Genomic DNA, 123,020 nt, shown 5'->3' with positions numbered 1-123,020 from the left:
GCAGAAGACATTCCTGAGAGGCTGCAGATGCTGCTCTGTCCTGCTCTGAGCACTGCAGGGTGCCTGCAGAACATGCTGCAGGTTCTTCTGGCTTATGCTCCTGTTTTAATTTATAGTGTGACTTTGATGAGTTATCACAGGGCAATGACTCTGTGAAATTCTGTTCTGTTTGAACAGAATTTTCAAATACCAGAGCCTGCAGCCCCTCTCTGCCACTTGCCCCTGTTGACACTTGTGCCTGCCTTACTCAGGAGTTGAAATGCAGATGACACCACCTCGTGAGGTTTCCTAACCAGCTCCTTCCCTGCAGGGCTGAGCAGCATCAAATGGCAATCCCATCACAACTGGGGGGGTCTAGGGCTGCCTCGTGGCAGTGGCCCCACACAGAACCTTGTCCCCTCTTGCCCTCCCTCACTGGGAGTGGGGCTGCCACCCTTTTCCTCCCCCAGCTGTTCATTCAGGTGGCCAATACTTGCTTAGGAGCTTTGCCTTTGCTCTCTGCCCAAGAGAGGGGAGGCACAGGATGTAAACACCATTACTGTTGTTATATTCACCATAATGTTATTCCTGAGTGGAGTTGGAGCACTGGAATTGACAGTGAGCATCAGTGCCAGAAACAGAAACTCTTAACTTCAGTAAACTTCAGCTTCCATTTTAAAGCCTGGGCCTTCAAATCCAAGGATTGCCAGGGAGTTCATTAGCACCAGGATTTCCCTCTTAGGGCTGGGCACTATTAGGTTAATGGGGTGGGCAGCTGACTCAAATAGCCTCTGATGGGCCCTTTGCTGCAGCAGTGATGTTGTTTCTCAGCTTCAGCAGCTCCTGGGAACTTGTTCTTCTGCCTGGTGAGTGAAAATCTTGCTTTATTTCCTTTTCTCAAGCTTGAGAGAATATGGTCCTCGTGCATATTTTATAACCTTTTTGCCAAGGCATTTGACTTTGTTGGATGTTTATGTCACAGTCTTGCCATGTGCATGAAGTGTTGTTGTAGTGAGGTGAGTCTTGGTCTTTCTCCCAAGTAGCAAGGGACAGGACGAGAGCGAATGGACTCAAGTTATGCCAGCGGTGGTTTAGGTTGGATATTAGGGAAAGTTTCTTCCCTGAAAGGGCTCTCAGGCATTTGAACAGGCTGCCCAGGGCAGTGTTTAAGAGCTGAGTGGATGTGTTGCTGACTGACCTGGTTTAGTGTTGGACTTGTCAGTGCTGGGCTAGCAGCTGGACTTGCTGATCCTGAGAGTCTTTTCCATCCTAAACTCTTCTCTGATCATAAGTTCTCACTGTGTCTTGGTGAGTGTGTGCTTATAGTAATGAGCTCAATAAAGTTGTTGGTTCTGCTTTGGCTTTACAACCTGAGGAATAAAAATTAGCAGGGTGATGTTTCTTTCCTGGGATAGCTGGAGAAAAGAAGCAGTGAGATGAGCAGGAAGATCAGAGTGATGCTCTTGCAAGTTGTATGGATTTTGGTGGAGCAGAGTGCACAGAGAGCAGCTTCTTTGTGGAAAATGATGGCAAATTCTTATCTAATTAATAAGCAGTAAACAAATATTTTTCTGAAGTCAGCATCTGTCTTTAGAAGTGATTTTGTAGGAAGTAGCTGTTACTTTCTCACAGATTTTTTTCTATCAAGTGTTGCCTGGATTTTCTACATTTAGAAGCCACCTGCTTTACTAAATGGATGCTTTTGACAGTGATATTTGATTATTTGGTTTGAAAGGTTGTTCTTTCATGTTTCCTTTTTTACATTACACCGAAGTTGTTATTAATTTAATTTACTCTTTTTCCTGCTTTCTTTGCTCATTATTGTATGTAGCCTGAAAAGCGTGTCACTTCTGTTGTGCTCTTGTTTAAGCAGAAAAAGAGAATTAAAATGCCATAGCCCTGTGAAACATGGTCAGAACTCTTGAATTACAACACTACCACTCAAGGTATTTCAATGGTATCACAAGTGTTTCTACTCTTACATGTCATTCTGCGTTCACTGAAGCATCTGTTTTCTTTTCTAAGTGGAGCTAAGTTAAATTCTAAAATTTTTGTGTCCTCAAAAGTCTCATCTTCAGTAGATTCACATCTGAACCTACATTCTTCACTCTATTTTCTTTTTGTAAGTTATAGAGGAGTTTAAACCAGACCTACCCCTATCCAGTCCTTATTTTCTATCTTTGTTCTCAAGAGGGAATAGTTCCTTAAACCAGATAACTGAACTCACCCATTTTCTCTTCCTTGCACACACCAGAACTGAAGTGTTTGTCACAGTAGCCTTTGGATGTGCAGCAGTGCACTTCTGTCTCCAAAGTGGGAACTGCTGCTTGGCTGGATGGACCAGGACTGTTTATTTTCTTTTTTCAGAGGGAAGTGAATAAATGTTTTGGCAGCAAAGTCACCCCATAAATGTGTCACATTATAGCTGAGTGGTTTGTGTTTTACTATTAAAACTGTAATTTCTACGTTTCACTGATGTCCTATAATGTTAAATAATTACTTGAAGAGACAACTCTAAATATAAGACTCTCTGCTACCTTGTTCCCATTGTTTGGACTTGGCCTTGAGCAGGCCAGGTGTGAAACTTGTGTGCTCAAAGCCCTTCTCTTTGTCTCTGCACCTCTCAGGACTGCCAGAGATCCCTCACCTTCAGCTGACTTTCATATGGAAAAAAACACAGCTTGGTTTAAAAACTATTATATTAACCTGGAGACAGCTTGTGGTGGTGATGGACAATACAGATTCTGCCTCTTTCTTCCCATTCCACGTGCCAGTTGCTGGTCCCAAACCTGGAGTTCTGTAGGGCCAAGCAGCTGCTGAGTCCTCTCACTTATCAGATGTTTGCCTGCTGAGGTGAGGATCATGCTCAGGGGTGATATTACCAGAATGGCCTTTACAGTTTTGTTTTGTTCTAAAACTATGAGGACTTTGTGTTTATAAGATTTGCTGTTTAGTAGGTGCAGTTTATTAGCAGCCCTGTTATCTTCTTCAACAAAGCAGGCAGGAATTAAGTTATTTGCAATAGCAATGTTCTTACACTGACCTGTTGTAAAGGGAGTTAATATATCCATGGAAAAATCCTCAATCTCACATTTTAAAGTATTTCCCAATTTACACCAGTGCACAAACATTTTTAGCAATATTGTTCTCATTGCTCAGTATCCAGTGCTCGCTGCTTTTCACATTGACTCTCAGGGAAGCTGCTCCAAAGTGTGCTAAATTCAACAGATGTCATCTCACTGGCTCAAAACAGTCTGGATGTGGTTCAGAGAGTGCCTGGATAAAATGGTGTGCTGGTGCTCACATTTCATTCCTTTTCCTGAAACAGTTTAAATAAATAAAAAATACTGAGCAGCAATTGTTGGGAGGGTTCCCTTGATCTTTAGTGAGTTAGAGATGCAAAGTTATGTTAGTTTGTTTTTGGAGTTTACTTTGTAGCTACAGCTCATTCATTGCTGCAGGGGAATGGAATATTTTAAAAACTTCCACAGTTTTCTGACCTACAGAAATACTTTCTTAAAGACATGATGTCCTTTAGGTAACACTCCAATACCTTTAATAACTTTGTGGGGTCTCTTGTTCCTTTATCCAGCCACAGTAAAAGAAGCTTGAGTGTTTGCAAAACTAGAACCCAAATTTAAACTAACTGCTAAGAGGTAACAAATAATTATAAAATAATACAGTTTGCCTGCAAGAGTGAGTTGATAGGCTTCTCCTTGTCTTAAGAAGGTGTCTGTCAAGTTTTTTTTCTGGCAGCAGGAGTAAGATCAAAGTATGACTCCTATCAACATGATAGCAATTAAGCACCAGACTCAAGCAGGCTGTTTTCAGCCCAATCACTATCATCCACAAACTAAAACTTCGTTACTTTGCTACAGAAAAAGCAGAAGAATTATAGGTAGAGGACAAACTAGTTAAGAAGTAAAGTTTGTTTTTTGGCTAAAAAACCCAAGCAAAGGTTTGATGCTAATGGTCCTCAAGTGTGAAATGCAAAATCTATATACTGCTTTCTAGCCTCTAGGATTTTACAGCAGGGCAAATATTAATTTACATCTTGTGGTTGAGAGGGGAGAAGGAAAGAGAAATTGTTCCTGTCAGATGTGATCTCATGGAAAGCAAATTGGTGGTGGAATGGCTGGATTAAAGATAACAGAACCTCAATTTGTGGCTTTTATTCCTCAACCACTTTCAGCATTTCATAGTGTGGGGAATATAGCATTCTTCAGTCACTTGAAATAAAACAATTCAAGCAAAGCAAAAACCCAAGTAAAATTCAGCCTTTGTTTATACCAGTTTGTTGGAGATTTTGTTGAGACTCTCAATAGCAAAAATAGCATCCAAGTGAACACATCTTGTGGAGCACTGCATGGAATAGTTTGATATAAAGCTGCAGCCAGGGTGGGCTGAACTGTGCTTGCAGTGACTCATGAGTTACCTTTCTGGCCCAAATGACTCTGTACAACTGAAACAAAATTACTGTCCCTTACAAATTGCATCAAGCAGTGCTCTGTGCTGCCCTTCCAGTGAGAGAACAACACAGATTTGTTTTACGTGCCTGACAACCTTAGAAGTGTCTCTTTTTTACTTTATTTTTAAATCGGTTTCTCCAGGCTTTGTATATTACTTTGAAAACAACTTTATTTTTTGACAAATATGAAAGCTGTGGTGTCATCTGAAGCACAATATAAAGGTAGAAGCAGTTGCCTGAGTGTCCCAGCAGCTCTTGTCTGGCATTGATTATATCCTTCTCCAATAACCACTGAATTTTAATCTCTTCAGGTCAGAAACCACTTATTCTCTGCACACAGAGAGACTATAGAGTATTTCCTACTAGATAAGCAGATAAAGATGTGAAAAGGAGATCAAAGAGACTTGATTATTTATCTCTTGGTATTTATATATTTGATTATTTATAAGGGAAGCAAGAGGAATTCCATTTCAGGAAGAAATATGAAAAATAATAGATTTTTAACAACCTATTAAACAAAGTTTAAACACAACTGAACTTCAGTCCTCTGGCAATGAAAATGAATTTATTTATATTAATTTAATACTCATCCAGCTACAAGGCTTCTGTAACAAATGTACCATGTAATTACCTATTTTATTTTCCCCAGTTTATGAAGTTCCCAGCTTCTCCTTGCCAGTCCTTGTCCTGTCCCTGAGACAGCTATGCCAGCACAATTTAAAAACTTAGGAATTACAAAGTACAAGTGGCTGCTTCCCTGCTGCAGGAGAAATAATCTATTTATTTTCTCTAAAAGAAAATAAAGGGTCAATGTCATCCTATTAAAATATGCTTCCTCAGGAAAACACCAAACTCCAAGAGATATTTCTTGAAGCCTTCAAAGATAAGTAGACCATAGGGAATAAGGCTCTCTGATTTTCAGTAGGGTAGACAGGAATGCAGATGCCCTGGACACTTTGAAATTGTCAGGCTTTGAAATTCTCTGTTTTTTAAGCTTAATCTAATCCTCAGGTTAAATTTAGGTCTCCATCTACATTTTTCTTCTTTTATGCATTGGTTTGCAAGTGCAGTGCTCTGTAGATGTCTCACAGTGGGACAATGAGGTCTGTGTGGGATTCTATTTGGTTTTTTCCGAAATACTTTATTAAGATAGTGTTGACAAATCCTGTGATATCTTACCAGGAGCAGCACTTGTGTTGCTCCTTAGGTGCAGCCCTGTGCAAACTCTGCATTTCTGGTGTGTCAGAGTTTGTAAAGCTGCCATGCAGGGCACAGCTGCACTGACCTCCCCCAGGGCACTCCTGCAGTGTTTGACTCATGGCAGAACCAGCACAGCTTTAAAGGCACTCTGTCCTCCCCAGGTGCTTTCAAAGAGAAAAGCACAAACACCCTGCCCAAAGGAGACAGGATAAGAGAATCACCTTGCAGACTGAGAGGATTTCCTTGCAGTACCCTTTGGGTGTGCAGCATCAGCAATGAGCTGTCTGTGGGGCTGTGAAAATGGAATTTGGCTGTCTTTGCAATGCAGTTTTGTCTCCAGCAGCAAGTAAAAAATCTTGTCTTCAGGATCTGCAGAGGATCCTTCTGACAGCTACTCAAAAAAGATGAACTCTTTAGGCAAAAAGATCATTTTTGCCTAAAGAGTTCAATTCCTCCAGGAAAGGAGGAATGGGCTGTACAAGTGGAGGAGCCTTCACAGCAGCTGGCCTGCCCATTGAGCATTGCGCTACATCCAGCTCTGGTGGGGCTAAAAAATCAAACCACCAGATTTATAGAAAGTTTTATCAAGAGGAGAGAGCACAGCAAGGTGCTGATTGAGGGTGTCACCCTCTCCCAGCCACTGAGCACACAACCTGCAGGGGAACCCATGCTGGAAGCCCAGAGCACAGGCAGAAAGAAGAGGGTTGGGGAAGGATGGGCTTCATGACTGCACCCAGTGCAGATATTAAATTCCTCTGGAGAAACACCCAAGATGTGTTTGATTTTCCTGGTTTGGCTGTGACCAACAGTGCACAAAAGTTTCATTGTCCTGTATGTGTGCCTGAAACTGAAAAGCTTTCAGTTCCCCCTGGTTCTTTAGCAGAATTGCTTTGTCTTCTCCCACAGCACTGCTTTGCATGTCACAGGAAAATGTGTACCTTCCTTTCTTGTGGATACTTCAGATAGAAAGCTGTAGTAGTAATGGTTTGGGATGAAAGCCCACAAGCTTGTGATTCAGAGCAGCTCCTTCCAAATGCTTCTTTTCTGTGCTTCCTTCGAACAATGCTACTTTTTGAGGAGCTGTAAGAAAAAAGGGAAATACCCTTGTCTGTGGATGCACATTGATCCCAAGAGTGGGACAGCCTGCTCAGCTTCTGGGACCCTTGGGGAGCTGTGTGGGAAGGGAGCTGCATTTACACAGTGCAAGTGCCTGCCTGAAATAAGCTGGAGTTTGCTTTTTCTCTCCCCCAGCTCATAAATGTGAGTGGGTTCTTCACTTTACAAAGGTTTAGATACTGGACTGTGATAGTGCATTAAGGTATTTTATTGCCTTATTTCTTTAAAACATGCAGTTACAATCTCTTAGTTGAAAAGCTGCAATTATTTAAATAGCTTTTATTCCACCACTGTTGCCAGGTATGTGACTGAGAGTCAGCTACAGGCAAAGATTGTGCTCTGTGAATTTGTTTGGGAAAGGGTTGTTTAGATGCATGAGTTTGTCACAGTTTAATAATAAAGAAACCATGTCATCAGCAGTTGGGAGTTATCACTTTGAAGTTCTGCTGATGACACCTGTGCATCAGGCATGGGCAGGAGGATGTGCATGCGCTGGTTTTTGGGTCAAACTGCATCTATTCAGCCAGTCAGTCATGGCAGGATGGGAATGCACTGCCTCTAGTCCCAGCACAATTTTTTCCATGTTTCATAACTGCTATGTTGCAATACATTTTTGAGAGGCTTTGTTTTGTTTTTAAGTTTTAAAAAATGCTCTGTGCACACTTGGTGCCACCCTGGCTTTGTCCTGAGGTTCTGAAACATTGAGGAGCTGTCTAGACTGAAAGCTGAGCTGTGATGAAACATGCAGGGGCTGCCAGGGCCAGGTCTGCAGTGCCACGTCAGGCACAGATGGTTTAGCAATCTCCTGCCCAACTGCAGCTGCCAGGGGACCAAAGGAAAACTTTTTACTTTTAAGCAAATGGGAGCAAAGGTATGTGAGTGTTGTTTTTGGGAGCTGGGGTGAAATCCCAGTCATGGTAAGGAGTATTCCAGTGCTGGCTACAGTTGTTCATCCTTCCCATTAGCCTCAGAATAAAATCATCTGCAGGAACAGTTTTCAGTGTAGAAATTGTAATAGAGTCAGAATTGAAATTGAGACTCTGGCAGCCACTGACGTGATTGGTAGTGGTTAATGTACAGGAGAGCTCAGCCCAAGGGGAAGACAAGCAGCTGTTAATCCAAAGACTGAGACAAATGAAGTGCAGCTTGGGGCCTGTAAATAATTAATAGGTAAATTAATAAAGACTGTTATGGTGATACTGTCATTACCTGTGGATTGAACTAAATACTCATCAGGATGGATAACTGGCTGGTTATTTTTCTCATCTGAAAACAAAGTAGAAAGTTCAAATACAGATAGTTAGACTAAGAAATCACATATACTATTCATAAGTTTCTTCATATTTTATAATACTCAGTGAACACAAATAAATTAATATCTACAGCACTTAACTTTTTTCTCTTGTTAAAAAGAAAAATGCATAGAAAGAGGGTTTTTAGGCTAAGAATTATAAAGCTATTGTAGTTGAAATTCAGTCGTGGCTTTATATGAAGTGAGCAACATGACACCGAACATGGAAATTAAACTAGGGATGAAGGCAAACTGCTCATAAATTTAAGGTTTGCCTGGATGGCAACTCCTTATTCTTTGATCTGAGTTCTCATAGTTAACAGGATGATTTTTATGAGTTTTCTTGGCTATTCATTGGTGATCACCCTTCCCTGGGAGCTTCAGAGACCAAGCGAAGCAGCATCCCTAAGCTGGCTTCAATATATGCAAATTTCACCTTTAGAACTCCTGAGGGGAAAAATAGCAACTTGCATCTGCCTCCAAAGTAGCTGTTTCTTGAGCAGCCTCTGGAGTGACCATGATTATCTTGTTTCCTCCAGAAAAAGTACAGGTGTTGCCTTTTTTGTTTCACTAACATGTAGGATCCTACTCTAGGATTGTGTTTTCAAGGTGTAAATGTAAACAGTAGCTTTTCATGGTCAGTATCTTGGGGTTTTAAATACCATCTAATCCTCATGTTGTTCCCCAGCTGTGGTGTACTGCAGTGGGTGATGAAGCCTGGTACAGAGGTGTCTATTCAGGAGGAACATCATTAGCTTAGTGCTCATTTGCACTTTCAGGGTCTCTTTGAAAAGGAAACAGCATAATGCAAGAAATGCCTTCTGTAGAAGGAAAAGAAACAAAAGCCCTTTTGAAACACGGCAGCTGCTGTTGTTTGGCTTTTGAGGGGTCATTCCCTTTCCAACATCCCATTTCACTGTGCCACCGCTCTGCTCCTTGATCAGCTGCGGAGAGGGCTCAGCAATGCTTGTCTTGAGACTCCCTCTAGTGAGGGAATGGTGTGCACATTGCTCTGGGAGCTGAGACATCCTGGAGGGTTGTGGCAGATGTTGGGGGAATCACTTCTGTGCGCGGCTGAAAGCACTGCCAGGGGCTGCACTGGCAGCGGCTGCACTGCCAGGGTCTGTACAGCCTCTGGGGCTGGCCTGGGCTCCGGAGCTCCGCCTTCCCGGGAATGGCAATTCCGGGAAATTCCGTTTGCCGAGGGCTCCATGGCTGAGCAGCTCACCCTCTCCTCCTCCGTGGGCCCTGCATTTGTGCTTTGGGATAGCCTGGAATGGGCACAGAGGAGCTGGAGGGCTGGCTGTGCCTCCATCCCCTCTTCTGCCATGACCTTGGTGACAGGAGGCACAGAAATGGAATCCTCCTTCTCGGTGCATTATTAACAGCAATGATAAGATAGTGAGAGAGGGTGTGAAGTGAGATATTGGAGGGGAAGCTGTGCATTGTATGCCCTGGCACCTTCTTCAGCGCAGAAATGTCTCTGTGGGCAGTTTCTCGGGAGACAGCAGCTGTGAGCTGTTATGTGTTTAAGGAAATACACGTTTGAGTAAATAGAAATTGTTTGCACGGGGACTGCTGTGCAGTCACTCAGACTAACAGCTGCTTGAATTGATGGAAAAGGAGCAAAGAATGGAAAGGTCAGTTCTGCTGTGCTGCTCTGTCCCTGCCTTTGTCACTGAAAAGTACACCAGGTTTAGAAACTAAGTTATCTCTGAAAAATTATTTTCCCTCACTGATATTGTACCTTACCACACAAGCAAGTAGGTAGGGTGTTATTTAGCACAGTTTTTTTAATAGTATAATTATAAAAACTGTTACTACTGAATATAACCTAGTTCTGGCAAGTGGAGCTTTTAAAGCATTAGGTAACATTTAAGGCATTAGGTAACTGTAGATGGTTTTGATATTTGCTGCCTGTGGATGCATAAATAATAGGACTCAAACTCACTCCCTCCTTTCTCATTATGTAAAAATAATTCATTTTTAGAAATGTAACTAAACTATAGTCAGTGTTGCTGTTTTCAGATGGAACTCTCATTTCACAGCCTTGGTACAACTGGGACCAACCTTAGGGACAGCTCTTGGCATCTGCTGCCTACTTCTGCATAAATCACCAAAGGACGAGCCCTAGTTCAAAGCTTCATTTCTTTACAAAACCCTACCATACATCATATTTTCCCTAGTCCAGATAAATTCACAAGATGGAAAATTCTGATGCGGCTGGATATGGCACCCCATCCTGTGGATGTAAGAGACACCTTGTCCCAGCCATTCTCACATCCTGAAGTGGCCAACACCTGACTAGGAATGCAAAATCGAGGTGCAGAATACAACCTATAGAAGAATGTCTTACTAAGCCCATGGGAGCTTCACCTTTTCTGGAATTTCTGTTTGGCATGTGAACAAGTCAGGGAAGTGTGGGGTGGTGTTAGGAGTGTGTAATCCTGTGGCACAGTAGGATTTTAATTAGTTTGGTTTGTGTTTTTATGAATATAGAAAATTGAGTATTCGAGTACCTAATTAGTGAATAGCTACTGCAGTGAGGCAGCTGGTGCCAGGGAAGAACACAACATCTCTTACATCTTATTTTAAATTGACATCTTTCTAGAAGGCAAGAATTGCAGGGCAAACAGGAAGGACTCCTAAGGAGGCCTCAGGGTGACCCAGTTGTGGCCTTTCACTGCCTGAAGGGAGCCTGTGAGAAAGATGGAGAGAGGCTTTTATAAGGGTGACAGGACAAGGGGGAAATGGCTTCAAACTAAAGAGGGCAGGATTAGATCAGATATTAGGTTAGATATTAGATATTAGGAAGAAATTCTTTACTGTGAGGGTGGTGAGGCACTGGCACAGGGTGCCCAGAGAAGCTGTGCATGCCCCATCCCTGGCAGTGTCCAAGGCCAGGCTGGATGGAGCTCTGAGCAACCTGGGATAGTGCAAGGTGTCCCTGCACATGGCAGGGGCTTGGAATGAGATGATCTTTGAGGTCCCTTCCAACGCACTCTGATTCTATGAGTACAAACCCAGCTCTTGCCCACCCACTAAAAATAAAACACTAAACCTCTGTCACTGTGCTGAGTTTCAGTTTAATCCAGTTAAAAACTAATCTATACAAAGTACAGAGTGGGGCTTTTTTTTTTTTTTACATATATTGCACCAGAGATATGAATTTGTACAACATTAACCAAATTTTACCCCTTCATCCTCCTACCAAACCCCAGCCAAGTACAAAACTGAATCTCTGCCTTTTTGTGGTGGAACTGGTGTCTGTATAAAGTCAGATACAGTTTTGTTTTAATCACCTCCTAAATGAAAAGCAGAATACAGGCATAAGCACTTGTGCCCATGATATTCCAGTCCCTTACTTCTCTGTGGTTATAACTTTCCACTTCCCAAGTTACAACACTTCTTTACAAAGCTCTGGATGTTTCCAAGTAAATGGGATAAGGGGGACAATTGCCAACAGCAGAGTCAGGACCTTGCAGTCAAATGTAAGAGGCTGCACTGAAACTGAAGCTTAAGCATTACATTACAAAGCTTTGTGACATTTAATGGCATCTTAGGAGGCAGAAGTAGCCTGAAGGAATGATTTGTATGGTAGAAATGCCTTCACACCAAAGCTTTCAGTCCTTGAATCTCTACAAACATCTGTGGCTGTATCACTTGTCCTCTGTAAACTTTCATGTGAGATGGGGAAAACACAGTAAGATTTCCCCTTGCCTTTACCATGACATTTGAATAATACCCTCTTTGTTTCCCTCCTCACCCTGTTACCCATTATCAGGCTGCAACCCCAAAGCCAGGGCTGTGCCCAGAGAAAGTTCATGGAGCTCTGACTATGCTGGGCCTCTCTGCAGACATATGAGGCTCTTGAAAGATATTTCAGTCTCCAGACAAAGACAAAATCAAACTGTTTTAGAATTAAATGGACACGACAAACAGTGGAGACATCGGTTTTGCAAACTAAAAATGTCATCTACTTGCATAAAGAACAAAAAGAAAAGGTGAAATAAGTCAAACTGGGTGGTATAAATGAAGGAAACGCAACATGACAACAGGATAAAATAGATAAGGAAACCTAATCTAATCTGTTCTGGCACTGAGTTCTGCTGCATTGTGTGGAGAACACGAATATGCCCAGGTCTGATGAAAGAAGCCTTGAGCATGGAAGGAATGTGCCTGGCTTCCATCAACCAAAGTTCTTCACAGTGAGAAATTTCCCAAATGCCAATACAAAATGTTAGCAATTGCCCTCTGGTTTGTTGAGTTTGCCCAAAATATTCAAGTCTTATTCTTAAAGGAACATCTTTCTCCAACAGAGATGTGCTTCTGTTTCTTTGCTCAAGCCCCAAAATATCTCTTTTAATGCCATTGTCAGCAGTTAGCCACAGAACAGGAAGGAAATGCAAAGGATGCAGGCAGAGGTGTGTGTATCTGCTCAAAGCCAGCATCATACAATCAGAACAATCCCTGTTTAAAAAACAAAACAAACAAAAAAACAACCACAAAAAGCCAAGCAAACAAGGAAATCCACACAGGGTTTACACTTTTGGATAGCTTCAGTTTGAAATGAACAAGAAGCAGGGACACTGGCACAACTTCTCAGCATTATAATAAAACTGACATGAAAATCAACTTACTCTTGTAAAAATCTTGGCTTGCAATGCTAGGGACCTAACCTGGTTCAATACCAAAATAATACAATCAAGCAGCACCCCTGGCTTGGGACACTTCTTAACCATAGACCAACTGCTGAAAGACTCATAAGAGTCACCAGTGAGACCCCTAACAAATCCCAGATTCATGTCTGGGAAGAGCTCTCTGAAGCACATGGTGCACTTTGAAAAATCTGGTTTTATTGTAGGAGGTAGGACAATTGCACAGAAGAAGACAGTGAGTCTTGTTCTGTTTTGCACAATATTTCCATCAACATAAAAAGCTAACTTAATAACATGCAAAATTTTGAGATCAGCTGGCATCTGATGAAAGAAATGGGGACAAAAGTGCTGTCCCAAGGGCCAGTTGAGCTTTCAACTGCTACACAGAATTCATCTCAACAAGGAGGACGGTTCAGATCAGTACACAAGCACAGTATTCCTTTTGAAGGCTTTCAGTGAAATTCTTAGGTTTCTGTAAACATGAAAAATATTCACTGTTCCACATAACTCTTTGCTGTGTTTAAATTTTACAAAGTGCAAATTTTCTGTGATTAAGAAATTTCATTTTTATTTGGTCTCAAAGAAGAAAGAGTTTGGTAGTGCTGGAAATAGGCCTTTATCTATGGTCTTTGTTTCCCCATATTTTGCTTTTCAGCATTTCTGGAAAGAGTTTCTACATCAAACTAGACCTAACTTAACATCCAGGCCTGTTCCCTGTTTCCTCTCTGAGAAGATCCTGATTCATGTCTAAACACAGAATGGCAGACATCTCCCCCTTCTTTGTGAAGGGAGAGTTCAACAGCTCAGTCCCCTGGCCATAAAAACCTTTATTATTAATGGTTTCCTTATTTTCCTTCTCTGCTATAGCCTCTACGTGATCCCCTTGTGTTTCTTACCAATGCATTTGAGAGAAAATTAATTTAACTTAAAAATAAAATCTGACTGATACTTCTGATACAGAATGATCTGTATCATTCTGGATGATTTTACAGTCTGAGGGAGAAAGTTCATGTTTCACTGTGATTTCCTGTCCCCCCCACCCCTCCCTCCCCAAATAATAAAGATGCTATAAAGTTGAGGCACAAGTGGTTAAGGGTGAACTGGATCAGTTCTGACAGCTGCTTCTTGGACGTGTCCTGGTGGTAAAGGCTGATCTCCTCCTGCTGGGTGCTGTGCTGCATCTGCAGCTTTGTGTTCAGCAGCTGCAAAACAAGAAGAGAACCCTTTGTAACATCTCAGTAAACTGGCCCCAAATGTGAAAATTCTCTAAATGGGAAGTTTCTAGCATAGGGACACTGAAACAAAACCTTCTATTTTCTGGCTTATAAGTGGAATCAAGAGTTTTTGGGATTGAGATCCAACAGACTGCACTATTAGTCAGGGTTACCTTTTAGATTACAAGTTATTTCTGCTTTCTGTGAAATATTCTCACATAACACATTGTTCTTTCTGAAATAAATCATGTTTCTACGAGACCTTTAATTCCAATATGGGAAGCTTGAAAAAGAAATAATTAACAACTTGCTCCTGTATGTTCCTCCTCACTGCATCAGTACTTACAACGTTATCTCTTTGCCTACATTTGACTAATACTAATTTTCATAATTTGATGAAGATTTCAGAACATGCAGCTCCATTTCTGAATTTTTTTTCCCTCAAATTACTCTTAGTAGCTCCAGTGGCCTAGAGATTTAAAGTGGTGTCTACTTGGACATTCAGTGAATGAGTACTGAGTGACCAGTTCTGGCTCATATAATGAATTCTCATGACACCTAATTAAATTACTTTACAGAATGATTTTACATAAAAGAATACACGTGTTAAGAACAGTATTGAAAGATGTATCATCTGCAATTACACACAATGCTTTTACTGAAGGTGAGGGGAATTGAGGCTCTTGGAATAAAGGATTATAAAATTAAGTTACCTCCAGGTAGTTTCAGAGTAAATGAAAGGCAGAATTAAATAGGTTCTGAAATCTCATCAATTCCCTTCACAGAACTGAGTGGGCAGAATTTCAGGGTACCCAACAAGGTAAGCTGTAATCACTGAACAGAGCTCCTGAGGTTTGAAATCCCACTGCTGGCCCTGCAGGAGCAGTTAAGAGCTCCTCATACTAAAAAAGCTGCCTAGATAGATCTGAAGCTTATATTTGAGATCAATGTCAGAAGTTCTTGAGCTTCACTGATCATGTCAGCACATGAACAGGTAAGCCAATAAAGCCAGCATAGCTTCAGCCTTCAAGAAAAGGCTGATTTAGGATGCATGGAGCAGCAGAGCACAAAGGAAACCTGGGCAGTGTGCTATGGATAAGAAGTGCTAATACATCCCTGACTTTTGCTGCCACTAGTGATGAAATGCAGTGATTTTTTTGTGCCACTGCCTTCTCCTGAGGGTGTTGAAGCAATTGGTCAGTCATACTGCCCAAGGCTAACTCCTTGTGTCATGCTACATCCAGCTGCTGCCAAATTGGCCACTGAGGATTTTAAATGCTTTGATTTGTTCTGCAGCCTCAGACTGCAGTGCAGCCATAGATCATGGGACCTGTCTTTTGTATGTCCCTGTTCTTCCCTGGATGCTCTAATCTCAGTATTTCAGATCTCTGAAACAATCTCTGCCCCCTGGATGCCTTGTGCTAGGACTCTGGTTTCTTACTATGGACTTAAAAGCAGTGAGATTTCAGGAGGACTTAGTTCTTACTCCCCTATGAAAAACAGGTTAGTGAACCTCTCTCCAGAGGTCATTAAAGCTGCATTAAGTTAATAATTTTAACAGCAAATATGGAGGTAATGACTTTTACATTGCAAATCTGATTTTCAAGTTTGTGTATCTACACAGAAAGTCACATACGGGGTTGGATTTTCAGTTCTCCACCTGGTCCTGCAGGAGGACTTCCTTGCTGTAGTTTCTTTTGTTCCATCTGTTTTACAACCTGGTGAAAAATAAAATACAGCAGTTGAAAAACTTGAATTTGCCACCTTTCTCTGCTGTGACATAAATGAACACACCTAAACCAAATGTTGCAGTTATGTAAGGTCCTTCTTAGTGGGTGCAGTGCTGAGTTGCTTTAATTCAGAACACCAGGCTATGTTTTGCTGTGGTCCCATTAGTTTAGAATTCAGCTGGGACTCATATGAGAAATCAAGGTAAATCTCCAGAGCTGGGAATTGTGAGAGCCATTACACACACAAGGACAGAGAAAAGAGGAAAGCAGATATATGCTGCCCTCACACATGTACCTGCTGAAGCTCTTGTTTCTGAGCCTGAAGCTGATCGTGCTGCCTCTGTAGTTCTTCCTTCTGTTTCTGAAGTTCTTCTGCCTTCTTTCTGAGTTCATCTTCCTGCTGGGAAATGTGATTTTCGAATTCCTTCAGCTCATCCTCGGTGAAGAGCTGCTGTTGATCTAGTGTCTGCAAGAAAATACGTACAAGCACGAATACTTAGCCAGGAAAGCGTGGGCTTTTTTTATTATTTTCTTACTGAAATTCTTACACGATTTACTAAAAATCCCTCAGAACAAAACAGTCAGACGTGACACTGTGTACATTCAATGGAAAACAGCAAAACAGCCATTTCTCAGCTATTTTCTCAACAAAGCTCTACTAGGGATTTAGATGTAGGAGAAAAATATCCTCTTTCTTCCAGCTGAGCTCTTATCTTCCCTTTGAAGTGATTCATAAACAAAATGTGCATTTCCATTTGAAAAGCACGTGTGAAAAGCTCTTCCCGAATCCCCGGGGTGGCGCCAGACCTTTTCCGTCGGTGGAATTCACATCTGCATTACATTTAGGCAGCTCAGTGCTACCTTCAGCTGAGGGGCTTAACGACACACATACCAAAGCAGAGCTGAAAAAAACCAAAGGTCACAGACATGCCGCTTGGTTTCCTGCTCCAAGTGCTGGTAATGGTGCTGCATGTTATACTTGGAACACATTTTCATTACCTCCCAGCTATCCGGCTCCAAAAATTCCTTTTTCTCTGTAGCTCGCAGGAACTCATCCAAAGTCACTAGCCGGTCCTTGTTGATGTCAACCTATTTGAAGCAAAAAATTAAGCTCAAGCTAAAGAATAGGTTTTGGAGAAGCTAATGTTTATATTTCATCAATCAAATATAACCATTTTAATTGTTTATATGTCCCATTTTTGAGGGAGTGTCCACAACATTTTCTGAAAACTCCTCTCACAAGCTTATGTATCTTAACAAAAATAGAACTACAAAGTAAATCCTGACATTTTACTTCAAAATTCACTGGCTTTATTGGAAACACTTGTGCTCACAGTCCAAACACTAATAGCTGAATGCATTATTTTTTTTTGAGAAAGATGTTTTGTAGCTTTCTGGTAACTACTCTGACTCACAGTTACAAAATTATCTCCACCGTTGGAGTGGGAGGTTTTGAAAAACAAAAATCCCACCCAACTGAATTGTGCTGGAATCCTTTAAGGGGAAGGGAGGAAATGCTTCCCTTTATGACTAATAGATGACCAGGCTTGCTCTGTTCCTCAAGTTTAAGGAATACACTTGAATACAGAAATATTACGGGTGGAAAACACAGTGGTTCAAAACACCCCCTTTCCATTCCTGTGTCTCCTGAGCTGAAAACCCATCAGACCCAGTGAAAGTTTTCACTGTCACAGGTGATGGCTTGAGCTCTGAGCCCCCTTTTAAAGGCACAAAGCTGAGCTATATGAAAGAGGACATTGCTCTACTCCCTCTTCTCACACTTAAATCTTACCCATCTGCCAAGTGCCAAAGCAAATTTAGAGTCTTCCTTGTTTGACACACAACTCACAAGGAATTTCTGTTGAATCTCAGTATCTGCAAACAGCCAAGGCTACAGAACAATTCCTCCTCTGGAACTCCTTAAATGAAAACTAGCCAGCAGGCATTACATCAGAACAGAGGGACAGGGTTTGAGAACTGTAACTTGGCATAATCCCAGCACAAGCAGCTCCCCGTGTGACAGGCCACCCCTTTCTGCTGCACTTGGACAACACTTCATGTCAGGAGAACTGCATTTTTTGAACACAGAAAGGAATCAGCCCCCACCTCATTCATTACATGTTCTCTCATTCTCAGCCTTTCTTCTTCCATTTCAACCATGTCATCCTCTTCATTCTTGGGATCATAAACTTTTTCTAACTGAAATTGAAAATTAGTACATGTTAGTTTGAAGAAAAGGCTGCTCATTCAAATGGCAGAGCATATCTGGAAAAGTGGTGTGAGATGTTCTCTGTGTGCAATTTTCCTCTTTCAGCACAGTATTTAAGCAACAAGTGAGCCTTTCTTTCCTAAGAATGAAGTTTTCAGTTAATTCATGTGGTCTGTTACAATACAGTGCTGTGGCTGTCACAGTCAAGTTGACCTCAATGTGCAAAGTCTGATCCTACATTTGATTCAAAGCAGGCAGAGGTTCCATGTGGTTTCTGGAATGGGAGAGAGTGGCTTTTTCACCAGGCCGTGCAGCTGACCCCATAAGCATTCAGAGTATCACAAGACAAATTCAGTGCCAAATTTAATGGTTCACTTCTCTTCTTGCACAGTATCTTTCTGGAGAGTTCACAATTATGTGGTTGTACTTGGCTTTCTCAGGCACTGAGCTTCACTTGCCCAGCCACAGGTAATTTTAAGGCCCCAGACCATTAGTTTTTACACTACAAAACTATAAAACAGTGGGACACCTATCAAAAAGGACTGCACTGTATCTTCATTGAAGTGAAGGAGATTATAGCAAATTACTGTACCAGAGTTAAATGTTCAGACAACAAACCAAGGCTTAAAGAAACTAAGAGCCTGTCTACTTTATCAGATGTACATATGCTTCACACTAGCTAGACATAAACTATATTAAATTTCTGTAGCCATTTCTACAGTGCTGTCCCTGAGCCAAGGCACACAGGTGTGACCCTTTTTCTCATCAGACTTGTTGATGAACAGATTGAGCACAGGTGCCCAGCTTCAGAACCTTTATCAGGTGCACCTAGGAAGAGCAGCTCTCTACATTGCAATTTACACAGGTAATACCTATCCTGCAGATTAGTTACTGAATCTCCAGTGAGCCTGGGGCAGACAAATACATGAGCACTAGATTTCTGATGTCTGACTCCTATTCTTCAACTACTTTATTTTGCCTGCTTTTTACACTTTTGTAGAAATATTAAGGATGCATGAAACTTGGTATGAATACTCTATTTTGTAGTCCAAAGCCCCCAAATGTACTTGGGAAAAACAGACATCCCTGTAACCCTTTACTGATAGAAGATAATTTTTTTACCTCTTTAGTAAATAGGGCTTCTAATTCCTGCTCATCCAGGAATCCATCATTATTGACATCTACAAAAAGAAGTTTTAAAAATACAAGTTGAGTACATATAGAAAGTCATACATGTAATAGATCTCCAAGAGTTAAATAAGGATCAGTGTACACATTTAACAACAAGCTGGTTACGGAGGTTGTTTCTAGTGTTTAGGTTTTTAGCAGGCACTGGCTGGAGTGTCACTTTTGTTTGGTTGGACAAGTCTGCAGCAATCTCTCTACTTCTTAGATTAGCAAACTGAAATAGGTCACCACAGGATTGCGCAGACTGCAACTGCCAAAAAATATTGCTGAGAACAAGTTGTCCCCATTTAACCACTAAATTTGTAATAAGACTCAGGAGCAAGCACCAAGATTCTGCAGAAAAAATTTAACTGACAATATGATCCTTAAAAACTTAAAGAATTACATGAAAATCTAAATAAACATGCAGCACTTGAGATACGTGTAAGATGACTTTTCATGACAAATGCAGAGAGAAGAATACTTGATAATTAATGATCCATCTTTTATCCTACATTGTGCTCTGAATACTGTTATACTACCTCTGAAATTGAAAGAAAATATCCACTTCAAATTATTACCCAGTATTTTTGTGTAATTGCTTCAAAGTTTTCTACATACTAAGCTCTAAGGCAACAGGTGATTTCAGCTGTTTCTGTTTTGGTAGGTTTTGCACAAAGAAGCTACCAAAAAAATTCAGAAAGCTATCCTTCAAAATCTCCTTCTAGAAAGAAGAGATAAGATTTAGTAACTATAACTAGATTATCATTAAGGTCCCATTAGAGGTTACTTAAGGACCCAAACCACTCTATGATTCTGTAATAATACATGCTTATTATATAAGTTATAAACTGAGATAAAAGTTTAGGGTCAAACCAGAACACTTTTCTTTATCTGAATCATCATCTTTGAGATTAGTCAGATTCTGTGTACTGTTCAACCTTCTGCAGCCTAGTGCCAGGCAGGATCTACTTAAGGGCACTTTATGATGAAGCATTTAACAATATCAGAACAAAGTTTCTTGGTGACATCATCAGATGTAAAGCAAGGCGGTCATTGAGATGCATCCTTATCACTGTTACAGCTTGTTGTTTCTAGCTGCCCATTCCTCAGAAATCTAGGGGCAGGATTAGAGGGGTTTTTGTTTATCAAGGGAATATTGCAATTTCTGAAGAGTCTTGGCCCTTCTATGACCACTCCAAAGATTAGGGGCATCTGGTACTTATCTGCAGAGATGATGAGAAAGCAGGTTTTGCCCCTACACAAATCTCTGAGGATTTATTCCCAGTACCTACAGTGCAAGCAAAGTTATAGATATGGACAGCCCTCTAAGCACCCATACTTCCCTAAGGAATCCCTACTGGGTTTTGCCTGTATGATTTTAGGAGTAGTTCAACAAAACTCTGAATGTTTTTAAATTTTAAACTCCATTTAAAACATTGCATGAAATTTACAAACAGTAACAAATATTTTCTCCTCTGTACTATTCAGATTCACCCAAGTTGCTTGAGGTGTAAGACTTCATCCTAACAAATGACAAACTTGTCCTCAGCAGAATGTAACAAAATCACTTCACTTGTTCATGAAATTAAAACTAAACCTCTTACCGTGCAATTTGAAAAATGTTTTGGGGTCAAATTCATTAGGATCTAGTCCATCTGCTTCTTCCCACACCTCTTTCAGTTGATCTTTGCTTCCCTATAGATTGGTTACAAAGAAAAACTATTCAAAAGACAATTTAGTGTAATTTCCCTGCATTACCTTTGCATTATGGTTTCTCTGAAAGGATTGCTTTATTTGCTGATTAGTCATGTGGCAAGTGGAATCAGTGGCATTTTCTTTCCTTCCCTTTTGGTCAAGTTTAATACCTTCATTAGACAGAAAGGCCCAGGGAAAGAGGGAGTATAAAGGAAATGCGTATTTTGTGGAAAGGAACACCTGTAATAATCAGTCATGGCCACACAGCCCCATCCAGAAACAATAGCTGAAGGGAGCTGAATTATTTTGCCTTTCCTAGAGCAAATGTACTGTGATGCAGTTCCTTGCAGGCCAGGCATACCATGCAGGCATCCCCACAGTTTTGAATACTGCTCTGGCTTCTTCCTTATGAATGTCAGTGTCTGTGTAGGAATTCTGGCAGCAAATAACACATCTGTACAGAAAGAATGGGGGTTTATACAGTGGGGTTTGCATGGTCTCAGCAGTGTGCCCATGTCAGTAAGAGGAGGCAAATGATGAGAACAAACAAACTACACCCTTCTGTGTATGAGCTTTTTCTCTCTGGAAAGGAAAGCTCACACTCAGTCAAGTAAGAACAGGCCTTACAGGATGGTGAACTTTAGGGTGATCTCCATGTTTTTTCTTCATCTCCTCAAATTTGGATTCTTCTTTCTTCCTCTTCTCTTCATCCAGTGTTTTTAAATACTCTCTCCTCTCGTGTTCTTTCATCATCTCGTACTTCTTAAACTCCTCATGGCGAGTCTTATCATAGTTTTCCAGGTCACTTGTAGCCTAAAAATAGGGATATGTGCAGACAGATGATTATGTAACATAATCTGACATTAAAACCACTGTATTGTTCAGATCTGTGGGCAAGGCTGGCCATGCTGCCATGCAGGGCAGACCGGCTGGGGCTTCCTTTCACACAACAGTGATGCAGAAACATCTCCCCTCCCTTGGTCATTTTCACAGAAGTTAATTTCTAATGGTTCATCTGTTGGATGAACCATTAGAAGGCTTCAAGGTGTCCTTTCTCATCAGTGAGTAATAAATGAACTCAAGTTAATCAAGTCCTATACTAACATTACCATTAACTCCTCCATCATTTCAGAATAAGAACATTTGTAGCTTATCCTTCAGTTTAATGACAAATTGGACTTGTAGCAGCTTAATACAGATTAAATTAAAAAGCCCCAAACAATTAAATGGAGAGAAAGGGTATGAGAGGAGAATTTCTGAAAAGTTCTTGTATAGTTTAAAGTTGTGTCATTTTCATACAGGCCACAGTATTAAAGGATGTTTTGGTAGTGCTTTTCAAAGTAACATGTTTACACCTGATACTGTCTCTCCATTATTCACATTTTACTTTTCGGATTCACTGTATGTTTTAAAAAACAATTCCAAAGCTAAGACCCCCTTAAGTACCCATTACACCCTCTCAGTATCTTGGTTGAGAAATGAGAAGACAAAACAATAAAATATGTAATAAAAAATAACTGCCCTGTTAAGGATATGCTTCTCCAAGCCAACCAGAGTTTTCCCAGAAGTGATGTTCAGAAATGTTTAGAAAAATTGTAATATCTTTATAAAAAATAATTCTAGAGAAAATGGAGATAAAATCATCCATGGGTAAAAAAATTACACAGAAATTATATTTCCATTTATTTTGAAAGTATAAAAAAAACTGTTCAAATCCTCATGTCAGACATTCAGTTTTCTCTAAAGAATATCTGAGATATTTTTCCCCCTGGGAAGTCTGTTTTTCTCTAGCAGTTGAAAAAAGCCATGTCCTGCTTAGCTTAACTGCATCCCCTGAATAAATCCCACACACCTGTGACAGATACTGAATCTGCTGACCAGACACTGAATGCCATGCCCAGTATAAGCAACTTCTAATACTGCTACCTCAATTTCTACTCTGCTGTGGTTTTGCAGCTTGATGTATATACAGAAGATCCCAAAATTCATATGGCTAGGCTAGGGATAATTATTTTACATCATTCTGTGAGAGTTCTATATAATTTAGAAACAGAAATCAGAAAAAAAACATTTGGGAGAAATGCACCCTATCTCACCTGTATTTAATTTAAAGGCTCTCAGAAAGGTGTGTTTGATTCCCAAATAATAATTTGGGAAGTTGCTTGTACTGGCATATGACTGTTAAGTCCTGTTAAGGTGACATCCCAAAATGTATGGACTCTCTTGCATCATGCACACTGGCAACAGTTTTCAAGTGTGCATGGTGACAAGTGACTTTTCTCTGAAAATGAAAACTGCATGTCATTTATGAAATGTGGTGTATAGGAAAGGACTTCCCTTTACCAGAGGTAAAAAGCGTAATAATTAAACCTCCAACCCCCACAGCAGTTCAAATCTGGCACTCACTGCTTTGATCAGCATATCCAAGTCTTTAGGTTCAAAGGTGTCTGGATTCTGATGGTTCAGGTGCTCAAACTGCTTAAGGAGAGCCTGATGGTCTATACCAGTGTCTGGAAGAACAAGGTATACATGTAAAACATAAAAATAAATTTGAAATCCAGAAAAATCAAGAAATCTTTCATACAGGACCTTATGCCCTGTTAAGTACCTGAGGTTCCCTGAGGACTGAATAATTTTTTCATTGTTGGAGGAAATTACAGTAACATTTTTAAAGTTGCTTTTCCTGGAGCAGGTTGATAAACTTTATGGCAATTTGCACTACATTCTTCTGCGGGGTCAATGCTGCATTGCACCCAATCATTTTACATGCACAAATTACAGCTTCTGCTTCAGCAAGAGAAAGTATGATCAATTTGAGCTTTATAAACTAAAAAAAAAAAAAAATCTTTTATATAAATGAGATAGTTGACATTGTGCTCTACCTAAGCTAACAACCTGCATATTTCTCCTGCATGGGAAAAGTCCAACTCTTTTACTGCCCTGGATATTTTGCAAATGACACATTTGGCCAAAGATTTATGTACAATATGGTGTAAAATTGTATCAAATCAAATAAGCAGATATTTAAACTTCACTTGTAGAAAAAAGAGAAATGCAAGACAGTAGCGAGTCAGGTCTGGTGTCTAAAAGGTGGAAACATTTCCTCTTCCTTGTGACAGGAGTGATACCCACCAATATCATCACACAATGCACTAAAACTACACACATTTCTACCACAGCTTCTCTGTTACCATTGTCCCTGAACACTAATGCTACTCTCTTATGCTTTCATATATTAAGTACAACAGTTGTGACAAGCTGTTGCTAGATGGCTTAGTAAAGAATATTTTATTTGTTGAAAAACAAGTTGGAAAACACATTTTTGAATGTACTGTTCTTTCACAAACTATCTGCTTTACAATCAATGCTGTGTTTGTATTAACACAAAACAGCAAACTCTGGCCAGGGCCAGATTTCAGCCATCATTCCTCCCTGGTGAGATCATAATTTCTCTTTAAATATATGTGCCTTTGTCTGTGTTTAAAACATTTTCAGAAGTGAAGTAATAGACTTAAGAAAAACCAACAAACACTAAAAAAAAACCAGCCCCCAAACCCATTTTTCTCCACTTCTTACATTTAGGGGAAAAGATTAATTCTATTTGACACTATTTACTTGCCACACTACTGTATGATCTGAGACTCAACTCCTAACATTCTTCTGGCCTGTACTGATCAGTCAAGGATCTTGGTGAAAATGTTCAAAAACACATCTGGAAGAGGACTGAATTTATGCTGAATATAATCTCAGGTCTAGTTGTCTGGAGTTTTTTTTAACCTGATCCAGCTGAGAGGAAAGAAAAGAGGAGGGGTTTGTGTGCCTTTTTTTCTTTTTGTAGATCAGACAGAACTAAGATACTAAAACAAGAGCAAATAAAGGAAATCAAACCACTCTGCCTGTTGCTATTTCAATGCTCTTTGTGCCTATTCCAAGATGTTCTCTAGCTGTGTAGATGCAGATGTATTTTATAGTTAATCTGGCCATACTTGTGTATGATGCGAAGCACTCGTGGGCAAAGCTGACTATAAACTTTGCAAAGTGTTTTTACATGTTAGTACTCATCTGAATATTTTGAACTGCAATAATCTGTTCCCAAATGTAAGATCTCACATTTACACTGGAAGATCTGAGGTGTTGGAGGGAATTATTTTTCTAAAGCATGCTCTGTTAGTTACTATTGATTTATGAAGGCAGAGAGGGGCAGAAGTAATCAGTCCATTAAACTTCACAATACCTAAAACAACTATGTACACACCCAGGTATCATTAGCTGCTGTCACCTAGCTGTGAATGTCACCATGATGTCACTGGACTGCTTGTCTGCAACAGGAACAACATCCCTATAAAGTTTTTTTTGCCACATCTAAATTAGCTTAACCTGCAAGACAGATCCTTATTCTAGGAGTATTTTACTTGATGCATTATGTATTCAATTCCTTGGGATCCCCCTTGAAAACTTGCAAACATCTTTACAACAATAAAATACTGACAAAAAATTCATTTTCTACTCCCTAAGGATATTAAATACTGTGTCATGGCTTTTCTCTTAAACACAGTCCTGCTATGTTACTGGTTCTCTGTGAGTAATCTATGAACTGATGCATTACAAAATTAAGAGGTTAAAAATAAGAGGTAGAAGTATCTGAAAAATCCACTGACAAGTTCAGTTATTTATAAAACAGAGATGGTTTTCTCTTCTCCCCAGTTTCCTATAAAGACAGATCTGTAATTGCTCCAGGCCAGCTCAGAAAGGACATTCACTCCCAGTTTAGTCATTATTGGTGACAACAAACAATGCACAACTGCTGGACTTTGACATTTCTCTAACACAATTCCATCTTTTAACTCACCTAAATAAATTCTGTACTCTTACCTTGAACAGAATCCATTTTAGCTTTAATTAACATTCTTAATCTTGCTACCTCTTGTCTTTTTAGTTCATCCAGCCGTGTTCTTACGTGGTGGCTGACTAAATCAAGCTCTCTGCTTAGCTTTCCACTCTGTCAAAAACCAAAAAATATGCATAAACTGGAAGAAAGAAGCCTTTAGGATTCCCATTAGACATAAACTGCAAGACAGCAGACTAATGGCAGTCTCTGGCAATACTGTAGCCCACACTGTAAGAATCTCAACATTTTTTCAAAGAGCAGGTTCAAAATTTTTATGCCTATGGTTATGGAAACAGAGAGGAGTCCTAAAAGCTTTCAAAAAAGAGAATTTCTAAGTATCTTACTCCTCCAAAGACAAGACCATAACCTTGAGGGAGCAATGCCTAATAACATTTGTGACAGATTTCTTGATCAAATATTCTCAACTGAGTTCAAAAGAACCCTGAGAAGCCCACAAAGTGCCTGATCCTCTCAAGGAGGGCTGTTAGGCTTGAGGGAAGGTACAAGGCAGCAGCAGCCACTGATGTGTTCTGCAAGAACCTGGAAATGGAGAGGAATCTCCAAGGCTGACCCTAGATGCAGCACAGAAGGAAAAGATGCCACAAGCTGCTAATAGCAACAGGAAGGATTAAAGAAAACACAAAAGGCAGGATCTCCTCCTTAAGTCTGTCACTTTAGACTGTTTCCTACTTGTCCCTTCCTAAATTTCCAGCGCCCGAAGGGGCAATGCACAACAGCCACAGGAAGAAAGAATACAACATACATGATTATGGATTTAATTAACCTCAATTTAACTCTTTTTTTCAAACCTACCTTTATTTCTTCTATGTCAGCAGTCTGGAGTTTCTCCCTGAAATGCTTATCAGTTTCCAAGACATCTATTACTTGCCTGAGATATTCATCATAATAAAGTCCTGTATCCTTCAAAAGAAAAAAAATGGAAATTCAGGAAAGACCATACTGACAAACAATTAGTTAATTAGTTTTGCTTAAATACAGTTATTAAACTGACACTCCAATCTTAGCAACACAGGCACTATGGTGTCTTACACATCTTTGTGTTTTCAGATTTGCATCATTGCCCTATGGCAATTTATGATCCATTTGTTTCAGCAACTGACAAGGAAGAGGAGAAAAGTGATCAGGAATCCTTGTAATACACAAGCATCTGTCATGTTAATGTAGTGTGTAGCTTTTTTTAAAACAGTGCAATTCATTTGTTACTTTTCTATTTGAAACACTGAGCTGGGATCAGTGAGTGGAATTTCCTAAGGCACCCAATCACTTGAAGTAAATCTGTGGAACAGTTATGTGCTTCCTATTGTAAGCTGGGAATTCCTTCCATGTGCCAGCTCACCTTTAGCAGCTCATTAAAAAAAAATAAAGGGCAAATTTAAACAGAACATCCCCACAGTAGAGGACACACACACTGACAATACTGGGGAATCTCAGTTTCCTTCTAAAGGAGTTTGCTATATCCAGATCACGAACAATTAGGATAAACACTTAATCTCAGATCAGTTTCTTTATACTTACTGGATTTTCTACCTTCTCTCCTTCTACATGGCCTTCTGCCTTGACTTTTGTCTTATCTATGTCTATAGGTACAGCTTCCAAGGCCATTAGGAGACATGTCATCAGCAGCAGACACTGCTGGGGCAGGACAGATAACCTCTTCATCTGAAATGAGACCAGGTCACAAAAATTAACATACATCATGTTAACCTGCTGTACTGAGGAAAATTTTTTTACATTCCTACACAAATACCTGTAATAACCCAGTTTCCTCACAATGTTCTGCTCTCAAGGAACACAAAAACTCCAAGTAATACAGTCTTAATTTCTGAAGGTCATTCTTAGGCAAACAGATTTCCTGAGATTGGCTTCCACTTGTGTGCAAACCTAAGCTATAAATGGTGAGGGGTTTGTAACCTGCTGAGGTATTATCAATAACAGATGCAACACCTCTTTAGGATGTTCAAATCTCATATAACTAATACTGACATTCCTACTTGGATCATGCCTTTGCTGAATTTACTGAGTTTACACTGGCAAACTCCTAAAGAGCATTTAGGGACATTGAACCGGATCTTAGTGTAGTAATGCCAGTGGATTTTATGTTTCAACGCTGCAATACTTTGCTTAATTTGGAGTCAAGATCCCCTCCAAAATTTATTTGCAGGAAGAATATTTTACAATCCATGTATAGCCATATTTTAGGTGAGTAGAGATTCCTGAAAAATGCTATTCACATGACCTGAAATTGTTGCTGAGGCCAGGGCTTTATTAAGACGGTTTTCCCCACCTTTTTTAGTGTCTTAGGGGGAGATAACTCACACATACTTTGATGAACACTGAGCAATTTGAGTTCTTGACCTTTGTCTCCTTCTCCTCTATCAAACTTGGTTGAAAATAATTCATTCAGAAGCTAGTAAGATGGAATAATTAGATAGTGAGTGCAGGGAATCCAGCTAAAAAAAGTAATGATGGTAATCCAGCATCTGACAGCAAAGTCAGGCTCTTGAGACAATCTGGCCAGTTCATAGTGACACTCCTCTATCTATGGATATTCTATTGGAAGTTTGAGCATTATCCAATAGATAAAACTCCAGTGTTACATTGGTAATATAAATCACCTCCTAGAAGGTGAAAGTTGCCAGTCAAAGTCTGTCTAAAATTAGCTTATATATGCTAAAGAAAAAGACATAATATTGAAGAAACATGCAGTCAAATAAATCAAAAGTACACCTGCTAGAAGAGGAATTTCTGTACAAGTGCTTCAGCAAGTCATGCAAGGAATTCTGTCAGAAGTATTTATGTCCACCACCACCAAATCTCTTTTTAGGGGGAGGGGAGAGAGGGACAAACTAATTATGATGTCAGTGCCAGTTTTCCTGGCTGCACGATCTGGTACTTGACAGAGATGCATTGCTTTTGCTTGGGTTAAGCTGCCCTTTACTATGGCAATAAATGTTGATAGTGGCACACACTTAATATTAAGCATTGTTGACACTCTTTATTCCCCCTTATTCAATGCTAGAAAAATAAAAGCACTCATATAAAAAAAAAAAAAAAGGATGCATTCAAGATGTGTAGAGATATTATTTCTTTTTTTGGGGATGAGGAAGTGAGGAAGTAGCTGGAGATAAAAGTATATCCACCTATCAATTGTTTTATATGTCAAAGGCTCAGGAATTACAAAAAATTCTGTTAATTCTTTAAAACTGTTTTTTTTAATCATATCTTCAGCAAAAGGTGCCTAAATGGATTATGCTCTGCAAATACCTGTTACTTGCATTTTTAAAAATAATATCTGACCATTAGCAGATGGGATAGCAGGAGCTATTGTTGCTGCCACATTGAGCTTTTGAAATTGGATGTCAGCATTACTGTCAGATTCACAAATCTGACTAGCCTTTCCTAGGTTATGCCCTTAAAACAAGCAAACAAAGACACAAAGAAAACAGAACCAGAATGATAGCTGCTAGAACTGGTAAGTTAATTTCTGTACCTCTGCACAAACTGTTGGCTTGCAGGGACTTAAAAAGCTGAAAAGTGAAAGGGTCGGTTATTCACCACTGCTTTTAAAAATGCCAAAGTTCCAGTATGTTGGGTGTTTTTAATTACAGACTATTGTATAAATGCTGTGCCTAGGTTTGTAATTTCAACAGGACTTAATCACAGGAGATGATGATAATAACTAACAAATGCTAGGTTTCAAGTCTCCTAATCTTGATGTAGATGTCAAGACTGAGAGTAGTTCTTGGTACTACAGGTAAAACAAAAACCCACCTGGCTGAAGTTCTTGCAGAGTATGAATGGGACTGTCTAGTAATTTCTAAATGAAAGGATGTAAGCATACTTCAAGTCTAGGAAATGTGAAACAAAACCAATAAACCCCAAAATACTTATCAAGTATATAATAATTTTGTATATATACAGTCTCAGCATTTTGCAAAACATTTTTTAAAATGTTATGTACGTTTGAAGTATTCACTTTAAAACACTATTCACTGATAATACTAAAAATCTGAAACCTGATAGATGGGTATTTTTCAAAACAAAATATTTTCATATACATGAAATTATAGTAATAAAGATAATTTAGTATTATTATACACTGCTCTAGTTATGTGTGTAAACAGTGTTTTAGAAAATCATTATGAGGCTAGGAAATGAGCATGCTGAAGCCCATCAGGTGATGGCAGGGAAGCAGAGAAAGCCAGAAGCTCAGGTGCTTCCCACAGGTTTGGCATTGACTCATTCTTTGCCTAAGGCAAGTGCTAAAGCCAACACTTTCAAAATGACACCTGGTCTTTGATCCATTTTAAAGACATCTCTTAAAACTCCTGACCTACAACTCCTAGTGACATGAACGACTGTGGAGACAAGGATTGCCAGTTTAGGTTGAAGAGGGGCTCACTTGGATTTTTCAGACCTTTTCCTTGCTGCTGAGGAGCACTGATAGATAAAATGTCCATGCTGAGCTGAAACAACAGAGATATCAGGAACCATGCTGGTCTGCCAAAGCCCATGTGAGGGAGCACTAATCACCTCCAGATTTGGGATGGGCAACTGGAGCTGTGTCATCCTGAAGCACCTCTGCAGTATCAGCAGAGTTCATCTATCAAAAGGCCCAACCAAACCAAGTCCCACTGGCTCTGCTGACATTCTGTGGAATTTGTGCTTGTGGGCAATGGGGTTTTTTTTAAGCTTTGTAATTACATGCTGTCATACATAATGGGAAAGACTGGATGATATCACAGTATGTTCTTCGCATCTATTTGATGTAATAGGTTGCTCAGAAGACTTCATCAGGCAGTTTTGCTTCAGGTTGTGCAGTGGATGTTTTTATTGTAGCTTTTTGGATAAAACAAGCCAAAAAAAAATTCACACATAATGGGAAGAATTAAAAGGAGAGGAGTCTCCAAATGGGTAAGTAAACAATACCTCTATCATCATAGATGACTTTGCAGATAACTATGCCTAACACAGCATTTCCCACAGCATTTTCAAGAACCCAACTGTGATGTAACAAGTAAATTGGAAATACATTTATTAGAATAAAAAACAATTACCTAGTGAAGGCAGAGTTACTGTATTTAGGTACCTACTAGTCCAAGACTACACTCACCAAAATTTCCTTAAGAAAAGCAGGTGACTAAGACATGAGTCAGCCTTTAGAGTGTGCCAGTGTCACCTGAGTCACTGGGCACCTTCAACTCTGACGTGTACTAAAAGAGAGAAACCAGGCCCATTGCAAAATCTAACATTAATCACCTGCCAGAAAAACTCAATTCTCAAATTCAGCAGCTGTAGGGAAGAGTGAGAAAGGCTGGATGAGAAGAAAAGTGGGGGTTCCCCTTTCTGTCCTTCCAAGCGAATTCATTCCACTCTCAGCCTGCTACCAGCTGCTTTTAAGAGTTCTGGATTTTTGAAAACCCATTCATGGATGCCCATCCCTTCCCAGGCATTTAGAGTTCATCCATGTCAGGAACGTGGCTTTCTTCTGTACCAGGGCCACCAAGTGAGCAATCACAGAGGGTGCTGCAGAAGAGCAGCAGTGTCACTTTGCTCACTGCCATCAGCAGTATCTAATGCACAGCATACACCCCCCCTGCCTGCGGCTTATTATTATTATTATTATTATTGCTATTATTATTATTATTATTCCTACTTCTACAAGCTTTAATAGAAATATAAACTGTTCTGGATCTGCCCACTGACTACTTTCTCAAAGACAGATGGAGAGAGCTAATGTTACAATTGTCATCTGGAAATTAAGAGATTTTAGTCAAAGACAGGTAGCCCACCTAGATGTAAAGGTAGCATAACTGTATTCTGCTGGTATGAGAAATCAATCTTTACAAGAGGGATAAACAAACATTCCCACTTGTAGTACATAAAGAGAACTAATCATAAAAGTAGTGCTCTAGAACTGACAAATATTGTAGTTTATAAGCAAAGCCAATATCCTAAGCTTTCAGGGAAAAGGAAAAATAACTTCTCCAAGTACTTCAAAAAACAAAGTGAGAGCTAAAAGAATGAGACAGTCAGCAGAAAACAGAGCCACCAATGTACTTGCATGAACAGAAAAATACAACTGGAAAAGAAAAGCTGCGGGCTGCCTGTCAGCAATCTTGATTATTTGTTAATCACCAATTCCTATCAACATCAGTGAAACACGATTGAACATTTGAATTATAAAGAGCTACAGGCTTTGAGAGGAAACTTCAAAATTCTACTTTTAAAGTTTGTTCTAGCAATAGTAACACAAGCTGCTAAACACCTATTTTATACAGCTGCCAGGTGTTAAAATACAAACCCAAAAATTACTTTTCATTAATGTAGCACCCATTGCCCAAAAACAGCATCATGCAGGTACTGGTATCTCCATCACCTTCCCAGCAAAGCACAAATATTTTTAAAGAAGTAACACCCAATGTCAAAGTTTCTAAAACTGAGACAGGCAAAATGATATATTAAAATCAGGATGCAGTGCCTCCACATGTAGCAGCTTAGTGGATGGTTATGATGCAAGACAGCACAACATTGTAAATGTCACATCACACATTTGCACTTGCCAAGCCCATGTGTACAATGATGGGCAATGAAAACATAAATCTGGACTCACATAATACACAATAAACCTACCCATTCACAGATTTCACATATGCCTGCTCTATCTGATATGGAAGTAATTAAACCTGTGTGAGACACAGTGCAGATGTGCAGGACAACAGTAATGCTCTCTACAGTCATGACCATAATGTGACTTCCGATTTTTATGCTGTACACTGGAGAAATGAACAATCTTCACAGGCAGTGCTGAATTAAAAAAAAAAGCCAGGAAATAGATAAAATATATCTATAGATTTTTATTTTTCTAAGAATATTCCATCCTCAGTACTGGAATGAGTCTGCTCAGTCACCTAGCATCTTCAATCTGTTTTCATGTCTCTGAAACAGTAATATACCTGTCCATGTATCACAGTTTAAATAGGAAATGTTTAATTCCGTGGGCTTTTTCCATTTCTTTAAAATTTATTTGCAAATCTATTAATTGATCCACTTACAGAACCCTAAAAAAACTACATTAAATGTTTGAAATTAGGCAGAAACACATTACTCTTCTGCTATATTCTGTTTGGAAACACCAGTGTTAGTTCCTCCCAGTCCTTTTTGGGAGCACTTGCTGCACAGACACCCTAAGCTATCATGCCTTAAGCAGGGTATGAAAGTCCATGAACCAAGAGTTAATGCATCTTCTTCACATGGTTAGTCCAATGAGTTAATCTGGCAGAAGCACAGCTGACATGTGGCAGCAATTTTGAGAAGGAAGTGGAAAAACCTGTTTGCACTCACTCTGTTAAGCTAGAAACCTCTGGCTGTGGTGAGGGTTGGTCTCTGCACTTGGCCACCAGTCCCCCACGCTGGGTTTGCCCCTTGAAGACGCGAGCAGGAAATGACATGCCAAGGGAAATGGCTAAAGCTGCAATAGTTTTCCCCATACAAGTGAATGTTCCAAACACAAAAACACCTGCACCCTTCCCTTCCCAAACGAAAACTGATCCTTTTAGAAGTTAATGTGCAAGCTATTAACTATTATAAGCCAGCTATTATTGCTATATAATTATATATATATAAAATTTCATTATCCTTTAAGCATTTTTCTTTTCTGTCAATGCTGTTCACTAACTGTATGATTCAGATGCTGCTTTTTATTCCTGGCCAATATCCAACAGGTTTCACATTGGTCATGCTGTCCTAATCTTTTGTTAGAGCACATCCCACTCAGTTCTCTGCACCAGGAGACCTTCCTTAATTTTCAAGAACCATTTTAATCTTGCATGGAAATAGCTCTTTATTAAACAGTATTATTTAAGTACATAAAGGCAGCAGAATCCTTTTTTCCCATCCTGTTCACTTGACTTAAATTCTTTTGAGTTGTATTTGTTACCTTTTCACTGCACTGGAGCCGTTTAATTCTCTTTACAACTAAAAGCTGGCTGATGGAACAGCTGCTTTTTTCAGCTTCCCAGAAAACACAGCATGCCTCAACTGTGCCTAGTACAACACTTGCTGAAAGAATCTCCTTTTTAAAAACGCACTTCAGCTGTTTTAATAAATGAGTCATCCAATAGTAACACAAACTATGAATGCTCGAGTGGGAAAGAGCAATTTTATGTTCAAACCACACACAGTACAGGACAATATCATGAAACAACACAACTGTGTCCAGAAAGAAAGATGGCATAGAAGCAAATTGTATGGCTGATGCTACACACGTGCTTAGCTCTGTCTTAAGTGAAGTCTGAAGACTTTTCTTCTTGTTGTAATGCTAATTTAATTTAAAAACCTGTGTGCACACACAAACACATATACATATTTATAATATAACCTGCCTCCAAGGAATTTCCCTGTCCTTGCTTCAAAAAAGTAAATACCTCTGTCTACAAAGCTATCTTACTAACTGAAGAAAGTTGAAATATTAGCCTTGTTTTTCAAAGCTACTTGCTTGGTTTTATTAATTTTTTTCCAACAAGGTTGTCTCAGAAAAAGATTTATGAAGCCAACAGTCAAGCAAAAACTTGTACTGAATTCAATGTATACTTCATAAAAATCTTATCAGCTTCAAAAGGAAATTAAAAAAAAAATTACTGTTACAACAATAGCTTCCTGCACTCTAATTTCAGTTCCCACACAGAACATAATACAACAGCACACCTGGAGTCTCATAAATGCAAATGGAAATATTGTCAGTGCTGACGTAAAAAGCAACCTCAAATGTGCTACTGCATGCAAACAATGAATTAGCTTTAACTCAAATCAAAAAGTATTTCAATTACTCTAACAACATGCATTTTGCTCTAGTCAACCACAAGTGATGATGCCCCAGAAGTCCAAGATACCTTTTTCCCCCTTTGCATAAAAAAAAATACAAAACAGCTGTCCAGAATAAATCTAGATCTAATGATGTGGAGCCAGATTTAAAAATATTTAGGCACTTAAAGACAGCTGCCTAAGGAGATTTATGTTTACAATTTGCTAATTCCCACTGATTTCTACTTGCTTAGAAACAAAAACACACATCAACATCCCATTCTACTTTTATAAAGACTAGCAGGAGAAAAGCAATCATGAAAAGGGTCTACACTTTTCTTGAATTACCTATGATGAAGAATAATATTTACAACTGAATATGATTTAAATAGCTCTAATGAAATGCAGTTTCTTTTGCTCTTCCAACTGTCAAATCACACGCACATGGAAGAGCAAAAACTATTGAGAGGAACATGACTTTTGACTGAATTCATTTGGTTTGGCATTAGCACCTGGTCATGCCTTTATCTCTACATAAAAGCACACCCCCGTGCAAAAGGCTCGTGTCTGCTAAGTATTGTCAGCAACTTCAGAGGGATCTTTTCTGCTTACTGAGCAATCAATACTGGCAGCACAAAGCCTCACTAGATCACATACCTCCACACAGGAGTTCAAGTCATAGGAAGCCCTGATAGCGGCTTCAAACTCACCAGTAAATGATTTTATCTTTCTTATGTAGAGTGCAATTGTTTAGTCAGCACAGCTCTGAAACTCCTGCGTCAATATTTCCACACCTCTGACAGTTAAGTCAATATATTCTACATCTTTTATTACCTGAGAGAATTACTGCTCTCCACTTTCATGGCTGCAATTTCTGTTAGGTATGTATAAGGGGAGGACGACAGTTTTGGACAAAAAATCTTCAATTTGGCTTATATGAACAGAAAGTTTACATCAGCAGCACTACCAGTACTGCAGAGCCAAGGTATGAAAATTTTGCCTTAGTATTACTAAAAAATAATTACTGTTGTTGTTGTTGCTTGGTTTTATTTGCCCAGTGGGGTTTTCTGAATATAATTTCAGACACCAAATAATGGGATCTCAGGCAGTGTGATAACAAACTTAATATCAGATGCCTTTGCAACCAATTGTTAATGTAAGCTTTAAGCAGACCCAAGAGGCAATATGAATTTATAATTTTATTTCCCCCTTTTCTTTGTCTTGGTTAGAAGTGAACAAGATTCACATTGCTCTGCATTAACACAATTAGTTTAAAACTATGTTATTTTTTTAAATAGAATTGTCTTTCTTATTCTGAAAGACATCCTACCATCCTGGAGATTACAGAAGCAAGTAAAAGGGAAAATAGATGATGACAGTTAGGAGGCACTGTATGTAACCAGGTTAGTAATCTGTGGCCCATGGTGGATGTAGCACTGTGACTGTGCAAGATCACTGTATAGTAAATGACAGTGAGAAACATAACAGGATCTTAAGTGCTTACAGAAACGTGGGCTTCTCCCATAAACTTTCTGTGAGTTTTAAGCAGAGGCCCATAAAGGTTACAACAAAATCTGGTTTCAAAGTCTTTGAGTGGCTCCTATCCAGTCCCTACAGTAGGAATCTTCCCTGTGCTGCTTTGTTTGGTCGACAGGGACAGTCACTTCAGAATTCAGAGTAGAGGTGCACCAATACTGAGTCAGCTACAGGACTTTTCTTGACACTGAGAGGAAACAAAGTGACAAAAAACCACAAACCTCCACACTGAACTTGATACCATGACTGTACAGGCATTTCACTGTTGATACTGTGATGGTTTCATGTTGCAACTATTGGATGTTATCTTTCCATAGCAAATACTTTTAAGTCAAACAACGAAGGCTTTTTTCTCTTACTTACTAAATAATGTTGCCAAATGCAATCTCTTTTGAAAGCCTTAGCCATGTTCATTTCAGCAAAAAACATTACCTCTCTACAGCCATATCCACTTTTGGAATTATATCTGAGTGTAGCAGCCAGCCTGGTTCTGAGTACCTTCCAGAGCTCCTCCAGGGGTACCAGAGTAACAGCACAGTAAGATGTGGTCAGCTCTGGGACCCCAGCACAGGAAGAACAGGGATCTGCTGGAGTCAGTCCAGAGGAAGCCACCAGGTTGGTTAGAGGATGGAGCACCTCTCCTCCAAGGAAAGGTTGAGAGAGTGGGGATTGTTCAGCTTGGAAAAGAGAAGGCTTCACGGTGACCTAATGGCAGCTTTTCATTACCAAAAAGCAACCTTCACGAAAGATGAAGAGCGACTATTTAAAAGAGCATGTAGTAACAGCACAAGGGGGGATAGCTTCAAACTGAAAGAGAGTAGGTTTAGATTGGATATTCGGAAAAACTTCTTTCCTGGGAGGGTGGTGAGGCAGTGGCACAGGTTGCCCAGAGAAGCTGTGCATGCCCCATCCCTGGTAGTATTCAAGGCCAGGTCGATGGGGCTCTGAGCAGCCTGGGATAGTGGAAGGTGTCCCTGATGATGGCACAAAATGATCTTCGAGGTCCTTCCAGCCCAAACCATTCTTCGACTCTAGACAGCAGTGCTCGAGAGCTGTGCCCTTTCTAGCGAAACCCGTCGAGTCTCCTGCCCAAGTTTTCCCTGCGGTTGTGCAATTACGAGCCACTCAACATTTCTGCCGCTGCTGCAGCTGCCGCCGCTGCCAGCTCCGCTTTCATTGCTGCCGGCGCCCTGCAGCCCGCCGCCGCCTCCCGCACAGCCGCGGCCCGGACGGGGGGACACGGGCATACACACCCCGCACCTGGAGCCGCCTTCCCGGCGGGAAAACTTCAGCTGCGCCCCGCTCCCGCCCGGCAGCCCCGAGCCCCGCGATTCCCCCGCCACCCCGCGCGTCCCGGCCTGGCCGGCGGGAGCGCGCCGCGACCCCCGCGTCCCGCCGCGACCCTGACAGCGGCTGCCCCGCCGCCAGGCCTCCGCCCGCGCCGCCGCCGGGGGGCACAGGGACGGGCGGCGCTACCTTCGGGTCCCGCTGCGGCAGGAGAGGAGCCGCTGCTGCTCGAGGGCGAGGTGCGAGGCGGGCGCTCCGGCGGGCGCGCTGCGGCTGCGGCTGCGGCTCCGGCCGGGCTCGGTGCGACAGCCCCGCGGCGGCCCCGCGCCCGTTGCCATGGGCACAGCGCCCGCCCCCACAGCGCGCCCATTGGCCGGCGCCGACCCGCGGCGGCCGTCGCGGAGCGCCCCGATTGGGCGGCGCGGGCCCCGCCCCCGCCGTGACGCGCGCGCCGCGGAGCAGGGAACGTGGCGGCCCCGAGGGGCGGGGCCCGCGCGCGCCGCTGGCGTCACCGGCGGGGCGGGGGGCGGTGCTCGGTGTGAGGGCGGGACGCGGTGTGAGGACGGGACGCGGTGTGAGGGCGGCCCTCGGTGTGAGGGCGGCCCTCGGTGTGAGGGCGGCCCTCGGTGTGAGGGCGGCGGCGGGCTGGCACCGGGGCCGCACCGTGCCCCGTGCCCCTGGGCTTCGGTGACAGCTCGCTCCCTGTCCCCAGCAGCGTCCTCTGCAAAGCTGTTCGCTGCGCCGGGCACTGCCCCGTGTCCGGTCGTGAGCTGCCGTGTGGGAATTTGAAAATACATTCCCAGGCGTCCTTACCCGGGACTGCTCCTTCCTGTTCCTAATTCTTTTGGCTCATTTGAGCTTCAGCTGTGTTCAGACCTGGTTTTTGCTTCCCCTTAAATGACAAATGTCTTGGCCCCCGTGCAGGTTTAACAGTTTAGGAAATTATATTCGACCTTTGCATTTGTTAATGCTTGGTGTAAGCTTGGGGTTTGATTTGTGGAGTTCCATTCCCACCTGGTTTCAAGGTGTGGTACCTGGTGGGTTTGGCTATTATTTTCTATGGGCATTGAACATTTATTCAGCACTAAAAGGGCTCAGAAAATACTCACAATTTGTTTTTGTTGGAAAGGTACGTACCAGCTGTTACAGCAAATGCACTGCACTTCCTATAAAATAGTCATTTTTGGAATAAGTATAAATTCTACTTGTAACCTCTTATGCTATCTCAAGACTGTAAACCTGTACTCCTATTTGAAGAGATGTACTAACATGTACAAATCATTGAAAAACTTTTATCACTGTGCATTGTGTTTCTGTTATTCTGATTTACAAGATAAGTATGTACAAGGTAAGGTCTGGGCTTTTCTGTCTTTTTTTAAAGAAACTATTGCAATAGTTTATACAAATCAGAGATAAAAATAAATTATTGAGGAATTTGCTCAGCCAAGGGAAGAAACTCAAAACTGCCACGGGGTTGAGGGTTAATTATAATTGAGGGCAAAGTGGTGGTTGGAACTGTAGTTTCTGCAGGTGAGAATAAAATGGGGATGTAAGCTGACTGTGGTGACATCTGTGGTCACAAAGCTGTTAAAGCAATAGGGCTGGCACTACCTGGAGCTTTCCCTTTCTCACAGAGATCCTGCTCCAGATTAGAAACCTGTTTTCCTACACTGCAGTTCACTGTAGAAACAGAGTTTTGTGGTGACTTAGCATTCTTTTCTGATTTGTGCCCAGATGTGGGAGCAGGGGGAGGCCGGTGGGGGCTGAGGGCCCCTCTCCTGGGGCTCACTGTTTGCATGGAAGGCTGTCCCTTGGGCACAGGGACTGTCCCCCAGGAGCCGCTTCATCCTGTGGGGTCCCCTCCCCACCACACCAAGTGTGCCCTCACACTCTGCTCATTTGAAGAACAAAGTTTCTCTCTGCTTCTGTGGCCTCCTGTTTGCCCCTTCCGGCTTTGCAGGAGGAACCAGAGTCGACGCCTGTATCCCTGTACCAGAGCCTTCCCACAAGTTTCCAGGGTGAACCTGCCCTTCTCACACAACTGCCAGAAGGTGGCTTGGAGGCACAGAAGGACGAGGTGACATCATCTTCGAGGAAAGCTGTGGTGGGACCAGCGTGAGCCGTGCCTGGAGGGGACTGTCCTTGTGGGACAAGGGAAGAGCAGTGAGAGCCATTTACTGTGACTTTAGCAAGGCCTGTGTGAAAAATGTGTATTTTATGATTGGCTTTTCACAAATATTAAAATGAGTATTGTATGTGTTGTGTTAGAAAGTAATGCTGTATTAATTCTCTTAAGCAGTGTGTTAAATATAGTTTTAGATTATAAAAAATGTTAAAATAGAAACTATGCTATGTGGGATACTTTTCTTTAAAGAAAGGACTCTCAGTGAGATAGCATCCACAGGACACATAAATCTTTCAGAGAAAAAGAATTTATTGCCCTCTTATCAGAAGAAACAAACTTCTTCCCTCCTCGAAGGCGCTGTTAGGATTCAGAGGAAGAAGTTGACCATGACCAGACAGAATCCTGTATTTGAATGGAGTTTATGCATCATGTATGAAGTGTATGAATATGCAACAGGCTATTGCTTTTAAGGGTTAATCCTCTGTTAACAGGGGTCCTTTTTTGGGCTCCTGCTGCCCAGAAAAAGGTACCAGGATGTCTGTAACTCTTTGTCTCTATTGTCTCATATTGTCCTAATTCAAATTGTCCAAATTGTTATTACTCTAATTGTATTACTATTTTTATAACCATTTTATTACTATTAAACATTTAAAATTTTAAAAACAAGTGATTGGCATTTTTCACACCTGTGACACAGCCCCCCACGGTATCCAAGTGGGTTTGGCATGGACAGGAGAATGAGACTCCTGTGCAATGGGCCTTGTGCTCAGCAGCACATATCCTTCATTAGTATTCTATCCTCTATTGGGTATTGATTTCTCACTGCTCATGCTAATTAATCCTTATTTTTAGTATTTTTTTCCTCCATTAGGGACTTTCCAACACATATATACTGAGTCTTTGTTAGATTTTCTTTATGCTTTGATTTCTGCAAAACATCTGTGTAGTCTATAAATTCTGTTCTTCTGGTCACAGCACTGAGCCTGGCGGAGTTCAAGAAGCATTTGGGCAATGCTCTCAGGCACATGGTGTGACTCCTGGGTTTGGTGCTGTGCAGGGCCAGGAGTTGGACTCCATGATCCTTGTGGGTCCCTTCCAACTCAGCTTATTTTGTGGTTCTGTGATTGTATCCAATTTAAACAATCCTTCACTCTCTCCCAGGCCTTGTTCAATGAAGCATATCAGGGTCATGTGCTGGCTAAAAGTGATTTAAGACTAACATGCTGCTCATAATTAATATACTGATTATGACTGATTAAAACAATTAATTGAAAATTGATTAGAAAATTTATGTCATTTTCAACAAGCACACATGGCCACTGCAGTGCAGGTGTGCAAAGGGCTGGTGTGGTGCACATGTGTTCATGTCCAGGCAGAGGGTGGGTGTGGTGAGGATCAGGGCAGCTGTGAGTTGGTTTCCCTGGAGCTGCAGCTGTTTTTCAGCTAGCTGTCTCCTCTGAAATGGCTGGGATTGCTCAGCCTGGAGAAGAGAAGGCCCCATGGAGATCTTAGAGCACTTTGCAGTACCTAAAGGGCCTACAGGAAAGGTGGAGAGGGACTTTTAAAAAGCGCAGGTAGCCACAGGACAAGGGATATTTGTTTTAAGTTGGAGAAGGGTCAATTTGGATTTGAAAGACTGTGTTAGGGTTTTTTTTATTCTATGATTTTATAACTTTAGAAAGAAATAGACTACAGCTGGAAGATGATAATTTCTGTTTTCTTCTCACAGGCCTCATGCTGTTGTCAAGCCTGCTGCTTGGACTGGAGAAGATTTCCATCATAGCTTTGACTGTTTCAGGGTTGTTTTGACCCTCTCTCAATCACAAGCTGATAAGTACCATAGCCCAGTTAGTTGTGCTACTTATTTTTCTCTCTCCAAATACTTACATGTTTTTTCATGTCAGGCTAGAAACTCCTTTAACTGAAGGGTGGAAAACCTCTGGGTAGGTGCATCCCCAGCTTTCTGGGGCTGTGTCAATGACCCCTCTGACAATGGGAATTCTTAAACTTATGCTAAGGCACATGGAAAATAAGGAGATGATTGGTGATGGCCAAACCTGGCTTCACCAGAGCAAATCATGCCTGAAAAACTTGCTTTAGAAACACAAAAGGACATGTCTTCATAGAACCAGGAATGATGTTCCCTCCAAAATAAGAGGGAACTGAGAGTTAGAGTTAGAACTGAGGTAGGATCCATAATATGTTTGGAAGTAAAGAGTAAAGTTGAGGGAGAACTGTTCTGAAGGCATAGGAAAGCATTAATACTGGTACAGGACACAAGTATAATTTCAGACTTGAAGCCACATGGAAAAGTCAGAAAAAGAAGGCAGAAGAGGAGGGATACCTTGTGTAAGAAGGAGGTAAGACATCTAAGTTGTTCTGATCAATTTTGGTACTTTTAACTCAACTGAAGAGAGGGTGCATTGAAAATGAGATAACAAACAGCAAGAAAAACAAGAAGTAAAAGATACACTTCCTGCTGTGGTTGCACAGGAAGTGTATCACAACAATTTTTTGGCTTCTCATTTCCAGTAATGGAAACATTTTTTTAGAAGTAGAACAAAAAGGCTTGTGGTAACAGACATACAGTGCGTGTATATCACACAAATCTCACATGCCACAAGAAATAATAAAAGGGTCTCATTAATGGAGAATGTAGTACTTGATTCCTGATGCAGTTTTTATTTGATTTCTCATGCAAGTCAATATTTTATTACTTTTTTTTTCAACTTATCTACAGTTTATAAGTGCCCCTCTCATCAAAAAGCAGGCAGGTAGCATCTGAATATTTGGCAGAGGCTAAGCATCCACCAGATATTTACAAGATCATGGTAGTAATTTTTAAAAACGTCTGTCTTTTAAAATTATACCGGCTTCTTTCTAGTCATGTCTATATGCATGTGATTATCACGCAGTTATTGATGGGCAAAAAGGGGCAGTCAGCATGGAGGGCTTATTCTTGTGATGTTTAGGGGTTTGGGTGAGTTTATTTACTATTATTTTTTTTATAAACCTTGGACTAATGGCAGGGGGAGTCAGCAGTGGTATTTCCTAGGAATTTATACTTGGCCTCAGTGCTTCAATGTTATAATAAAATTCCCAAAGGGGGTACAAAATGATGTGAGAAAATTTGCTGATGACTTAGAATTAAGGAATTACTTAGAAAAACCACACAGAAAGAAAACATTTTGCTTCATATCTGCAGAGTATGTAATGACATTCAGTAGCTGGGTGGTGAAGCAGTAAATGATACGTCAGTAATGCAAACTGACTTGCCTTGAAGAAAAGGCAGCCTTGGCTTTTTTAATCTCTTCCTCTTTTTGCTCAGATTGTGGATGTGGAATAAGAAGGTTCTGTGGTATTGTTAGTGCAATGCTTAGTGGAGATCAAAATAGCAAGTGCTAGGAATAATGGAATTGCTAGGAAAAGAATAGAATGTCATGAAAGGAATTGTTACATTGCAGCATAAATCCATTGTGTATCTGTAGGGTAAGTATGACATGCAGGAGTATTCCCATGAAGAGTGGCATGCTGGAAGAAAAGAGAAATGGTCACAATTTGTCATAACAAGAAACAAGCAGTGAAATCCTGTGGCAGATTCAGTGGTACATGCTGAACATGGTGCCTGTCTTTCCTTGGTACTACGTGTTGAAATTTCTCAACTCTCTTCTGCTCTGTGAAGAGTTATCCCCCCTTTTGGGCTGGATTGCAAATCAGAGTTAAAGTATAAGCTTATTAACTGCTTTGTGAGGAACGATGAGGTGGAATCTGATGTATCTTTAAGAGATTAAAGTTCAGGGCACACTTTTCTCTTTCCTCTGTGTGTGTTCTGAAAGGTACAGTTCTGCTCTTTAAGTACTGAGGATTAAAACTGCCACCGCCTTACATTGGCATGAATTGTACAGGCCAAAAGTCTGCCTTTCCCTTTAGGTTTTTAAATGGGCACCCTCTGTAAAATAAGAAAATGGAGGATTCAGACCAGGATTCATGGCCTTTCATTTTTCTGCCCCACAGAGCTGTTTGAGGAGAAGTGGCTCTCACTCCCCAGTCCCCTCCCTGTCTGAGTCATTTTCCCCTGCTGCGCTTCCATGGGGAATGAAGTGCTGAAGACTGAATCTTTGAGTCAGAGGGTAGTAAGGGTATTTTGGTCTGGAAGCCATTTCCCCAGCCTTTCTAGACTGTCCCCAGCATGAAGCGCCCTTATGTCCACTGTTTCATCCCATGGTGCTGAAATGAAACATGCATGTTTGTGGACATCTGTAGACCAGAGCTGACAATATTGACAGTTTTGGAAAACTGAAAACAAAACACCCAAAATATATCTGTGTGCTGACTGGAACAATGAGTTATTGACTGGATATGGATTTGTTTCTCACACTGAAAAAAAAGAGCAGTATTTAGTAAAAAGTATTGTTGGTGTCCCTGTTGGACCCTAACATTATCTTATTCCTGAAAAACTTGCTGAGGAAATTTGAATGTTACAAGAATGGGAGGATATGGTTGTAAACTCTGCTCCATCCTGTGTTGTTTTGGACCCTGGCCATCAGGAAACATTTAGTCTATCTCAGACATGAAACACTTTCTCTTTAGAAGTAGTATTATGAGCAAGATGTGTAAATAATCTGTGGCAAGCAGCAACTTTGTTACAGAAAGGGACATCATCCCAACTTTTCCTTTCCTTGATGAAATTTTAAAGGGAGATTTTTACAAACGATGTGCCAGAGGGGAATTTGCAAGGTTTGCATTGACCTACATAAACCCTAGTTGAACATAAAAGCAGATTAAAAGTTGTTTCACTCTGCTTCTGTCACCCTTTGTACTTTATCAACCACTGATCTTTATTCTTTGTTAATTCATCTATGTTTAATGCAGCATTACAAATATTTTTCCTCATGTCCTAAAGTATTCATAAAAATAAGGTTGGGTGAGAATATTTGAAAGAGCAATGTTTGTAATTTTCTTGTCTCTGCACAGCTGTGTGTCTAGAAAGTGGAAACACAGGCTCCTCTGTGCTGCTAGGAATGGAAATAAATCATAATGCAAACTCTTTCAAAAGAAATTGTATCCTGGAGTATCTCAGATCAGGAAAACATTTTGTTGCACAGCTTGAGTTTTATTTCAAAAGATGGACTCTATATAGACATTTGCTTTTGTATCTCAACTAGTTATTTTACTGAATGTATCTAATTTGGATGAAAAGTTATGTGGTTGACCTGATCAATTCATGCCATGGGTCGGTGTAGTGGAAACAGGAAAAGGACAGTTTGAAGCAAAGGGAACAGAAAACCTTGTGGAGGAAGAAGACCAAGATTGCCACGTAATCCTATGACTAATTATTCTCAAGAATATGTTTTTGCAGAAGCAGGAATGAAATAGGATATGAAAGGCAAAGTAATACCTTTGAAATTATTTTGGAAGCCCAGCATCAAATCAATTGTGCAGCTAAATGACCATCACATTATAATTATTCAGACACTCTTTCTTAAAGGCAGTTTTAGTATGAAATATTTTATGATGGTTAGTGTTCATACTTATTCTGTGAAACAGGGAAATACTAAGCCAAGTTTTCCATAGATTGTGAAGCAGAGAAGTTCTTCCAGATTGTGGAGCAGCAACAACACTGGAAATAAAAAGCTAGTCAAATTTCAACTTGTTGATACAACTTAAAATTGAAAAAACTGCCCTGTGAACCAGTAGCTGAGAACTTCCTAGAACTAGTTAGCCACTTGCTGCCTACTTTTCTGGTACTGATGTTGGATTAAAGGTAGCTAATGCTGCCTTTCTTTATGGTATTTGCTGCAATTGCTGCAGTGTTTGCAGTCCTGGAACATAGTGGAGATGGAAATGAGGGACAGACTGAGTTATAAAATAGATCAGGACAACAGCAGTTCTTCTGTTCTTTATTCTTCTGTTCCTAACAGTTCTTCTGGACCTTATTTTCTTTGCTGATGTCATCTCCTGGCCTCATTCCCACATCCTTCCATATTTTATATCCTCCTCCAATAAAAGTATAATATATGAAGTAAAAGCTTTTATCAGGCTATCTGAGAGTGCTCTGCAATTGTTCCTTGTTGTAAAAGTGTTATCAGACTCTACAGGCATATAATTGCATTTTAGAAAAAGGGCAGGCTCAGTTGTCTCATTACAAGGGAACTGGAAGGCCTGTCTCACAACAGTCCCTTTTCATCTCTCCATGTAAGCCTCTTCCCAAAACTTCTGGTCCAAAGGAACACAGGCACACCCTGCAAGTCCTCCTGAAGAGTCATTCTTCCCCAGCCTACCCAACAAATCATGTGGTCTGCATGCTGAATGGATTGCTTTACTTGCACAGATGGAAACAAATACTGCTTCCCATGTTATTTTAAAATTGATACCATTTTCTGAGCTTTTAAGGAATTTTACCCAATGAAATGACTGCACAAATTTTTCTCAGATATTCACAGTCTTAAGGTTTTATCATCTGGTCAAGGCAAAACTCCCTTCACATTAACAACTGCGGGCACTGGGTCCCTCATAGGACTCAAATTTGGGGCCTGAACTGATGTCTTGCATCAAAATATTCTCATTTGTGTAACACTATTGAGAGTAGTAGACACCAGTCAAGTTATTTAATGATTTCAGAGTTTTCAAAGCAAGTGAAGATATCATTGTCAGATTCTTTTAAATCCTCCCTTACTACAACAGTCTGAAACATTCATTTCCAGTGCTAATGATCACAGAGGGATATCCAGTTTAAACATGGGTTAAAAAAAAAAAGCTTTCAATACAAGCTTTGCCTCTGCCATCACATCTGTCTGCCTTTGGCCATTAGTAGGCAGTGTATTTATCTTTGAAGTCCTGTGTTTGCAAAGGTGCCAGTCATGCTCTATTAGCCCTCTCTAATCTCCATGTGTGCACTTAGCTGAGAGTGTAACACAATATTTGTTCTTAAATTTTAAATTTGTGGTTTCTAATGAGTTCCAGGGTCTCAGTCTGTTTTCATCCTAAACACCTTGGGCTGGGTCACTGAAACTGTATGTGGTGACATAATCTATCAGGCTTATTTGAGTTTCCTTAACCTATATGCTTATTTAAGAAAGGGGGAAAGGGCAGCAGTGGAAGAATGTTATTCACTAACTCCAAAAGGTTAGTGAAGTCTCTGTATTTTGATATCTGAAAAGAAATTAAAACATTATTAGTATTTCTAAAGTAACTTAATGTTAAAAGGGACTTTATCGGAACAATCTGGCTGAAAATACTCCAGGGCTTGCTGGATATCCCCTTTATTCAGGGGATGGATGGAATCTTAACAAATTGTATTGTGATACACACTGTCACAGAAACCTTTCCTTCCCTTCCTTCCCTCCCTCCCTCCCTCCCTCCCATTCCAAGCTCCCAGGGATGTTTTAGTCATCCTTGAGATCAACCCTGTTAATTTCAGTGCAAATAGAACATGAGTAAAGCTTAATTTCCACCAAAATCAGATTGAAGAAGGATTCTTTAAATGCTTTCAGTGTAAGCTCTCTACAGCTGTCAGCCTATCTGTCCTTTTCCTCAGAAAACTGTGCAGTGGCTGCAGAGCATATGAAACTGTGATATGAGAAAAAATAAGGATGTAGAAGTGGTATAATTGAGAATAGGATTTTTAGCCTGATTGTTCCAAATTGTAGGATTTGTGATAGCAATCAATTTATTAAAAAAAAAAAAGAGCCCCATCTGTTTCCAATCTGTACTCTCCTCCTTTAGTGAAAGCTGTGTGCATCCTCAGAAATATCCAGGGAATTCTCTAAAAGGCTGGGAATGTTTCATGTATTTTCAGAGTTGAAAAAAGTGTACTTCTGTCTGTCCTTAGAACAAGCTGTTAAACTATCTCTCAGCCTAAGAGAGAGGTCAGGGATGATCAGTGTATTCTTTGCTGCTTCAGGAAAATGTAGTTAATCTTTATTCAGGTTTTAAATCCTACAAAGACTACCAGGTTTTAGAAAAATTCTGGCTTAAACTTTGTGGATTTTTAAAGGTTTTTAATATTACATGGGTGGTGGGCATTTTGTATCAGAACCTAATGACCAGGAGTTGGACTTGTTTTTAATGATGTGAGACTAAGGAGGACAGGATGCCCTTGCTAACAGAGAATGAATAAATAGCTGGAGGATGTAACTTTTCATTAGTGTGGTATTTTAATATGTAGCTTCCATGAGTTAAGTATTCAGCCAAGTACCTTTGAGGATGCCAAAACACTGCAAGTGGATCCATCCACTGCTTTTTATGGAATAAGGCAAAGATAGTTTTGTTCTTTTTATGCTATTCTTTCAGTGAAAAAATAGCACAACTCCATTGATTTAAACACAAAACAAAGATCATGCTTGACGATGTGATTCCTGACTTGGACAATGAATTTCTGCTCTCCCAAAAGACTATGCAGTATTCTAGTAGAAGTAACATTTGCAGGTGACATATACACAATTTATTTTTTTTTTCCTGAAAGGCCTGGGATTTAGTTAAAACAAGGCACCTAAAACTGATTTGATTCAGAGGCTTCTAAGAGTTGTTAGACCACTCTATACTTTCACCACATACACACATAATCTTGAATACTTGCTTCACTGTGGCAAACTAGGTACCATAGAATCATAGAATGGTTTGGGTTGGAATGGGCCTTAAAAGTCATCTAACACCAACCCTCTGCCATGGCCAGAGACACCTTCCATTAGACCAGGCTGCTCAGAACTCTATCCCACCTGGCCTTAAATATTTCCAGTGCCTCACCACCCTCACAGTAAAGAATTTTTTCCTAATACCTAATCTAAACCTACTCTCTTTCAGCTTGAAGGTTTTAGTTTGAAGATATGGTCTCATAGGCAGAATTAGCCTATACTGTGGTGTCATTCCTTATCCATATCCTCTTACACATCCTTCAGCTACTCTTCAGTATATAAGCAAAGGACCATTACTATTTGAGGCTTAACACTGCATTTATGTTTGGAAAATAAGTAATCTTCTTAACATTAGTATTTCCAAATGCTTCAGTACTGCCTGTGTTCTTAGGAAAGGGCTGTATTTCTCCACAGTCTGATGTGTCACTGCTTCATTGCAGGAGGATGTGGAGCCCAAGAAGGTGATCTGACAGATGATTTCTCTGGCACTCTAGAAGATCAGAAGGGACATTCCCAGTGTGCTCTGCATACCCAACTTGGCTGTTCCAGCTCAATCCAGATGGAGTTCCTGCTACACTTGGTGGAATTGTTCTGTTGGATGGCATATCCACAAAGATGGGGTTTGTAACAAGGCCAAAACTCTGTGGTAAGTCCATCAGCTGTCCCCCCTCCCTTGAAGTTTCTCAGTGAGCTGTGCACACATGACCACACACTGCTTTTTCTCCTCCCACGCACACAAACTCTGTGGTAAGTTGTTCAGTGAGTTGTGACATGTATTAATGTTGTTGGCCTCTGATGTTATTTGGTTCCTTTTTCTGGGGGCTGACCACAGCAATCCTATCTGAAAAGTTTGCCACCAAACTCAGAGATCATTTTCACTAAAGCTCTCTCCAGTTTAATCCCTCAAGCATGGGTGTCTTTCTACTCGTGAATGCAAGCAACAGAGGAAAGCAATAAATCCCTTTGAATAATGTGCCAGTGCTCCACTGTTACATAACTGTCATCCCTAAGTAGAAGATGCCTATTTAGCAACTAAAGAATATTGGCAAGGATTTAGGTCATTTAAAAATAATTTTGCTGCTTCCAGAATTTGGATCATTCACCCTTAACCTGAAAACTGGTTTTACAAATGTCCTCCAGGGAACACAGTGTGTACTTAACTTCCCCTATGAAAACTACAAAAAATTGTATACCAAAATACAAGGATTAAGAGCCAGAGCCACAACATAGTTAGACGTGGTCAGGGATATGAAAACACCTCAGTGAATGTACTTGACAGGATAATTTCATTTTGCCATATACACTGTGTGACTACGAGTAAAAGCCTAACATAAATAATGGTTCTATACTTTTTTAATACTAGAATATTTCCATGGACTTGCAATGATTAAAGAACTGTGAAGTTTTTTTACTGAGGAACATAGGGTAGCTACAAGGAGTTCATGCACCTAGCTTGTACCAGAAAGGAAAAATTAGATTTTATTGGGAAGGGCTTTGATCTTTCATGGAACTACAGGAACATGGGCAACTGGGAGAAGACCTTATAACCCCTTTCTTAGCCTGTGGAAACCCCTGCGTAGGAGGAAGGACTCCTAGTGGTAGTGCTGGTTGGTTTGTTTGAACTTCTTGATATGGGATAATTCAAGTGAGTACTCAATATGCAGTTTTATCACCCTCTGCCTTTGGATGTCTGATTAAGCATGACTGGTTGTGATTGGGATTTTAAATACTAGCCGGCTTCCCAATTACCTCAATTATCTTTGCCCCAGGAATGATTGCTATTTCCAGGCACGCATCCTGTTGCCCACAGTTTCTCACGCAGGTTTTTCTGGTACCTTCCTTACAGTAATAGCCCTCAGCACAGCACACTACAGACTAAAAACTGTCCCACAGTACCTCCTGAGTACACTGCAGCACTGACACACTTGCATGCATTTTCTAACTCTTCTGCTTCCACTTTATTTTAGGAATATTCAGAAATTTCATTTTTTAAAAGATTTATTTAAAACTATAGCAGTCGTGCATATTGCTTAGAACACATTCTATCCAAAAAGCATTTCTTATAGTTTCTTCTCTGAGTAAATAAACCATCTGCAAAAGGGAGTTTATGAAAATTAAAAAAAACCCAAAAAAACCAAAAAAAACCCGAAAAACAAAACCATAACAAACTACTTACAGTAAAACAATTAGTGACATGTAAAATTATTTCTGTTCAGGTCCCTGTTCTAGTGACTCTTCTGGACATAACTTATCTGCAAAACTATGGGTAAATATGAAAAAATATTTTATTAATTTCAAATGTATGCCCTGTTATGTCATTTTGTTGAGAATATTGCCTAAACCATATGAGACATACCTAAGCTTCTGTGCCAAGATCTGTAGTAATATTTTCGCTTGTAATGCCTAAATTCCCATTTCCTGAAGAAAGACCTGGGTCCTAAGAAATTAACCCAAGAGAACATTTTACTTGCACTTGAAACCCCCAGGAGTTGTTTTTGTGGTTTTTACTTTAGCACAGAACTTTCGTCTTATATTTAGTCTTTAAATATGGAACTCATATGTAAAGCCAGCTGAAGTTATTGTTTAGATTTTGAGAGCCATATGCAGACTTTAGACATGCTGTAAACACATGCAAGCTGTTGCATGACAGTGAAACAACAAAAACAAAACCACAGTTTAATTTTTCTTTTAGTCATTACTAACACTGATATCCCTTTTCTCCCTGAGAGAAATCCATAGGGAAGTATTAATAGGAACATGCTGTTGGCTAAACATCTTCAGATGCAAGCAATAGCCTTTTAAGCTTGGATAAGCGCTAAAAAAAAGAAAAGTGAGTATTAATAATACAGTTCAAAGTGACCAAGAAAAGGCATTACAAGCCTAAGATAGGAAATGATAGTGAATTTTCAGAAGGTGTCATTTTTGAAGTAATAAAATCTTCTGTTTTCTTGCAGAGTAAAACAGAACCTGTCTCCCTCTGCTGGTCTTCAGAGAAAAAAAAAGTTTATAGATACTAAAAAACCCCTGGCTGCATTTTTGATACAAATTACCGGTTATTCCAAAATTAGCTCTTAAAACTTGTTGCCTTTAAATATATAGAGGTCACCTTGAGGCTGTCTGGATTACCTGAGGATTGGTAGATTTTTTAGTGTTTAGTCTGGTTAGGCTTAGTTTCTCAGCATATTGAATGTGATTTATTTAAGCAAATATAACAAGATAAATATAAATAGAACAAGATAAAAGCTGTTCTGTCTTTAATTCAAACATCACTGAATCTAGCAGCTATGCTAAGAGCAGCCTCATACTGAAGTTGTAGATGTAGTTGCATGATTTTCTTTTCCTGCATAGTCTGAGTTGGTCTACTTTCAGATCCAAACTTTGTGTTGCAGTCCACACCTCAGTGGACAAAATCCTGGGAATTTCCACGCTGCACAAAGTGGGTGTGGGGTTTTTACCATGTTCTGGCACATGGCATGGATTCTGTGAAGAGGTCTTTGTCCTTGGTAGGATATGCTCTGTCTTCCTATTGTCACAGGAAGCACATTTGTCCTTTAAATAATCCCTGTGCTCCTACTAACAATTTGTCATTTACAGAAAGGATACACTAACAGTACACATCAAGTTTATTCCTTCCAGTTAGTTAAAGGCAAGCAGCAATTCCAGTAGCTCAAGGCACTCACCTGTTAAATTTGGGGGGCACATAAATGCATTTTATTTGAGAAGAAAATTAAGAACATTTTGGCTTTAAAGTGATTGTTTTTAGTTTGTTGTTTTGTTTTGATTTTTTTTTATGAGAGTGTTTGGTTTTTTTGGGTTTTGTGTGTTTTTGTTTTGTTTTGTTTTGTTTTTTTTACTTCCCATGTGTTATAGTCACCACAACACATTTGTTAAGCTTTGTTATGTGTAGGCGTCCTTTTGATCTTGGTATATTTCAGGCTTCCTTGTATCCTGGATATTGTTTAAAAAAGCATCTACCAGTGACAGTTTGTCATATTTCCAGTTAATACCAGTGTCAATATTGTTAGTTACACAAGCTGATTTGGTCTTTGCATATGCTAGGTGTCAGTTCTTTTGGGATGTTTGACTATCAGCATAGCAAGCACAGCACTTACTCTCTCCAAATATTTAACCAAATTCTCTCATTTATATTGTCATTAAAATGTTATGTAATAAATTGTAGTGTTTTTTACAAGACATAGTTTTACCAAGTGAAAATATCATCGTTTTTATCATAGTTTTATCTCCTGAAAACCGTCAGGGCAACTGTGGCATTTGGTCTGTGTATCACAGAGAGGACACACAGGAACAAGGCAGTGAGGCTGCTGAGACACACACCTTGTGCAGTGCTTTCACATGGGCACGTTAGTAACTTCCTGTATGAGGAATACTTTAAAGCTGGTGTCACTTCTGCATGTGGGAATGGCTAACTTGTCATCATCCATTCCTAAGCAGGTCTGCAGGCTATGCCATTGTTCCCTGCTTGACTCAGCTCTCTAGGGAATAGTGTCACTTTGCCTGGAAGCTGAGCTTCCAAGGCCAACCACTTGTCTTTCTTGAAGGAGAACTGCTGTGGCTGCCCAGCTGTGGAGAGGCTGTGTGGCATTTGACATACAAATGCTGTTTCTAAAACTGGCTGGTACCACTTCCAGAGTGCACCTGATAATTGGTGTTGGGTAATGCGGATGTAGCTGAGAAACAATGAAAGCAGAGGCAAAAGTGCTTGTGTTGGAGTTGCTCTGCAGTGCCAAGTGCTGGCCTGTATCACAAATAGTGTGGCCAGCAGGATTAGGACAGTGATTGTCCCCCTGGAGCCCACATGGGTCAGATGGCACCTTGAATCCTGTGTCCAGTTCTGACCCCCTCAATTCAGGAAAGACATTGAGGTGCTGCAGAGAAGGGTGAGGAAGTTGGTGAAGGGTCTGAGGAACAGCTGAGGGAGTGGAGTTGTTTAACCTGGAGAAGAGGAGGCTCAGAGGAGACGTTATTGCTCTCTACAATGCTGAAAGGAGGTTGTAGCCATGTGAGGGTGTGTCTCTGCTCTCAGCAACAGGACAAGAGGAAATGGCCTGGAGTTGTGCCAGGGGAGGTTCAGGCTGGACATCAGAAATAATTTCTTCACTGAAAGTGTTCTCATGCACTGGAAGAGAGTGCCCAGAGAGGTGGTGGAAATACCATCCCTGGAGGTGTTAAAGAAATGACTGGGCATGGCACTGAGGGCCACAGTCTAGTTGACAGCACAGTGTTTGGTCAAAGGTTGGGCTCAGTGATCTTGGAAGTATTTTCCAACTGTAATAATTCTGTGACTCTGGGAAAGCAAAGGAAGGAATAGCACACTCAGTTTGTATTCAGTGTGATAATATGAAATCAGTGCCTATTTAACATGAAGTACCTTCAGAATACCTTTCAAAAATGAGATAGTGCTAAAAAGGATGGGCCTAAATTATTTTTTTTTAAATGCGGAATAGCAAGAAAATTTTTTGACAAGAAGGAAATAATTTCCAAGTAAAGGCACAGACAGTTCTTACAGTTAGAATGACACTGATAGACAGGCTTGATAATAGTCTAAAATTCTTCACTAATCCACAGAATGAACCAAGTCATCTTTCCTATCTCAACTAGTAAGATTCATATTTGACCTACTGTCACATATTATGTAATAACGTGGTGGATGTTGGTCAATCAAATAGCCGTGATCATGGAATCATGGAATCATAAAATGGCTTAGATTGGAAGGGACCTTAAAGATGTCTCATTCCAACATGATCCTGTTGAAACCGTTGGGTGTGGCAACTGCCTTTTGTTCAGACTAAGCAGGTTAATGCTCCTTTACTTAGCAGTGGATGAAACATAAATGGTTATCCCAGGACTAAACCCTGTGGCCAGTGAGTCACAGGTGCAATTGGGAGCAGTTTAATGTGACCTGTGCATGAAGGGGAAAGCAGCACAAACACCATGGAACTGGTTTGCAGCAGGATCCAGCAGAAAGACATTGTGCCTCTATAAAGCATCATTTATGTGTGTAATCACAATTGCTCCAAGTACAGCACTCTCCTGGCCAGGATCACCACAGGAGCCCAGCAGAGGAGGTGGCCTGGAGACATGACTGCCAGGACAAAATGTGCAAAATGCAATCTGAAAAGAAGGTGGATTTGGATAGACCATCTGGAAAGAAACCTTGAGCTTTCTTTTTTTGAGTAATTTCTTCTACTGATGCCCCATTCAGTGTTCTAAATTGGAGCAGAATTTGCTTATTGATTGTCAAAACAGGAATGGCATTAGAAAGGATTGATTTCTCTCCTAATAACTGTCAGCCTGAAAAATTCCTGGTGGCTTAGATCACAAGGGTAATAAGAACTCTGGTAATTTTTTTAATCTATGTAATTACAGTCATGTCTGTGATGATTCTCCAGGAACACATTTTGTGTCAGTCTTCAACATTTTGCTCATGTTGAAGTCACCTGCAAGGGCTTTCATTGACCTTAATGGTATCAAGTCAAGATCTATCCAATAGAAAATGCTTAGATGCTAAAATGATGGTTACATATAGCCACACTAAAAATATGACTGCCAGCAATGTATTCCTGAGTAATTTTTGATAATTCATTTGTATTGTAGCATCTAAACTGATGTGTCTTCTTTTCATGTGTCTTCTACGCTTCACTAAGTGTTTTGTATTATTCGAATTTCAGCGTGCTAAAAGTGCAGAATAAAGTACCAATGGGCATAAACTGAATACTTCTCTTATTTTAAGCAATCCCTGAGGGGATGGAATATAAAGTTATTCCCTCTGGAATTCTTTTGCATCTACATTAAAAATAATACTGCTATGTTTAAATATCCACGACAGCTTTTAATGTGATCTTATGAAAGGCCCATTGTCTAAACTTTGCATGAAATCCCACACGCAATACTTTAGGGCATATCCAAAGTATTTCGTTCTTTTGAAGCTATTGTGAAGGTCAAACCAAAATATTTAGTCGTTCTGAAACGTCTTGGTATGTCAGGAAGGTTGGAGTTGACAACAGGAATCTGCCCTTGCCGGCCAAGTAGTTTCTGAAGTTAAGCAAAATTCTGTGTTGTTCCAAACCACCGGGGTCGTCCACCGGCAAGCGCTGGAGGTTCATCCCTGTGCTGGGGGCTCCCCGGCTTCCCCAGCGTCACCGCTCGGCCCCGGCCCCGCTCGGCCCCGGCCCTTCCCCCGCTGCCGGCGGCTGAGGAAGTCCATTGTGTCCGCGGCGCGGCTCCAGCCCCCCCGACGGACGCTTCTGGTGCGTTGGGCAAGTTCCCAGTCATGCCGAGCATTCTTGGGAAGATCGGGCGATAAGGGGAGGAAATGACGGAGAGTCACCCCAGCGCCACCCGGCCCCACGGCCGCCCCGGCGGGACGGGCTCCCTGCGCGAGCCGGGGCGCGGCGGCGGCGGCGGCGCTGCGGGCTCAGGTGAGGCGGGGCCGGGCCCGGCGCGGCGCCCGCCCCGCTCCGCCCCGCGCGGCCGGGCGGAAGTGAGCGCAGCGCGGCGGAGCGGGGGAGCTGCCCGCAGCCTGGAGCGCTCCCGCCGGGAGCAGCAGGGACGAGGGGAAATGGCCGAGGTAGGCGCGGGGAGCCTCGGGGGTCGGGGCGAGCTGCGGGCCCTGCGCCGTCCCGGCCCCGTCCTGCCGGGGGCCGCTCGCTCCGCTCCCCGCCGTGCCCCCGCTTCGCCCGCCCCTCCCGGGGGTCGCCGCGACCCTCGGCCTCCGGGCGCTGCTGCCGGCGCGGCCCTGGTGCGGCCCCGGTGCTGCCCGCGCTGCCGGGCGGCACCTGCGAGCGGCGGGCCCGGGCCCGGGGCAGCGCTGTCCGCACGGCCCGTCCCGTCCCGTCCCGTCCCGTCCCGTCCCGTCCCGTCCCGTCCCGTCCCGTCCCGTCCCGTCCCGTCCCGTCTCGTCCCGCGGCTCTGCGGGCTCCCCGAGCCGGGTGGCGGCGGCGCCGCCTGCGGGAAGCGCTTCCAGCCGGGAACTGCGCGTCTGGAGCGCTGGAGCGGCGCCGCTCGGGGCGCGGAGCCGTCCGGAGCCGCTGCCCGCGCTCCGCAGGTGCCGGAGGTGCTGTTTGGACCCGGGGGTGAAGTCTCCGGGATGGCGGGGAGCTGTCACCGGCACGGAGCGGGGAGCTCGGGAGGTGCCCGGCGTAGGGGGCACCTTGGCGGTCGCTGCAGACACCCAGCAGGTTTAGGTTTCCTTTTTGTTCATCACCTTGTTGGCTTTGGACGGGGTTGGCTCACCCCGGGTTGGTGCGTGGCTGTGGTTCCAGAAAAGTTGGATGTTTACGAAGCTGATCCCTAAACAGCTCTGCTGTTTCCTCCGGGAGCTTTGCCGATATTTCTAGTGATACATGGAAGTTTGTGAGTACCTTGCTGTTCTTGGCTTGGTCTAGTTTATTATTCTGTATCAACACAATAAAAAAGGTATTCCTGCACCTTTGTTAGCACAAGTAACCTCCCACTTCAGCTATGCTGTTGTTGGGGGAAGGATGTGGTAGCGAGATGTAGTCAAAAGAAAAGCATTTGGAAGAAAAGGAGATTCTGGTAGTCTTTCTACTCATTGTATTACTTACTACAAGCCTGAAGCTAGGGCATAGCACAGTTAAACTGGTTTGGGGTAGAGGAAGGATGCAGAGGTTTTAACTGATAGCATTGCATGCTTAATGCAGAACTCTTCCCAAAGGGAACTGAAAATGTAAGAAAAAATGTCTGATGTTTGTACAAGATGTTGTGCAATACTTGCTTTGAATATAAACTGTGTTCAGGAGTAGTAGTGATGGATGATTTATGAAGAATCCAAAGGGGAAGCAGAAATGGGGCAGGGGAAATGAAATCAGACGAAAGTATTTTTTATATGGCTTTGTTGGCTTTGAAGGCAGTTGTGTGCTTCATTCTCCCAACCCTGAGAGTGGGCCTGTAAAAAACTTTATATATCTGGGAGGAAGAGAAATTGCTTAAATTGGCCTCATTTGGCGCATTTGTGGGAGGAGGAGAAAGGGATTACAATTCCCACAAAGTTCTGTTTGGTTTTTGGGGTTGTGTTTGTTCTTTTGTAAAAGCAAGTTGGAGCAAAACTGGTAAGAATAAGGGGACAGTGAAAGAAAGCTGCGTAGAAGATAAAGGCAGAGGGAGAGAACACAGGCAGAAATGACAAACACTGGAAGTTAGATGACCTTTTGAGGAGAGGATCACAAACCAGGCAAGTTGTTTAGAGTCTCATCTTCTTAAATGGTGTGCTGTATTTGAATATTATTTTATGTCTCTTAGAGATGCTTGTTTATGAAAAATACAAAGGAGATCTCGGGAAATATTTAATATTTTGATTGATTTAATAAAATAGATTTGTCTTAATTACAGTGCATTAGTAACCCTAATTTATGTACTTGAGGTTCCTCTTTCCTGTGGGTTATTGCTGCCATCTCTGAGAACTCAAAGGTTCATGAGGACATATAATCATTGTATGGAAATTAATGCTTTAGTGATTTTTATCTGATTTGAGTCTCTCTCTGTGTACTAACAAAGAAAACTGAACGCCTTAAATGGAAAATGATGCATTTCAAAATGTCAAGTAAAAAAATTACTGATTCTGTGTTCTTTTGTTAATTGCTTCTCAAACTAAATTGAAACTGGTGATATTTCTTGCTCAGTGTTGCTGTTGTATTTGCTGCCTAGCTGGAGACACTTGGATTAAAATGTTGTTTAAGGAATAAAAATGCTGAGGTGATGTTTTGGAAGATTTGTTGTTGTCTTAGGCTTTCATGTGAGACCAAAACCAGACAGTGTGGGCTTGTTTAGAAAAATGAATGCTAGATTTGAATTTTATTAAAGCAGGATTGCATGTTGTTTGTCTTTTAAACTCTTGAACAATCTTAAGGCTGTCTTATGGGAGCTTCAAAAGTTGCAGTGAAGTAACACTGGTGGGTAGGCCAGTTTAAGTCCAACACTGACATGACTCAAATTCATCAAATACAACATCAGCTTTAAAGACATTCAGGTGAAGATCTTCTTTTTTTGTTTTTGTTTTAGAAGTACTGCCTTTTAGTGTCAGCAGTCAGTACAGAAATTATTTGGTGTTTATGTGTTTTTAGGATAATACAAGCAGTTTAAAAATGGGAGAGTGTTACACAAATGTAAGTTGTTTGCTTTATGGATGTGTAACTGTGTAAACATGTCGTTCTATTTTAAGTAAAACATGTGGATGTGTAATTAATTACCAGAACCAGGGTTCAGTCTTTATCATCAATAAAATTAGTCATCTAATACAGCATCATCCAGCACCTTTGTAGGTGAAGAGGTTGATGTGATGTAACTTCGTGAGAAAAATGGTGAAGTTGTTTCCAGACTGGACAGTAAAGGGAAGGAGGAAATGTTTTGAAGTGTGCCAGTAATGATAAACCTCACTTAAGCTATAAAAAAAATTTAGAATGAAATGCTTTCGTCAATGGTCACATAAAAAAAGTTATGAGAAGCATTACTTCAGTCTGTAACTTTGTAGAAATGCAGCCTGAATGTATTTCCTTAGATTAAGCTGTCCAAGTGATGGTCACTTCAGAGGGAAGAAATGGAAATAGGAGGGAGAAGGTATGTCTGCATGTTTCATGTAACTTGTAATTTGAAGTTACAAACAAAACATCACTTACAAAAACCCAGGCACAACTTGCAGTGTGTAGTGTGTGAGGAGCTCGTGGTGTTTGTGCTAAGGGAATGTCACTGGTTCAGATCTGGAGGTTGTTTAGTGCATGGTGACCCAGAGGAAATAATTGAGGTTGTAGGCTTCAGTGTTGTAGTTGATGTTTGTAAGGCACTGATCAAGAACAGGTCATCAATAACTGATCTGATCTTCTGCTTAGGTTGTAGTCACAGCAGAGGAGCAGAGCGTGGTGACAGTGCTGTTATAAGGTGGGAGCTGGAAGTTTACCTGAGTTCAGCATCCACCTGAACAAATTCCTGATGAAAAAGTTCATCAAGAGTCTTCATCTTAGAGAAGTTACCTCAGGATTCAGGAAGTACTTGAGTGCCCAATTAGTGGAGACTAGAAGGGTATTTTGAGGAAGTGTTTGTGTTGGTTTAGCTTTTTCCTATTTGCATTTCCAAAGCCACCTTTAGAGACAAGATAAGGATGAGATGAAGCTTTGGTCTGAGTGTAGACACCCTGTTCAGTTCTCCACCTGTGTACTGTAAGAAAACCAAACCCAAACAAACCCTGTAATTGTTGAATCAATACATGAGATAAGCATTTAGTATTTTCTAATGGATGGAGCCCAGAGGTACACGTGAATGGTGCATTTCTTCTGTCAATTAGTAATCAGCAATTCTGCTCAATCTCCTGTGAATATGAGGTGTGTGACTAAGAAGCATCTGCTGGTTCTATCTGAAACTGTGCAAGTTTCCTGCCTGAGGGGAAACTCAGCTGCTGAAGCAAGTGGTGGAAATAATTTGGCTACTGCAGCAGAATTGCATTAGGTTAGACTGGCAGGGTGATTCTAATCCAGTGATACAGAGTTAAGTGGGGGCACAGCTGAGGTGTCAGTGTTTCCCCCCCATGTGTGTTTTTGATGATGTTTTGTTGAAGGTGTATGTTGTGCACTGCTGCACAGCGAGTAAAATAGGATCTCTGTGGGGGAGGGTTGTTTTCATCTCCCTGTGCTAACAGCCTCTGTACCTTGCATCATGAGCCTCCTGCATTTTGCTGTGTTTTCAATGTTTTGTGTGTGACCTTAGGAGGATGTCTGCAGGGCTTACTTCAGGCACATAATTTAGGAAAAATTGGGATTTTAACATGGTCCTTTCCCTATGTTTCAGAATATTATAGAAGTATATGGAAGGTGTTTGGGGATCTCTGTTGTAATTAAAGCAGACAGCACAGATGTTTCTTTCCTCTTTCTCTGTTCTACCTATACTAGACACCTTCTATGGTTTTGATAAAATTGGATATGTAGTTTTAAATGTTGTCTGTCTTCTGTTTAGTACCACTGGGATCAGGATTAATGCAAGTACTAGTTTATCTACATGCTCCAGGTAATTTGTTTTGCTCTACTGGGGTCAGGCCCCACACTGCATGAATAACTAAGGTCCCTTCCAGCCTTAATTGTTCCATGAAAGTGATATTCCAGAATAAAATTACTTTGCAAGTCAGGAATTACTGCACCAATTATTCGGCTGGGGAATCAAAATATTTGGGACAATGACCTCGCTTAAAGAATGGGAAAAAGCCTCCCCTTAAGCCAGCAGCTGATGTTGATTCTGTGTGAAAGTTTGTATTGCCTGAGTGTTTTCAAGTAGCCTTTGAAAAGCGGGATTGGTGGGGGGATTGTGAACGTCACCCTCACGTGGAGAAAAGCACCACTTAAGAGGTGTCTGTAGAGCAAGGGAACCAGTACAAAGGTTTTAAAAGCAGACTTTTGAAGCAGGAGGAGTGGAATTGAAAGCATTATTCTGTAAGGAGAAACATTGCAACAGAACTAGAATTCCTAGCACAGTCAAACAATGAGGGTAATAAGCTTGGCTGTAAGGCATGGAAAAAACTATCTTGGCCAAGTGCATCAGAATGAAACAGCCTGGGATGCCATCAGTTTCATTCTTGCTCTTTTCTGGTACCTGCATCCAGAAAATACTGGGCAGGAACAGAATAGGAGGATGCTGTTAGAGAGCTGAGAACAGGATAGGGAGAAATACAGGGATGCAAAGTTTGGTGAGTAGTTCTACAGCTGATGAAACCCATGCCAAGCTTCCTGTTGATTTGTGTCCTCTGCTGATTGGCTTTAAGGACTTCTTGCCATGATTCAATCATTTGTAAAGTTTATCCTGGTGATAAATCTGCAGAGCCCAGTTATATGAGCTCATGCTGCAGTTTTCTTTGATCTGTGACACCCAGTATTCTTGGCAGGGTCAGGGTTTTTGTTTTTATGAAACTTACATGGAATTCAATTATCTTTATGACCCCCATCTATTAACAGACCTAAATGGAGTGCTGGTTAGGTTCAGAATTTGAGGGGAGGAGTATAATAGCAGAAATGTGCTGAGTAAGCTTGCAAACCTGCTGTACCAAATCTGCATGTACCCGCATCTACTGAGGGATGGGCTTGCAGTGGTCAGTGGTGCAGACCATTGCAGGGAGGAGTGTGGCCATGGGAAACACATGATCTGTGGGGATCCGTAGCTGCCCTCCCTGAGATCTGCCTGGAACATCATGACAGATGCAGCCATGCTTCATCTCTCTTGAAACATTGATCAAAACCTGAAGATTCAAATTTACCAGCAGCTACAAAGTGTGCCACCCCTACTAATGATCCTCTGCACAGTGTCTTGGGTGAAAATTGATTTCAATAATTCATACATTTTTATAAGCAGTGAAACAGCTGAGGTTGGATTTTTCAAGGGATTTGTTGCTGATGTTGAAAGACCTTAAGGGCTGAGACTTCCTGTTCTAGTGCTAGAAACATCCTATCCTTGCCTAGCCCTTGAGATCAAAGGTTTTGTGATGAAATTGTACTTTTTAGGCGTATATGAAATTTCAAAATCAGAGTGAAGAGATGCAGTTCCTGCTTAGGTATTTATGATCTGAATTATTTGAGCAAAACAAATGAAATGAGTGTTGGTTCAGGGTTTGTGCCTAATTAAAAATTGCAGCTGTATTTGAGCTAGTGAAATTGTCTTTGAAGGTTCTGTAGATATGAGCTGAAGCAAAATGGATTCAATTTTCTGGTTAACTTTGTTAATCGCATTTGTAAGGAGGCACTTGCTAATTGTAATAAAATGACTGGGTTAGAGAAGCTACTATGTTTTTAGTGGAAAGATAATGTGATAGAACTGTATAGCTTTAACACTGACCTTTCAGAACTGTTTGTTATTGGGAAAACCTCCAGTTTAAACCTAACATTATTTTAAAAGAATAACAGCTTTACTTCAAGAAGTCATGACATGAGTATGTGCTCATTTTTTTGCTCAGTTTGTAGCAATCTGAATGCATCTGGCAGAGAGGGCTCCTGAACATCAAAGTTCCTGTGACTTTTTTGTTTCTTTTTTTGCTAAGGAGTTTTCCTGCTGTGGCAAATGTCTGGCTATGAATTCCTTTGCAGATGATTAATATTTTCCACAGTATTTCACTGCTGTCATATTTTGCTAAGTTTTCCCTGGTTTCCCATAAAACTGCTACTGTCTCTGGTATGCAGGCAAGATTTGTTAATTCCTAAGTTAGCCATGATCCAATGTGAGGCAAATGCTTCAAGTATTTTTATTTTTGGTTTCTTTAATGGCAAAATAACCTCAAAGTTACTTTGAAAATTGCACTTGTTTTGAGGAAGCGCTGGCTGCTGTATGCCAGAGCCTTGCTTTATAAGGAATGCAGGAAATGGCCTGACTTGTTATCATTGCTTCTGTATTTAGTGCTTGGACTCCAGGGAATTCATGTGCACTGATTTCTGATAGCTATAAAGTACTTCTTGTGAAGAAATTAGCAAATAATATGTTCTGTGCTTGCGTAGAACAGATTATAAATAGGGTATTACAAGCCTTGGGTGCTTTTGAAAAGAAAGCTGTGCAGCTCATCTGGAATAGAGAAGAATGGTGACATGTACATGAACAGATGGTGAGATTACCTCTGCTTAAGGTAAAACGATTTATGTCTGCTGAAGTCATCCCTTGCTCATTAAGATAGGAAACTTATTTTGATTTTGGGAGTCTTTGTCCTGGTAGGGATGTAATGTCCTGTATTAGTTCTCTGAAGCTTCTTACCAGAAAACTATAAATTCCTTATTGGAAAGAAATTTCTTCATGCTTCCATGTTATGTATTTGCTAGGCTAGTGCATATCTATTATTTTTTTTTTAATTTAAGCCTAGGTGGAAATCTGGTTTAAAATTAATTTCCATTCCATGTAGAGACTTTGATCTGAAGGAGATGGTCAGGCATCTTGCAGTTTCTTGGTTCTTGAGTATTAATAAGTTTTCTTGCTGTTTTGTTTTTTTTTTAAGAGTATTTTACTCATCTGAAAGAATGAGTGATGTGCAATACTCAAAATTATATAACAATGCACAGGTACTTGAGTGATCAAATTAACTTTAGGCTCTAAACACATTTATGTATAATTATTACCAAGGAAGTGTTGCTCTTGCAGAAACTCTGCTAGACCAGAGCCAAAGGGGTCTGCAGACTCCTGTCAGATCACAGCTGGTTGAGAAGGAAAATACTGCTCCAAATTAGTGAAATCTGACTGCAAGAGTCATCACCCTGGGTCAGGGCTGTAGATAAAAGGTGTGGTTGAGGTTTTAGACCCACTTTTAAAGGAAACAGGTGATGTTCTGCTAGTGCAGTGGAAATGTGGCGACTTCACCCAAATATGAGTGTGTCTGTTTAATTTCAAAATCAGGGGACAAGTAAGTGGTGTAGGGGATTGTTTTATCACTTCCGAATTTCTGTTATAATCTCTTCAAATGCTTCTGGCTTTCCTTTAAAAATAAATGAAATGTTTCTCACGTTCTTAGAGTGCTTGGCAAGAGGAGGGCTCTTGAAGGTGAACAGATTGACAGGTGAAAACTGATTATTACTGTTACTTAAGATAGTGTGCAGCAGTTCAGATGAGAGCAGTCCTAGCTCTGTAAAGATCACTTCTGGGTCTTGAGTGACCTCCAGTTGTTGCAAACTTCTGGTGAGTTCCTATAGCTTGGTCAATAATGGTTCAGGATTCCAGGATTTGAATTGAAACTTATTTTTCTGAGTGTTTGAGGAGTTCCCTGCTGATAGATGATCCTGATGGAATTTGCCCTTCTCTTTGTAAATGTTGGAGAAGTTTAAATTCTGCTCACTCTCTGCCTTTGAACTTAAATGGCTGCAAAGTGAGAGGTTCAAAGTGAAGCTAAACTTACATGAAAAAGTTAACTAATGCTGCATGCTTAGCATTTAAAAGGAGGTCTATCAGTATTTTAGTCATGCTTATGCCTAGGGAGCTTTTCTTCTGATGTGTTATATGAATTTACTGCTTAGAACTGGCATGCAGGATGAAGCTTTGCCAAAACTATTGCAATTTCATAAGATTTTTGTATTAGTTATTTTTTATGTCAAACTGTTTGAAAAAAAACCTGCAGTCTGCTTATGAAATTTGATAGAAATTTATACACTGACTTTAGGAGTTTCCCAAGGACAGGACTTAAATACACCAATCATATTGTGTGTATATATGCTGTTGAGGCTGTCTTGCAAAGAATAAAGCTGGAATTCAATTTTTCAGATAACCACTAACAATAACCTTCTATCTTGAGTGCTGGAAGTCACTGGATTTGTCAGTGCAAGTGTGCTGTCATAAACTGACTGAAATACAGCACTGCAATGTGGAATTGTGAGATAAACAAGCAGTTTCTGCATGACTGGGATTCTGTAGATGTTGTGGATGAAGGTGCTGTGGTAGCTGTGCACCCTGTTTCTGAGAGCTGAGGAATGTGTGTTTATCTGCAGTTGTGACTTCGTGGAACAGTGACCCTCCTTGTGAACAGGAGACTGCTTGCTGGTATGGAGATCAAGGCCATTGATTTCAGCAGACAAATAAGGCTTTTTTTTTTCTTTTAAGAGCTGGCTGTTGTTTTTATACAAATACTTTGAAGATTGTATGAATTTTATTTTCATCTGCTAAAGAAAAAATCACTTGTAATTATCAAGTGGCACCTGAATGGATTGATAATCTTGTAAGTTGTAGACCAAGCAGTTCTGAATAGTCTCAGAAAGTATGATTCTATTTTAGTTTTTTGAATAAAGTTCAGGAAAAAGCCCAGCTGCTCTTTAGAATCCTTAGGCAACAGCAAGACTCTGAAAACTGCAAACTGCACTTCCTCAGGCTGCTGCTTCTTGGAATTCTTGAGAGGGCTTTGTAAGTCAGGGTGTTCTTGCATCTAAAAATCTGACATAGCAGTTTAAACCAGCTGTAAGTTAATGAAGAGATTAAAGCAGCTTAGCTTTCTAGACAGTCTGAGAAGGTGGTGTCAAGTATATGAGACTTCTCATTAGGGTATTATCTGTGGCTGTAGGCTTAGACCATCTACAGAATACTCAGTACATCTTCAGGAGAAGTTTTAGTATGATTGTCCTGCTAACAGGGGCATGGTAAATAATTGAAGGCCACATTTGTGCCATTGATGGGACCAGAGACCTACATTGTTTATAAAGGAAGCCAGCAAAATAGTTTTGGGGTTTTAAAATTTATTTTCTGGTTGTGTTTTATGCTGAGCTCTGGAGATAGGCAGCAGACAGGACAATGGCAATATTTATGGCTTTAATGGGTGTCCAACTCTGCAGCTTCATACACTGTACAGAAGAGGCTCTGGTGTCATTTTTTTTTCTGTAGACTTTGTCTGTGCTGAATATTTACATCATTATCGTGTGGCTTGATTCATACCTGTAACTTCCGAAGCTCCTCCTTAAGACTTTATGCCCCAGGACTTGAGTTGTGTGGTTTTCAGGGTTTTATAGTTCTGTTAGTCTGTCACTGTTTCAGTCTTTCTGAAGACATCCTCTTTTGTGTGAATCTTGTCTTGGTAATTGTAACATCATTTCTGATTTAATTTTGCTTTGTGAAGGGTTTCACTTGGATTTGTCTTCAGACTGAGCTGAAATAGTATAGAACCTCTTATAAAGAAGTCTGTCCTTCACACTATAAGCCATTGAAATGAAGTAGATAAAACAAAAGCTTGGCCAGACTTAAAGAATTTAAAGAATCTGTTATAAATCTGCTAAGAATCTTGCTGTCTGTGTGGGGAGTCCAGAGAAATACAGTCACTCTGTTTGAAGCACATCTCACTGGTTTGATTCGAGGGGAAAAGAAACCCTATCTAAAATCCAAACCCTTCTAATGGGTGTGGATTGAAAGAGAACATAAAGAATTTTGAGTTATCTGCTTTATTTGCTGCAGAGAATTCTTAATTTGTAGATTGTTGCATGATTTAAACCCAGAATGATTTCCATCTATAAGGCTCATCTAGTTCAGTGAAACTGTGTTTTAATGAGGATTGCTGATTATGTAACCTTCCTAGCAGAAACTCATTATTCCTGATTTTTATCTTGCTGCTCAGTGTGCATACTGGCTGTTACTGGAAGACATCTTATCTCCTGAGCTCAGACCCTGCTGTGTGCAAAAAGCTGCAGAATAAAGGAGAAGTAATGCTGAAAAATAATACAGTTTTTGTGGTAATCTCTTGCAAGAATATTTTCATAAAGAGTCTGCATAGAGATTGTGGTGAATATAGGAAGTTGTATCATAGTCCTAAACACAAGACTGGAATTGGAGAAATGTAAAATACCATTTTTTTGGTGGTGGCCTTAAGCAAAAGTGACCTTTTGGAGTTTCTTTCCTTACCTAGTAGTGAATGACACTTCCTGTAAAGGGCTGTTAAAGAGATTAGTCAATGAGCAGCTGTACTTAAATGGCTTCTTTTGCTTGTCCAAGAAATATTATTTCATAAGCATTATTTTTAAGAGGGTAAAGTACAATATTTTCCAAAGGAAGAGAGGTCCTTCAGTGTCATTACGACCATTACAGTTATGGTACAGCAGTTTGAAAGGTCTGGTTTGTAATCTAGTGAAGTAAGGTGGAAGTCCTCTTCATAATGTGCTTTATCAATGCTGTATTTGTATAGTCTTTAGAATGACTTCTACTCCCAAGGTTGCACCTGTGTGATTGCTCAAGTCTGAAAACCGCTATGTACCTGAGGGTGCCTCTTGTGTGTCTTGGGTCTAGTGGGGCAAAAAGCAACTAAGTGCTTACTAGCACCAGTGAGCACAGTAAGAGAAGTAAATGGGTCTGGCATAATTCAATGAATTTATTTGTGTGGCTTTGTTAAGTTTGACATTCCCTCCCCTCAAATAAACAAAGATTTGCCTCTTCAAAGTTTTACATCCTGGGTTTCTGAAGGACGTGTGAAACTCAGTCAGCTTGCGGTGTGTGACAGTAGTTGTCCACATATGTTTGTTGCATGTGTTTCTAATGGTTCTTTTCCTTTTCAGGTCTGCTGAATCCGCTCTGAAGCCAAGGGTGGACAACCAGTGCAAGGGAAGTGTTGCTGCTTTACATGGACATCTGCTCCTGCGGCATGGCCCAGATATCCAGCAGCAATGGATTCAAACAGCGCTCCTCACCTTCTCTGTCAGCCCCAAGGGCAAAAGATGTGGACAAAGAGGAGGCACTGCAGATGGAAGCTGAGGCGTTAGCCAAGATGCAGAAAGAAAGAGGTGTAGCTGGTAGTAAACAAACCTTTCATTCTTTGAGCAGCCCCAGACAAAAAGCACAGACTCATAACAAGCAGGACCATGATCTCATGGTGTTTCCAGAGGCTGATGCCAAGAGCATGGAAGATAAACTAAGTACCATTGACATAGAGAAGCTTACTCATGCTGAACTAGAGAAACTGCTGCTGGATGACAATTTTGAATCTAGTAAAGTACCTACGTTACCAGCAAGTCCTGTTTTGAGCCCATCTGTGTCTTCACAATTTTACCTTGGGCCCACGGGTCAGAGGAGACAGTGGACACCTGGAATACCAGCACCTGTGACATGCACTTTACCTCCTATTTACACCTCAGCTTCTTACACAAAACAGACTGGTGTATTTCAGAATGGATTCCATCCAAGTATGTCATCCTATCCCCCTAGAGAGCCTATTTATCTTGGTCTTCCTAGACAGTCACAATACATTTCCTACCCCCTGGCAGCTACCACACCTTTCCATCCACATGGAAGCCTACCTTTCTACTCTCCAGTGCTCACACCAGAAATGGCAAAAGTATTTGACAAAATTGCAAGCACTTCAGAGTTCCTGAGGAACGGGAAGTCAAGCACGGACCTAGAAATGACTTCCATAAAGTCTGCAGTGTCCAACCTGCCGGCCGCGGAGAGCTGTGGGGATGTCAGTAAATTCGACTGGCTGGATTTAGATCCTCTGAGTAAACCAAAAGTGGACACTTTGGAGACTCTAAATAAGGCAGAGGGTGATGGAGAGAGGCCTTCAGGTATGACTGCTGAAGATCCATGGGATGCTGTTCTGTTGGAAGAAAAGCTGCTACTAAATTGTCATCTGGAAAGAAAGGTTAATGGGAAATCTTCTGGAGCCACAGTCACGAGGAGTCAGTCCTTAAACATGAGAACAACTCAGCTTGCAAAGTTACAGGGCCAAACATCACAGGTATGTCAATCAGTATCTTGAAATTGCAGTATAACAGTAAAGATTAATGACAGTATTTAAAGACACTTTAAGGTCTGTTATTTATTTTTTGTGTATTATTTGGCTTGAGCAGTGTCCAAACAATGTGATGTTATGGCATATGTATTAGTGCTATTCAGAAAATTGAACATAACTACTGAATTATCTCCCAAAATACCTTTTGCCCTTGTGTAATCCTTCCATATTTACTGAGGTAATTGCTGGTTTTCAACTCAACACTCCAGTAAGAAATAGAAATAATACTCAGCACTAAAGTGTCTAAATCATATTGATAAATATTTCAATTTTATGACCAATTCATATGATATGGTGAAATAAAAAGGTGGCGAGCTAAGCACTGAAAGTTTTATCTTGCCTTTTACAAGACCACAGTAATTCTCTTGTGGGTAGAAAGCTTTCCTTCTGTATAGAAAGGCTAGACAGAACTTTTGGTTTTGTGCTGGGTGGTGGAGTGGCTCTTGGGTCAGAAACACTGTACTGCTCTAGAAGAAGGCAGACCGTCTTTGCATGATGTTACTTTTATCAGGCAGGGCAAAAAGATGTTTGAGAGATTCTTCTCTAGGATCACTTTAATGAAACATTCAAAACCAAACTCTCAACAGGGGCTTTAGTTATGGCACTCCTATCTTTGAACATGGAGCACATGCAGTTTGTGTCAAAAGCAAACTGTGCAGCAGATGATCAATACTGTCACAGTCTCATCTGCTTAATTACACCCCATTAGGCCATCCTACTTTTTCCCAAGTCCAGTAAAAGAACTGTAGGTTATTTAACTGTAGGTTATTTAACTGTAGGTTATTTAAATTTTTCTATATTTTTAATTTTTTCTGTGATAATTCCGCCACAAAAAAAAACCCCACATTGTGTTTTAAAATATTAGTTAGCTCACTAGAAAGTGGATATGAATACTTCTGTGTATTGGGGTTTTTTTTTGGAGGACTAAAAGAGAAGTGGAGAAGTTTTCAGTGGAAAAGCCAGCACCCTGGCAAGTGTGATAATGGCCAAAAAAAATGTATTTGGAGGAACTGGTTAGAGAATGGGAATTAAACTCTTTGTTTGCTTTGGAGACTTTGGTTTACAGATGTTTTAAATCTTAGGTGTTGTTTTTCTAGGTGTTTTTAATAGGCTAGGGACATGCTGTAAAAAACCAACTGTTATCACTCAAGGATATTTTCCAAATAATTCCTTATATCTTCCTTCCCCACCCCCAAACTGGAGGTGATTTTTTCTCAGAAATAGGAATATTTACTAGACTGTGGCCTAAAAAGCTGTCTGAATTTCCAGTGAAGTGAAATTTTTGGCCCCTCATTTGAAGGGTTTCCTCTTTTTTCTGGGTTGGGTGTCAGTATTCTGGCAAAAGTTCAATAGAAGGCCAATGGAGAAGGAATAAAAACCACCCTGAAACCCAAAAAATGCATTTATGCATTTATCTCTGGTTTTGTGCCACGTGTACAGCTCTTGGGTCTGACTTAATTTTTTTCCCCCACTTGCTGTTGAGCTGTGATACTTTAACTCTGTTATTTAGTAGTGTTTGGAGAGGTATGTAAATTTGGGCTCTACAGCAGTTTGTTTCTCAGTTTGCTGTGTCACCTGGTGATGTGTTTGTCAGGTTGTCAGTGCTGGTTGGTTGGCTGTAATTAACTCCTGGCTAATAACTGGCCTACACTGGAGCAGTGCGGCTCAGGTGGTGTCTGTAGGAAGTGATGTTTGACTGTTACTGAATCAAATCTGGCTTTATACATCCAGGTTTTTTCAAGAATGTGGGATTTCAAAGGGTCTTTCCTGTTGATAAGATCCAGTCTCCTGCTATTTGCATGTCATGTACTGACTCCTGGTTCATAAATGAAGTTCAAGCTCTGCCTTCACATGTGGTCTTTTCTTCCTGCCACTTTTGATGTAAAGGCTGCTCCAGCTCCTCCTCTGGAGCAGGAAAATCATTCATCTGATTTTCAGCAGAACACGTTTGTAAGTAGTTCCTAGCAAATGTTCTTCTTTCAGGATGGAACAGCAGGTACTTAAGATGAAAGAATCATTTTGATATTTACCTCAACGTGTTACAAGAGATGGTGACTTTCTGTCAGCTTTCACTGCAAGCTCTGTGTGAGAGCTTCTCTTTGCTTTTTTATTTTTTTGAAGATGGCTTATGAGAATTTTAGCTCTCTGTGTGAGAGCACAGGGTACCACGTGCCTTGTACATCAGCAATAAACCCTCATGACAGGCAGGGCCATCCTGCTTGGTCCTCTTTTATTTATGATAGCACCACAACATCAATTCTGTAGGCAATTAATTTTTAAGTCACCATCTTTTTCAAACAAGTTCTTAATTTGTAGCAGACTTCTGCAGTGAGTGCCCAATTGAAGGTTTGAGATTTACTTTCCACTTGTGCCCCTCCAGACACTCCAGTTCTAGCCTGTGTTATGAAGGTGGGTGATGATACAGGACTGTGAGTTACCAGGGTTGTTTCTGCTGAGTTATTAAAGAAGAAAATAAATAGATTTAAAGATGAATCTCTCATTTAGAGATCCTTGAAATACAACCTGGATAGCCTCTCTTTTGCCTATCCTGTGCTTCTACTTTATTTTCTAGTTTAAATAATTTTCCACTCAGTATAAGAGAAAGCTGAGTTATGTAGCCTCTATTTTTTGGCAGTTTTCTTGTATTTTATCCAATTTACCCCAGGTTTATATGTTCTTCAAAGTATACTTTTAAGTCTTACATCTTAACCGTGTCAGGATCATTCCCCCCAAACCCTTCCTGAAAAACTCAGTCTCGCTGCCCCTTTAGAAAAAAATATTAGTATTTTGATTCTATCAAAACTTATGACTATCTATCTGTTCAATGCCTGAATCAATATATTGCTTTGTTTTGGTGAAGTATCTATTTGTATCTATTCTTATTATTGCCTATTTTGTGTATATATTCATATTTGAAGTAACTATACATTTAGTATTCCTGTTTATATACTTCAGTGTTTGTCACTCATTTCTGAAAGCAGAGACATAAAGCATCATTTTGTCCTCCCTATGTGTTGTTTTCTCTTGCTTTCCACAGAGCTGCAAAGTCTTGTGACTTTGTATACTCATGGAATTTTATTTAACTTGACTTTTTTGTTAGTTTATTGGGGTTGGGTTTGTTTGTCATTGTTCAGATTAATTGTATTTACAGATCACTTCTATTTTTGCAGCCTTTGCTGACATGAACTATTTATCTCATTTGGCCTGAAGTCCCTTCTTTCAAGTTATTTCCTGTTGACTGATGATAGCTTTTGCACCTCCTGGATTGACCCAAGTGGAAGTTAAAGGAATTAAAATTCTACTTGTTGCTCAAAACCCATCTGAGTCCAGGGGATTTAAATAGAATTCTTTTGTTTTTCAGAGCTTGTTGTCCTTAAATTATTTTCCCAAAAGTGATCAAAAATTAATACTGAAGTTTAGCTAAAAATAAGGAGGTATTTGATGTTCCTTATTTTCCACCAGGAGGTCTTTTCCATCATTACATATTTGTAATAACATGAGGTTTCTCTCCTTAGCCAAGTGTGACCCTGAGGTGAACCATGGATAACCAAATCTGGTTTTTTTGCTCATTAGATTAGAATTTATTATTTACCCTGGCTAAGCTTGCATGTGTTGACATGCCTTGTTATTTCCCCAAACTTTGAATTTAACAGTAGAATAACCTGCAAATTTTTCTGTAAGGAAATCAGAAATGTCACACAGTGGCATAAAGTGGTGTTTCATCACTGGTATGACTTTATTTAAGTAGGCCCCTTGTTTAATGCTTTTATCCTATTTGTAGTATTCCTTAAAGAGTTTTTAAATAGAATTTAACATTTGTAGAGGTAGTTTCTTGATTTGCAGTGGCTGAGTTTTGTGTTGAGTGCCAGCCAGCAGGTGATTAACCTTCGTCTGAGGTGTTTGGCTTTCCCTGGGTATGTTCCCTGCCTCTTTCCTTGTGATTTTTGGTGGTGTTGGTCTGCAAGTGCTTAGAGAGTGTGTTTACTAGATACGGTTGCACAGGTTAGCAGGTCTTGTGAGGTTGCCCAGTATTTTTATGTGACAGAACTTGTCTGAGATGTTACAATAGAAGAACTTATTTAAATTTAAGGTATTATGCATGCTCCTACAGCTCTTTTCAGTTTTGTGGCTTTACAGCTTCCTGTTCTGATTGACTCCTGTGGTATGGCTAATCTCCAATTACACAGAATTTGCCCTTTTGACTGATCAGTGTTCATGCAACCAATATTTCAGCTGAAATAATTAGGTTTAAGTGCAATTTGGGTGGCAATTATAGGTTGTATCTCTTCCAAGTTTATGCTGTACTGTTTAAAGAAGTTAATTTGAAGGGAAAAAAAGTGCTTAAAGACCTGACAGTATGTGGTTCTCTCAGATTTGACCCTTTTCTGAGAGTCTAATTTATCTGTATTGTCTGATACGCTCTAATGAAATTGACTGACTACGTGGGCTAATAATAAATAACCCACATACCAGTTAAGTAGTTAATCACTACTTCAAATATGAATAAATTGTGGTGATTTTCAGAAAAAATGTAGTGCAGTCTGCTTTTTCCTGGCCTTGTGGTTGGATTAAAGGTTTCTACAAGCATTGTAAAATCTTTGGGTGAAAGATGTAACTGGGCATGTAAGTTTTTACAGGGAGGATCTGGCAGGGGCTTCACAAATCCTTCAGGCTAGTGGTGGCTGCTATGCTATGGACAGCTGAGTTCCACTGGCTATTCCAACTTTTCTCTGCTTTTTGCTCACTCCAGCTTTTGTATGGATGTGTTGTGAATTGGATCAGAAAACAGATATGGATTTAAAACCTGCTGCAGTTCTCTGTTTGTTGTTTTGGTTTTTTAAGTTTATTACATTTTGCTGTTTGAAACTGCAGCTCTCTTTTAGCAGTTGCTTTTTGAATTGGATACTTCAAAGATTGTGCTTTACAGTTTTGGGAGGTGATGGGAGCATTTGGCATAAGAATTAAAAGAGAGGTAAGTTGATTCCATGGGGTTAGTTGTAAGTTTCATGTTCTGACTACTATTTCCTCCCAGTGTTCAGCTTGTATTTTCCTGCTTTGTAGGAAGAGATAATCATGGGCACCAGTGATAAGTAGTGGTTCTTTCTGGAAGTACACTGAATTTGAATTGCATCACTGAAGGAAAAATATGTTTTTCTTCCATGTGTGGTTCAGATGAATTTAGCCAAATCCAAATGCAAGAGGTCACTGCTGAGAGCTCAGGAACTGCTTGCAACTTAATATTAACTGATAATGATGCTGGCAAATAAATGACCTGCTGTCAAGGAGTCACAGCTCCAGTGAATTTATACTTTTCAAGTTAGTAGCGATACATGATTTTCTCCATGTAGAAATAGACATAAAACTAATAGTAAACCTTAGACTCCTGAAAATCTGTCATCTGCATGTGGCTTTGCTGGCTTTAGGAATATGCTTGCAGCTATTTAAATCCTGTATTATCTTTGAGTTGCAGAAAGACAATGGGACCACTGGCACGCTGACAGAAAACGTGCTTCTCCAAGCAATTGAAGGGCAGAATCAAGAACTGTCAGCTTTTTCTGAAGCAGTTACAAAGTAAGAAATGGCTGAATATGAATTAACTTTCAGAATAGGAAAAAAACCTAAATGATTCATTTGCAGTTAGCTTGACAGGAACAGTTTTTTTTTTCTTGATGGGATAGATTTCAGTATATATCCTTTTTCCTTTTCTTATCTCAGTTTTTCCTGGTTTTGTTTGTCCTGGTTTGTATTTTTTTTCAAGAATGCAACAGAATTGTTAAGATCTTCAGTACTAAGATTATTATATTATCATATGTCCTCTTTCTTATTTTGGTCTTATGACTTTCACTTTTCCTTGTTTTTATCCTTTCTATCCTCAAAGTATTTTTCTTTGTCTCATTTTATTACAAAATAAAATGAGACAAAGAAAATGTTTTTTATTACAATTTCTGTTGAAAGAGTTTGAAGTTTTTGGTTTTTTTGTTAGCTGAGACACCTCACAATGTCCTATCACTCCATGGATTTCCAGCCTTTAAATGCTTTTATTTTTTGTTGCTTCCACAACTGGAATTCTGTAGCATAAAGCCTTTAAACTTGTCTCTGCTTTGATCCCTAAAGATGAAGTGAAGTTTCTTAAAGATTGTGTGGGATTTTTTTCTTACTGCCACAATTTAATGAGATTTGTTTTTTGTGTTTTTCTTGCTACAAACTACTCTTGCCTTTTTTACTTTTGAGGTCAAAATTCAATAAATAATTGAAGGAAATAGAGATCTTTGAATCTCAATGGTAGCATGTATTTTTTTTTAAGGAGGAATGTTTCTGAAATGGAAACTCCACAAAAACAATGAAAAATCATATACATGGGAAACTTACTGATGGTGATTAGGACAGAGCTCACATAGGATAGGCTTGTTGCAACACTTTCTGGTTAAATCTAATTATTAGATTTCAAGACCCAGTGTTTAAAATACTGATGAACTTTCAACTGGACAGCTCTTGCTGGAGGATCTTGCTATTGTCCAGAATCAAGATGATGAAATAAATGATCTTTATAGAGTAGTTCTGTTCTTAATTCCTATAATATTACTTAAAAATTGGCAGAAGTTTAAGGTTAAATTATTTTATCCATGTTAAATAGCAGAAGATTAAAAGCAGCTTTCCAAGTATGGTTTATTCACTTGTAGGTAAACATTCTATACTGCTTGTGCCCTGAATAAAAACCTTTACTTCAATTAAGGCCTCTTCCTCAACTTCCATAGCTTGGAATAGCTACCTTGGAATAGCTACCTTCTGCACGGTATCTAAGTTCAGATTAGACATCTAAAAATTGAAATGTGTGAAGAGGCTTGTTGTTATTTTAATTTTTTTTTAACTACCTTTTATAAAATACTGTCAATTACCTTTTTAAGAACTGTTTTAGAGCTTAACTTCTGCAGAAGTTGGATATGTCCTGTAAGAATTGACCTATTAAATATTTTAAGCTATGTGGAAAACCTGCCTAATTATACACTTAAGATTTTTTTTCCTGTCTTAACTACTAGTTGTATAATTATTGTGGGCAATGTCCTGTTGAGAGTAGAAAAAATTAGATGGTGCTTTGCACATGCAATTTAGGTAGAGAGCCAAAGGTAGTCTTTACAGTTCTGCCTTGTGGTTATTACCATGTTATTTTGCTTTGGTCTTGGACTTCTCCATTGCAATGTTTCATAAACCTTCTCTTTTTCCAGATTGAGGACCAAGTTTCCTTATACCGATCAGCAAACAAACCCAGGTTTTGTGCTGAGTCCAATCATGCTGCAAAGAAATATAAGTGGGGAGAGTGCCAGTATCAAGGTTTCAATAGAAATTGAAGAATTCCAGCAACCAGTAACGTTCACATGTGATGGTATGTTCCTATTTCTTGAGTTGAGTTTGCTTGTGAAAGACTGGAAACTCAGCCCAGGACAATACATTTCAGTTTTTGTAATCCCTGGGTCTCAGGGGCAGGAGTTGTTTGTGGGAAATGTGGAAAAGGGAACGCAGCAAAGGACTGTTTCTGGGTCAGTGCCTCCATCAGAAAATATTTAGAAGTTAACAAACTGAAATATTGACTGTAAAAAAGGAAAGTCCAGCAAACCTCCTCTGTCCATAGCTGGATAGAATAAAACAGTTTTTCACGACTTTGTAGTTATTGAGGGGATAATGACACCAGGACTGAGATTTTTAATGTTTAATTTTTTCATTTCAACACTCTAACACATTTTAAAACAAAATTTTTGTAGGCTATCTAAAAGTTCAGGCAAACTGCTGCTGGAAAATAGGAATAAATGCTAAAACTGTATATTACTTGTCTTCAATACATGCTTACGAACACAAACACTAAAATAATACTGTTGCATGTGCCACAACTGGCTGTCCCAGTTTTGTGGGTAACCAGAAATACTGGTTTGGGGTGGACCTTTGAGGTTTGCCTGGTTGTGCTACATAAATCCATATTCTCTGTGCAGTCTTGACTGCACAGTGGTTTTATTTGTAACTGCATGCTGTCAACTTCTGGCAGTTCGGGCTGATAAAATAACTGGTTATGAACTTTTTTGCCTCTATACTTCTGTCACTTCTGAGGGTTATCATTTGGATCTCAACTTCTGACAGTGTAGATGCTTCAGAGCTGGTTGTTCTCAAAAGATGTGGAGTTTTTCTGTTACTCACATGAACTTGCTGCTGTTTTGGAAAAACAAGCTCTCGGTGCATCAGGGTTTTCATTCCATATTAATTTGCTGGACCTTACATTTATTCTGTGGTGACTTAATAATCTTTTGTTAAGAAATTAGGTGGATTGTAAATATAGCCTAGGAAGGGTTTCTGTACTTAATCCTTAAGACTACACATTGCTAATATTACAGGCAAAATCCTTTCCTACAGAAGGCTTTGGTAGGGTAACTAAAATGTTAGGGCTTCAGCCCTTTATTTCTGGTATTTTCTGTGACTAGCTTGGAATGTGTTTTGTGTTGTAGCCCAACATACTTTCTTCTTTGCACTTTCTACTCCCATTTTGCTGAAACTAATGCCAGTTAAACTGCTTGTCTTCTATAGCTGGTGAAGGGTGGTTATGTGACTAGTAATGAGGGTATTTAAAGTTATCCTCTACCTTCAATTCCTTCTCTTCTTGGTCACATTGTTACATACCTTGGCATACTGATGCTCAGGCTGTTTTACTTCAGTGTGGCTTTCAGTCTTGCTCAGAAGGAGCTGCAGCCTCTCAGTGCTCTGACAGCTATTTGTAGAAAGGACTCAGGAGGGAAATGGATGAACTTTAGAGCTTATTTGGATTAATTTTGCATTCATTTATTAGACTTTGCATGGAAGTTTGCTCTGTCTGAGCAAACATTGTGTGTCAGCAAGAAATTAATGTCTTTGAATAAGATGTAGGGCAGGGAAAAGGTGGTAACATCTTTGTAGCTTTCACAGAGCTGGCAGACCTTTGGCAGTGCAGCCTGTGAGTACAGCACAGACACTGTCCCTGCATGAACTATCACTGTATCTTTTTTCTTTACCAACTCCCAGATATATTCTCTGCTGAAGGTAGTACAGCCATTTCACCCAATAATAAGTTGGAACAGTCTTAATGACTTCAAGTATTTCTGAATTTATACTTCCCATCATTGCTTGTTCTTGAATTTCACACAGTCATTCTTCATATGTGCTTGTATACATCTGTGCTTGTAATAATTAATCATTTGTTAATGAGATGAAGGACATGTGTTATCTTATGGAAAATGTTGTGGCATTACCTCTCTGTATCTACCATAGCAGTAATTTTTCTATCTTTAAAAAAAAATTGAGAAAATCAGGAAAGTCCCTGGAGTAGGAAAAAAGCCCTGCTCTGAAGGTACTGATGAAATATAAAATTGCTTTTATACAATAGGTTTTTTACAGAATTTTGAGGCACTTTGATATTATTTGCAAATGATCTGAAGGAGATCATCAGAAACTAGGTAGGGAGGGCCAGAGAGCATTTTGTATTTAAGCATTTGTTTCATTCAAACTTATCTGTATTTTTAGTCAGTGACAGCTGGTGGCTGTGGGGGAATGGATTTTGGGTTTGACTGGAATTATTTTTTTGCTCTGTAGTTACTGGATGGAAGAGAGATTATTTTCCAAAGAGCATTTGGAGCCTGATGCAAAAGTACTGGTAGCTAAGAGTTGCATTTTGCAAAGGCTTGGTGATGCTTACTGAGATCTGCTCTGTACTAACTAGAAACTTCCCTGGACAAGTGGAAAGGAAAAAGGGAAAAAGGACTTTCAGTAGGATTTGCCTCAGCTGCAGCTGATATTCAGTTCCTCAAAAGCCAAACAGAGGAGTTCAAGTATTCAGATAGTGTTTTTTAAACTGAAAGTGCCTCTGGGATCACTTACCTATTTGAAGTCCTTGCTAAATAGGGCAAATTTGTAATGAGATTTTAAAAAGAAAGAAAACGTCTATCCTCAGTCCTGCAGACTGTGTTCGTACTTCTGGTTACGTGACTACACTGTATCCTAATTTTTAAAGATGTTTTTTGGGCTTTTTATAATGGCAGTCAAGTTTCATGAGATACCTTTCTTTGTGAGAGAAAAGTGAAGATCTCAAATGATGACATTTAGGTGATAATAGAAACGTAAAAGTCTTTTCTACAAGTATAAAAATCAATTTCATTAAATAGCTACAATTTGTGAGTGAACAGTAGTTAATATCACTCGCTATAGGTTTGTATTTAACTTTTAGATATAATTTCTTTAAACAGTGAGTTCCCCTGTTGAGCTTATAATAATGCAGGCACTTTGCTGGGTGCATGATGACTTGAATGAAGTGGACATTGGCAGCTATATCCTGAAAGTCTGTGGCCAAGAAGAAGTTTTACAGAAGTAAGCAAACTCTTTTTCATTAATGCTTAATTTCATGCTTTTTTGTGACACAGTTACTGGGAAGTGTATCTCTAGTGATTAAATGTGTGAAAGAAACCTTAAAAATGTAAGGGAGTCACTCTTTTTACAAAGATCAGAAGTTTTTGGAGTTGCTCTGGGATACAGCACTGTAGGTTGTTATCAACTCTGTTCTAATGCAAATGCATGTTTCTAGAGCATTTCTGTATTGTCGCTTTTGACCACTCTTCAAATCTCAGAAACTGAAAAAAAACCAAACTGTTTTCTAATAAACTGAAGGAGTTGTGGTTTGCAGGGTTTTGTTTGTTTCTTGGTTTGATTTTTGGTTTGGTTTTTTTGTTTTATGTTTTTTTCCAAAATCAAATGGTTTTAAAAGCCCCATTCTGGGTTAGAATATTTGGTTTCAGTGTTAACCTCTGTGGTTAAGAGCTTTAGCACAAGTACAGGTATCTGTAGTAGTGTATAAAAACTTGTGCAGAAGTAAAAATCAGACCAAGGATGGCATGGAGGTTGATTCACCATTTCCTTACTTCATGGCAACAGGTTGCCTGAAATATTTGGTGTGATTTTTGGGCAAGCACTGCTTTGGTTGTGACTGTGCCTGCTTTTGTTTCTCAGCAAGCACTGCATAGGAAGCCACGAGTACATCCAGAGCTGCCGCAAGTGGGACACGGACATCAGCCTGCAGCTGCTGACCCGCAGCGCCATGTGCAGCGACCTGGCACGGACTGTGAGTGCTCCTACTCTGCAGGCTGGCACCTCTGGTGGGATTGACAAATCAGCATGCCTGCTTGCTCTGGGAAATGCTGTCCTCTTATCCTGCCAGGAAGTGAAAAACATTACTGAATTTTCACAAGGCAAATGACATAAATACGGGTAATGCCTCTTACTAGAGCCAGGTATTTTATACCTGGAAAAGGTATGCTAGCAGTGGGACTAAACTTGAGGCTTGGAAAAGAAGGAACAAATTGCAGAGTTAAATAAAAGTTGGGAACAGTTTTTGAGTGTAATTCAATATGCATCAGACCATCAAAGAGGAAGGAAGGAAGGAGTACTGGGTATCTGCATAGTTGGGCACTTCATGGCTGTTTCTTCCCTCTGTCCCCATGTGTACATATTTCACAGACTATTAAGTAGTTATTTGTTTTCCCCTTTGAAGAGATCACCTTACCTCTTTCCCCTTCAACACCCCAGGTGTTAGTTATTAATTCTCTAAAACATTATAGAAAGGTGAGAACTGGACTTAGTACCTCATATTTTATTGCAGGAGGATGATGACAGGACACCTGTACATCTAACCAAACACCTCCACAAAGTAGAAAAGCCTTTCAGAGAACCTATCATAAGGTAATGTTTGGTGGTTATTTTAATAATCAAGTGCTGATCACTGCTGAATTCCTGACCAAGGTGGTGTTCTGTTCTTGTACTTGTGTCCAAGAGCTTTTATTTCTTGCAGGTCTTCCATTGAAGAGCTTCTTGAGGTGTATCACAAGCAAGTTAACATAGCCCTTAAGAATGAGGTAAGGTTTATTGCTGAACCAAAAGTGGCCAAAGTCACTGGTGAGGTAGCTGGCAAAAAGACTTGCAGGTTTTCTTGGGGAGACTGAGAATCTGAGCAAGCTGTGAAATTATAATCATGGGTATTTAGATTTCTGTTCTTCTTTTCTTCCTGGCTTTTCTTGCAAACCTCAGTTATTATGTGACCATCACAACTAGAAATGTATCTTCCAAGTCCTGGGGTGCAAAATAACCTCTGCCCCAAACATGCTGGAAGAGGTTAATTCAGGAGAATAGGGAAGAGGTCAGAATTCTAACTATGGCTGTTGCTGACAGCCATGAAGGATGTATTTACTAACAGATAAAAATCTGCATAATAGAGAGCAGGAACAGTTGTGTACAATGGGAGTTAGAACTGAAGCATGTTTGGAACATACAAGGAAGTTCTACACAAAGTATAATTATGTCTTATTCTGCATTATTCAATTAATGTCAAAAATTTGTCTGTTTCACTGTATGACAGGTAGCTTAAAGCAGCTTGGATGTTGAATAGTTTACAGTAGTATCCCATCTGCAAAAGCTTATGGATACAACCTGCTAATTTCTTGAAGGAGAAGCAGCTTTTAACTGCTGATAGTAATATAACTTGGAGTCTTAAATGCTTAAACATTAGATAACTGTGTTTATTAACCAGTCTTAAAATGAATTACTTAATTGCAATACTTTTCATTTCCACTATGTTTGTTTGCCTCTCCAGGAATGCAGGCCTGAACAAGCTGCTATTTCCATATTCCCTTAATATTATTTAATTCCCATGCTGGTGATTCACCACGTTCTCAAGGGTAGTTTTGAACACAACCTTTTTGTAGAGGAGTGAGCTGTTACTGCTCCCTGCCATGGTGGTGCTTTTGTTGCTTTGCTCTTGCAGCTGCTTCAGCTTCTTTGTTTAGCTGTGACTTCACAGGCTGAGATAAGGAATGCAAAACATCTCGATTCAGATTTGTTCTACCCTTTGTTGAGCTTGTAGGAAATTGAGCTTTTTGAGGTTGGGAGATGTAGTTTGTAGGTGGTGATGATTAGGTCCAAATAGCAGCAGTTCTGCATTTGAATTTTTTACTTCATGAAGTGAATTCCTTTACATATTCAGTAGCTGAAGATTGCTAATCCAAGTGAAGAAGGGTAATCCATAAATAATTTGTATGTGGGCTTTGATTTCACATTGTTGAACTCTCTGAAAATTATCAATTGTCTTTTTATTGAGATTTGAGAGCCTGTGAGGAAAAAAGCAGTAGAAATTTTTCTTTCCATATCACAAAGAAGCTGTTACCTTCAATTTGTTAGCTTTGGAAAAATGGCTTAAATATTTACAGTGTCCTGTGGTTATTTTCTTACCAGAACAGTTAATTTTTGCCAGGTAGCTCTCAATTAAAAAACTTTCTGATTCAAATGGCTTCTTTGCTATCCATTTGTAGGAAGGTCACGAGTATATGTCTGGGAGAGTGGTGGTTGGGAATCAATTTACATCTTAGTGAGAGAATATTGCAATAGTTACTCCTCTTATTTAGTTGTAAGTGCTCGGAAGTTATTGTGAAAGAAACCTACTTTAAAAAGTAAACTATTATTTTGAAGCAAATATTTTTATTTTCTACATGTGTTCTTTAAAATCGGGTGAGGACTTTCGTTACATTAAAAAAAAAACCAGGAAACCTAGGATAATTCAGATTTCACTCAAATGGCTTTTCTTCTGTTGGAAGAGTAGAAGGAAGAGAATATTAGGAGCAGCTCAACTTTGTCTTAAGTAGCCTACAAAAGTAAATTAAAGTGAAGTAAAAAAGATTAGTTCCGTCATGGAAGCAGTACTGCAGTGAAAGTAGTTGAAGTGTCAGTGTAACTTAAACCTGTGGGCTGAAATTGAAACACTGCTTCTTTAGCATTGTTTCCTCACACTAATTGAATATTCTTTTTTGAACTGCACTTTCTTTTTAGGCCATGAGGGAAATTGAGCTTTGTATCTCATTAGAAAATAATTGTTTGCCAACAGTTGAATAAAAAAATGGTTGGGAACCTCCTAATGTTTCCTGGCACCCCACTCTATGATCTGTACTACTGTGTTTTTGGCATTCATAGGGCAGTTCTCAATATTGAGTTTGTTCTTCATTCCAGTCATTATATCACAGTTTAGTGTAATGGAGATGTGCATCTCATAGTGATGTTTCTTGGCAATTCATTAAAAAACATTAAAGCAATACTGGGTTTCACAATTGTGATCAGACCAATCTGTTCTCTCATACATTCCTTATTAGAACCAGCATAAAGCAGTAGATCATGTAATTAAGACTGTCAGAAAAATCTGTTCTACATTGGATTGTGTAGAGACTCCTGCAATAACGGAATCAGTGAAGAAGCTCAGGAGGGCTGTTAATCTCCCAAGGATTAAAAATGCTGAGGTAAACTTTCACTCTATAAATTGCATGTTTTAACTGATACATTTTATTTCGCGGTTTTTAGTAGCTGGAAATACCAGCAACAGTTCTGTCAGGGTTCTGTTGGGATTTTTGTTGGGTTTTATTTATTTATTTATTTTACTTGACATCTTCCATTTATTTTGACATCTCTCTGCTGTTAATGCATTAATCACTTGCTTTGGGAATATTTTCCTTTTCTAAATAGTGACTTTTAAAAACAGGTTTTAAAGTACTGTTTTCTGGTTCTGAAACTAGAAACTTGTGTCACAGCAGATGCCACTAAATCTGACTGAGGGGAACTGACAGGAGCTCATGCTGTCTAAAATTAATGCAGTTATGCTTTAAAGGAGGAATTGACATCATGTATTTTCCCAGTAGTGTTTGTGACTAGCAATAGCATCTTAAAACTCTTAACTGTTCATGCTCCTGCATTCCTGAGCATAAGGACAAACCCAAAATCTCTCAAACAGCCCAGAATCTCATGATGCAACTGCCTTATAATGAATGGTTCAGTTGAGCAGGGCAGTCTCAAGTCATGTTGTCAAAAACAGTCATTACGTGGAGAAGTGTGCAAATAAAAAAGCTGAATAACCTTTTAATGCTATTTCTGTTGTCCTGCTGCCTTACCAGAGTGGCAACTCATGTGATGCTCTATTTGCTTTTGGCTTCATCAGTTCAGTGATGTGTTTGTAACACTGAGCAGAAGACAGATAAATATAGTTGTACAAGAGCTAAAATTTTTACAGGGAAGTGCAGAAGACATTAAGACAACAGATAAATATTTTTCAATGTTTGCTTTTTGGTAGGAGAAAGCTGCAGAAATAATTAGATTTCAGTGTACAAATAGCTCCTAAAAAAACCATTGCTCCACTAGAATTTGAAAAAGGTGAGATTTTATGAATTTAACCCTGTGATTATTTTATGGTGGACATTGACTTACACAGTAATGTGTATGAAGACATGTAGGACTGCTTTCAGAAACAAAAATGCTATAAGTATTAGAGACTCTTGCATTGTCATATTTTGTAAGATATTTTTTGATTTTATTTCTTTTCAAAGTAATTCTTTGTGGTTGGACAAAGTGAGCACATTTTTATAAGAATGTGAAATTTTTTGATACTCAAACTTTAAGTTCAGGATGCTCAATTAGTACACTAGAAGTGTAAAGAGAGCTTTCATCTTCTGCAGCACTTGTGACAAACTTTGTAGGAAGTTGGGAATTCACGGGGTTTGATTTTAAACCACAAGCTTAGTTTTCATTAAAAATTTTAGTTTTATCAGGACTTGAATTAGGCATGAAATCCCTCCTGATTAGAAGGGAGAGAATTCCCATGCTTTGTTTGTCACCTCTTGGTTTCAATATTGTCTTTGTTGAGACTAGACATTGCTGTGATGTTGCATCATGTTGAGACTTCCATTTTAGCAGACCAAGAAGCAAACAAAGATAGTACAAAGTAATAGTCCTTACTGTTAATTTTCTCAGTTGTTTAATATTTTTTTATTCAGTAAATTTATAGCTCTGCCAGAAAAAGATACCAAATGCCACAAACAAAGCCAAAAAAAAGGAGCTGTTTAAAGCTGTTCAGATTTAAATTACTGGTCAATAAGCTAATGACCTCTGCTTTCATCCATAACAGCCCTGAGCAAGTTTTATCTCTGCCTAGAGAAGTTAGATTATCCTGGGCAATATTCCAATGTACTGTGTCCTTCTGGACTTCATATAAAGAGTGTCAAAGCAGTTGACTTGACAAAAAAATGAGCTTTTGAACTTGGTGAATAGTGGTTGCATCATATGGAAATTGTGATGCTATTAGTCAACTCTTGAGGAACTTTGAGTGAAAAGATGTGTTACATAAACTTAAATATGAGCTTAATTCAGATAGTTCATTATTTCTGTATAAGATACTTAATAGCCATGGAAAACTAAGATGGATTTTCAGTATCGAAATTTCCTCTGACTTTATTGTATAGGTATCCTTAAAATGTGGTGATGACAACAGCAAGAGCCCCTCTGGTGAGTAAAGTTCTTAAATTTTTATTTAAAAGCTGGTTTGAGGTGGCTAATTTAGGAAGAAGTGCATTCAAAATAAATTATCATTTAGGTTCACTGCGGCCTGAACACCCTCTGAAAGTGAGTATAGACCAGTTAACAAGAGCAGTTGAGGCCCTCCTGCAGCTCCACACAAATTCCTGTAGCAGTTCAGCAGCAATTTCTCCAGAAGAGAGTAAGAGTACCAAGGAAGCTTGGACTGCCACAGAACATCTCCAGTTCACAATATTTGCTGCTCATGGAATTTCTTCTGGTTGGGTGTCAAAGTAAGTGACTTACTTATTGTAAAATTCCTCCTTTTATATGTATATATATATTTTTATGGGTTTTTTATGTTTCTGTGTTTAAATTTTTCCTTACACAGTTATGAAAAATACTACTTGATTTGTTCTCTGACTCATAATGGGAAAGATCTCTTCAAACCTGTTCAGTCCAAGAAGGTTGGCACATACAAGAACTTCTTCTACTTGATTAAATGGGATGAACTGTAAGTGACTTCAATCTATTAAAACTCAATAAAATGTTTTGTTTTTGCTAGCTGTTGAATGCTGTCATTCAAGTAACTCTTGGTTCTAATTCCATTTCAAACATCCAAAGAACAAGTTACTGATCAAAATCAGAAATATTTTTCCAAATGGTATTTCAGTACTCATTGTAAAAGGGGGAATGGAGATGCTGGACAAATGCCCTGTATTAATGTGTTTGTAGCATAAAATTACAGAGAGATGGGAAGGTCGTAATGTTCCTTGCAATGGGAATGGCTTGTGCTGCTTTAAGAGGGATTAAAGAATAAAGCTTGCTTGTATGTACTGCTCAATTTATGTAATTGAGAGAGGAAAAGCAATGTCTCACTTTTACTAACATGAATGCTGAATCAGTTTTTATTCCAGATACAGAGGGTAGAAAGGAAGAAGGAAGGGCATACAGAGAAAAGATGGGGAGATCATGGCAGATGGTATCTGCTAACTGAAATAGGAATAGTTTTCATTATTTGTGCACAGCTTAATCTCTGCCACTTGAGTTATCAGGCAGCCTGTCATAGCTGAGGCATCATGTGAGCCCCATGGTGCCCCATATCTACTCTCCTGACTGTCTTTGAAGGTCAGAGATAGACCCTAAGGAATACCCTGAAAGTTTGTCGTGAACAAATTATTTCAGACCAGCAATGAGAGTTTCTAGAACACCTGCCTTCAGAGAGTACTCCTGCTGCCTTTTTTTTGATGCATGGGATTAATTGTCAGATCTTTTGCTGGCAGGTACTGGTGTATTACAGTGAAAGGTCTGCTAGATTGCTCAAAGGCTGCTGACAGCAGTGTGGTGCTTTATAGTGCAGTTGTCATGTTTTACAGAGAAATCAAACTAAAAGAACATTTTTAGGCAGTAAAAACAGTGTAAACAAAAGTGAAAACTTGAATAACTCAGTGAAGTGTGTACTTCTTAGCTGCTTGCTTTACGGGTTTTGTACTATTTAGAATTTAACTTTTAGTAGTTTTTGATTCTTTCATTTGGATGGGAAACTATTGGCAGCTGACCCTTTCAATTTGAAAAATTAGGAGGTGGCTAACATGGAATTCTGTGTGCCCTTCCTAGTTAGTGGAGTGGGAAAACTAATTATGCTGGGCAGTCAATTGTGTGCAAGGAATGTGATTTAATAGACAGATTAAAAGGGTTGTTCCAAATCTCACTATAGTGCAGGAGTGTAATTTAGCAGGTTTACAAACCATTAGTGTGAGAGATGAAATAGAGTGAAATATGATTGCATGGATATTTAACACTTGTTCGTCAATGTTAATTGACTTTTGGAAAGCAAGAGGCATAAATGGATTATGTGGATAAGCCTGTAACTTACTAACTGCTGCCTTTTTTCTAATTGACTTATTTTTAATACTTTTATTTTATAGAATAATTTTCCCCATCCAGATTTCACAGTTGCCTTTGGAATCAGTCTTGCGTCTGACTTTGTTTGGAATCCTAAATCAAAGTAGTGGGAGTTCCCCTGACTCAAATAAGCAGAGAAAGGGCCCAGAGAATTTGGGTCAGGTTTCTTTACCTCTGTTTGATTTTAGGCGGTGAGTATCTGAAATATGGGTAAAATTGTCAATACGATATGATCTGTGTAGAGGTTTTTCCACACCCATAACTATAGAAATTACCTCTCTGATATTGAATATAGTAGGCTATGATAAAGGTAGGAATTGTAAAATATACTGATACAGAAAAAGTACATTTCATTAAATAGAGGACAAAATGTGGTCTTGTGTTGTGGAATTTCCATTTCACTGGCTGAAAAAAACTTCACTGCTGGAGGAAGTTGAATATTGTTTGGATGATTATACCCCAGAATATTCTAAAATTATTCCTTTTGATTCAGAGCTGGGTTTATTTAAAAAAGTTAAAATAAAGGGATAATTAGCCAGTGTGTTAAACTTGTGGCATGTTTCTGGTTTGAACGGGCTTTCCTTCAAATACAGCTGCTGGATACTGTTGCATGTTTTTCGCTGAGGATGAAAAGCCTGCTGTAACTTTCCTAAGCTGAGTGTTTCTGGATTGGTTCAAGTTGCTTTGTTCTTCCAGCTTTGATTACAAAGCTCATTCCAAAACACTTATCACTGGGGCAGCTACTCAGTGAGACCTTAACCAGTAGGCTGGAACCACAGTGCCCAAATTAGACATCATGGTGCAGAGGTGATCACACCACTGTGAAACAGCTTCTGCATTCATGCTTAAGGTTTCCTGTTTGTGTGCTGCTGACTACTTGGGCTTACTGGGAGTTGAAATTGTCAAGCAAGGCTGCAGAAAGGCAGCCAGGTCTTTCCTGGGCAGTTACTGCTGTGTGTTGCTTGTGGCTGTTTCGTGTGCTTTGCGTCCTCTGGTTCTGGGTTTGCCTTTACTTGCTCTGCTTTCTTTTTTGTCTGGTGATGATTCCAACAGCTTGAGGGTGTCACAGAGTTTAGGATTTCCTGCATTGCAAAGATGGCCTGCAGCTGCTTTCAGTCTTCACCAAAGCTTGGATTTCTTTTCACAAACGATGCTTATTTCAACCTTCTGTTTAAATGCTGCATTTCAGTCTCCTATCCAAATACTACATTTCACAGTATTTGAAAGCACAGCTTTTGATTTGAATTGCAAATTTATCTTGTCTTCATGGTATTGTCATAAGAGTTAGTTTGGGGAGAAAACTGTATTTTCTGTTTATGCAGAGCACTACAATGGTGTGTGTTGTGCCAGAGCTTGGTGAGTGGCCTGTATGTAGGAGCTGTAGAGATGCTTAGTGGTCTAATCCACTTGCAGTCCACATAAATTAAATCCAGACCAAGGTAATTAAAACTGGTAGCCAGATATTCCAGTTACAGTTGAAAATAGCATCAATGGCAGGCAGGAGCTACAACTTGAAACTTAACTGAAATAAGGGGAGAACAAAACTGGTCATTTATGAGTTTTGGAAGAATCCATGGCCAAGTTAAAATTCCTTCTGCTGGAGTGCATGTGGAGTGGCTGAAGTCATCATTGCTTGTGGATGAGACAGAAGGCTGTGGCAACTGTATTAAATTGGAGAATTATTAAAAAGAATGAGCTGTTCAGTTGTGCTTTACTGGCACGATTTGGTAATCTTTATTGGCATGACAAGCTCCTAGTTAATCAATATTTACATATAACAACCTGTTCTTTATTTGAAGTACTTACAAACCCTAAAATGTCTTGCAAAATATACTTAAGGCTTGGCCTTCAAGCAGTCTTTTGAGCAACATTTTGATTTTAAAAGACTGATGGAAGTTTTCTGTACCTAACATTCAACGCTTAATTGATTTATGAAGTGTCTTCAGTTGTGCCCTCCTACAGCTGGAAATGGTATTAATGTTGGGAATACACTGGCAAATGCAAGTGTCATTTGATATGCCCTTGCAGAATCTGGTAATGTGAGAAGTCCAAGCAAATGGTGATGCCTGTAAGATTCATATGCTTGGACCTTTTTTCTAGAAGCTAAGAAAGAGTGTGTGTGTGTGTTCAGTTTTTTTCTCAGAGGGAAAAGTATTCCTTTTCTGACTTAAAGAACGGGGAGCACCTAATTTATTGTCAACTAAATCAACACTGAACTTTTTCCTTTGCCTTTTCCACCTAAAAGTTGTGTGCATCCCTTTAAAGCACTTAAAGTACAGATGACAGCCAGTGAAAATCAGTGAATTAGTTTGGCAACTAATATTTTGGCAAAGTTAACAGACTGTGATGCTAATAACCTGTACATGTTCTTTTCTCAGATTGTTAACTAGTGGGACGAAGCTGTTGCAGCTGTGGACCACATCACATCCACATCATGTGTCAGGGATGACCAGTAAGAAAGGAAATATGGAAAGAATAGTATTGCAGGTTATACATAATTCTGATTTACTCTGTGCTTTGTTTGAATGTTGTGATTTGTAAGTCATATTAGGTGAATGTTTTGGGGAGAGGGAAAGTACTGCTAAGTAATATTTGAAAGTCAGTATAGAATAGTGATTACTAAACTGTAAGGGCAAAGAATGGGAAGCTCCTGGAAGTCTCTGCAAATCTGTTATTGAATAACTGTCTGGAAGTAAGAGAATGCAGAAGTGCTTTGGCATGACATGCTGTCAGTACTGGGAGAGAATGTTTTTGAAAGCAGTCCATAGAAATGGGTGCTGAGATGGGAGTGGTCTGGACACCAGCAGTAGCAATTCCAGCTCCTTTACAGAACATAAGCACCTCTCTTTCTCAGTTCAGAGTTCAATTTTCCCTCCAAAGAGAAGATACCTTACTAGGCGTGGCTCAGCAGTCCCAAAACATGGCCTGAGTGGGTGGCTGGGTGGAAACCACTGGTGTGGGTTTGAACAGCTCTGATTATCTCTGCTCTAAGCATTCTCACTTCTCTTCTGAGGAGTGCTCCAGCCACTGCATTGTGCAACAACACAGCTGTACTTTTAGGAGCTGTAGTCATGTAGAAGAATTGAGATGGAAAAAAATACTCAGCAAACAGTATCTGGGGACTGTTGCACTTGTAGAACCAAAAATCTGAGATTACTGGAAGGGTGAGCTTTCTATACTTAAGGACTTGCATCATCTTTTTTTCTTTTTTCTTTTTCAGATTGACTTCCCATCCCATACTTTTGATATTGAATATAAAATTCCTCAAGCTGCAAAGACTACTGTGCATTATTCTGTAGAAACATTAGAAAAACCATTGAGAGAACGTCTCCTTGCCATTCTCTCCAAGGATAGCACCATTGGGTATGTCCATCTCTTCTTCAGAAAGAGCAGGGCTCTTTTTGCACGTGACAGTTTGTAACTAGGACATGGAATGCTTATGTATTCTTGAGTTTCTGTTAATTTTTTTTAATATATTTTGAAGACCTGTAGAGGCTTAAACAATAGATTGAATTAAACATGTGAAATCATGGTACTAACTTAATGAATTTCCTTCTGTTTTCCTTGGCTGCTGCTGTTAGTTTCTTGCTACAAGACTGCTGCCCCTTTGCCTGCCTGTTGTTGTCACCTGTTCTTACTTGGCAGCTTCTCAGTTCCAGGAGTTCCAGCAGTGGCTGTTCATGTGCCATGGGAGCTCTCCTGGCAGCCTTTCCTACTCATCTGCACCAAAAAAAAAAAGTTCTTGGTTTATTTCAGATTATACTAAAACTTAAGTTTGTCCTGCCCAAATTATAAATTAAACAAATGTTTTCTTAATGTTTGAGGCTTTGTTTGGCTTCCTGTTTTGACTTTTGTAGAGGAAAGAGTAATTTCAATGTAATTCCGTTCAGTGTGTTAAATTATCTGCCTGAATACAACAATCAGTGGCATTGGGGTTATTCAGGTGATGGTTTGTCATGTGCATCATAAACTGAAATGCTCTTGTCTGCAGGCTGTCAAAAGAAGATAAAGAATTTTTGTGGGAGAAGAGACATTATTGTCATAGCCATCCTAATAGCCTACCAAAAATACTGGTTAGTGCCCCTCACTGGGACTGGGCAAGTCTTCCAGAAATATATTCCTTACTTCAGAGGTGGCCTCCTTTATCACCCTTAGCTGCACTGGAACTACTTGATTCAAAGTAAGAAAACTGTAATAACTCTCTTGTGTTTTGTTCAGTTTTAAATGGCTCTTCTTTGGTAGAAGATCCTGGAATGGTGTTCTGTGGGAAAATACTGCTGAATTTCTTGCAGAAAAAGTTAAATGTTTTTAAAATTTTAAATAACCCTATGCTTACTTTATTGATGTAGGCTTATTCAAATCATGTAGTGAAAGCACAGCAACTGTGGTTAGGGTTCTGAAGTTTAACATGCAACAGTTGATACAGCCAGAGTTTTGAGAGGTTTTGAGTGTGCTTGTCCTAAACATGCACATGCGGTTGCATCTTATGTGAGGAAGGGCCTTGTAGGTCCCTTATTGAGCTTTTAAAGACTTTACATGGTTGCTTTTCTATCTAGCTGATCTCAAAAAAAGAATAAGAAAAAATCCTACATGAGTAGAGAAAACTTGATGTGGATTTGTGGTGACTTTCTAGGTTTGCTGATCAGGAAATACGAAATACAGCTGTGAACTGGATAGAGACATTGAGTGATGATGAATTAACAGATTTCCTCCCTCAGTTTGTGCAGGTAAGACTTTCTGCCTACACGGAGGTTTGAATTTTTCTGGCTCTTGAAAACCCAAAGGAGTTGCTGCTGCCCAGTAGCAGAAGTGCAGTTGTGTGCCTCTAACTGTAATGCACAGTAGGGGAAACAATTTGAATAAATAATCTCTTTGTGACTGTCCAAAGTATTTGTGGTAACTCTGTCTATGCATTAGTCACAAAATGTGTCTTCATCAAGAATTAAATGCAGACCTGATTTATGTAATTTCCATTGTATTTAGGCATTGAAGTATGAAACCTACCTTGACAGTGCTCTTGTGAAATTTCTTTTGGCTCGGGCACTGGGAAGCATTCGGATTGCACACTACCTGTACTGGTAAGGGGTTCTTTGTTCATTGCTCATGTAATGTGTGTGCCACAAGATTAATATTTCAGATAAAAAATCCTTATTTACATCATCATTCAATAACATAACAGTGACTGTTATGAATGGTGATTATACAGAATGTATCCTGGTTGTTGGTTTGTTTTTTTAATGAAAGATAGTGCCTCTGCAAAGCACAAACTTCTTGTCTTTTCTATCCTGTATATCAGTAACTTCAGACATACATAGTACTGATTCACTAAACTATTTAATGTCTTAATATTGCATTGTTTGCTGTATTTTCCATAGGAAAATTTAACTTATATCCTTTATTTCAGGCTTCTTAAGGATACACTGTATGATACAAAGTTTGGTGTAAGGTATGAGCAAATTCTTGGAGCTTTTCTTTCAGTCTGTGGAAAAAGGCTGAGGGAAGAGCTGGAGAAGCAGACCAGGCTAGTGCAGCTCTTTGGAATGGTAGCAGAAAGAGTAAAGCAAATGAGTGGATCTGCTCGGCAGGTGTGTATATATTTTTAATTCAAAACTAATTCACTTAATTGTCTTTCTAGTCTAAATTCAAAATGTTATGTAAATGTATAGGAAGTTTTAATGAACCTGTTGCTCTGCAAAGTTTAATGAAGTTGATGCTTTTGTCAACTTTGTCACCTGAAACATATGGTGGTGAGTTGATAGGGCAAGAAAGTATAGGATGGTTTCTGTGTATGATCAACTGGAAATAAATTTAAACTTATTACTGCTGAAGAACGATCTCATCATGCAAAGGAATGGGATATCTGGTTTTGTGCTGATGATAGAGCTTAGAGTTTGATGGAGTGGGATGCTGTCATCTGGTTCAGTCAAAAAAACCCCCACAACCATGTGTGATGAGTGTTACATTGCTAGGCTTAGGTATTTGTCATAGCTAAACCAGGAGCTGTAGTTTCTGGCATTCCTTTGACATTAGGGAATTAAAATAGTGCCTTCAGGGTAACTTTGTCCAGACTTTTTCTGTAGATGATTCAATGAGGAAAATGTCAGCTGAATTTTCTTTCTGTCTGCAGGCTGCCTTGCAAAATGGCATGGAGCGTGTGCAGCTGTTTTTCTTGAAGAACAAATGCCGTTTGCCTCTCAATCCCAGTCTTGTGGCAAAAGAGTTAAATATTAAGGTACTGCACATTCAGGGTTTCAAAACTCTTTTGTAAAAATTACATCTTGGCCAAGCTTTTACAAATGAAAAAAACCACTTCAAGTGCTTGAAAGCTCTTTATGCTGTGGAGATGGGGTTTAATTAAAAATGCTGATTGAATAAGGCAGCAAAATTCGGTGAGCAAAGATAAAATGTGTACAAATACAGTGTAAAACCAACAAGGGCACTTGTGTTAAAAAATATGGACACGTATCTGTAATAACTTATTACATCTTCAGACCCTGTCTCCTGAGACCAGCAATTCTGAAAGTGAATGAAAAAGTCCTGTGTGCATTAGTAATCAAAAGAGGAAATTGGCCAAGAATATAAAGTTCAAGCAGTGAGTAAATACTGTGAAACACGTGAAACTGCCTGATACTGATTGCATCCAGATATGCTGGGGAAGGAGTCAGTAGCTTTATTTTCTTGTGAAGGTCCAGCAAGTAATAATGTAGGAGAAGCAGGTAAATTATTTTTCCAGAACTCTGCAAGGTTTGACAATATCTACTCAACCACAGTCTTGATTATATCATCATGCATGACTGAGAACCTAAAGGTTTGTTAACGCTTCAACTAATCCTGTGTTTGAGAGACAGCTCATCTCACTTCTCTACTGTAACTATTAAATCATGAGCAGGGACTTGAAAGCAGGTAAATGAGAAGATACTGTGAAACACACAAATACACATTTTTAATACATCTCCTAGGTTTCAAGAAAAAGCTACTGATAAAATATTTATTCATGTTTTATTCACTCTTCCCTTCAGAATGTTTGAAACATCACTGTGCAGCACTGTTGGCTTTTGTACAAGAATTCAACAAATAACAGCTAAAGGGCTCGTTATTCAAGGGAAGCACGTATTCACCACAATGGAAATGTTAAAAGTCTGAATAGACACATTGTGTGTCAAACCTGCTTGTTGTCAGAATGTCTTGTTTTCTGGGCTAGCAGGAATAGTCCTTTCTGACCATTGACATTAAATCTACTTGCAGGCTTGTTCTTTCTTCAGCTCCAATGCAGTACCACTCAAAGTCGCACTGATAAATGCTGACCCACTGGGAGAAGAAATTAATGTGATGTTTAAGGTAGGCCTTGCATGTATACTGGAGAAAATAAAGAAGTTGAATGATAATCACTGTTTCATTGGTATCAATTAATTTTAGCATAGACCAATAAGCTTAGTTATTCCATGCATTTGCTCCTGTGTATCTAGAAAGCAACATGTGAACAGACCATAAAACATAAAAATCTACCATATGTGAAAGTTTAATTGTAGCCTGTTTCTCTTTCAAGTTTACTGTGTCACTGGCTAACTTTTTATTTTTCCATTTAAGGTTGGAGAAGATCTGAGACAAGATATGTTGGCTTTACAAATGATTAAGATCATGGATAAGATCTGGCTGCAGGAGGGACTGGATCTAAGAATGGTTATCTTCAAGTGTCTCTCAACTGGAAAAGACCGAGGTGCTAAACCAGATGCTGCCTTTAATCTTTGCTTCCCCCCTTCAATTTCTTGTCACACTGATAATGAAAAACTCTGAGCAGAAGGTGCCAAGGAACAGTTCCACTGCAAGGAACTTCAGTACTTGTATCATAAGTTAGATTGTTCTGAATTTCCTGATGTCTGAGTGGCATCCAGATGTGTTTTCTTGAGTGTTCTGTTGTCAGTGAACAGTGGAACAAACAAATAGAGTGATAAAAATCAAGGTTGCTTTTCACGCTCCTACTGCAACACAAGAAAATAATGTTGCTACAGCAGTTCTTGTTCTGAAAGTTTAATTATGGTGAACGTATTCCAATGCAAACCAAAATGCTGAAGTATTTGGAATCTGCTGCAGTTGAGTCATGGAGTATCATTCTGGTACTGAAACGTGCAAAAAAAAGCAAAATTTGAACCAGCCCTTGACATGCACACACACTGTCCCCCGGCATTTGTGTCATATTCTGGTGAAAGTTCCTTGGCAATATGAAGATGTTTCTGGGGTTTGAAAGTAGGTCACAGAACTCTGAGTGCAAATACTGTGCCCTGCACCTTGAACATGCTTTTGGCTAGTTTTAGCTAATTCTCTAGAGCTAGCCAATAGAAACCAAATATATTTAAGAGGATAAACAATAAATTAAATATTTCTTTAGTCAGATGAACAGCATGACCAAAACTCTTAAATACATGGAAAAGATGGAAATTTAGGTTGCCAAAAGCTAAGCAAAAAGCTTCTATTTATGTAGGACTTGCTTTTTAGAGAAACAGATGGCTTTTCCTCCTACTCTGAATGATGACTTGATTTATGTAGCTTTTTTTTCCTTGTTGCTAATATTAGTGTCCTTAAAGTACTCAAAAGATTGAAGGGGAAGAGTCAAATGGATGTAAATTACAGATGTACCTTTAGTAGCTCTTGCCAAAATAGAAGTAAAATTCTGTTAATCAACTAAATGTTTTCTAATTAAATAAATTTTATGATTTAGCTGTACAAATATTTTTAATAAATTATTTCTCCAAAGTAAGGCCACGTATGAAGCCCACTGTCTGGTCTCTTTCAACACTTGACAGCAGACAAAGTTACTAGATTAATTCACTATCAGTGTGTGGGAATTGCCAGCATCAAAGTATTTTGCCCAATTTAGAGTAAAAGTTTGTGTGGTAGAAACTAATTATTCAAAGTATAACTTAAGTATGCATTCTAGCAGCTGTAACTAGTTGTAGTGAAGTAATCTAAGTTGGATTGCTACATGTTTCATGGTTTACTTTGTAACATAGTCTGTGGAAATGCTTGGGGGACTAACAGAATTATTTTTACACATGACCAGGTTTTCAAGGAGGTTGGTCTAAAACTCTAAGATTCATCATTGTTAGGAATAAATAATAAAAATGCAGCATCACTTAAGGAGATGGCTAAATACACTTTATTTTATTCTATATCAAGGCATGGTGGAGCTTGTTCCTGCTTCAGATACACTTAGGAAAATTCAAGTGGAATATGGAGTGACAGGTTCTTTTAAGGACAAGCCTCTGGCTGAATGGTTGCGGAAGTATAATCCTACAGAGGAGGAGTATGAAAAGGTAACTTTTCAGCACTGGTTTTTTGGGTTTTTTTAAGATCTTCTAAAAGGGCTAAGTACAATATGATGAAAGAATGAAATTCATATTCCAGTTCTTCCATTGAATTGTTTGGTTTGTGTCTTTAAGAAACTTATTTTTTTTCTATACTTGAAAAAGAGTAAATTAAATTCCCCCCCTATAAAAAGGAGCCAGATGGATTCTCAGGATTCTCATCAAGAGTTTTTATTTGCTATAGAAAAAATGTACTTTAAATTTAAGAAGGGGGAATAGTGGCTGCTCTTAATTGTAGTTTAGGAGCAGTGGCCTCTTGTACACATGAGATTGAAAAATGAACATCTTTTTTTGTGCTATAATGCCATTACAGTACATTGGAAATACAAGTCTTGTACCTTTTTCTTTGCTAACTTCTCTTTTGTCTTCAACTCCTCTTTTCTCTTTCATTTATGTTAAAAATAAAGCAACTATTTTTGCTGGAAAGTGGGATATTAAGAGATTTTGGCAAAGCTAACTGTCTGAAGAACAGTATTTGGGGAAAAAAAGGAAATTTTTTTTTGCCTGGTTTGGATTTTGCACTCATCAAGGTTGACTGTTGAATACATGAATTATGTTTTTCCACTGATATTTGATCTCAATTCACTACTTTTCTCTCCCTCTCAGGCTTCAGAGAACTTCATCTACTCTTGTGCAGGATGCTGTGTAGCCACTTATGTCCTGGGAATCTGTGACCGCCACAATGATAACATAATGCTCCGGAACACTGGGCATATGTTCCACATCGACTTTGGGAAGTTTTTGGGACATGCACAAATGTTTGGGAGCTTTAAAAGGTATTTTCTTTACCTAAGCAATGTGGAGAATGAAGTAATTTTCTTTCCAAGTGCTGCTCTGGGAGATCTGCTGTAGGTCCAGTACTGTATCAATGTGCCGTGTAACCCCGGCCAGCACTTGGTAGAGGAACCCAATCCAAGCCCATGAAATGGGATTAATGGAATATTTAATATCATGACCTCAGGGTGGGGATGGAGGGCAGCAGGAAGCACATGGCAACAAAGAGACCTTATGGTGAACTCACAAATTCTGTGCTTCTTGAACAGGGATCGAGCTCCTTTTGTGCTGACATCAGATATGGCTTATGTCATTAATGGTGGGGAAAAACCCACAATTCGCTTTCAGCTGTTCGTGGATCTCTGTTGCCAAGCTTACAACTTGATAAGGAAACATGCCAGCCTCTTCCTTAACCTACTTTCATTGGTAATAATTTTTCACATTCAATTGGGACTTGATAGATCTGTCATGCTGGGTTGTATTAAAAATTATGCTTTTTATGCTCCAGAAATTCATAATGCATGCTTTTTTTAAAAGCCAGAAACATCGGATCTACTTTTTGGTAAAGCTTCATTTGGAATCTTTTAAGCTTTTTTACTGCCTACCTCTTTCTTGAAAGTTTAGAACTAATATACTACCACAAACTGCACTGCAAAGAGTTTTTAACTGCTTTTAATTCAGCAGAAATAGTGAATAACTGCTAATTATAAGTAATTGGTGTCTATTGCTGTTAGTATTAAGCAAATTAGTGCAGCTACAAATGAATTTGAGGGTCTAAGTCTTAATCATTTCAGTATAAAATCATATTTGGTTTATTGCATTAAAACTAAACTTCAATTTCTTGTAGATGCTTTCTTCTGGGCTACCAGAACTAAGTGGGGTTCAGGACTTGAAGTATGTCCAGGATGCTCTTCAGCCCCAAACAACAGACGCAGAAGCCACCATTTTCTTTACAAGGTACTGGAAAAGGGAAAACTAAAATATCTCCCAGTATCATCCTCTTAATGGGAGATTTCTGATAGGAGAAAACCTACTAGGGATGGTCACAAGCGTGTCTGTGCAAATTGAGCAGTTACACTGTACAGTCATGAAAGATCAGTTAACTACATAGGTAAGATCAATTCTGTGTAAGAGTAATGCTAGAGCTAAAGTACCTTGCAGATTTTAGGGGTGACCTTGTGTGAAAAATTGGTTTAAAGTGCTGAGAGTAAATAATTCTGTCTGGCTGTTTAACAGTTACATTTTGAATACACTCTAAATTGTTTAATAGCAGAGTATATGATGGAAAGCATGGTGAAGAAGTTCTCTCTTGGAGAAGTGCTTTTGCACACTGGGGAGGGAGGGATGATGACCCAGTGTAATTGGAGGAGTGCATACAGTGTAACCGAGATGTTGCAATGTGTTATAAAAGTGTTACTGTACTTCAGATACACAGGGGAAACTGCAGTGGTGTGCATGCAACATAGAATCAGAGAAAAGTTTAGGCAGGAAGGGACTTTTAAAGGCCATCTAAGACTAATCTCCCTGCAATGAGCAGGGACATCTACAACTAGGTGAACTTCCTCAGAGACGTGTCCTGGCATCTACAACCTCTCTGGGCAACCTGTTCTGGTGTTCCACCACTCTTACTGGAAAAAAATTTTCTTTCTTATATCTAATCTGAATCTGTCCTCATACACTTTATCCCTTGTCCTCTTGCAGCAGGTGCTGTTAAAAAGTTTGTCCCCATCTTTTGTATAAGTTCCCTTTAAGTAGGAATGGCCTCCCCATGGAAGGACACAATAAGATCTCCCCAGAGCCTTCTCCAGTCTGAGCAATCCCCATTCTCTCAGACTGTTCTCATAGGAGAGGTGTTCATCCTGCTGATAATTTCTGTGGCCCTCCTCTGGACCTGCTCCAACAGGTCTGTGTCTTGCCAGGGCTCCAGAGTTGGATGCATGTCTGGAAAGCCTTCACGTCTTTGCTAAAAACCTATTCCAAATTTGGATACTGAGTCTTCTATTAAATGTTGATATGATACTATTTATATAGCCCAGTGATCACTCTTAAAACCCTTTTCTTTGTCAGTAAGAAATAGGGTTTATTTTTCTTCTGATGCATTGACAGAACCACTTTTGTGTGTTTTGATGTTTCCTTTTTCTAGGCTGATTGAATCCAGTCTGGGAAGTGTTGCCACAAAGTTCAATTTCTTCATTCACAACTTGGCTCAGCTGCGTTTCTCAGGTCTGCCTTCTAATGATGAGCCCATCCTGTCATTTTCTGCTAAAACCTATTCTCTCAAACAAGACGGCCGAATCAAACAAGTGTCTGTGTTCACCTATCAGAAGAGATACAACCCAGATAAACACTATGTAAGTACCTGGGAGCTGTTTCCTCTCAGGGAGGATGATGGTGTATTTTCTTCCAACAAGGCACAGGGAGGAGACAGGGACAGCTGACCAAAACCAGCCAGAGGGATATTCCACAGTGTATAATGTCAGCAATAAAAGGTGGCTGTAGAGGAAGAAAGCAGAAGGTGGGAGAGGGTTGTTTTCCAAGGTGGCTGTTTGGGAACTGGCTGAGCAGGGATCTGCCTGTGGGCTGCGGCGATTGTGTTGTATCACCTTCCCTCCTCAGAACTGTCTTTATCTCAGCCCACGGATCTTCTCACTCTTGCTCTTGCTCTCCCCACTGTCCCACTGGTGAGGGGGAGGGAGTGAGCAAGCAGCTGTGTGGGTGCTGAGCTGCTGGCTAGGGTAAACCAGCAGCAGCACTGCTAGAGTACAGACTGGCATTTCTAACATCCCATAATATCTTGCAAAATGAAAACACCTCTTGAAAAGCATCTAGAAGGAAGTAGAAAGGGCAGAAGTAGTGTTGGTGGAGATTATTTTAAAATACAGAAAGTTGAGTCATGTTGATGGGCTTTTATGTAGCTGCCTTGTGTAAAATGGCTCCTTCCCAAGTAGGAGTTGTAAAATCAGACACTCTGGTTTTGGTCTGACCTTCCATTAAAGTTTGATTTGTTCCTCCTAGGTAAAAGCATTGTTTCCTCTACTAATGCACTTATACTCTTGGTCTCACTAGAGGCACCAACCACTGCAATTTGCTCTCAGGATTTTAATAGACCTGGGTTATACTGTGAGACTTAATGTTCATGTTCCTATGCAGATGTGCAACCTTCTTCAAATTTTATTAGTTGCTTTATTTCTCTACTGCTATTTGTTGGGCTGGGGTAATCAGCTTAAGTTACATTGTCCAGAACTTTTTTATGATGTGAGCTATATTGATAGATGTAAATGTACATCTCTTTCCAAGCTGTGTTTGCTGTAAATGTCTTAATCTGGTAAGACACCAGCAAAGGAAAGCAGAACAAATCTGACTAATGCTGGAAGTGAAGAGCTTTGTTCTGAATCACTGGATAATAAATGTATTTGAGTATCCTGGTCTAAGCCAAAACAGCCTCGCCTCTTCCAGGAAACTGTTAGGATGGTCTAGATTCTGTCTAGATTTTTCAAATTAAATTAGATGTTTAAAGTGTAACTCCTCTGCCCATAAAATGAGGATGCTGAACTGAATTTTCTGTGAAGCTCTCACACTTCATTTCCCTTGAATAATGTGAATGTATCCTGTGACTGTACTCACAATACTTGGAAAAATTATTTTTGTATAATGCAGTGCACTTGCATCCTCCCACCAAATTATCACTTTAGAAGTGGAATCCTTTAGAATCAGGAGGGAATTAAATTGAAAAAAATACACCTGAAAGGTTCTGTGGTAGTTCTGGCCCCACAGATACATGTCTTAATGTAATCCTGCACCAGTGTTAGTTAACATTTTGTATACCTGGTATGGACTTCCAGTGAGGCTTCAAAGGGAGACTGTGCACAGTTCAGCCTTTCCTACCTTCATCATCACCCTTCATCTGTCAGCTGTGGATCTACCTTGTGGGAAGACCATGTGATGTTACTTTGCATGATGGGCTGCTTATAGTTCTACTATGAAATGCCAGTGTTGGAATAAGGGATATAATAATGGGATATGTATTCAGGAGAGGGATTACTTATAGGAGAAAGAGTTGATTGAGAAGCAAATTATATTGTTAAGTCATTTTATAATGTTTTCATATGAAATACTTTTATTTTTGTGTTTTGGGCAGATCTACGTAGTGAGAGTTTTGAGAGAAGGGCAAGTTGAGCCAACATTTGTCTTCCGAACGTTTGACGAGTTCCAGGAGCTCCACAACAAACTTGGCATTCTGTTTCCTCTTTGGAAGTTACCAGGGTATGTTCCTAACTCACTCATCACTATTACCAAAGCAACAAATCTGCTCCCAGCTGGGTGGAGCAAGGAATAGCTTGAAATGGAGACAAAACTGTGAGGGACAAACTAGACCTCAAAGTTGGCATTAAGGGAGAAAGCAGTTGTCTCTCAGTTTTAAGGAGGAGATCCAGAGGAGCATCTCAGTGATGTGGTCTGTGTGTCATATCACATATAATAATTACCTAGAAATATTCCCTTGCCTTTCTGGCGTGTCATAACCCATGCTGTGTTTCCACTCTGGATTGGCAAAAAACCCCAGATGTCAGCACTTCAGGATGGAAATGACAATGGAATCCCACTGTACTTACTTCTGATAAAGTAACTGAAAACTCTGTGTTGTGCTTCTCATGTAGCTTTCCTAATAAGATGGTTCTGGGAAGAACACATATCAAAGATGTAGCAGCCAAAAGAAAAGTGGAGCTCAACAGCTACATACAGAGCCTGATGAACAGTTCTCCAGAGGTGGCAGAAGTGAGTACACATAATTTAAATAAAATGCAAATTTTCAAGTTTTGGTGCTTTTTAACACTTAAACTAACATGTAACATTTCTTCCAAATTTAGTGTGATCTTGTTTATACTTTTTTCCATCCATTACTTCGTGATGACAAAGTGGAAGGAATAGATGGAATAGCCAGACCTGCAGGTAAGGGATGTTTATAAATTGAATTATATAGTTTGACACATTTACAGCGTGAATCTTTGAAATGTTTTTTACTTAACTGGACTTTTCTTCATTGAAAACTGCATCACTATCTTTCCAAATATGCCTACATACAATTTCAAGGACATACATACCAAAAATTGCAATAATGTGTGTGATGACTTGGGCTTGTTTATGGCGTGCCTGAATTATTCAGGTTTTCACTCCAAACCTCCAGGCTGGTTCTTGCAAGAGAATGCAAAAACCTTTAAAGCCTGTAGCCTTTCCCCTGTTAGAGAGCTAGAAATAAAATCAGGAACTGAACTTGGTCTAAGGCTTGTATTTTTTCCCATATGTGATAAGTCAGTGTAGTAGTGATAAAAATGTACCAGTATCACAGAAGAAATAATTGTTATTTCAGATACCAGTCCATCAAGTCCTACCTCAGGCAAAGTGGGAGGAGAAGTGAAGCTATCCATATCCTATAGAAATAGCACTCTATTTGTCATGGTGATGCACATCAAGGACCTGGTAAGTGGAGATCCTGCACTCACTGCCAAAAACTTTCCATTTTCTCAATTACCATCTTGACTTAGATTGATGCAGGAATGGTGAAACTCTTTTCTTCTAAATTTTCCAACTGCCTGCTTAATTAACTGCTGCTTTTGATTAGCTTGATTGCAAAGTCTGCACACTTGAAAATAAATATGCAGTTATGCACTAATTAGTTTTCTAACTTGGCTTGTTTCTTTGGCTGTAGGTTACAGAAGATGGTGCAGATCCAAATCCCTATGTGAAAACCTATTTACTTCCAGACATGCACAAAACATCCAAACGGAAAACCAAAATCTCCCGGAAGACAAGAAACCCAACTTTCAATGAAATGGCAAGTTAACATTTATGTGATAACTTCCTGTAGCTTACCTTATCTCTTATCCTAAGCAGTAATTAAAATATTACTGCTTTAGACTAAAAATAGTCTAAAAAAATATGTGAATATGTATAAATGGAAAAGGAACTGTTTCCAAAAACTTTGTACCCTGATTAAATAGAAAGGATCTTGCAGCATAAGATCTTACAGAGATCTTACAAAGCATCTTAGTGGGTCAGTGTGCTATTACAAGGAAGCAGAAGTTTCTCAGACTGACTCTGAGGAGTGATGTGGAGAAGATAAGGAATCTTAAACTAAAACTGCCCCTGCCCTGGATTCACTGACTCATGATGTGGAGAAAAATGAATTCAGAAGTTTTGGTGTATAAATAATACTTCAGTCATTTTAAACACGTAACATTGTGAGTACAAAATAAAACAGGGTTGTCCTTCAGCCCATTGTCTGAGAAGGGGTTGTGCTGCATGGTCACAGTGGCTGGGCAGGCAGAAGAAAGGGCAGTCTGAGTAATTTCTTTTGGCTAACCAGAAAATTCTTGCCTTCTCACCTCCCAGCTCGTGTACAGCGGATACAGCATGGAGACTCTGAAACAGAGGGAGCTGCAGTTAAGTGTGCTGAGTGCAGAATCGTTACGTGAGAACTTCTTCCTGGGTGGAATTACACTCCCACTGAAGGACTTCAACTTGAGTAAGGAGACTGTGAACTGGTATCGACTGACTGCTGTGCCCTATCTGTGAACTCAGTCAGACCAGAACAGTTGTATTCACTTGTGCTTTGAGCATCTTCCTACTTGAAGATAACCTGTACATCTGAAAACAAGAGACTCTCCATTTCAACAGATATATTTGGACCAATGTTCAGGTAGCCTAATTTGGAGGATTGCAAAAAAACTGGTTTATGCCTATGTGATGTTATCAAAGCATCGTTTGGAAGCATTTAAGAGTTGTGGGTAAAGGAAGGGGTTTTTAGACCATCAGTGAAGGTGAGATGAGCAGTTTGACCATGCTGGTTGGTTGAACCATAACTCAGTCATTAGGCCTGTGGATGCAGTGCATTTTTGCTTTTAATTTGTTGCCGCTGTTGTGTCATCCATGACATGATGCTGGAGAACATCAAAGAAGTTGCATATTTTAGGATTACATTCCCACTGCTAATGAGACATCACAGAAACAGCGACAGGTAAACTTTTGGTGTCTGCACACACACCTATAGAAATGAAGGTTGAAGGGCTGGAAAAATTCCTTAAAAACATTTAATTCCAGATTCATGCTTCTCTGAGACTTATTGGAGTGAGTGCCAATAGTGGAAGTTGTAAATAATGGTGCCTTATAATTCAAATACTTCTCTTTTACCTCATTTCTGGTATTTAAATATGTATACATATTAACTTTGAGCTCCTTATACAGGGGGAACATTCTCATATTTGATACCTTGCAGGTCCTACTGGAAGCCTTTTCCCAGGATGTGTTATTTACAAATAGCATCACTTATACTAATCTTCACAATTTGTTCAACTTATTTAAGTTTTTTTTCTACTCCATCTTCTACCCATGGTCTCCAAAAACTGAATGAAGACTGGCTGAATGTGGTACTGTAGGAAATGTACCCAGCTTCTCAGTGGGGATTTCTGTTGTAATTTCTAGAACTTTTCAGTACTGCAGTGATTAAGTGTGGAACAGATTCAAACACTAATCCAAAGCGGCATTTGCATCTGTGCTTCCAGGGAAAGGGTGGCCTCTAATTGAAAAGCACCACTGCTGGCTGAATTGCAGGCCAGAAATTAGTTCATATTAACAGCTTTGAGAGAGGAACTTGGCTGGTTTTTTTTTCATTTAGCAGTTCACAGCAATACTGTTTCTCACTCCCCGTAACAACTACTCCTACTAAAATACTGCATTCCAAGGAATATTAGATTTGAATATATCGTGACAGTGGAGTGCAAATGTCACTATCTCCCATTAATATCACTGGTTACTTAATTAGGCCTTTCTGCACTACAGGTGTCACCTTTTTTTCACCTTATTTGGGATTTAGGATGTTCATGTTCTGTGTAAAGAAAGCTCTAAAGTTGCACACTTCTTCAGTAAAAAATTGTGAAACAAACTTTTAAAGTGAAATATGCGACTATGAATGAGGACACAATACAGGGAAAGCCTTCTATCTACCCAACACTAAAAACCTATTTTATAATCCAAGTTTCCTTCCCCTGCTACTGACCAATCTCCCTTCAGTACAGAAGAGAGAAGTAAACTTGAATCTCTTGGTGCCTAAATAATTCATGGTCCAATTTCATAGGAATTATTGCAGTTAAAAAGCTAATGATACCTTGAATGTTAGAAACTGGGCCAATACTAATGGGCGCTAACAAATCCCAGTTGTAGTAGGCATCCTCTGCATATTTTTCATTTAGTATATAGCCTGTAAATAATAAACTATATAACTAACTAGATATATTTCCTGCTCACTTGATGCTTTTGAGACTTACTCCATTCCATCATTAGAATCACAAGTCACTTAAATACAGGAAAGTTAGACTACTGTTTTTGTGAAACGTTCCATTGTGAAATAAAATGAAAGCAATATGGACTGCCTTTTTTGCAGTTTGCTATTAAAGCACAGTGTCTTACAGCACAAAATACAATTAAACTAAAATCATTTAAAAGTTATTTGCAGTTTTAACAGTTGTCTGGACTGAAAACAAAATAAAAAAGTATAGTACTGTATTACTGTTAGCACACGTCCTGACTTCTGATTTAATCTTCTTCATAGCTTAACTCATTTTGTGCCTTTCCCTTCCTTTTCAAAATCGTCACTGGCTGGAGCTTTTTATGGTCATGGATTTTATGTTGTCTATGGGATCTGGCCTTGGCCTCTCCTCACGTGTAGAGGACCAGCACCAAGTTTGTACCTCTTTGCACTACTCTCAATTACAAAAAAACTGATTGTTGCAATAAGAATTTTACTGTGCTACATAGAAAAGCCAAGTGGATGTGAAAGAGGGAAATATTTGATTGGGATGAAATATACCAGTATGCTAAGTAGCTTGAAGATGTAGTTTTAACAGCTTTTTATATCTTGTTTAATGAAAAGAAAAAAACCCATCTTTTATGCACCGTTTGATCTGTAGCCAGAAGTGTAATTGTCCCTCCAGACCTTGTGTTGGTATCCAAGAGCAGCAGCTTGCGCTAGGACCTCTTCCTCTACTAACCTCCAACTTTGCACTGAACTTTTTATTACTGCCTTTGTACGACAGCTGCCTGTCTCTGGACGCATGTGCGATCTTTGGTAAAAGCTCTTTTCTCTGTTTTTACAACTGTAGGGTTGTGTAGAACCCCCGTCACCCGCCTTAAGGCCGGGGCTCTGCCGGGGCCCGCCGTGTCCCCCTCGCCGGGCCCTCCCTGAGGGGGCACCGCGCCGCGGGGGCAGCGAGAGCAGGGCGCCTCCCTCTGTCTGTGTATCTCTGAGAACCAAATACTTTCATTAAACGATAATAAAGATATACAATATGGCCCCGCGTGGGGCGCGTTCGCTGTGACTCCGTAACTCTCCTGTACGTACATTAAACACTATTCTGGAATAAAACCCAGCGCCTGGCCGGCTCTGTGTTGGAACGGGGCGGGGAGGGGGCTCTGGGCGGGACGGCTGAGGGGGCGCGCGCGGCGCTCTCCGGGCGCCGCTGATTGGCTGCCGTGGGCAAGGGGCGGGCCTGGGTCGCGGCCGACGCTTCCTGCGGAAGCGCGCGGGCGGGGCCGCTCCTTCTGCCCGCTCCGCGCTGCCGCCATCATGGGTCGCATGCACGCTCCGGGGTGAGCCGCAGGGCTGGGCCGGGGCCACGCCTGGGGGGTGCCCCGAGACTGCTCTGGGGGGCTGGGGGAGCACCGCGAACCGGGCCGGGGGCGGGAGGGGTGCTGCGGGAGCGCTCCGGCGCGTGTGGGGATGGCGAGGGAGGCGGGCGGCCGTGCGGACATGGCGGCGGGGTGGGGAAGGCTCGGGCCGGGGGCCGAGTCCCTCAGCTCGGGCGCTGAGTGTGTGATGTGCTTCCTCCCGCAGAAAGGGCCTGTCCCAGTCGGCCTTGCCCTACAGGCGCAGCGTGCCCACGGTGAGTACCTTCCCCAGAGCCTTCTCCAGAACCTTCTCCAGAGCCTTCCTTCCCCGCCCCGTGCGCGCTCCGGGACCCACAGCGCAGCTCGCAGGTCCCACGGAGGGAAAGAAAACGAGATCTGTAGTGTTTGGCGTCATCACTTTCAAATTGTGGCCTGTGTGAATGCTTCCTTGGCATGTGATGGAGTAGGCTTCCTGGAGAGGTCTCCCTCTGTGGAAGCATTCAAAACCCACCTGGATGCAATCCTGTGTAATCTGCTGTAGCTGGCTCTGTGCTGGGCAGGGGTTGGATTAGATGATCTCCAGAAGTCCCTCAACCCTGAAAATTCCGTGGTTCTAAGATGGTCCTTAGTATAATGAGGAAGCAAGTGTCTTTTTCTAGCCAGATGGTTCGTTTGGCAGAGAAGTCTTTTTTCGTTTTCTATTCAAGTATTTTTTCAGATACTTCGAATCTGTAGACGGTAATTCCTGGAGATTGAATCATTGTTTTCACACTCGAGTTTGCAGTTGTGGAATAAATCGATTGCCTTCAAAAATACTTGAAACCAATTTGGTGGTCGGGGCCTAAAAGAGGTAGTTCTGGTGTGCTCTTAGTTTTTTCAAGGGTACTTCCACGTAAGAAGGCTTTCTCTGTCCTTCTTTGCAAGATCATTTCTTGGAGGATCTTTTTGTTGCCAGAAAGAACAATTTGTGGTCCATGTGCAAAAGCATAGAGTAAAAAACCAGTGAAATGAGAACATAAACACAAAATCTGAAATTAAATAGATGCCATTAAAAATAAGGTAATACGAAGCTGCTTGAAGTCCTACTAAGGGTTGAACAGTTCAATAACGATTAGGATGAGCAAATGCTATATTGGTTTTTTAAAAATTCTGTGGGGATTTTTTGCTTAGTTTTATTTAGATTTTGTCTTAAATGGTGATCTTTAGAGCACTTCCGTGTTTATTTTTGCTGTGCTTTTCTATTTCATACTGTGACAGTACTAAAAAGTAAAAATCAGGAGCTTCTGAAGCTCATGGCAAGTCAGGATAATGTAACTTCTTGCTGTTGTTTTCTCATTAATAATCAAGGAAGCAGTGGCTTTATCTGTACTGTTTAACTTAAAACTAATAGAAAAGGCACAGTCTTATCTTGGTAGGTTCATTTAATTTTTTAATTAATCAGTGTACTTCAAGTCTGATTTTTCACTTCTCTCTGTAGGTGCTTTACTGAGAGGTGGCTAAATGGGTCTCGGTTTTGTATTTGTCAAAGGACCTAGGTGAAGAATTCCTTCCCAAGGACAATGATTTTTTTTGTCTGTAACATTGGATTTGTGCTTCTGGTGTGGCAGTTAAAGTGAAATGATGATAAAGCAGTTGGTTGGAGGCTTTATGGAGTTTTTTAAATGGAGACTCATCTTTACCTCTGCCTTCCTTCATGACATTTCACTAGCACTATAGGTTTGTTATATGCTAAAAATTCCTGTATCATTAAAAGTGCAATTTCAGTTCTTTATTATTTCTGAGCATTAGAAAGCATCTATTTCTTAAACGATTTTTTTATTATTTATTATTTATTAAAAGTTTTCCTGTAGCTTGCCTCTGTATTAAGCAGTTGTTAAACAGTTTGGGTTTTTTTTGTTTTCTAATTTTCTTTAGTGGCTGAAACTTACTTCTGATGATGTAAAGGAACAGATCTACAAGTTGGCTAAAAAGGGCCTGACTCCCTCCCAGATTGGTAAGGATTATAAACTACTCCTGGATGGGGACAAACCCACATTTTTCTGACTGTAATATTTTAATTGTTCCTTCAACATATAGTAAATAAGGTGTTAAGAGAACACAGCAGTTCTGGTGTACCTGTGTTCACTGTGGGTACCACTGCGAGTCCTGGGATAACTCCCTGCCACAAGGATCAGCAAGCCCAACACCGGGACATTGTGTGTGTTGTTCTTGCAGGGAGCATATTTAATGAGGCAGTGGGTTTGTTTGTTTTGTTTTTCAAGTAGAAGACTGTTTCATCTTACAGCCTGTTCTTGGGAATGTTTCATCTTATAGCCTATCCTTAGGAATGGCCACTGATAGGTGTTACAGGGAAGTTTGGTGTGCCCAGTCTCCTGGAGGAAATTTTCCATACCAGGAGCCCTATGGGGTTTACAGAGCCAGGCACTGCAGCTGCACCATGGACTGGTTCTGGGGTTTGAACCCTTCCAGAGCTGAAGTGTTGTGGTCATGAGCTGTGTATGCAGTGTAAGTAGGTGCTGTGTAAATAAATGCTTTTTATTATTGTAATCCTGAGAGCAATACTAATTCCTTCTAGAGGGATCCATAGAATGATTGAATATGTTGCTTTAATGAGTCCTGTTGAAAATTTTCCAGTAGTATTGGCAAAGATGAGCACCTCACCTATCTAAGCATGATGGAAGAGTCAGTTGTCTTTCAAGTGTTCCCAGATAAAGTGTTTCAGCTTCTGTAAGTTGTATTTTGCTCACTTATTGTCTGCCATTTCTTCAGTTGCCACTGGAAAGGTTATAACTTGGGGAAGATCTTGTTTTGGATAGCTTGTAACTGTAAGGTCAGTTTCACAAGGTTGTTGGTCTATGTTTCTTCTTTTCAGTGTAAGATGTACATGTTTGTTTCAGGTGTGATCCTGAGGGATTCCCACGGTGTTGCCCAGGTTCGCTTTGTTACTGGCAACAAGATTCTGAGAATCCTGAAATCCAAGGGACTGGCCCCAGACCTCCCAGAGGATCTTTATCACCTGATCAAGAAAGCAGTTGCTGTTCGCAAGCATCTAGAGAGAAACAGAAAGGTGAGTGCTCCTTCAATTGGATAACTCGGTGTCTGTGATTTTAAATTACACAGTAGTTCAGGTGCAGCTTGACAAAGCAAAGACTCCTTGTGTGATGTTAGCCCCCCTTTGAGTAAACTCCTGAGGCTGGGGAGGCATTTTGAGCAAGAAAAATGGTCTTTGAAAAGGATTTTAAAAGCAGTGTTTAAACCATGTGTTTCTGGTCCTGCTCTGACTTTATTGAAGCTTTGGTAACAGAAATGTGAAGTTTGATTATTTGCTTTACTGAAACTCATCTGAATTGTGTATTGAGAAGTCCAAGTAGTTGTGATGTTGGGGTTGTAATGTAACTTTGTTTCCCAGGACAAAGATGCCAAGTTCCGCCTGATTCTGATCGAGAGCAGGATCCATAGGCTGGCTCGCTACTACAAAACCAAGAGGGTGCTGCCACCCAACTGGAAGTAGTAAGTCTTCTCCTGCATTCCTCTTGGCACTGAAGACTGCAAGGTCTTGTAAACTGTGCTGGGCTGTTTTTCAGAGGGTGAGGAGTGCATTGTAATAGGTGTGTATCACACACCAGGCAGCAGAGAGCAAGTATTTTCATAAATAATCAATGGAAAAATCCACGAAATTTACACCTGGGTTAAATGACTGTTGTAACTCTTGGATAAAAATCATGATCCTAACAAATGAAGTCACTACCAGGTGATTTTTAAAACACTTTAAACTGCAATCTTGGTTCTCAGGTACTTTTATAGTTGGAGTCACTTTCAGAGCTTAGTGAGAAATGGCTTAGTAGCTGTGACAAAAAGGAGAGTAACCTTTTCTCTAGGAGAGGTAACCACCATAGAATTCCCACAGATGTTAGGATTAGCCTTGTTTCTTCAAGGAGACTCAAGTGCAGCTAGTCTGGCCTTTAAATATATGGGTTTGTGCTGTCACCCTAGGATTTTTATTGTAGAAGGTAGAGTGAAATCTTAGGCCACAAAAATTTTTAAATTGTGATTTAGCTGCTGGTAGTAGTTAACTGATAGTTAAAACTTCTAACTGAAGTGTTGGTTTTGATAACTAGGTTGAAAAACTACCTCTGCAATTAATATTTCTCTCTTTTCCTCTCTTTTTAGTGAATCATCGACAGCTTCTGCCCTGGTCGCATAAGAGCTGGCTGTGACTAACTGAAAGAATAAATTTTCATTACCTGAGTTTGTGTTGTCTCTAAGTGCTTGGTGTGTTAGAGGCTTCTGTTTGTTTTAGGAAGCTGCATTGAACAGGATGTTTTCCAGGTGGAGCAGGCATGTGGCTGTGGTTTCCATATTGCTGTCCTGCAGTATCAAATCTGGGTTGTGCTTGTTGCAGTGCTACACCAGCTGGATCTAGGTGTCTGTGCTTAAATTGGTTTGGTTTTTTTATTACCTGAGAGCCTCAAGTTAGTGAAGTGTCCTGTTCATTCACTGCAGATGCATTTTATTCATGTGGGGCTGTGCCTCTGGTGTCCTGCAGAACTGGGGGAGAAAGCAGTGACAGCAGAAAGATGTAGAACTATAAAAGTTGCAGAAGGGGTTATGCAGGAAGTGAGGGGTTAAAACAAAATTGGGGAGGTTAATTAATTCATCACAGGTCATGTGGAGCTGTTGCTTTTGCAGAGAGCTTAAGCAGACCTCAGCCACCTCCTGGCAGTAACTTGCTGTCATTTGTAAGTAATTTAAGAGTAATCTTTGAGATCTGGGTAAATGTGGACAGCAGTTTTAGCTGCTCTCAGATGTGTCTTTACTGAAATAGTTTTCCCTAAACCCTAAGAGCAGGAGCTATTGGATAGTCATTGTTGCCAATATTATGTCTCCAGATTTCTGATAGCTTTACCTGAAGTAATTTTTCTCCTGAAGAAACAAAAGATATGAAAACATACAGGGGAAAAAAATCTCCTTTTCTAGGAGAAAATTATAAATGGAGTTACTCTGAGTTGCTTTTAAGTGTGGGTGCATTACTTGACTTTTACCACCTTGAGAAGTTGAATAAAGTACAGTGTAGGAGCTACTTCCTAGATCATAACTAGCAGGACCTGGATTTCACAGAAAAACGGCATTCCCCTGGCTAATGGCGCAGCTGAATACAGACCTGTGAGTGGGAGGCATGTGCAGCATTCCAGCCGCACTCGAAGTGCTGCTGTCTGTCCGAGTCCCTGCATGGGAGCAGCCCGGGACGCGCTCCCCTCGCTCCGCTGCCGAGCGCTGTGTGCAGGTGCGGGACGCGGCCGCGGGGGCGCCCGCAGCCGGGAGCGCTGCGGCTCCGCGGGCCGAGCAGCGCCGCCTGCGGGGCCGCCGCTCCCGGCCCGGGAACCGCCAAGGATTTCCGAGCTGCCAGCTGCTCCTGCGGCTCTGGGAGCTTGCTGGAGCTCAAGGTGTTCTCCTGAGGATGGAAGAAGAGGCGTGCACCATATCTCTTGTTGAGGAATGGTAATGGTGTTGTGACTGTACTGTTAGGTTCAGAGTTCTGCTTATATTGCTAAAGATTCTGTATTTCATACAGGCTAGTTTAGGTAAGTTATTCTCAGTAGGATTAATCATAAAATCAGCATGGGCTGTATTCAAAGGGACATTAGAGGTTACCCAGTTCTAACCCTCTGCCTCGGACAGAGACAACTCGGAGCCCCATCCAATCTGGTCTTGAACACTTCCAGGGATGGGGCAGCCAAAACCTCCCTGGGGAGGCAGTTCCAATGCCTCACCACTCTCACAGCAAGGAATTTGATCCTAATACCTAACCTAAACTCCCCCTCTGTATTTGGCCTCATTACTCCTTGTCCTGCCAGTACAGCTCCTGACAAAGTATCCCTCTCCAGCTTCCCTGGAGTCCCCTTCAGTACCCGGAAGGCTGCTGTGAGGTTTGCACACAGCCTCTTCTCCAGACTGGAAAACCCCAACTCTCCCATCCTGTCTTCATAGGGCAGCTGCTCCAGTTTTCTTCACCAACTTCATGGCCCTCCTCTGGATCTGCTCCAATAGTTCCACATCCATTTTACTTTGGAGACCCCAGGGCTGGATGCAGTGCTCCAGGTGGGGTCTCACTGGAGCAGAGCAGAGGGGCAGAATCCCCTGCCTTGACCTGCTGGTGGTGTTGTCACAGCCTAGGGATTGTCCATCCCTTACCCTTTGGATTGCCATAGCCACAGCAGGAGTTGGGCTCACTTGCCCCAGGGCTGTGTGCTCAGCAGCTGCTGTGGGAGCAGTGGGGCCAAGCTCTGGCAGGGGTAAATCCCCCCTGGAACCTGTGAAAATCAGCAGTGTGTCAGAGGGATGTGCTCCAGGAGGAAAAGGGAAGCATCAGGTGAGTTCATCATTTGTGCTACAGGGCTGTGAAACTCTCTCAGGTAGTCTGCTAACTGTTCTGCCATGCTCTGAGCACCAGGACTGCCCCAGGCAGCTCTGGACTGGTGATCCAGCTGCCCAGGAGAGTTAGTGGAGTCTGCCACTCTCTGTTAAGGTACAGTAACTTCTCTTGTCTGGAGAGATGTGGTAATGGGGATAAACCCAGGCATGCATATAGTTGCTCAAAATTAATTTTTTAAGGGCTAGCACAAACGGGCTTCCCTCTCCCTTAGCACTATGGCTGTTCTCAGGCTTTGGGTCCCACTGCCCTCTTGCTTTCTCCTGTCACTGTCACGTGCTCTATGGCTTCCCTTGCCTTGATTTAACCCTCAGAATATACTGGTTTGCCTTATTTCCTGCAGCAATGTACAAATTTTCAGCATTGCCTTTTTCTCTAGCAGCACTTTTTGCTCTCCCAACAGGTACAAATCTGAACAATGATTTTTTTTTTTTCCTATCCCAGTGTGAGCTTTTTCCTGCTTTTTGCTGGGGCACACATCAGAAAGGAGCTCTCGGCCGCTGTCACTTTCATCTCTCTTGGCCCTTCCTTCTCCAGAGAGGGGCAGCCCCCTTTTTGCAAATCAGTCAAGGCAATTTTCTTCCTTTCCTTTAGGTAACCTGAGTTTAGCCCACCCTGATTTGGGTCAGCTAGGGCAGCGCTCAAATGTATGAACACACCTTCATGTTTTCTTCACTCCAGCCTGGAATGGTAAGTCCAGAAAGGTCTTTGGTTGAATCAATACATGCCATGTGCAGTTTCTACCTCTATTTCTAGGAAAGCATTTCAAAGGTGACTGTTAAGTATGAAAGGGATTAACCTTGACAGGGATTTAAGGGAAAGCTTTGATTCAGTCATGGCCAGAGGACTCTCTTAGTGCTAGGTATCTCTTTATTCTGGAGGCTTTGGTGGTGTGGGACTGGTTCTGTTGTGGAGGCAAACAAATTATCCCTGATTTTTTTCTGATTGACAGTTGCTATTTACAGGTACCTCTTTGAAAAAAAAACCCAAAAAACAAAACAAAACAAAAACTTAGTAATTTATTTCAACTAAGGAGACTTGAACACCAGTTATTCTGCTGTTAAGTTATTGCCACTGCTGGAAACCATTTCTTTAGCTGAAAAGGGGCAAAAAAAGTAAACCAAGCTACAGCAGTGACAATCAGAAAAGGCAAGAAATTATGTGGATTTGTAAAGGTAGAGCTGCAAGTATGTGCTGCTTTGTTTTTTCTTATAAACAATTTGTTTCCAGTTGCATTTTCTGCTACTGTGCATTTTAATTTTCAGCTCAAAAAATCATTGTTTGCAAGTTAATACCAAATAGCAAAGAGTGAATGAAAAGTGCACCATGGTTTTTTCGGAGCGATGCTGTGTGTGTCACTTTCTCCCACTGTTTTCAGTGTCACTTACAGACCATGAAACACAGTGTAGTTAAAAAGCACCTCACGTGTTTCTCGGGGCTCACGGGCCGGTTTCTTTCCCCGTTCCCATTTAAATAAAGAGCAGTAGAGCCTCTGGAATTCACCAAAGGCAGGTCCGGTGCTCGCTGGGCTCTGGGATAGCTGGAGATTCTGGCTTAGGCTAATGCTGCTTCACGTTCATGCGGTTGTTTTGTTCTCCTTTCAATGCTGGGATCAAGCTCGTGAAAAAATGCGGCTGTTGCTGGGAAGTCCCTTCAATAACTCGGCACATTTGCATGACAATGGGTGGCTGTGCCCTGGTAACCTCCCTCCTTGGCCAGCACATATCTTGGCAGCAGGAAATGCTTCCAGTGTTTGCTGCTAATGGTGTGTCCGTGAATGTCCTTTTCTTGCTTCCAAGGATTTTTGGACATAGTTGCAGTTGGATAAATGAAGGCTTCCCTCTTTTTTTCTCCCCCCTCTCCTGGCCGCTTTCAGGATAAATTTTACCTCTGTTTGGGAATGTGTAACTTTTGTAATGAACAGTGCTGCTGATCAGTGGGAGTGCTTTCCTCTGGCCTCGGGATTTATTAGCGATGTTACCCAGCACAGATGCAGCCACAACTGGAGCTGAATTGATAAGGAAGGATAATGATAATGGCACGGCAATGCGTATGGGATGTGAGGCTAAACTACACATTGTACAGTGTGCTACAGGGCCTGGCGGCTACAGAAGGACTGGCAGCCCCTTTCTGGAGGCTCCCTCAGTGTTTGGGGCAAAGGAAATGAAGCACAGCCTCAGGTGAAACACTGGGTGGCAGGTAATTATGTCAACTGTGCCCGAGGCTAGAGGTGTACCTACATTAAAAGATCACCTGAGTTTTCCAGTGACTGCTGGTTTTACAGGCTGATATTTTATTCCCTTTGAGGCTGCTTACTCAAGACCCCTTTTCAGGTCAGAATTCTCCTTCTTCAGAGTCAGGAAGGGGCTTTCAAGTTTAGTGCAGCTGTCAGGGATCAATCTCTTTTACTGCTCCTTCAAGTTCTTTCTGATGCAGATGAATAATTTCCGCAGATCCCGAGTCCTGTGTTATTCCGGAGTGGGAAGAGGGTGACTGGTGTTTTGAACTGTAGAAGCTGTTGACTGACTGGGTGAAGAAACCAGTGACAGCCATTAAAAATTAATCAGGTTAAATGAACTTGGGAAGGATCTGAATCTAAGGGGAGCAGTTCTGATGGTGAAGGCATTTGAGATGTGCAAGGAAGGGGATGGAAATCTCTTTCAGTACAGTATATTTTAGTGGACATGGGGGCACACTGGAAGCTGTTGTGAAATACAGGCTATAAAAGAAATTGTTTCCTCATAAGGTCTTTTTTCCTGCTGCTTTGTTGTTACAGAAAAACCATAGCATCTGCCTTTTTTTTCTTTCTCTTTTTTTTTTTTTTTTTGAAAGTTCATCCCATCTTGCTCAGCTCTGCTGGCCTTGACAAAACTAGGACTATAAATTGATATATTCTCAGAAACTGCTGATAGAGCAATATCTATCTATTATATTGGGTATTCCATTTACACCTAAAACTCATGCTACAGATTACTCCTAACACATCACTTAGGTAGTTGTTCCTGATAACTTTTTCCACAGTAGATTCAGGTCTGGATTCTCTTTTGTTTTAGTATTCTGTTATTTTCAATATCTGACAAGCAATACAAGGATAATATTTTTAAATGGTATTTAGCTAGTCTCAATCAAGCTAGGATCTCAAAACCATATGTGATTAATAAATAAAGCCCTTGCTAACAAATAACATTCCTGTAATGTGCAAGGAGGTGCCAGTTTCACTGGTCCCAAATTGTTTGTGTGTTGGGTAATGACCTGGGAATAGTCAGTTTCTGGAGAGTGTTTAGTTTTCTGGAATTCACCAAATGCGAGTGTTGCAAATGTGATGCTGCAGAAACACCATTTCACTGATGTCCAGCTCTTATGTAGTAGTTTTGACCCATAAATTCAGCGGTGTGTGTGAAAACAGAGTGGACATCCCCCAGCTTTGCAGGGTGACAGAGGCATAAAGCAGTGAAAGGGTTTGCTTGGGGCAGCAGGAGAGCTTGGCAGCAGCTCTGAGGTCCTGGGTCCCAGTCTGGTGTCCTGCCTGTGGTAGTTGCACTTTAACCAGAGCTGGGTGTTTATATGTAAATGGCCTGCATGGGCAGTGGTGCAGAGCAGAGCATGGAGGCAGCTCACAGAGGCTTTTGGGACCATGGCACTGACTCCTGGCACAGGATCCCAGAGTGTGGCTCTTGGTGGACAGCAGCGGGCAGTTACAATAATTCCTCTTTGCACTGATGGAGGTACAAGGCTTAGAGAGGAGGGAACCCTTCCCCAGCCTCTTCCTGCCCAGGGTGGGGAGCGGGCTGGACCTTCCTTCCTTAAAGGAGCACCAGGGAAATGCAGCCAGCTGTGTCTCTGAGATTTGTCTACCTGGTTGTGCTCTTGGGCCCACAACTCAGTTCTTCTGTCAGCTCAAAGCAGACCGTGATCTGGTCTCCTGCTGTTAGTTTGCCTTTCTGAGTATGGCAAATTTGGGTGTAGGGAAGGAGGACATAAAAAGCAGGAAAATTAAGGAGCTTGGCCCTGTTGTACAGTTGAGACACTGTCACTTCTCAGATTTGAAACTTCGCTTACAAGTTCTGTGGTAAATTCCTGCACAATATTCACCTCAATTAGGCGGCCAAATATACAGGATTTTCCTTTCAGTACAGGTAAATTCTGTGTTTCAGTGATCTCTGGAAAGTGTCTCCTCTTCTTAACAAAGATCACTCCCTTCTGCAGCTGTTTAATAAAACTCTGAGAGCTGCAAATCAGCCAAGTAAAAAATTCTGTTTCATGGAATGATTCCTGTCAGCCTTGTTTCTGATTAAGAGATCCAACTAATAGGGTTAAATCGGAGCAGTTTAATGGAACAATGTTATTTAAGCAAAGCAATCATGTCCTGCTGCAGCATTGTTTGGTATTAAACAGCAATTAGATTTGTCTGCCCAACAGAATTGCAAAGCTCCTCTGAAAGCAGCTGTAATCGGAAATGTCACACTGCAGATACCAGTGATAGATATGGTCAAACAAAACACAGGCTTTGGCTGCAGCTCCTCACATTGATGGGTAATCCCATGGCATGCAGCAGTTTAGGGCTGTTTATGTAGCTTGCAGTTTGGGTTAGGATTATTCCTTCCACTGTACTCTCCAAGCTCGTGTTTTTCTCTCCAGCGTGCCGCCGACAGCCAGGTTAAACTGGAGGGTTCTGTCTCCTCACTTACTCTGTAGTGAAGGTCAAGTGAAATGGCATTTGGGATGGTGAACCTGAGGTTTACCCAGCCGTGCTGGATATAACAGCACATGCATTGCACTCCACTCTGATGTCTTTGCTCACTCTGGAAGCACAAGGAACTGAGCAGCAGTTTTGGAAAGCAGCAGAGGTGGGTCATGCAAGAGCCAGCACCAACAGTAAAGCAGATGTGCTGAAGTGCTGATTTAGAGGGGTGTTCCACAGACACATTACTGGATTTGGTTCAGCAGGCTGCATGGGAACTTCCACAAGGGACACTTTGTGGATTGCACAAATCTCTATCTCCCAGACTCATGCAAATTTGTGAGAATTTTTTCTTAAAAACACCCCTAGAACATGTTGAATGTGTGTCAGCCAGTGTTAAAAAGCAGAACTTTTATTAGGCACAATACCCTAAATAAGAATCCTTCCTCTAAGCACCCTGACTTTTAATCCTTGAACATTTGTGTTAGAAATGTGTTAGAAGTGAAAGAAAGCTGTGTTAGCATCAGGCTACAGAGTAGGTACAAGTGCATGATGTGGGTAAAAGAGCTGGTCATGGCTGTATTTTTAGTCTTCATATTTCCTCTCCTGTGAGCTGAGATAGTAGGAAATTGCCTCTTGCTCTGTGTTTTTTGTGGGAAGACACAGATGCTGTGAAGAAGTGTTAAGGTGTAGTTGTCCTGGAGGTCTGCAGCAGTGGCATTGCTACGTGTCTTTATGGCCACAAAAACCAGCAATAGACCATAGATTAGATTGTGCTGGGTGTTTATCTCAAGCAGTGGGGTTTTTTTTCTGCTCCCTAGCCCCTGTGTACTCCTGCACTTATCAAAGCACTAAAACTCATCAGGGAATGTGTTCAAATGCCTGGAGTCCTGATGTGTGTTATTTGTGACTTTCTCTGATCAGTGACATTTAGATGTAGCTGAGGTTGTCTGAATGCTGTGTCTTCTATCACTTCCACTCCAAAATGGTGTATCCTGGTGATCCCCACTTCCATGGCTGGAAAAAGTGCCAAGCCTCATTTGTGTTCATTCTGGCTTCAACTTGCTTTAGGGGTGAGGATCTCAGGCAGAACAATGACTCTGTATCTGTGCACGGTGGATATATTCCCTGTTCATCAGGTGTGTGGCTGTTTCCTGTTATCTGACCCTCTTTCCCTCTCCTGCCACGGGCACTTTTGGCATCACTGGTCGTCACCACTCAGCGAAGGGGACCCAGAAGTTTTCTCAGCGGCAGTGTAGGGTGCAGTTTACCCTTGGAGCAATGCTGGTGTGGCAGCCTGCTGCTGCTGCAATTGCGATCCAGTCTGGATGTGCAGGTGCAGCTTGGTGTGCAGGCAGCAGATGTGACCCAAGGATGGAGGTGGAGCAGGAAGGGGAGGCAGAAGAGGATGCCAGCAGCACGTGTGTCTGTTCAATGCTGCCTGCAGGGTCAGCTCTGCCTGGCAGCTGGCTCAGGGCAGCACAGAAGTGACTGGGTGTGTGGGTCACGCAGCTCACACCGTGCTGGGGGAGGCTTGGCACTTCAGCAGCTTTCTCTCCATGCCTGCCTGGTGCCACCAACCCAGCAAATCTGGGAAACTATGTGTGAGATGGGTTGCTGTGGCCTGGTAGCAGGAGGCTGCTGCCACCAATGCCTTTTCTGGGAGACTCTCTTCCTCTCCCTGCTCTGTGACCCACATAAATCTGGATAAAAAGGGGGACAGCCAAGAGAAAGAAGCTTTGGCACAGACACATTGCCCAGCATCGATACAGGCCACAGCCCAAGCAGCCCAGTGAGGGGCAAGTCAAACAGAAAATTAGGATAATTAGTTTTATATGTGGCAGTGTTGTAGTTCCTCTCAGAGGGACCCCAAACTTCTTAGAAGAGTAGTTTTTTCTCTTTTAATTTTTGTTCAAATGTTTCTTCCCTCAGTCTTGAATTAATCTGAGTGCTTTTCATAGGTTAATCTGCCTCTTTACCCTTGAGGGTAATTGAGAAGTCACTGAGTTTGCATTTTTTTTCTCTTTATCTTTCAAATGTCTGTACGCCATTGTCTTTTTTTTTTTTAATTCATTAAACCCCCCTATAGTTCTTTTACAGTTCAAATTTGCTACAAAAGGAAGATTCAAATTGCACCATTCTCTATGGAGAACGATGAGTGTGTTATGTAGGGGTGCAGTTCCTGTTCTTGACGTAATAACTCTGGTAACAAAGACACCTTTCTTCAAGGTACCTTCCTTCAATTACTCTTTTATTTTTCTTTCTTTGCTAATGTTAATAATTCAGTATGTGGAAACCAAGTCTTAAAGGGAGATCAATGCTTTGTGTCCCGACATTTTGAATTTCAGTTCCTTTGGTAAATGCAGTCCCTGGTGTGTGTTTGGGCTCTAACCCTGGAGCATTAAGCCAGGAGAGGACAGTACTGTGAGTCAAGGCCTCAGAGCAGTTTGTCTTCACCTTTTAGAATTGTTTATCCAATCCCCTGGGAAAGCCTTTTAGTACTGCACTGTATTTTATAGTGCCTGCTTTTCCTGTTAAGGAAGGAGTACTTAGGGAAGGCAAGGGGAGCACTGGGTTTTGCACAACAGTAATTACTTCAGGCTTCAATACCAGGGACCTTTTGACCTAAAGCCACTCAGGCTGATTCTGTCATGTTTAATCCCTCATGCCCCATCCGTCCCTGAGAGCCTGCAGAGGTGTCCTGTTCTTTGCCCCGAGCCAAAGAGCTTCTGATACATATAAACAATGCCTTAAAGGTAAAATTCATGTGCTGTTTCACTTCAAATTATGCACTGTAGCCTTCAGGAATTGCTCTCAAGCTTTGAGGAGAAGCTATGCTTTTGTTGGGAGGCTGTGATGGCTGGTGGTTAAAGCCTGAAAAAAGCTGAGATTATGGATTGTTTCTCTTCTGTTCCTGCCCAGCAGATTTACCCAGAGCTGGTTGCTAATTGCTGAGCCTTTGGAATCAGTTTAACATTTTGGCTACATGTTTTTGTTTCCTCAGGGCTGGCTCTGCCCAAATAGCACAATTTAGTCATTGTTTAGTTTTCAGACTGAATGCTTCATGCAGGTGTGGGTAGCCAGTGGCTTCTTTGCTGGTTGTTAAAATCAGGCAGTTTTGTTAGCCACTGTTTTTTGTTTCTTCATAAATTCTGGATGTAGAAGTACAGACACAAACAAGCAGAGTGTTAATTAAGAGTCTTTTTGGCCTTATTACTTAGTTTGTCCTTGGATTGGCCCACTCTTAATTACTACCCGGTTACTATTGCTATTATTCTTGTTTAATGAGATAATCCAAATAATCTCATTTCAGTTTCACAGATCATTAGATCCAACACACTTATTAATAAGGCATTTGTGAGCTCTTTATGTCCACTCAGCTGTTTTCAGTCCTTCTCTTATCCTCTGTGATGGAGGGAAGGGATGTGCTGAACATTTTGTAGCTGGATATGTTTCCTCAAAGTATTAGCACTTGCCTCTATACGTTGTTTGAACAGCTGCTTCTTTTTGTTAACTGCAGTAATAAAAACGTTGTACATCTTGGACAGAGGTGTTGACTGCGGCAGCGAGGAGCGGCTCTGGCAAAGCGGGAGCTGCTGCCTCCTCTCTCCTGCCAGGAAGGGTCACCTTTCCCAGCCAGGCAGGAAGGGGCAGCAGGTGCGGGGCTGCTCCGCTCCGCTGGCAGCAGGGTGACAGCGAGCAGGGCCATTCTGTGCCAGCTTCCCAGCCACAGCCAAAGGCCAGGAGGCACTGAGGGGATGGACCATCTAGTTCATTGCTGCCCGATCTTTCCAGCAGCACGCTCACCGTGCGGCCAACTACCTGTTCTTCGGGTGTCCCCAGGGCACAGTGCCACCCACAGAGTGTCCCCAGCCTTGTTGGCTGTTTGTGAGCCCCTCTCAAACTCTCGGGTGTTAACTCTCGGGTGACATGTGCCTCGGAGCAGGGCATGTGGGTCAGGTGTGCCTGCTGGGATGGCAGGGGGTAGGTGTGCCCTTGGCTGAAGCCTGGCGGTGTCCTGTTACCCCGTGCATCTCCTGCTGACACCGATACCCATGCCCGTCCTCTAAGGCTGTGCCTCAAATGGAGCCTTTGGCTAGGGCTCGGAGAGGGGCGCTTGGATATCTGTTTGCTTGCCAGGACCGTGGCGTTTAAAACAGTGACAATTCTCTAAAGAATTGAAATGAACAGGTGTGTGTGGCTATGCTTTTGTGCCAACAAAGGAAAAACTCCAGTTTTTGCGTACACACGTGTGAATAAAATGCAAAGAGTAACACATACTTCAGTGCTTTTGGTAGAGTGAACCTTTGGCTCTGGAGGATGTGAGCTCTCCTGGTCATGTCAGTGACTTTGTCTCAGGGGTTCAGAACCAGGCACACACTGCTGACTCAGAACAGTGATCCAGCAGAGAAATAGCAAAAGGGTTAAAATAATCATCCTCATTTTGTTGTTGCTGTCTGAGCAGCTGAAGTTCCACCTATTCTGTGAGACTCTTCTCCCTGCTGTGTCACCCACGTGTGCCTGTGACAGAGATGGAAGGAGAGCTGCTAGAAAGGACTGCGGCTGGAGGCCCCATCTGTGTGTGGCACAGGCCAAGGCCCATGGTTCTGTTAAGCCTGGAACTTGCTGTAAAGGCAAGATCTAAAGGCTGCTGCTCTGAGTTGATGATTTCTCAGGGCCCACTGAAGCTGTTCTTTGCAGGAGGGAGGATTCCATCTGCTCCACTCATGGTCACCGTGGGCCTGTCTACACCCCTACATGGCTGGGAAGTCCAGCCAGGCCCCTGACTTAGCCTGCACTCAGATGCAAAAGTCTTTAGCCTGATTAAGTGTTAACTCTTTGTAAGGAAATGTGCCTTGAGGCTCTGGATTTCTCATGTGATCCCAGCCCTGCTTAAGCAGGATTTAGCAGTCTCCTCCTCAAGGCCCTCTTCCTACCCCTCTGTCCTTCCCTGGGTGTCAGCAGGGTGCTGAGCTGGACTGGGAGACAATAGAGTTTGAGAAGGAAAAAAACCAAACCATAAAGCAAGTGGGGGAGTTATTTGGTTGATTTTTAAAAAGAAATTCAAAGTCTTTTCTCTGATCTGTTTTCCCATGTTGCTGCACAAACAGCTCTGCCAGGAAGCGGAGCAAAGGCAGGAGCAGCCTCTGCCTCAAAAGCGACAGGGATTGCATAAGGTTTGTTTTTGTGTCTGGTGGCAGGGCCAGCCACAACGCTGAGCTAATGCCATCTGCACGGGCGCTGCGGCGCTGTCACCGGGGCCGTGCCAGGGCTGCTGGCTGTGGGGCTGTCACCGGGGCCCTGCGGGGCTGTCACCAGGGCCGTGCCAAGACAACTGGCTGTGAGGCTGCCATCAGGGCCTTGCCAGGGCTGTGCTAGGGCTGCTGGCTGCGGGGCTGTCACCAGGGCCATGCCAGGCCGGCTGTGGGGCTGTCACCAGGGCAATGCCAGGCCGGCTGTGGGGCTGTCACCAGGGCCATGCCAGGCCAGCTGTGGGGCTGTCACCAGGGCAATGCCAGGCCGGCTGCAGTGCTGTCACCAGGGCCATGCCAGGGTGGCTGGCTGCGGGCCTGTAACCAGGG

At 40.7% G+C, this 123,020-nt stretch overlaps 3 protein-coding genes across 6 annotated transcripts; 2 read left to right on the top strand and 1 right to left on the bottom strand.

The window, feature by feature from the left end:
- Window positions 1-13,752: 13,752 nt before the first annotated feature.
- Window positions 13,753-37,589, bottom strand: NUCB2 (nucleobindin 2). 3 transcript variants are annotated; one of them, XM_030949462.1, is made up of 13 exons: window positions 37,454-37,589; window positions 27,155-27,298; window positions 26,432-26,539; window positions 25,603-25,729; window positions 23,137-23,240; window positions 21,358-21,543; window positions 20,640-20,730; window positions 18,988-19,046; window positions 17,763-17,855; window positions 16,656-16,745; window positions 15,952-16,122; window positions 15,563-15,644; window positions 13,753-13,914 (listed from the first exon to the last, which is right to left on the bottom strand). In XM_030949462.1, the coding sequence occupies exons 2-13, from the start codon at window positions 27,296-27,298 to the stop codon at window positions 13,802-13,804; spliced, it is 1,368 nt and encodes a 455-aa protein (XP_030805322.1). In that variant the 5' UTR covers window positions 37,454-37,589; the 3' UTR covers window positions 13,753-13,801. The 3 variants fall into 3 exon arrangements, with proteins under 3 accessions (XP_030805322.1, XP_030805321.1, XP_030805323.1); XM_030949461.1 differs by lacking the exon at window positions 37,454-37,589 and having other exon boundaries at window positions 27,155-27,337; XM_030949463.1 differs by lacking the exon at window positions 13,753-13,914 and having other exon boundaries at window positions 15,555-15,644.
- Window positions 37,590-55,490: 17,901 nt separating this feature from the next.
- On the top strand, window positions 55,491-106,085 carry PIK3C2A (phosphatidylinositol-4-phosphate 3-kinase catalytic subunit type 2 alpha). Of its 2 annotated transcripts, none has more exons than XM_030948768.1 (33): window positions 55,491-55,610; window positions 67,021-68,195; window positions 73,720-73,820; window positions 75,473-75,630; window positions 78,506-78,626; window positions 79,263-79,374; window positions 79,912-79,991; window positions 80,101-80,164; window positions 82,445-82,588; window positions 84,578-84,620; window positions 84,709-84,922; window positions 85,021-85,143; window positions 86,558-86,725; window positions 88,913-89,021; window positions 89,755-89,897; window positions 90,526-90,714; window positions 91,168-91,261; window positions 91,518-91,612; window positions 91,939-92,119; window positions 92,662-92,766; window positions 93,780-93,872; window positions 94,122-94,251; window positions 95,709-95,845; window positions 96,503-96,672; window positions 96,940-97,096; window positions 97,518-97,627; window positions 98,814-99,021; window positions 100,809-100,933; window positions 101,326-101,443; window positions 101,536-101,617; window positions 102,036-102,145; window positions 102,375-102,500; window positions 103,058-106,085. In XM_030948768.1, exons 2-33 carry the CDS (start codon window positions 67,086-67,088, stop codon window positions 103,238-103,240), a joined length of 5,103 nt encoding a protein of 1,700 aa, XP_030804628.1. In that variant the 5' UTR covers window positions 55,491-55,610; window positions 67,021-67,085; the 3' UTR covers window positions 103,241-106,085. The 2 variants fall into 2 exon arrangements, with proteins under 2 accessions (XP_030804628.1, XP_030804627.1); XM_030948767.1 differs by having other exon boundaries at window positions 73,714-73,820.
- Window positions 106,086-106,207: 122 nt separating this feature from the next.
- Window positions 106,208-110,575, top strand: RPS13 (ribosomal protein S13). Its single transcript, XM_030948769.1, has 6 exons — window positions 106,208-106,309; window positions 106,554-106,602; window positions 108,242-108,320; window positions 109,225-109,394; window positions 109,737-109,837; window positions 110,498-110,575. Exons 1-6 carry the CDS (start codon window positions 106,287-106,289, stop codon window positions 110,529-110,531), a joined length of 456 nt encoding a protein of 151 aa, XP_030804629.1. The 5' UTR covers window positions 106,208-106,286; the 3' UTR covers window positions 110,532-110,575.
- The last annotated feature ends 12,445 nt before the right edge of the window (window positions 110,576-123,020 follow it).

This window comes from Camarhynchus parvulus, chromosome 5, assembly GCF_901933205.1.
Source record: "Camarhynchus parvulus chromosome 5, STF_HiC, whole genome shotgun sequence".
Classification (NCBI taxonomy): Eukaryota; Metazoa; Chordata; class Aves; order Passeriformes; family Thraupidae; genus Camarhynchus; species Camarhynchus parvulus.
Note: the sequence above shows the minus strand (reverse complement) of the source record. Positions and strands in the feature narration are given on the sequence as shown.

What these genes read in the sequence shown, in the direction of transcription:
- NUCB2 (XM_030949461.1), bottom strand. Translation starts at nt 27,337, where the DNA reads ATGATGTATGTTAATTTTTGTGACCTGGTCTCATTTCAGATGAAGAGG. An exon ending in CTGACATAGAAGAAATAAAG is followed by an intron (nt 25,730 to 26,431) that starts GTAGGTTTGAAA and finishes GGTTTTTGACAG; the next exon opens with AGTGGAAAGCTAAGCAGAGA. An exon ending in AACATTTTTCAAATTGCACG is followed by an intron (nt 19,047 to 20,639) that starts GTAAGAGGTTTA and finishes TTCTTTTTGTAG; the next exon opens with ATGTCAATAATGATGGATTC.
- PIK3C2A (XM_030948767.1), top strand. Translation starts at nt 67,086, where the DNA reads ATGGACATCTGCTCCTGCGGCATGGCCCAGATATCCAGCAGCAATGGA. An exon ending in TGAGTGGATCTGCTCGGCAG is followed by an intron (nt 92,120 to 92,661) that starts GTGTGTATATAT and finishes TTCTGTCTGCAG; the next exon opens with GCTGCCTTGCAAAATGGCAT. An exon ending in ACAACCCAGATAAACACTAT is followed by an intron (nt 99,022 to 100,808) that starts GTAAGTACCTGG and finishes TGTTTTGGGCAG; the next exon opens with ATCTACGTAGTGAGAGTTTT.
- RPS13 (XM_030948769.1), top strand. Translation starts at nt 106,287, where the DNA reads ATGGGTCGCATGCACGCTCCGGG. An exon ending in GGTCGCATGCACGCTCCGGG is followed by an intron (nt 106,310 to 106,553) that starts GTGAGCCGCAGG and finishes TTCCTCCCGCAG; the next exon opens with AAAGGGCCTGTCCCAGTCGG. An exon ending in ACAGGCGCAGCGTGCCCACG is followed by an intron (nt 106,603 to 108,241) that starts GTGAGTACCTTC and finishes AATTTTCTTTAG; the next exon opens with TGGCTGAAACTTACTTCTGA.